Source organism: Cricetulus griseus, assembly GCF_003668045.3.
Source record: "Cricetulus griseus strain 17A/GY chromosome 1 unlocalized genomic scaffold, alternate assembly CriGri-PICRH-1.0 chr1_0, whole genome shotgun sequence".
In the NCBI taxonomy this organism is placed as follows: Eukaryota; Metazoa; Chordata; class Mammalia; order Rodentia; family Cricetidae; genus Cricetulus; species Cricetulus griseus.
In genome coordinates, this window is record NW_023276806.1 from 60072857 (window position 1) to 60214804 (window position 141948).

The window sequence follows — 141948 nt, forward strand, 5'->3', positions numbered from 1 at the left end:
ATAACTCAGGGCGATTTGTGTCCGGCCCTGCAACGCTCCATCCAGCTCTCCTAGAGCAAGAAAGTCCAACAAACCGACCGGACCAAGGGAGGGGTGTGATGTCACCCTTGGGTGCGACTCGGGGGCGTGGTCTATGCAGATGAGGGTCGCGCAGGGGCTGCCGCGTCCTCACTGAGGCGAGAACTCGAGGGATTTCGCGCGCGGCCTGGGGGGATCGCGGGTGGGCGGGCGTGAGCGTAGCGCAGGAGCGGGGTGCGCGTCGGCGGAGGCCCCGGAGCGCGCGCGGCGAAGTGACCGTGTGTTGAGAGCGCAGGGCCGGTGTGGCTGGGTCGGGCCTGCGGCTGTGGGAAGCATACTTACCTGGCAGGGGAGATACCATGATCAAGTAGGTGGTTTTCCCAGGGCGAGGCCCACCCATTGCACTAGGGGTGTGCTGACCCCTGCGATTTCCCCAAATGCGGGAAACTCGACTGCATAATTTGTGTTAGTGGGGGACTGCGTTCGCGCTCTCCCCTGGCATTTCCTGTAACAAAAATCAGATGCTTTGTTGTCCAGTTTGTTGCACTTTTCCCTCGATTCCTTTCCAAGCAATACCTTTAAATTGTGAAACGTCCTCGCTGAAAGCCTAAGATGGCTTTTAAGAATCTGTGTCTTGAGTTTTGCTGTCCCTCTGCATTTTAGCACGCACCAGATAAAGCACTTCCGCGAAGCAGTTCTTCTGCTCCTTTCTTTGTGCCCCCCACCCCGCTGTTTTTGCACTAATCGCACTTGGGCTCCTCCGTTATGGAGTGAGGCCTGCTGGGCCCCCGGACCAACCGCCAGCCCGTCTTCCTCCTGGAGTCCTCGAAGCCCAGGCGGCTGCGGCGGGGTCCCGAAGGCGCGGGAGGTTGGTGCGTGGTTCGTAAAGTTCGTGCGAACTTGGGCAGCGGGCGCGGGGCCGTTGGCTTCGAGGACTCCGGCTCTGGCTGCACGGTCGCCGCTGCTGGTTACCCCAGGTGTGACCGCCGTGGTGACGCCTGGCTCACCAAGGAGACGCCGCATAGTCTTTCTCACCGTCTCTTTGGCGCAGTCGGTTACCGCGTTCAGCTGTTTACCGAAAGGTTGGTGGTTCGAGCCCACCCAGGGATTACCCAAGCTTTTAACAGCCTTTCCTAATTAAGACGGTTTACTTGTGGAACCGTCTGCAGACAAAGCACATTCCTATATCCTTTTCAGAAATCCCAGAAACCCACCCAAGACCCCAGGTTATGTACAAAAAATCCTTACCTTGCCTGTCACAGTTATGTTTATTTATGGCCTGGCCTCTGGTAACGAAAACAAAGCCAAATTTTATTAGGGGTGGGGGGCACCTGTGGACAACCCCCACCTGCTATCTCTGGTTTATTTGGGAATGGGTGGGTAGAGTGGGAATCCTTTGTTAATAAAGGAAAATTATGGACCACAAGTCGCCAAAGCACAGGAACGGAGCAGATTTTAATAAAGCACAGGTAAACGTTGCACCACTGGTGAAAAATATGGACGCGAGAAGGGCGACCGCAACGCAAATCGTAATCAGAGCACCCTCGAACCAATTTAACTCGGAAACCATGTGGTGTGGAGACACCAAAACACATCCCGGAAACGAGCGGCCGGACTGGCGGGGTGGTTGTGGTCTCTGCAGGCTGGCGGCGTCTCTGGACGGCTGGTTTGCTCTGCGGCTCTTTGGAAGGAGCTCGCAGCAGTTTGTTCCCTCCCGGGGTGCTCCAGCCACGGCGGAGCGGAGGGCGATGGAGGTCTCCAACGCGCTTGGGGACATACTGCGCCTGCGAGGATGGCATCGACCCACGGACTTCACAGCTCGCACCTGCCCTCACCACCAACTGGGGTACAGAGGCTCGCCCTGGGTGCCGGCCCGCGGAAGGGGACTGAGTCTCGCGCATAAAGCCGTTGTTGGGCTCGTGGCTCGCCGTGATCGTATAGTGGTTAGTACTCTGCGTTGTGGCCGCAGCAACCTCGGTTCGAATCCGAGTCACGGCATTTGTTGTTCTTCCCGTCTGCACCTCTCGCCTCATTAACGTCTTGCCACAGACTCCAGTCGCCTCCTTCGTTATTGGTACAGTTTGGAGCAAGAAGGCTTCACTGTCAATCACGCTGTCTGAACTACCAATCACCTCTAAGACCTCAGGCATACTAAGCACCTTTCTTTCCCCCTTCGAGCAACGCTCCATCCCTAGTTTTGGTCTTGGTCTGTGTGATAACAAGGTCTGAATGTTCCTATCTGGCATTTTTTCATAGCAATAACACACAGCAAGTGGAAAGGCTTGTTTTGTATGTCCTGACCCACACACACAGGCGAAAATTTCTTCTCTCACTCACTCTCTCCTCTCTCTCTTACACACACACACACACACACACACACACACACACACACACACATCCTGACCAAGGAGACCTGAGAATCATAAACTACATACCTCCAGAGATCCGTTCTCCAGATCCCAAATGAGAGGTGAGATGAAGTCACTAGTACACTTAACAAAAACTGCTGCTCATCACAACGCAGGATGCCAGGACGGGAGATCAATTATGTCTCCGTGTGTTCTTTAAGCATGTGACAAGAAACACTTTTGTTAGTTGCTAACAGACTAGGCATTTTATAGGCTATTTGAAATTAATTTGAAACCCATTTGGCACACACGTTTAAAAGTGGGCAATAATCTCACAGTATAAAAGACAGAGGCTGAAGCAGATCCTGCCTGATGGACACTCAGGAGACAATTTGATTTGCTCTTTATAACTTTGAAAAAATCATGTTCATGTATTCGTATAAGCTCCCATGCGCTTGTGAGCACATTCCTCCCAGCATGCTGTGAGCTAAGGCAGCGACTTGAAGGAGCCTGTTCTCTCCTTCCACTCCAGCACGTGGGCTCAGGGATTAAATTTGGGCTCAGGCTGGTCTGCAGGTACCTTCACAATCTGAGCCGTCTGGCCAACAGGTCATTTGTGAAAACATGATGTAGAGCCATGGCCAAGGCTAAGAGTTCGGCCATTTGGGCAGAAGCTGCAGTGATTCTGGCTGTCTTAATGATCGGGGAAGATACAACTACTGCTGTACCCTTTGAAGAACTGTAGGGCCTGCACTACAACACTTCCACAGTATAGGGCGAGGGGCTTGAAGATTTAAATAAAGACAAGACAGCAAGTCTTTCTTGCAGGGAGAGCATGCTTTTTATTCCAACAAGAGTGGGGGCTTATATACCAGTCAGCAGGGATGGTGGAAAAACTACCCAGATAACAAGTTCAGGTTCCCAGGCCCATCAGGCAATCGTGAATGGGTGAATAACAGGATGACAGGAACTTGCACTCAGACCTTCAAGGAAGGCAGAAAACAGGATGCACCTGCTAGATAAGCTCCTAGTCATAAGCTGGTCAGCAGACCCCTATGGGGAAAGGGCCCAACAAGTCCCCCTTTTATATATACATATAAAATGACCGTCTGTCTTAGGTCGCCCAGGACATCAACATCTGCTTTACCTGTCATTGAAAAGCCTGCCCAGGCCCCACAGACCCTCATCTTAGGTTAGCAGACGTCCTCCCCTAAGTCTTACCAGTCATTGACTACTCACTTGTCCTCAGGCCCAGCCAGACCTGCGCTGAGCGGTTATCTGCTGCCAAGGAAAGCATGATTTGCTTGGTTTAAAAATGGCGCTGGGTTTGCCACCATCCTATGTGGCAAAGGCAGACTAGGGCTAAATGGGCGCTGCCCAGGGATATAATTCTGAGGGCCAGCAGCCTACTCCATTCCTTAGTTAACTGGCCTGTTAGCTGCAGTCCCTTTAAGAGGGAGTCTCCCGAAAGGGGAGGCACCCTGGTCTTAATCATTAGAGTAGCCAATTGAGTTGTGTGAAGATTTAAAGTGCCCAATTGTACTAAAGAATTGATACTATTTTGGGAATTTAAGGCAGAGGCAACCTTCCCTGAGAGCTTATCCAGCATGCCTGCTGAGTCAACTGAGTGAAAGATAGTGATGTCAGAAGCTGTAGCTGCAGTGACAGTGGCTGCTGTGATGTGAGGACGAGCCGGTTCTCTCCCAAGTGTTCCACTGGTATAGGCATAGTACCAGGAACTCAACCACCAAGGCTGGACTCTCACCACTCCAACAGCTTCTCAAACGGCATTCCTGGAGGGAACAAATAAGCACTTCTCCCAAGGGAGTGTTATCATATGATAGAAGAACACACATTGAAAATTGTCTGACAGCTGCCTTTCCCAGACTATGGTTGGAGCTGACCATCACTGTCCACACTTGACTCCAAAGACCCACCAGCACCAGAACAGGCTGGCTCCTCACAAAAGCCCAATGGGTCTTTTGATGACTGAAGTGTATCAGCAGGAACAGGGCGCACACAATGCTCTGGGACCCAAATTGGGGACTCACTATCATGTGGGAAGATGCAAACAGACCCTCGGGCCAAAACTGGATCTGGCCCTTTCCAAAGGCCCGGGGGGGAGATCTCTCCATTTAACCAGAGGTTTTTGCTGTGCAGAGGACAGCCAATGTCGGTCTGCTGCAGAGTTACCAGAAGCATAAAAAATTTAAGATATAAAGGATAAGTGATAGAGTGAGGGGAACCAAGGTGACCCTCAAGGTCTCCCTTCTTTACTTTAGCCAAATAAGTTTTCAAAGTGCCATGGGCGTGCTCCACAACAGCCTGTTCTTGGGGGTTGTAAGGAATACCAGTCTTTAGAGTAATCTCAAAGTCTTGACAAAAATGATTGAAACCTCTGCTGACATAAGCAGGGCCATTATCAGTCTTAATTTGTTTTGGGACCCCCCATGTAAGCAAAAGCCTGTAGACAGTGGCTTTTAACATCTTTCACCTTTTCACCAGAATGGGCAGAGGCAAATATCAGACAGAAAAAAGTATCTACAGAAACATGGATAAATTGTAATTTACCAAAAGATGGCACATGCGTTACATCCATCTGCCACATGTGATTGGGCAAAAGTCCTCCAGGATTAACTCCTAAGTGAGGCACAGGAAGAAATTCTACACAAAGAGGGCAATCCTTAACTATTTGAACAGCTTGTTCCTTAGTTATCCCAGTATGAAAGTGTAAGGACCCTGCGCTGAGATGAAAGCACTTATGTAAGGATTGTGCTCTAGTGAGCTCTTGTAGAGTAATGGCCAAGGCTAAGAGTTCGGCCATTTGGGCAGAAGCTGCAGTGATTCTGGCTGTCTTAATGATGGGAAAAGATACAACTACAGCTGTACCCTTTGAAGAACCATGGGTGAAAACCACACGCCCCTTGGAAATAGGCTGAGAGACTACAATCTTTGGAAAAATCAAAAGGATGTATCTTAAAAAAGGAAACCAAATTATTGGATGGATAATGGTTGTCAAAATCACTCTGGGTAGCAGAGAGAAAAATGGCCCAATCACAGCTATTTTGTAGCCACTCTAATTGTTGATGGGACAAAGGTGTAACAATTTGATCCAGCTCCCTACCAAAAGTTTGTAAGGCAACCTTTTGTGCTTTAAATAGGAGTGTAACTACAACTTGGGGATAGGATACCACTAATTTAGATGGGGAGGCTTGAGAATGAACCCAAAGAATAGGATTCTCTTGCCAAAAAACTCCCGTAGGGGCATGAGCAGAGCAAAATACTAAGAATTTTAAACGCTGGGCATAATCTGTATAATCCAAATGAGCCTCTTCTAAGGCCTTTTCAGTTAAATGGATACACTTCCGTCTGTTGTAGTAAGGACTAGAGGAGAGTTGGGATCTGAATCACCTTGTAAAACATCAAAAAGAAGTTTGAGCTGTCCAGTAGTAATTTTTAAACAGGTCTGATCCGATTGATATCTCCCAGAAGCTTTTGGAAGGTTTGAAGGGTGTCCAGTCGAAGATTAATCTTTTGAGGGCATACCCCATTATGAATCGAGCGATGTCCTAGATAATGATATGGAAACTCCTTTTGTACCTTCTCTGGTGCTATATGTAAGCCAGCCAATCCTAAGGGTCTGAAGATCCCCAAAGACAGATAACAATAGCTTTTCTTTTGGCGCAGCCAACAATGTATCGTCCATATAATGAATTATATACAGTTGAGGATATTTTTGTCTGACTGGCTCTATAGCCTGAGAAACAGAAACTTGACACATGATAGGGCTATTAGCCATGCCTTGAGGAAAAACTACCCACTGATATCTCTTATAAGGCTCTCTTAAATTTAAAGATGGAACACTGAAAGCAAAGCGCTGACAATCAGCAGGGTGTAGAGGAATGGTGAAAAAGCAATCCTTTAAATCTATCACAAGAAAGTGCCAGTTTTTGGAATGGCCACAGGGGTTGGCAACACTGGCTGAGTGGTACCCATGAGCATCATAGTCTTATTCACCTGTCTCAGGTCTTCTAACAGCCTTCATTTATCTGATTTTTTCTTAATATGGGAGTATTCCAGGGGGAGGTAGAAGGGACAGTATGACTGGCATTGAGTTGCTCCTGGACTAGGGCACGAGCAGCCTCCAACTTTACTTTAGATAGGGGCCATTGTTCTACCCAAACAGGTTCATCATTTTTCCAGGTGATGGGAATTGGAGGTATGTGAGGCTGTAGAACAATGGCCCCCATTAAAAATGCCCCAATCCTCTCTTGTCTCCAAGCGATCTCTGCACTGGGGGTTTATCAGATACAGGCAAAGGATCACCCTGTAAATTCTTTCCAATCCCTCTTCCTGGGCAATAGCCTTACTCTCTAAGCATGTGCTGCACAGGAGGTGTGGTCAGTATGGCCCCCATGGCTTCTAGGATATCTCTGCCCCACAGATTGATCGGGATGTGAGGCAAAATGAAGGGCTGAAATATTCCAGAATGTCCCTCATTGTCTTTCCAAGTTAGTAGTCGGGAACTTTTACTAGGTGACTTCGCTAGGCCTATACCCTGTAAGCTACTATCTGATTCTTGCAGGGGCCATGCCTTGGGCCAGTGGTGGTGGGAAATGACAGACGTGTCTGCACCCGTGTCCAAAAGCCCCTGAAAGGCCCGTCCTTCAATAGTCAGGGTCATCAAGGGTCTGGACTCCAGAGTGGACACCCAACATGCCATAGGTACCGTAGATCCAAACCCCCCTTCTCCTCTTACAGGCTTAAGGAAGGGGTTATTAGTGGTAAATTTAGGGGACAGAACTAACAGCAATTCTAGCTCCTTGGGGTATAACAGAGACTCCCTTGCCAGCTTCCACCATAATTTTGATCTCTCCTTCAGTTCTTCATCAACCACTCCTGGAATGACCCTAACTCCCTGAAGTAGAGCACTACTCCTTCCTAAAATCAACCCAATTGAGCCCAGTGGTAAAGGGCCTTTAACTCCCGTGCCCAAAGCTTGGGGTCCCATCTGAGGGGTCAATACTGCTCTGGAGGAGGAGCAGAGGTCCAGTCCTGTGCTTCCTCTGACAAGGTCCTGGATACAAAGGGGTTCCTCCGGGATAGGACCTGAATAGGGTGGGAAACAGGTGTATCTAGGGCTCCGTACACCTGGGAATAAGGGGCCCGGAGCAGCCACTCCCGTTTCCCGGAAGTAGCAGAGGGTTACCCTGTACATTAGTTTTTGATCTAAACATATTGCCCCAATGATGTCCCTTTTTACATCGGGGACAAAGACCTGGTCCTGGGCGAGGAGGTGCAAAAGAGTCTTTAACAGGACAATTTTTTCTTAAAGTGACCCCCTTGCCCACATCCAAAACATGTCTTAAATCTGGCCCCCCTACTGATCCTCTTATTACCCTGCATGGCAGAAGCAATATCTCTACAAATTTGAATATAATTATTCAGGCTTCTGGTCTTATGAGGGTGTAAGGCCTCCTTGCAGTAATTGTTGGCACTTTCAAAAGCTAATTGTTTTATTATAGGCATGGCATTATCGGCATCCCCAAACATGCGCCCTGCAAGTTGCATGAGCCGAGCCACAAACTCAGAATAGGCTCCAGATGGTCCATGAAGGACCTTAGAAGTTGGTCTACTGCAGCCTTATTAGGTAAAGCTTTCCATGCTCGGCCAGCAGCCGCTGAGATCTGTGCATATACAGCAGGGTCGTAAAGAATCTTCTGGCCTAGACCTGCATAGGCTCCCGTGCCAGTAAGCATTTCTAAGTTCCTTCCAGGGAAACCAACAGCTGTGTTGCGCTGCGCTGTTTGATTACAAAGTTCTTGGTATTCACCCCTCCAGATCAAATAATCTCCCCGACAGCGTAGCTCTACATAATTGCTGCCAATCACTGGGGTGCCATTCAAGGCTGCAAAGGATTCAAAAATAGCCAAAGTAAAAGGGGCATGAGGCCCGTATGCCACAACTGCCTCCTTTAGTTGCTTTATATCCTTAAAGTTAAGAGGGGCATGCTCTCTCTGACTCTGGGGATTAATTGTCTCTATAACTGGGACTATCACACCACCCCTCTGGTCTTCAGGAGGGGCTGAAGGAAGACAGAAAGAGCTAGAATGCTCGGGATTACGAGCAGGGGGACGTGGCACAAGGGAGCATCTCCTAAGCTTAGGTCTTAATTTGAGGATGTCCTTCTCGATTTGAAGTGCTTCACCTTCCTCAGTCTCATCCCCTGAAGAGGAGAGAGAGGACTCAGAGGAAAATAACATCAGAAGTGACATAACAGACTCTTTGTCCTGAGCCTCTGCAAAGGCAGCTTTGGCTTCCTCAACCTGCTCTTTCACCTCCACATTATCACTAAGAAGTGCTTCCTTGACTTGACGCCACAGAGAAAAAGTAACAATTGATATGGCATTTGCCCCTTCTTTTTGTTCTTAGTAGGTCTCCCTTCACCTGCTCCCAATCAGGGATATTAAGGTCACCAGAGACCAAAAACCAAGGGCTGACCTCATGTACAGTTTTCAAGAAGCCTTTTGCTGTCTTATGTTTGATACTGGTGCCCTGCTTTTTTAACAATTGGACCAGTTGGTCCCCCATAAGAGAGTAAGAACTAGCAGCACCCATGTTCAATACACCCGCTCCTTACCTTAATGAAAATGCTGGCCAGCCTTCACGGGTGATCCTTCAGCGTCTTCCCTTCTTTCCCTTTCTCAGTGGGACCTCCACTTGTAGTGCCTGCACTACAACACTTCCACAGTATAGGGCGAGGGGCTTGAGGATTCAAATAAAGACAAGACAGCAGGGCTTTCATGCAGGGAGAATGCCTTTTATTCCAACAAGAGTGGGGGCTTGTATACCAGTCAGCAGGCATGGTGGAAAACTACCCGGGTCACAAGTTCAGGTTCCCAGGCCCATCAGGCAATGCTGAATGGGCGAATAAAGGATAACAGGAACTTACCCTCAGGCCTTCAAGGAAGGAAGAAAACAGGATGTACTTGCTAGGTAAGCTCCTAGTCACAAACTGGTCAGCAGACCCCTATGGGGGAAGGGCCGAACCCATCCCACCTGCTTTCTTTCAGTAATAAAAAGCAAACTTCCAAGAGAGAACCAACCATGTCAAAATAAAATATAATAAGATGGAGCAAAAATTATCATCGAAGTTGGACGTGGCAACCCAACAAGAGGAAAAGGAGTCCCAAGAGCAGGCACAGGAGTCGGAGACCCACTCCTCCTCACAGCCAGGAGTCCCATAGAAACCCACTCCTCCTCACAGCCAGGAGTCCCATAGAAACCCACTCCTCCTCACAGCCAGGAGTCCCATAGAAACCCACTCCTCCTCACAGCCAGGAGTCCCATAGAAACCCACTCCTTCTCACAGCCAGGAGTCCCATAGAAACCCACTCCTTCTCACAGTCAGGAGTCCCATAGAAACCCACTCCTTCTCACAGTCAGGAGTCCCATAGAAACCCACTCCTTCTCACAGCCAGGAGTCCCATAGAAACCCACTCCTTCTCACAGCCAGGAGTCCCATAGAAACCCACTCCTTCTCACAGCCAGGAGTCCCATAGAAACCCACTCCTTCTCACAGCCAGGAGTCCCATAGAAACCCACTCCTTCTCACAGCCAGGAGTCCCATAGAAACCCACTCCTTCTCACAGCCAGGAGTCCCATAGAAACCCACTCCTTCTCACAGCCAGGAGTCCCATAAAAACCCACTCCTTCTCACAGCCAGGAGTCCCATAGAAACCCACTCCTTCTCACAGCCAGGAGTCCCATAGAAACCCACTCCTTCTCACAGCCAGGAGTCCCATAGAAACCCACTCCTTCTCACAGCCAGGAGTCCCATAGAAACCCACTCCTTCTCACAGCCAGGAGTCCCATAGAAACCCACTCCTTCTCACAGTCAGGAGTCCCATAGAAACCCACTCCTCCTCACAGTCAGGAGTCCCATAAAAACCCACTCCTTCTCACAGCCAGGAGTCCCATAGAAACCCACTCCTTCTCACAGCCAGGAGTCCCATAAAAACCCACTCCTTCTCACAGCCAGGAGTCCCATAGAAACCCACTCCTTCTCACAGCCAGGAGTCCCATAGAAACCCACTCCTTCTCACAGCCAGGAGTCCCATAAAAACCCACTCCTTCTCACAGCCAGGAGTCCCATAAAAACCCACTCCTTCTCACAGCCAGGAGTCCCATAAAAACCCACTCCTTCTCACAGCCAGGAGTCCCATAAAAACCCACTCCTTCTCACAGCCAGGAGTCCCATAAAAACCCACTCCTTCTCACAGCCAGGAGTCCCATAAAAACCCACTCCTTCTCACAGCCAGGAGTCCCATAAAAACCCACTCCTTCTCACAGCCAGGAGTCCCATAAAAACCCACTCCTTCTCACAGTCAGGAGTCCCATAGAAACCCACTCCTTCTCACAGCCAGGAGTCCCATAAAAACCCACTCCTTCTCACAGTCAGGAGTCCCATAAAGATACAAAGCTAATAACTGTAATATATATGCAGAGGACCTGGTGCAGACTCATGCAGGCCTGTGCTTGCTGCTCTCATCCTTGTGAGCTCACTTGCATCTGCTGAGTTGATTCAGAGAGCCTTGTTCTCCTCCATCTACTATGGCTCTTATAATCTTTCTGCCTCCTCTGCCATAGGCTAAACTGATCTCTAAGGAGAGAGATTTAATGGAGAACTCCCATTTAGACTCTCTGGATAATTTCTGGCCGTGGGTCTCTGCATTGTTCCCATCTGCTGCCGGAAGAAGCCTCACTGATGATGCCTGGATAAGACAGGCACTGATCTATGCATTTAGCAGAATATTATTGGGACTCACTTTATTGATACTTCTGTTTTTAAATGAGTAGTGTTTGGTTTTACCATAGATCTCTGGCCTATCTACTACTGGGCTATCTACTACTGTCTATGTATCCACTCTGGTTCTTGGTTCCCCAAGTGTTGGGTGTGTGGGTTCCTTCTCATTGAGTGGGTCTTAAGTAAAATCAGACGTTGGTTGGCTGCTCCCACAATTTCTATGTTACCATTGTCCTTGCATATTTTGCAGGCAGGACAGATTTTAGTTCAAAGGTATTGTGACTCTGTTGGTATCAATGTTTCCCTTCTATATACCTTTCACTTGCCAAAAAAAAAAAAAAACTAGAACATACAGACAAAGGCTTTATGTATGCAACAGCTCAAATTCTCCATGTGCGGTGAGTTGTGTGGAAGTTACATCGGCAATAGGGCCTGCTGTCAGTGTTTGAGAGCAGCCCTTTTTCTTAGCAGAAGCTAACACACACACACGCACACACACACACACACACACACACACACACACACACACCCTTTAAAAGTTTGTGTGTTTTCAGAAACAAAAGACCAGACACCAATGAAGACAAGCAGCCCAGGTGATCCATCATCAGAATATCTCTGTTACAGTTTCCTCAGAATTCCACATCCGGAACAACTTTAAAGCAAGTAGCCAAGATGGTCCAGCCTCATGCACTACTCCAGCCAGGACTTCAGATTAGCCCTGTACTTTCCCATTGCACAGAGACTGGACAACAAATGATACAGCTAGCTCTCCCAGGACTTGAGCATTATCTCAGTTTTCTCAGGGTTCCCTAGAGATGCTGTTGTTCCCAGACAACAGGAAGGAGTCTAGAGAACATGATACCCACATTCCTAAGAGTTGGAGTTGGTGGTTTTTCAGCATTCAGAGGATTATCGGTGTTTATCATTGTTTGGGGGGGTTGGTTGCAAGTTGTTGGTCATGGGCCGGGAGAAAGCAGAGCAAAGGAGATTACATATCTCTTTCTGAAAGGAAAAAGGGGGGTATAGTATAGAAATGGTAGGAGAAAGGGTAGATTATTGAATCTATGTGGCTGCCTGCACCACAACTAAGTCCGAGTATCGGGCAAAAGCTTGAAGATTTGGATGAACTACAAGACGCCTGGTTGGTTTTCAAAGAGAATGTCTCTCACCTTATTGTGGAGCAGCCTTATGTACAAACTTACAAAAACCCCAGGTGAAAGGGTTCACAACAGGATATTGATGCTAGTGGGGTGAGGTCAGGAAAACAAGAGGTACCTGTGGTTATGCTGGAAAACGACTCTTAGAAACCCGGTGTGGGCTGGGTCCCAACAATCTACTTTTAAACTAACAAGCAATAACTAGTCTTAAATATTTGATGTTGGTATGGATTTTTGTATATTGATATACATTTAAGGTTATTTTTATTATATTTTATATATATTTCTACTCTTATTTAAGATGTTGTTGTGTATTGATGCAAATTTAATATTTTTGATATACCACATATATGTTTCTACTCTTGTTTAAGGTATTGTACCCATGTAGCTCTTTTAAAAATGTAATGTATCATTAAGAAATGCAGGTTAGTAGTTAGTTATGCGTAATAATCAAACTTATAGTCATGTTAGGTATGTTTTCAAGGCTAAAAAGAGATATATTTTAGATAGGTGCTCTTCAAGCACTTCAGAGACCTACACAATATGGCATTTAAGATATTTAATAACATAAGGCTTTTCATGACCGTGAGATACATCTTCTCCTGGCAGCAACAATTTACTTCAAAAAGAATGATGGGCATCAAAGAACCTCCATATGGAGTTTGCATTTATTGTGGCAAAGTGAGCCACTGGAATAGAAACTGCTCTTGCCCTGACTTCTGACAGTATGCTGTTTGAACTGCAGAAGCAGGACACAAAAGAAGGTTATGGCTGAACTTTGACAAGACAAGGTAGGAGAGTCATTCAAAATTCCTTGTTCATACGATAGGCTGTCAGATATTCAAGGCCTGTAGGCAGACATGGAAACTCCAACGTTGCAGGGGAACCATGGGTGACCACCCAGGTAGCCAGATGTTTCTGTCATTTCATAGTTTTGGAAGTTGCTTGCTCTTGACTTCCTATTTACTCAGGTAATATTTTATCCTTTTTGGGTTTTTGAGAAGGTTAAAGACTTGATAGTTATAGTTACAGTTTTCCTTATTGCCAAATCCAGAGAAGAAACTTACATAAAAGAGGAAAAGTTTATAAAGTTAGGAAACATAAAAGCTTAAGTTGTTTATTTAAGATGATACTTATAGACGTAAAAAGATATTTTGAGGATGGTGTTACAAATAATGATAGAAAATGCTTACAGGGCTCATTCTCCCTGTAACCTCCAAAGGCATACCAACAATGACATCTTTCTTCCATCTAGGAGCCCACCTTTCAAAGTTTCTATAAACTAGCCAAACAACTCCAGTGTCAAGGGAAGATATTTGGACTCATATTTGGACTCACCAAGATCCGACATATAATGGAGTAATTTTTCCGAATTTGCCAAATACAAATGGGCTGGATATTATAAATGTAATTCTTTTTTAAAAAATATTTATTTACATATAGTGTTCTGCCTGTATGTATACCTACAGACCAGAAAAGGGCACCAGATCTCATTAGAGATGGTTGTGAGCCAACATATGGTTGCTGGGAATTGGACTCTGGACCTTTGAAGAATAGGCAGTGCTCTTAGCCACTGAGCTATCTTTATAGGCCCTATAAATGTCATTCTTACCTGATCATTTTCTTAATTTATGTAATTTAGAGTTAAAAACCTTCCTTTTTATTTAAACAAAAAGGAGGAAATGTTGTGGATATTTGTACACTGTGTGAAATGTGTTTGGTGTAATAAAGAGCTGAATGGCCAATAGCTAGGCAGGAGAGGATGGGTGGGATTTCCGGGGAGGGAGAGGAAGAGGAGGAGGAATCTAGGCACTTGTGTAGTTGTCCCGACCTGCAGGACAGCAACATAGAGCAACAAGTCCAGGGAGGGGAATGGGGACAAGAGATGTGAGAGAATGACCACAAGACTGGATTCTGATCAAGTGACAAATTTTATTTTTTCCAGGCTAGTTTATATAGTCAGTAGTATGGGGCAAAGGGGAGGGGGAGAAGAGGCCAAGAGCCAGGTGTTAGTTCAAGCAGGATGTTAGAAAACTATAGATGGAGGAGATTGGCAGGGTAAAAAGTTCATGGGTGGTGGGGACAGGGAGTGTTACCTAGGTGAGTGGTGGGTCACAGGAGGGTTGCTTAGGCCTATGGTTGGAACAAAGGATTGACGTCTGGGTCATGTTGTTCCTTCTGGGTGCTCATGCTTCTAGAAGCCATTTATAATCAAAAGACAGTTCTATAACCCTGTGGCTTGACAAGTTTGGACTAAAGAATCATGCCAAGCTGTATGGCTCCCAACACACTTGTCTTTTCCTGTAGACCCTGAAGAAGTCAGACATATGGTACAGAGATAACCAAGCCATGTGGCAGAATGTAGATTAAAAGAGACAGGTTAATTTTAAGTTATAAGAGTGGGTGGGACAAGTCTAAGCTAATGGCCAAGCTTTCATAATTAATAAAAAGTTTCATGGTTATTACTTGTGGGCTGGCAGTTCTGATAAGAAAGTAAAACTATATGTTTTACCATTCTGAAGGCAAAAGTTTTATCCCATGCTTTACTTAAAGATATTCAATTAATCCTATTGCAAACATTGATGTGGCCAGGTCCAGGTGGGGAATTTAACTTTTTTAATACAAGTAAAGAAAACAGAGCTGTTGTTCAAGAAACTTCCCTCTTCTGCCTGTTTTGGACCCAGAACCAGCTCCATTTTAACACAGTGTATAGGTTTTGTACCTGTGGCTATTGATTTTAGCTTAAGCATTTCCCTGGTTGTAACGATTTCTCAGTATGCCCTATGGGGCCTTCTTTGTTATGTCATAACTCAGTCACCAGTCATCACAGGAAAATCTGCCCAGCAACTCAGAGAATTTCTTCTGTACAAGTGCCATAGGATCCCATATACAGTAAACTCACTTTTTTTATTTTTAAGATTTTTATTTATTATGTGTATACATGGTTCTGCCTGCATGTGTGCCTGTAGGCCAGAAGAGGACACCAGATCTCATTGCACAAGGTTGTGAGCTGCCATGTGGTTGCTCTTAATTGAACTCAGGACTTATAGAAGATCAGGTAGTGCTCTTAACCACTGATGCTTCTCACTGCTCTTTTTAATTTTAGGAAATACTCTTCGGGAACAGCTATGGCCTCAGGCCAACTGTCCCCTTGGTCAACTTGCAAACCTTGCCACTGTCCTTGGAGACTGGGAAGCCATCCTTGTCTCCTTAGCTCTAGACACACCTTTTTCTTTGCACAGTTAACTCTGCCTATAACAAAAGCAGTCCTGCTAAATTAAATGTAGCTTATACACAGGGTAAATATTTTTAAAACAGCAACAACAGATGCAAGTTACAAACTTTCTTACTCCAAGAGGGAAGAACCAGGGCACAATCAAATCAAAGCAAAACCAAAAATCCAAATGTGATTTACTTAGTCTGTGAGATCTGTGACTCACCATCTTCCGGGCTCCAGTACGTTTGGCTGGGCAGCTCCACTTACGCAGTTCTGCCTTCCACAGCACGGGAAACTTCTCAAAGGCTTCTGTTTACACGTTGGACCACTGAGACACTTCCAGAAACCTTTTAAAATTTGCCCAGTGGTCCCATGGGGCTGTCTAATGTCCTCTGTGGGGGCTGCGGTGTGGTAAGCATACTGACCTGCCAGGGGACACACTGTATTGGGAAGGTGGCCTTTCCTGGACAAAGCTCATCCATTGTACTCAAGTTGTGTTAACTCCTTCGATTTCCACACATTTGAAAATCTTCACTGCATAATTTCTGTTAGTAGAGGACTATGCTCACACTCTCCACTGACATACATGAGGTTGCTAATGACAGCTTCAAAAATTTCATTTCCTTTCCTCTGGAAACCTAGAGGTTGTGTGTGTGTGTGTGTGTGTGTGTGTGTGTGTGTGTGTGTAGTTTAGTTAGTGGCTGTTTGTAACATAAAATATGTGTATATTCGTTGCTTTAATTTCCTTTACTTCTATTGGTTTATTTACACAACCTGGACCAGTCAGTGAAAAACAGTTAAGGGAGAAAAAAGTGGTGAGAGTATAGTGATAAGTTCTTCTCACAGAAATTACTTTCCATACTGAATACCAGACAGCAACAAGAACTGAACTCAGAACCATTGTGCAATGTTTGTTGTTTTTGTTTCTCCAGTGCTAAGTACTGAACTTATTGAAGTACTTAACTTATTGAAGATCCTTCAAAAACCTGACATACTGTTTTTCCCCCTCTGTCATGTGAGTAGTGGTCTATTTGTCAATTCTTCAGTTCTTAGAAATGACAAATTAATCCCTTGTAAGTGAGGAAGAAGACCTGTAAAATTTGAAGTCTGGAGTGTTTGTTTCTTAAAACCAGAGAGAGCACTTCCAGGCATGTTTGGTTTGAATGTCTTCCTTGGCTTCTGTGCTTTTCAACAGGCACCACACTTGATTCTAGTGTGCTGCCAGCACAGCACTTCTCAAAGGTGTTTTGAAATGCAATAGTTGAGTCACTGCAAACAAAAGAATGGGGAAACAGTTGCTAGGAAACAATTCCTCCCTCATTTTTTGTTTTCTCTCTAGACATATGCTGTTAACTTTTTGTTTTCTTTAAAATTCAACCAGCATCCTCCTAGATCTGCATTCTGGCTCTGGGAACAATCTTCTTTGTAGCCTTTTTTATTTTATTTTGTAAGGAAAATATGCTTAGGTGGCCACTGTAGGTTTCCTGTCCTGAGGCACTAATCCTTGCCTTTCTAGTACCCTGTCACTTTGTGGGGTTGGTGCTTGCCCAGTTCTTGCAGAGAGTCTGGTGAGTTTTGGGAAAGTTCAGCATGCTTGCAGATGTGCTATCCAGTCAGAAAGCAGTCACATTCCTGTAAAAAGATGCTATCACTTGTGTGCCTGTGTAAGTAGGGTAACTAGAGTGGTTCTGAACATATGTTTTTCGAGACAGTCTTCCTCTGTGTAGCTTTGGAGCCTTTCCTGGCACTTGCTTTGTAGACCAGGCTGGCCTCAAACTCACAGAGATTCGTCTGCCTCTGCCTCCCAAGTCCTGGGATTAATGGTGTTTGCCACCACTGCCTGGCATAGGTGCCAGGATGTCTAAATTCACATTTAATGTTTTATATACAATTTCATAAGCTGAATGACCTCGAACTAAAGGTTGCTTGGAATCTCTGTCCCCTTTATTTGCTCAGGCATCTTGGGGTTCACAAGTCTCTGTAGGCAGACTTTTCCATTCTTCCAACCACTTCCCAAATAATCACACAGAAACTTATTATTAATGAGAAATGCTCAGCTTATCTTAGGCCAGCTTCAATTAAGCCCATTTTTAATAATATATCTGCTGCCCAAAGACTCATCTATGAACTTCCCTTATTTTTTTTCGAGTGTGGCTTGAGACTCCCCAGACTCTGCCCTTCTCTCTTTGCCTTCTCTCTCTTTATTTTGTATTTTATGTATGAGTGCTCTATCTGCATTGCATGCTTGCAGGCCAGAAGAGGACATCAGACCCCATTATAGATGGCTGTGAGCTGCCATGTGGCTGCTGGGAATTGAACTCAGGTCCTCTGGAAGAGCAGCCAGTGATCTTAACCACTGAGCCATATCTCCAGCCCTCAGGCTATGCCCTTCCTCCCAGCATTGTCTCTGTCTTGAAATATCTTGCCTAGCTATCAGTCAACCGGCTTTTTACTAACAATGAGAGCAACACATTTTCACAATGCAAAGGAGGATTATCCCATAGAATTTCCCCCTTTTGTCTATATAATAAGGAAGGTTTTAACTTTAACATAGTAAAATTGCATACAACAGAAGAATTACAGCAACAATATCCAGTCCATTAGAGGAAATATTCTATTATATATCTTATCTTTGTGAGTTCAAAGTTTTACATCTAATTTACCTTTTGTCATAACTAAAGGAAGCTTTAACTCTAATTATTTAGTGTTTAACTCCCTCAAAGGCCCCTACCTAATGACAGGGACATCTGACTGCCTGTGCAGTCTCTCAGTTTTCTGTAATATTGTGGCACTCAGTTGTGGCCTACAGACCCAGTATATCTGATAGACATTTCTGAAAATCAGTGAGTTTTGAAGGAATGTCCTACCCGCTCTTGGCAAAGGTTGGCAGTCGCTTTTTTGTGTCATGCTTCTCTAGTTTGGACAATATACTGTCAGCAATCAAGGAAAAGGCAATTTCTTTGCCCAAATGCCTAGCATTTGCCAGAAAGAATGCAAACTCCACAGGGACTTTCTTTGATGCCCCTCATCATCTTTTGAAGTCAATGCATGCTGTCAAGAGCAGACATGCCTCACTGTCAAAAAGGCCTTATGTTATTAAAGTATTTTGAATTCCATATATTGTGGGTCTTTGAAGTATTTGAAGACCATCTATCTATCCCAATGTATCTGTTTAACCTTGAAGACATACCTAATATGACTACAGTTTCATTATTACAGATGACTATTACCTGTATTTATTAATTATAAATTACATTTTAAAATGAGCTATGTAATCACGATACTGAAAACAAAAGTAGAAACAAGCCAGGTATGGGTAGTGCACCAGGCACTCAGAAGGCAGAGTCAGGCTGATCTTTGTGAGTTCGAGGACAACCTGATCTACACAGTGAGTTTCAGGACAGACAAGGCTGTTATACAGGGAACCCCTGTCTCCCAAAACAAAAACAAAAAAAAGTAGAAAAATATATGCCATGTAACAAATTAATTTAAATTTGTATCAATAAATCAATATCTATTCCAAAGTCAATATTCAAAGATTAGTAGTTTTTTTGGATTAAAGTAGATTCAATAATCTATCCTCTCAGCTCATCATTTCTAAACCATATCCCCCTTTTTCATTTAGAAAGAGATCTTTAAATTTAACTCGTTTAAATTACAACTTGTAACCAACCTCCTAAAGAATGACAAACAAAACTTTGAATCATGAAAACGGAACCATACCCCATATCTTGAGAATGTGGGTGTTTTCTTGCCTAATTATGGGAGAAGTCCTTCTGTGTATATGTTTCTCTTCTTGGTTGATGAATAAAACATTGTTGGCTGATGTGGCAGGAAAATAGATGGGATTAGGAGAAGAGAATTCTGGGAAAGGAGGGCAGACAGAGCCCTCCACGGGGTCCATAAACAGTTCTGTCTCTTCTACAATAAGATAAGACCACATGGAAATATTTAGATTAAGAGAAATGAGTTAATAATTAAGAGAGATCTAACCAGTACGAGACCCTAGCCACCAGCCAACAGATATATAATTAATATGAGTCTTCATGTGCTTATTTGGGGCTGAGAAGGGTGGTGGGAACAGGCTGGAAAAAGATACCTCCAGCAACAGAGACACTGTCTCTGTGTTAAGTACTTCTCATGAGTCCTGGGAGTAAAGACGTGAGCTCTGATTCACTCTCAGTTAACCCAGGATGGTCTTAGATTCAGAGATCCATCTGCCTTTCTCCTGAGTCCTGGGATTAAAGATGTGTGCCTGGCTCCTATGGCCTGTGGCTGACCCTTTGCTTTCTGAATCCTGAGGCAAGCTTTAATAAATCTTAAATAGCATTATCACTAAAAACGGGGCTCTCCTCCATCAGAGACTTATTCATCTGATGGGTTGACATCTGAATTATTAACTGTCATCTGTTGCATTTATTTGTATCATGGCCTGCAACAGCTCCTGACACTTGCCAGCAGCCACTTACTGGTCCACAAACACATTTACATAGTCAAAACACATCTATTCATTTTAAAAAGGAAGCAAGGGCAACTGATGAACCATGTACTTTTATTAACCAGAAATTTCATGTATTTGTTAAAGCATATAGAATTTATATTTTCCAGGTTAGCATGGAGCTCACTATGTAGACCAGGCTGGCCTCAGACTCACACAAATCTACCTACCTCTTTTTCCCAGGTAATGAAGTTAGTAACTTATCCACCTGATGGAAAAAATAGTTCACCGAATTTTAGAATGAGGAATAAAGGGAAAGTCACCTCAGTGACAAAAATCACATAGCAATATAGCTGTTTTGTTTTGTTTACAGGAGGACTTGTTTTGCCCTTGAGACAGGTCTCACTTTGTACCCCTGGGTAGCCTGGAAATCACTTTGCAGAACAGGCTGGCCTCAAACTCACACAAATCCACTTCTCTCTGCTTCTGAGTGCTGGGATTAAAGGTGGGCACCACCATGCTGATTGTGGTGATTTTTATTTTACATTTTGCTTGCCTGAAGGTCTATAGTGTGTCCCGTGCATGCCTAGGGCCTGCAGAGGCCAGAGCAGGGTTCTGGATTTCTGGAAGTGGAGTCTTTTGTGAGACAGAGTGTGGACGGTGGGGAATGAAGCTGGGCCAAATGCAGAGGCAGCAATGCTCCTAACCCCTGGTCCACCTCTCCAGCTCCCATACAGGAGTTTTTACTTTTCCTTTTAGCACAGTTGCTGTTTATGTACCAAATAGTGTTAACAGCAGGGGTAGCAGTAAAGGTCAGACCTGTCAAAAAGCAAGACTTGTAGGTTTGTGGGTGAAGAGCACATTCTGGGCAAAGTGAAGCTGACAGCCATAGTAAACTTTTAACAACTGCTTTCTGCCTGAAGAGCCTACATCCTGTGTACAGAGGTAAGCTTTTGACAAGTGCTTCCTGCCTTCCAGCCACGTAGTTAGGGTGGACAAAGGTTAGCTTGTAACTTTTGCCTCTATGGGACTCCCTGGGTAATTCCCTTAACTTTTAACTATCCTCCTACTCTCTGCCTTGCATTCTTTCAGGGACAGCAAAAGGCAACTGTGTCAGCCACAGGCTTTCCCAATCATCTTAAGTTAGCATCCTACAATGAAAAGTTGTAAATCTTACAATGTAATGTGACTTGAAGCCTGACCTCAAGGTTGTAAAAGCTCTTTGACCCACACCTGGTGCTTAATGTTTCTACAAGAAGAGGCTCAAAACCAGCTCCCATTGTCACAGTGTCAGAGGCATGAACTCTGACATGTGGTTCCAGCGAGCTGGAAGTGTTTTGGGCCCCTGGATGACTGGAATAAAATTTGCTTCTGGTTCCTAGTCTTCGGTGGTCTGTTCCCTATTATTGGTGGACATAACTAAACAGTACTGCTTATTTATTTATTTATTTATTTATTTATTTATTTATTTATTTTGTTTTTTCGAGACAGGGTTTTCCTGTGGCTTTGGAGGCTGTCCTGGAACTAGCTCTTGTAGACCAGGCTGGTCTCGAACTCACAGAGAACTCACTCTGCCTCCCAAGTGCTGGGCAGTACTGCTTATTTTATATTAGGAAGAGAATTGGGACTCCAATAGGAGTCACTTTATAAATGGTAGAGACTGGAGAGTTGGCTGAGGCGTTAAGGAGCCCTGGCTACTCTTGTAGAGGACCCAGATTCAGTTCCTGGAACCCACGTGGTCGCTCATGCCCACCATATATCCAGATACGGGGTTCTGTTGCCCTCTCCTGACATCCTCGGGCACTGCATGCCATGTAGTATACAGATACACAATCGCAAAAGCACTCATATGCATAAAGTAAATCTTTAAGATACACATTTTATCTAATTGACCTTTTAAAGCCCCAGGTGGGTGTGCTATAAGGCTTCTCAGATATTTCTCTAATCAGGAAACAAGGGCTTATAGTTATAAACATCATAGATGTCCTGCCTGTTTTGCATAAATTGCATCTCAAGAGTTAACTAAAAGCTTTGTGTATTTCTAGGAAGTCTGGGGAGAGGGGCGCTTGGAGATGTGGCTCATCAGTTAAGAGCACTGGTCCCTCTCGTAGAGAACCCAGGTTTGGTTCCCAAGACCCCTGTGATGTCCCAGAGCTATCAACATTTCCAGTTCCAGGGGATCAGACACCTCTAAAGGCACCAGGTACTCAATAAAAAAAAAAAAAAAAAAAAAAAAAAAAAAAAAAAAAAAAAAAAAAAAAAAAAAACACTGTCAGAAGGGACACCAGCCTGCCCCAGCATGGCAATGATGACACTGGAAGGCCTTGCCCTTCTCCGGTCCCCCCCTCCTCCCTCTGCCTTGCTAAAAACAAAAACAAAAGCAAAAACAAAACCAAAAACTTTTACATTCCTAGAGCTAGCCACCAAGGTCTACTCCCTGAGTGGACCACTTCCTCTTCCTCCTGAGGCTGACTACAAGTCCAGCAATCAAAAGCTCATCCTGACACTGGGTTTCCCTCTTTTACCTTGATTGAAAGACTTAAAAATTAGCAAAGAAATATAGCCCAGAAACTGACCATGACTACTACTATGACTTAGTGCCTGGAATTTACCAGCCACCAGCAATTACTCCCTTACAAGGCCATAAGATAACTGGGTACCAAGAATTCCCAGATGGCCACCCTCCCCGAGGGGCTCATGAAGGAAACAGATTTCCCCACCAGCCAATGTGTCAATAATTAACAATTAATTTGCTCGCACATCCTGAGGTCTGCAGGTTTTACAACTGGTGGGGTCAGGAGGCTATCTGATTCCCAGGCATCCCCTCAAGACAAAGGGCCTCCTAGGAACCCATGACTCCTGGGTTCAATGGACAGAGAGTCCAGGCACCTCCGTAAGCTTATGGTTTTTGCCTTTAAAAACGCCTGTGCCTGGGGGACGGGGCTGCTCTCTAGCTTGCATGCTGGGAGAGTGCATTTGTATAAAGTCCACCTTTCATTAAAGCCTCTTACTGTTTGCATCAAGTTTCTGCCTCCTCATGGTGATTGGGGTGGCCCCAGTAGTGGGAAAAGATTCTGGAGCCTGAGCTTGGGGTGGGGTGAGGTGGGGGAGAGTAGTGGGTGGGTGAGGGGGCCGGTGGTGGTGGGTCTTACAGATAAACTGCCATCTGCCTCTGGGCCAGGTCCCTCTGTCTCCCCTCTATCCAGAGGCAGTCCTTTGTCTGTCTGGCACAAATATCATTTCCCCCTCTACCTTGTACCCTTTTCTTTTTCCTTAGTCTTCCATCTCATCTTTGTCTCTGATTCCCTGCTCCTGTCCCTCTGGGGCAAATGCATCTCCTTTGTGCTGAGAAGGTGGTCTGGGGGTGGGGGGCAGTGCCTATGCTGATCACTTCCCTATCCAGCTATCCAGCTATCCAGCTATCCAGCTATCCATCTACAGCAAGCCCTGAACACCCTGACACACTTGAAACACAAGAAAAAGACCCGAACACCAACTTTATGAAGATGATATAAGTCCTTAAGGAGAAATGAATGAATCATTCAAAGGAAACCGGGGTGGGGGTGGGGTATCAAACTGGTGAAGGAAATGAATAAAACTGTTCAAGACCTGAACTTGGACATCAAAGCAATAAAGAAAACACGTACTGAGAGAATCATGGAGAAAACACTGTTTTCTTTATAAAACAGCTATATTCCCAACAAAACTCCAGGTAGCTGTATCCAAAACACTGGAAATGTGTATTTAGTATCTTAGGCATCTAACAATTATAAATACGGGCAAACATGTTAAGAATCCTGCAGACACTTTCTTCTGACCAACAAAACTGCACTAACCAATTTGTTGGATCTTTCCCTTTTGAGCCTTGAGACAATGAGAGCAGAGTTTTTGTTTTTATCTTTTTTTTTTTTGTCTTTATAATTGAGTCATCTATTTACCTTTGTGATACGCATGCATGCACATTCATCATTTGTATTTTACCTCAGTCACTTTAACCTTCTTTGCGCCTGAAGCTCCAGATAAATTCTTGTTCCAAGGAGAGCACTTAAATTTCTGATGTAATGGCAAAACATTAGGATCATCTGTAAACCTTACAACGCAGTGTTGTGTCTGTGAGTGGGTTAAAGAGGTTTTAAGGTAGCCGGGTGTGGTGGCAGAAAGCTTATTCAAAGTGCTTTTTGTAGACAGGGTAGACCCTGTGTTGGGGTGGTGGTGGGGAGGGCGATGAAGAGGGATGAAGAGAGGCAGAGGGAGAGATGGGGTAGAGACGGGGAGAGGGACAGGGAGAGGAGAGGGATCTTTCAAAGGGCCAGAGAGATGGTTTATAGGCCAGGAAGGGCAAGGGCAGTTGCCATCCATCAGGCTCCACAATCCACGAGCTTGATCCACGTACTAGGCAAGGCGGAAAGAGATCTGGCTGTCACAAAGTGTCCGCTGGCCTCCACACTGGAGTCGTGGCGCACAGCCTGCCCCTCCCCCACGGACACAACACGGAAAAGAGAGTACTTACTTATTTTGTGTACATGTGTTTGTGCCTGAGTGTGTGTGTGTGTGCACGACTTACATGCAGGAACCCAAGGAGGTCCAGAGAGGGGACAGTGATCCCCCTGAACCAGGAACACAGACTTGGGTCACCCCAAATACCACGTCCCGACTTAAAGTGTCAGTTGCGTGATCATTCTGTAGAAGAGAAAAGAAAATCATACACAAGAGCCCTGTAAAATCCAGTGGTGGCGACGTGAGGCAGTGAGGTTCTAGCGAAGCGGGGAGACCTCTCTCTGAGTGCTCAGGGCTGGCTCCGGTGCTGCCTGACGACCTGGTTCACAGCAACGCCGGTGACAAGGCTGTCAGGCCATCGGGGTGGGTGACCAACGGCTCTTTAGGGCTTTGAGATAACTCAGGGCGATTTGTGTCCGGCCCTGCAACGCTCCATCCAGCTCTCCTAGAGCAAGAAAGTCCAACAAACCGACCGGACCAAGGGAGGGGTGTGATGTCACCCTTGGGTGCGACTCGGGGGCGTGGTCTATGCAGATGAGGGTCGCGCAGGGGCTGCCGCGTCCTCACTGAGGCGAGAACTCGAGGGATTTCGCGCGCGGCCTGGGGGGATCGCGGGTGGGCGGGCGTGAGCGTAGCGCAGGAGCGGGGTGCGCGTCGGCGGAGGCCCCGGAGCGCGCGCGGCGAAGTGACCGTGTGTTGAGAGCGCAGGGCCGGTGTGGCTGGGTCGGGCCTGCGCGTGTGGAAAGCATACTTACCTGGCAGGGGAGATACCATGATCAAGTAGGTGGTTTTCCCAGGGCGAGGCCCACCCATTGCACTTGGGGTGTGCTGACCCCTGCGATTTCCCCAAATGCGGGAAACTCGACTGCATAATTTGTGGTAGTGGGGGACTGCGTTCGCGCTCTCCCCTGGCATTTCCTGTAACAAAAGTCAGATGCTTTTGAATTCAGGTTCTCGTTCTTTCCCTCCATTTCCTGCGCGAGCCAGCCCTAGAAACGGCTATCTTAAAAGCCTAAAAGCGTTTTTAGTAATCTGTTTCGTTGTGCCTACCTTAGCACGCACCAGGGAAACATTTCCTGCTAAGCGGAGTGAGCCTGCGGAGCGCTCGGACCGACCCCGATCCTGCCCGCGCGGAGTCCCCGAACCCCATGTGGCGGCGGCGGGGTCCCGGATGCGCGGGCGGCTCTTGCGTGGTTCGTAACGTCCGTACGAACTTTGGCTGCGGGCGCGGAAGCGCGGGTTCCGTTGGCTTCGAGGACTCCGGCTCTGGCTGCACGGTCGCCGCCTCTGGTTGCCCCAGGTGTATCCGCCGTGGTGACTCTTGGCTCACCAAGGAGACGCCGCATGATACACTGCACCGTCTCTGTGGCGCAATCGGTTAGCGCGTTCGGCTGTTAACCGAAAGGTTGGTGGTTCGAGCCCACCCAGGGACGACCCAGGCTTTTAACAGCCTTTCCTAATTAATTAAGTTTACTTGTGGAACCGTCTGCAGACAAAGCACATTCCTCCATCCTACTCAGAAATCCCCGAATCCCACCCAGCACCCCGGCTTATGTACAAAACAGCCTTACCTTGCCTGTCACGGTTATGGTTATTTATGATTGGCCTCTGGTAACGAAAACAACAAAGCCAATTTTTATTAGGGGTGGGGGGCACCTGTGGACAACCTCCACCTGCTATCTCTGGTTTATTTGGGAATGGGTGGGTAGAGTGGGAATCCTTTGTTAATAAAGGAAAATTAGGAACCACAAGTTGCCAAAGCACAGGAACGGACCAGATTTTAATAAAGCAGATAAACGTTGCACCACTGGGCGACCGCAACGCAATTCGTAATCAGAGCACCCTCGAACCAATTTAACTCGGAAACCATGTGGTGTGGAGACACCAAAACACATCCCGGAAACGGGCGGCCAGGCCGTGTGTTAGGGAACCCGGGGCTGGCGGGGTGGTTGTGGTCTCTGCAGGCTGGCGGCGTCTCTGTGCGGCTGGTTTGCTCCGCAGCTCTTTGGAAGGAGCCCGCAGCAGTTTGTCTCCTCCCGGGGTGCTCCAGCCACGGCGGAGCGGAGGGCGATGGAGGTCTCCAACGCGCTTGGGGACATACTGCGCCTGCGAGGATGGCATCGACCCACGGACTTCACAGCTCGCACCTGCCCTCACCACCCAACCGAGGCACAGAGGCTCGCCCTGGGTGCCGGCCCGCGGAAGGGGACTGAGGCTCGCGCAGAAAGCCGTTGTCGGGCTCGTGGCTCGCCGTGATCGTATAGTGGTTAGTACTCTGCGTTGTGGCCGCAGCAACCTCGGTTCGAATCCGAGTCACGGCATTGGTCATCCCTCCTGTCTGGCACGCTGCTTTCTTGCCCCCTGCACCTCTCGCCTCATTAACGTCTTGCCACAGACTCCAGTCACCTCCTTCGATGTTGGTACAGTTTGGAGCAAGGAGGCTTCATTGTCAATCACGCTGTCTCAGCTGCCAATCACCTCTAAGACCTCGGACATACTAAGCACCTTTCTTTCCCCCTTTGAGCAACGCTCCATCCCTAGTTTTGGTCTTGGTCCTTGTGATAACAAGGTCCGAATGTTCCTATCTGGTTTTTTGTCATAGCAAGTGGAATGTAATAAGATGAAGCAAAAACAGTCATTTCGAAGTTCACGTGGCGACCCTACAGGAGGGAAAGCGTCCCAAGAGTAGAGGCAGATGGATTCCTCTGTTCGTTTGAGACCAGCCTGTTCCATAGAGCAAGTTCCAGTATAGAAAAACTCCAAAGCCACACAGAGAAACCATGTTTCGAAAAAAAAAAAAAAAAAAAAAAAAAAAGCCTGATAGCTATATAAGAGGATCTGATGCCGACTCGTGTAGGCCTGTGTTACACTCTACATTCTATTTGACCATGGTTGGTTGTTTCTTGGAACCCTGTTCTTTTCGAATAAGAGACTGAAAGGGAGTCGATGGGGAGGTGGTTAAAAACTGGGAGGAGTGGAGGAAAAGGAAAGTATAATCAGGATACATTGTGTGAGAAAATAACTATTTTCAATTAAAGGAAAAAAGCTGCTATTCTAAATGAAATATACACATATATGTTAATCATAGTTTCTTATGTTGATTATAACATACAGTGTTCTATGGAAATTGTAGTCTTGTTTCTTAGAATGGATTTTCATTTTCAGTAATTATTCAGCATGTAGACAAATATTTATGAGGGGGGTCAGGACATACTGTGGTGATATATTCATTAAGACCTAATAAAGCTATTGAAGATCAAGATTGCAAAGCCAGCCACACTAGACAGCCATAGAAGCTGGCAGTGGGGGCACACACCTTTAATCCCAGGACTGTTTTTCCAGACATGGTTTCTCTGTGTAGCTTTGGAGACCAGGCTGGCCTCAAACTCACAGAGATCCACCTGCCTCTGCCTCCCGAGTGCTGGGATTAAAGGCGTGTGCCCTGCTCAACATTTAATGTTTTAACCAAACAAATACAGTCTATTCTAAAACCTAATTTAAAATTTTTGGATCTCAATTTACTGAAAATAAGCATTCATTAGCTGAAGGCAAGAGAGAAAGAAAAGAAAGAAAGCCATATTAAAACAATGATGTCGTAAGCAACTGTCATTGTTCACAACCTGACAAGAAAAATTTTTGAGAGGAGCCAACCTCTTTTCAATTGAAGGGACCAGCTCCCCATTTCAGCAGCCATAACAGCCTAACACGTGCTTGTCTGACCTTGCCATGATCACTAGGAGGTCAGATGCCTGCCTCGTGGCAAGGAACCAATCAGAAGTTAGCTGGTGGGCCTGTGCTTTACGGCTCTGGGTGTGCTTTACAGACAAGTGCACAGCAATGACACTCAGAGCATATTAACCACCCTGGGAGGGCCTATACAACATAACAACCAGTTGACCAATCAACACAGGGCAAGTCCTCCAAGCCTGGAGGCACACCAATCCTGAGCCTGCGCATACCCCTAGACACTCCCCTTATTCTGCCCTATAAGATCTCTATCTCTGTGGCTTCTCTGCATCTTTCTCAGTCATCCACCAAGGCCTGAGCTACATGAGGTTAGCTGGTTAAATAACTGCAAAAAAGTCTCATGCTGTTTGCATCAAGTTTTCACCTCTGCCTGGTGATTGGGGTCGTCTTCCAGGGCAGAAATCTTGGGGGCCTGAGCCTCGGGGGTCTTTCACAATAATCCTCCTGATATGTTCGATTAATAAGTTACCAGCTTATTACACAAATTTAGCATAGTAAAGGAGAGATAACTGGTATTGATGGTAAATTCTGATCATTCCATTCCTTCTGATGGTGGACTCCAGCTTATTTGGATGAAGACAGTTGTTAATTACTGAATTTAGAATATATACAATAGAATAATGCCAGACATTATGGATGAGACAACTGAGTTAAAAAGACTAGGGTTATTTTAAGGATTTTCAAGCTAACATAATTATAATAGTTATTATTCCAAAGATAGTAAAATTATGTTTTCACAAAATGACCTGTTGGCAAGACGGCTCAGATTGTGAAGGTACCTGCAGCCCAGTCTGAGCTCAAGTTTAATCCCTGAGCCCACGTGCTGGAGTGGAAGGAGAGAACAGGCTCCTTCAAGTCACTGCCTTAGCCCACAGCATGCTGGCAGGAATGTGCTAACAAGCGCATGGGAGCTTATACGAATGCAAGAACATGATTTTTTCAAAGTGTTAAAGAGCAAATCAAATTGTCTCCTAAGTGTCCATTAGGCTGGATCTTCTTCAGCCTCTTTTATACTGTGAGATTATTGCCCACTTTTAAACGTGTGTGCCAAATGGGTTTCAAATTAATTTCAAATAGCCTGGAAAATGCCTATTCTGTTACGCAACTAACAAAATTGTTTCACGTCACTTGCTTAAAGACCACACGGAGACATAATTGATCTCCCGTCCTGGAATCCTGCATTGTGGTCAGAAGCAGTTTCGTCTCACCTCTCAGTGGGGACCTGGAGAACGGATCACTGGAGGTATGTAGTTTATGATTCTCAAGTTTCCTTAGTCAGGATGTGTGCGTGTGCGTGTGTGGGGAGAGAGGGGGGGGGGCAGGACATATAAAACAAGCTTTTCCACTTATTGTGTTATTGTTATGACAAATTACCAGATAGGAGCATTCAGACCAAGACCAAAACTAGGGATGGAGCGTTGCTCAAAGGGGGAAAGAAAGGTGCTTAGTATGTCCGAGGTCTTAGAGGTGATTGGCAGCTGAGACAGCGTGATTGACAATGAAGCCTCCTTGCTCCAAACTGTACCAACATCGAAGGAGGTGACTGGAGTCTGTGGCAAGACGTTAATGAGGCGAGAGGTGCAGGGGGCAAGAAAGCAGCGTGCCAGACAGGAGGGATGACCAATGCCGTGACTCGGATTCGAACCGAGGTTGCTGCGGCCACAACGCAGAGTACTAACCACTATACGATCACGGCGAGCCACGAGCCCGACAACGGCTTTCTGCGCGAGCCTCAGTCCCCTTCCGCGGGCCGGCACCCAGGGCGAGCCTCTGTGCCTCGGTTGGGTGGTGAGGGCAGGTGCGAGCTGTGAAGTCCGTGGGTCGATGCCATCCTCGCAGGCGCAGTATGTCCCCAAGCGCGTTGGAGACCTCCATCGCCCTCCGCTCCGCCGTGGCTGGAGCACCCCGGGAGGAGACAAACTGCTGCGGGCTCCTTCCAAAGAGCTGCGGAGCAAACCAGCCGCACAGAGACGCCGCCAGCCTGCAGAGACCACAACCACCCCGCCAGCCCCGGGTTCCCTAACACACGGCCTGGCCGCCCGTTTCCGGGATGTGTTTTGGTGTCTCCACACCACATGGTTTCCGAGTTAAATTGGTTCGAGGGTGCTCTGATTACGAATTGCGTTGCGGTCGCCCAGTGGTGCAACGTTTATCTGCTTTATTAAAATCTGGTCCGTTCCTGTGCTTTGGCAACTTGTGGTTCCTAATTTTCCTTTATTAACAAAGGATTCCCACTCTACCCACCCATTCCCAAATAAACCAGAGATAGCAGGTGGAGGTTGTCCACAGGTGCCCCCCACCCCTAATAAAAATTGGCTTTGTTGTTTTCGTTACCAGAGGCCAATCATAAATAACCATAACCGTGACAGGCAAGGTAAGGCTGTTTTGTACATAAGCCGGGGTGCTGGGTGGGATTCGGGGATTTCTGAGTAGGATGGAGGAATGTGCTTTGTCTGCAGACGGTTCCACAAGTAAACTTAATTAATTAGGAAAGGCTGTTAAAAGCCTGGGTCGTCCCTGGGTGGGCTCGAACCACCAACCTTTCGGTTAACAGCCGAACGCGCTAACCGATTGCGCCACAGAGACGGTGCAGTGTATCATGCGGCGTCTCCTTGGTGAGCCAAGAGTCACCACGGCGGATACACCTGGGGCAACCAGAGGCGGCGACCGTGCAGCCAGAGCCGGAGTCCTCGAAGCCAACGGAACCCGCGCTTCCGCGCCCGCAGCCAAAGTTCGTACGGACGTTACGAACCACGCAAGAGCCGCCCGCGCATCCGGGACCCCGCCGCCGCCACATGGGGTTCGGGGACTCCGCGCGGGCAGGATCGGGGTCGGTCCGAGCGCTCCGCAGGCTCACTCCGCTTAGCAGGAAATGTTTCCCTGGTGCGTGCTAAGGTAGGCACAACGAAACAGATTACTAAAAACGCTTTTAGGCTTTTAAGATAGCCGTTTCTAGGGCTGGCTCGCGCAGGAAATGGAGGGAAAGAACGAGAACCTGAATTCAAAAGCATCTGACTTTTGTTACAGGAAATGCCAGGGGAGAGCGCGAACGCAGTCCCCCACTACCACAAATTATGCAGTCGAGTTTCCCGCATTTGGGGAAATCGCAGGGGTCAGCACACCCCAAGTGCAATGGGTGGGCCTCGCCCTGGGAAAACCACCTACTTGATCATGGTATCTCCCCTGCCAGGTAAGTATGCTTTCCACACGCGCAGGCCCGACCCAGCCACACCGGCCCTGCGCTCTCAACACACGGTCACTTCGCCGCGCGCGCTCCGGGGCCTCCGCCGACGCGCACCCCGCTCCTGCGCTACGCTCACGCCCGCCCACCCGCGATCCCCCCAGGCCGCGCGCGAAATCCCTCGAGTTCTCGCCTCAGTGAGGACGCGGCAGCCCCTGCGCGACCCTCATCTGCATAGACCACGCCCCCGAGTCGCACCCAAGGGTGACATCACACCCCTCCCTTGGTCCGGTCGGTTTGTTGGACTTTCTTGCTCTAGGAGAGCTGGATGGAGCGTTGCAGGGCCGGACACAAATCGCCCTGAGTTATCTCAAAGCCCTAAAGAGCCGTTGGTCACCCACCCCGATGGCCTGACAGCCTTGTCACCGGCGTTGCTGTGAACCAGGTCGTCAGGCAGCACCGGAGCCAGCCCTGAGCACTCAGAGAGAGGTCTCCCCGCTTCGCTAGAACCTCACTGCCTCACGTCGCCACCACTGGATTTTACAGGGCTCTTGTGTATGATTTTCTTTTCTCTTCTACAGAATGATCACGCAACTGACACTTTAAGTCGGGACGTGGTATTTGGGGTGACCCAAGTCTGTGTTCCTGGTTCAGGGGGATCACTGTCCCCTCTCTGGACCTCCTTGGGTTCCTGCATGTAAGTCGTGCACACACACACACACTCAGGCACAAACACATGTACACAAAATAAGTAAGTACTCTCTTTTCCGTGTTGTGTCCGTGGGGGAGGGGCAGGCTGTGCGCCACGACTCCAGTGTGGAGGCCAGCGGACACTTTGTGACAGCCAGATCTCTTTCCGCCTTGCCTAGTACGTGGATCAAGCTCGTGGATTGTGGAGCCTGATGGATGGCAACTGCCCTTGCCCTTCCTGGCCTATAAACCATCTCTCTGGCCCTTTGAAAGATCCCTCTCCTCTCCCTGTCCCTCTCCCCGTCTCTACCCCATCTCTCCCTCTGCCTCTCTTCATCCCTCTTCATCGCCCTCCCCACCACCACCCCAACACAGGGTCTACCCTGTCTACAAAAAGCACTTTGAATAAGCTTTCTGCCACCACACCCGGCTACCTTAAAACCTCTTTAACCCACTCACAGACACAACACTGCGTTGTAAGGTTTACAGATGATCCTAATGTTTTGCCATTACATCAGAAATTTAAGTGCTCTCCTTGGAACAAGAATTTATCTGGAGCTTCAGGCGCAAAGAAGGTTAAAGTGACTGAGGTAAAATACAAATGATGAATGTGCATGCATGCGTATCACAAAGGTAAATAGATGACTCAATTATAAAGACAAAAAAAAAAAAGATAAAAACAAAAACTCTGCTCTCATTGTCTCAAGGCTCAAAAGGGAAAGATCCAACAAATTGGTTAGTGCAGTTTTGTTGGTCAGAAGAAAGTGTCTGCAGGATTCTTAACATGTTTGCCCGTATTTATAATTGTTAGATGCCTAAGATACTAAATACACATTTCCAGTGTTTTGGATACAGCTACCTGGAGTTTTGTTGGGAATATAGCTGTTTTATAAAGAAAACAGTGTTTTCTCCATGATTCTCTCAGTACGTGTTTTCTTTATTGCTTTGATGTCCAAGTTCAGGTCTTGAACAGTTTTATTCATTTCCTTCACCAGTTTGATACCCCACCCCCACCCCGGTTTCCTTTGAATGATTCATTCATTTCTCCTTAAGGACTTATATCATCTTCATAAAGTTGGTGTTCGGGTCTTTTTCTTGTGTTTCAAGTGTGTCAGGGTGTTCAGGGCTTGCTGTAGATGGATAGCTGGATAGCTGGATAGCTGGATAGCTGGATAGGGAAGTGATCAGCATAGGCACTGCCCCCCACCCCCAGACCACCTTCTCAGCACAAAGGAGATGCATTTGCCCCAGAGGGACAGGAGCAGGGAATCAGAGACAAAGATGAGATGGAAGACTAAGAAAAAAGAAAAGGGTACAAGGTAGAGGGGGAAATGATATTTGTGCCAGACAGACAAAGGACTGCCTCTGGATAGAGGGGAGACAGAGGGACCTGGCCCAGAGGCAGATGGCAGTTTATCTGTAAGACCCACCACCACCGGCCCCCTCACCCACCCACTACTCTCCCCCACCTCACCCCACCCCAAGCTCAGGCTCCAGAATCTTTTCCCACTACTGGGGCCACCCCAATCACCATGAGGAGGCAGAAACTTGATGCAAACAGTAAGAGGCTTTAATGAAAGGTGGACTTTATACAAATGCACTCTCCCAGCATGCAAGCTAGAGAGCAGCCCCGTCCCCCAGGCACAGGCGTTTTTAAAGGCAAAAACCATAAGCTTACGGAGGTGCCTGGACTCTCTGTCCATTGAACCCAGGAGTCATGGGTTCCTAGGAGGCCCTTTGTCTTGAGGGGATGCCTGGGAATCAGATAGCCTCCTGACCCCACCAGTTGTAAAACCTGCAGACCTCAGGATGTGCGAGCAAATTAATTGTTAATTATTGACACATTGGCTGGTGGGGAAATCTGTTTCCTTCATGAGCCCCTCGGGGAGGGTGGCCATCTGGGAATTCTTGGTACCCAGTTATCTTATGGCCTTGTAAGGGAGTAATTGCTGGTGGCTGGTAAATTCCAGGCACTAAGTCATAGTAGTAGTCATGGTCAGTTTCTGGGCTATATTTCTTTGCTAATTTTTAAGTCTTTCAATCAAGGTAAAAGAGGGAAACCCAGTGTCAGGATGAGCTTTTGATTGCTGGACTTGTAGTCAGCCTCAGGAGGAAGAGGAAGTGGTCCACTCAGGGAGTAGACCTTGGTGGCTAGCTCTAGGAATGTAAAAGTTTTTGGTTTTGTTTTTGCTTTTGTTTTTGTTTTTAGCAAGGCAGAGGGAGGAGGGGGGGACCGGAGAAGGGCAAGGCCTTCCAGTGTCATCATTGCCATGCTGGGGCAGGCTGGTGTCCCTTCTGACAGTGTTTTTTTTTTTTTTTTTTTTTTTTTTTTTTTTTTTTTTTTTTTTTTTTTTTTTTTTTTTATTGAGTACCTGGTGCCTTTAGAGGTGTCTGATCCCCTGGAACTGGAAATGTTGATAGCTCTGGGACATCACAGGGGTCTTGGGAACCAAACCTGGGTTCTCTACGAGAGGGACCAGTGCTCTTAACTGATGAGCCACATCTCCAAGCGCCCCTCTCCCCAGACTTCCTAGAAATACACAAAGCTTTTAGTTAACTCTTGAGATGCAATTTATGCAAAACAGGCAGGACATCTATGATGTTTATAACTATAAGCCCTTGTTTCCTGATTAGAGAAATATCTGAGAAGCCTTATAGCACACCCACCTGGGGCTTTAAAAGGTCAATTAGATAAAATGTGTATCTTAAAGATTTACTTTATGCATATGAGTGCTTTTGCGATTGTGTATCTGTATACTACATGGCATGCAGTGCCCGAGGATGTCAGGAGAGGGCAACAGAACCCCGTATCTGGATATATGGTGGGCATGAGCGACCACGTGGGTTCCAGGAACTGAATCTGGGTCCTCTACAAGAGTAGCCAGGGCTCCTTAACGCCTCAGCCAACTCTCCAGTCTCTACCATTTATAAAGTGACTCCTATTGGAGTCCCAATTCTCTTCCTAATATAAAATAAGCAGTACTGCCCAGCACTTGGGAGGCAGAGTGAGTTCTCTGTGAGTTCGAGACCAGCCTGGTCTACAAGAGCTAGTTCCAGGACAGCCTCCAAAGCCACAGGAAAACCCTGTCTCGAAAAAACAAAATAAATAAATAAATAAATAAATAAATAAATAAATAAATAAGCAGTACTGTTTAGTTATGTCCACCAATAATAGGGAACAGACCACCGAAGACTAGGAACCAGAAGCAAATTTTATTCCAGTCATCCAGGGGCCCAAAACACTTCCAGCTCGCTGGAACCACATGTCAGAGTTCATGCCTCTGACACTGTGACAATGGGAGCTGGTTTTGAGCCTCTTCTTGTAGAAACATTAAGCACCAGGTGTGGGTCAAAGAGCTTTTACAACCTTGAGGTCAGGCTTCAAGTCACATTACATTGTAAGATTTACAACTTTTCATTGTAGGATGCTAACTTAAGATGATTGGGAAAGCCTGTGGCTGACACAGTTGCCTTTTGCTGTCCCTGAAAGAATGCAAGGCAGAGAGTAGGAGGATAGTTAAAAGTTAAGGGAATTACCCAGGGAGTCCCATAGAGGCAAAAGTTACAAGCTAACCTTTGTCCACCCTAACTACGTGGCTGGAAGGCAGGAAGCACTTGTCAAAAGCTTACCTCTGTACACAGGATGTAGGCTCTTCAGGCAGAAAGCAGTTGTTAAAAGTTTACTATGGCTGTCAGCTTCACTTTGCCCAGAATGTGCTCTTCACCCACAAACCTACAAGTCTTGCTTTTTGACAGGTCTGACCTTTACTGCTACCCCTGCTGTTAACACTATTTGGTACATAAACAGCAACTGTGCTAAAAGGAAAAGTAAAAACTCCTGTATGGGAGCTGGAGAGGTGGACCAGGGGTTAGGAGCATTGCTGCCTCTGCATTTGGCCCAGCTTCATTCCCCACCGTCCACACTCTGTCTCACAAAAGACTCCACTTCCAGAAATCCAGAACCCTGCTCTGGCCTCTGCAGGCCCTAGGCATGCACGGGACACACTATAGACCTTCAGGCAAGCAAAATGTAAAATAAAAATCACCACAATCAGCATGGTGGTGCCCACCTTTAATCCCAGCACTCAGAAGCAGAGAGAAGTGGATTTGTGTGAGTTTGAGGCCAGCCTGTTCTGCAAAGTGATTTCCAGGCTACCCAGGGGTACAAAGTGAGACCTGTCTCAAGGGCAAAACAAGTCCTCCTGTAAACAAAACAAAACAGCTATATTGCTATGTGATTTTTGTCACTGAGGTGACTTTCCCTTTATTCCTCATTCTAAAATTCGGTGAACTATTTTTTCCATCAGGTGGATAAGTTACTAACTTCATTACCTGGGAAAAAGAGGTAGGTAGATTTGTGTGAGTCTGAGGCCAGCCTGGTCTACATAGTGAGCTCCATGCTAACCTGGAAAATATAAATTCTATATGCTTTAACAAATACATGAAATTTCTGGTTAATAAAAGTTCATCAGTTGCCCTTGCTTCCTTTTTAAAATGAATAGATGTGTTTTGACTATGTAAATGTGTTTGTGGACCAGTAAGTGGCTGCTGGCAAGTGTCAGGAGCTGTTGCAGGCCATGATACAAATAAATGCAACAGATGACAGTTAATAATTCAGATGTCAACCCACCAGATGAATAAGTCTCTGATGGAGGAGAGCCCCGTTTTTAGTGATAATGCTATTTAAGATTTATTAAAGCTTGCCTCAGGATTCAGGAAGCAAAGTCAGCCACAGGCCATAGAAGCCAGGCACACATCTTTAATCCCAGGACTCAGGAGAAAGGCAGATGGATCTCTGAGTCCAAGACTACCCTGGGTTAACTGAGAGTGAATCAGAGCTCAGGCCTTTACTCCCAAGATTCATGAGAGGTACTTAACACAGAGACAGTGTCTCTGTTGCTGGAGGTTTCTTTTTCCAGCCTGTTCCCACCACCCTTCTCAGCCCCAAATGAGCACACCAAGACTTACATTAATTATAAATCTGTTGTCCTAGGACTTTGTATTGCCTAGCTCTCTCTTAATTATTAACCCGTGTCTCTTAATCTAAGTATTTCCATGTGGTCTTATCTTACTGTAAAAGAGTCAGACCTGTTGCTCCTTTGGGGCCCTAAATGTGGACCCTGTGGAGGGCTCTGTCTGCCCTCCTTTCCCAGAATTCTCTTCTCCTAATCCCATCTGTCTTCCTGCCTCATCAGCCAATAATGCTTCATTCATCAACCAAGAAGAGAAACATATACACAGAAGGACTTCTCCCATCAGTAGGCAAGAAAACAACACCCACTTTCTCAAGATATCTAGTGTGGGTCAGTTTTCGTGAATCAATGTTTTATGGATGTCATTCTTTAGGGGGTTGGTTACAAGTTGTCATTTGTCATAGAAAAAAAACTAAACAAATAGTTAAATTTAAAGATCTCTTCTTAAATGAAAAAAGGGGGATATGATATAGAAATGAGATGAAAGGATAGATTATTGGATCTACTTTAATCCAAAAAATTATTAATCTCAGAATATTTACTTTGGTATACATATTGATTTATTGATACAAATTTATAGTTAATTTGTTACACAGCATATATTTTTCTACTTTTTTTTGTTTTTGTTTTGGGAGACAGGGGTTCCCTGTATAACAACCTTGTCTGTCCTGAAACTCACTGTGTAGATCAGGCTGTCCCCGAACTCACAAAGATCAACCTGACTCTGCCTTCTTAGTGCCTGGTGCACTACCCATACCTGACTTGTTTCTACTTTTCTTTTCTGTACTGTGATTACACAGCTCATTTTAAAATGTAATTTATAATTAATAAATACAGGTAATAGTCATCTGTAATAATGAAACTGTAGTCATATTAGGTATGTCTTCAAGGTTAAACAGATATATTTGGGTAGATAGATGATCTTCAAATACTTCAAAGACCCACAATATATGGAATTCAAAATACTTTAATAATATAAGGCCTTTTTGACAGTGAGGTGTGTCTGCTCTTGACAGCATGCATTGACTTCAAAAGAAGATGAGGGGCATCAAAGAAGGTCTCTGTAAAGTTTGCATTCTTTCTGGCAAATACTAGCCATTTGGGCAAAGAAACTGCCTTTGATTCGATTGCTGACAGTATATTGTCCAAACTAGACAAGCATGACACAAAAAAGTGACTGCCAACCTTTGCCAAGACAAAGTAGTACAGTCCCTCAAAACTCCCTGTCCTGGAAAAGCCACCTTCCCGATTTATGGTGTTTCCCCTGGCAGGTATGCTTACCATACCTACAGCCCCATGAGACCACTGGTTTCTGGAAGTGTCTCAGTGGTCCAACAGGTAAAAAGAAGCCTATGAGAAGTTACCGGTGCTCTGGAAGGCAGAACTGCATAAGTGGAGCTGCCCAGCCAGATGCCCTGAAGCCCGGAAGATCGTGAGTCACTGATCTTGCACACTAAGTAAATCACATTTGGATTTTTGGTTTTGCTTTGATTTGATTGTGCCCTGGTTCTTCCCTCTTGGAATAAGAAAGTTTGTAACTTACATTTGTTGTTCTTGTTTTGAAAATATTTACCCTGTGTATAAGTCACATTTAAATTGTCAGGACTGCTTTCGTTTTAGACAGACTTACTGTGCAATGAAAAATAAGGTGTGTCTAGAGCTGAGGAGACAACAAGGATGGCTTTCCAGTCTCCAAGGACAGTGGTAAGGTTTGCAAGTTGACCAAGAGGGCAGTTGGCCTGAGACCATAGCTGTTCCCTAAGAGTATTTGCTAAAATTTATCAGAGCAGTGAATCTATTGTACTTGGGATCATGACCCTTGTACAGAAGAAATTCTCTGAGTTGCTGGGCAGTTTTTACAAATCTCATTCTCCTGTGATGAGTGGTGACTGAGTTATGACATAACAAAGAAGGTCCCATAGGGTGTCCTGAGAAATCTTTACAACCAGGAAAATTCTTAAGCTAAAATCAATAGCCACACGTACACAACCTATACACTGTGTTAAAATGGAGCTGAGGCTGGGTCCAAAACGGACAGAGGAGGGAAGCTTCTTGAACAGCAGCTCTGTTTTCTTTACATGTATTAAGAGTTAAATTCCTCATCTGGCCCAACCCACGTGTGCAATAGGATTTATTGAATATCATCAAGTAAAGCAGGAGATAAAACATTTGCCTTTGGGATTGTAAAATATATAGTTTCTTATTGGAACCACTGTCAGGGCCCCCCGAAAATATTGATTATAAAGTTTGGGGTTCAAATCTCTGCTCTATTTCCAGGAGCCTGAATCTTCCATTGTCTTTAGATTTCCTGCTAATTACTGATGGATGGCTTGGTCACAGTGGAGAATGTCTCCTAGTTTTCATAATAACAGACCTAGGCCCTGGGTGTGCCAGCATCTGTTCTGAGAGCTTTGTTTAGGTGCCTAGGGACTGTGTGCTGCTAGGGTTAAAAGAATTTTTTGATATCAGCTTTATACATGATAGATGTTTTCTGCGGTCAACCCCACTGTTAGAAAGCTATTTAAGAGGATGCCTGAATAAACCAAAGACTCCAGTTTCCAGCATAGACTGAGAGCCCTCCTGAGATGACAAGATGTGTCTGTGATTCATCCTTAACACCGAGGAGTAGCTAGGAGTTTCCCTAGGTCCACGAATTCCCACTCAGGGATGTACCCGAGGCTGTTCGGATGACTCTGATTACAGCCTCAAAGACATCAGTGAGAACAGATGGCCTCTGTATCGTGGGACTGATACAAGCCAGGCCCCGGCAAACCTGTCCACATATAACAACAGGGAGGCTTCTTATCAATTATGAAAGCTTGGCCATTAGCTTAGACTTGTCCCTCCCACTCTTATAACTTAAAATTAACCTGTCTTTTTTTTTTTTTTTTTTTTTTTTTTTTTTGGTTTTTTTGAGACAGGGTTTCTCTGTGGCTTTGGAGGCTGTCCTGGAACTAGCTCTTGTAGACCACAGACTGGTCTCGAACTCACAGAGATCCACCTGTCTCCGCCTCCTCCTGAGTGCTGGGATTAAAGGCGTGTGCCACCAACGCCCGGTTTAACCTGTCTCTTTAAATCTACATTCTGCTATGTGGCTAGGTTATCTCTGTTCTGTACCATATGTCTGACTTCTTCAGAGTCTGTAGTGAAATCCTAGCACTTAGATTCCTCCTCTGCTTCCTCTCTCTCCCCGGAAATCCCACCTATCCTCTCCTGTTGTCCATTCAGCTCTTTATTACTCCAATTACAGCAATACATCTTCACACAGTGTACAAATATCCACAACAGAAACATGGAATTGTAAAGCCTGTCACAGTGGGGTTGTAATCTTAGAGGTAGATAAAAAGCACGAGGTTGTCAAACCTGTCACATTGATGATAAACAAAGGGCACCAAATGTGTTCTAATCTTAAGACTCTAAACATGCTGCCTGTTCCAATTTGGCTGACTCTTTTGTAAACAGTCAGTTCTGCTTTTGTGAATTTTGTGAACTTTTTTCCTGTCTTGATTGGCTGACCCGTGGTTGAATCCACCGTCTCTGCATTCCCTAGAAATTGTCTGTGGATCCCAATATGCCACTACTTAATATTCTGCTGCTCTTCCACTATTCCAGTGGGGAGTGAGAAGGCCTGGGCCATGATAAAACTTTCATCCTGCAACACTACTGCCTCTAAGAGTTTTTCAATCTGAAAGTGAGGACGTGGTGTTGTGCCTGAGTCACAAGGATCCACAAAGAGACCAGGGAGATAGACCACCGATGCAAATGCATGAGGTTTATTAAATTGTCTATCCTACCTCGGGAGGGACCCTGTCTAGCAAGCTAATGCAGCAGCCTCCAGAGGGGGTGAAGTTCTCTGTCTACTGCTAGGTTTTAAAGACAAAAGTTATAGGATTACATCAGTAGGTACGGGTTGGTTTCTGATTGGTTGACATTTGGGGAACAATTAGGAGAATTTCTCAAAGTCATATTTTGGCATGAGATTACTTGTATATCAATTATTCTCATTGGTCAGTGCTGAGAAGGAACATTCTGTGGTTTCTATGGCTTTGTCTTGTTACCTGCAGGTAGCCTGTTATTCATAGATACAATAGTTTTTAGAACTGTATCCTGGAGACTATAGGAAAGGTTTTGGTCTCTCCTGGGGTTTTCTTTTGTGGCCAAACAGTTCCCAGGAACCAAGTACCTAGGAGGCTAGAGGTCTGGAGTTTCAATTGAGAAATAAAAGGATCTTATGATAAGGATATCCTTTATCAGAAAAATATCAGCCAAACGCAAGCCAGAGCATGCTAGGGGGAGCAGGCAAGGAGGCCAGAGAGAAGGGGCTCCCATGTGCCTTGCAGCCCCCTAAAACCCTGTCACTCGTCATCCTGACCTCACCTTGACCAAGCCCTGACAGGCGTGGCCAGGCACACTTCTAGCAGGCGTGGCTTACATTGTCCTCTACAAGTTTCTTTGTTTTCAGTTTTGGCCCTAGGCTCTGGGAGGCCAGAGGATCTCAAGTTTCCTTGTGTCAGAGGCCCATGTGTCTTTTCTGTAGCCTGTCATAGCTACTAAAGCAGGGGCTGACTGAGGGTCTGGTTCCTAGAAGTGAAGCCTTTTAGTTTAGTTTACCCCTTTCATTGGGGGCTGGAGAGATGGTTAAGTGGTTAAAAGCTCTGGCTATCCAAAGGATCAGGGTTCCCACCACCCACATGGCAGCTCACCACTGTCTGTCTGTAGTTCCAGTGGATCCAACATTAAAAATAAATAAATCACTTAAAAAAAGACTGGGGATACAAACAGTATATTGCAAAAATATATTTAACTTGATGGGTGTGGTGGCACATGCTTTTAATTCCAGGACACTGGAGACAGAGGCAGGTGGACCTCTGAGTTGAGGCCAGCCTGGTCACAGAATGAGTTCCAGGATAGCCGTGACCACAGAGAGAAACCCTGTTTCAAACATACAAAAATCCAGACATTTAGCACATATCAAGATCACCTGTGCAATATTTACCAAAATGGAAAAAAAGAATTGAATGTAAATGAAAACTGTAAAATGCCCTTAAGTTGTCTATTTCCAGTGACTTTTCCTGTTTGTGTGCACACATCAGAGTCCTCAAAGATCGGGTGTTCCCATCCAGCCCCTAGTTTCAGCTTGCTGATTCTAGCTTATGCTTCCTCCACTCTGCATCTCTGCTTGCACTACTCAATTGATGCGACAAAACACCCAACAGAGCATCCTAACACAAGAGAGGCTTATTCCTGTTTCAAAGATGCTGAGCACTTCGGTGAAGAAGGCAGGGCAGCTACGGTGGCTCAGCCCTTGCCCTGGCCTGTTTGCTTCCTGGTGGAGGCAGAAAGACAGCCTCTCTAGATAGCCTCTTTAACAGGGAAGCAGGTGCTCAGTCACAGGAGCCCAGAGGGGATATTTGCATTCAGCCACAACATGCTGCCCTCCTCCATAAGAGCCTTTTCAAAGTGCAAAGTGCAATCAATTCAACTTCAAGGGTCCCAAGTCTCAACAGTTCCAACACTTTTCAGATGCTCAGTCGCTTTTTAAGACTCAAGGCAATTCTTAACCATTAACTAACACACCCAATGACATAGTTTCAATATACAATGACAAACCATAAACATCTCCATCCCACAAGGGTGAAATGAGTATAAGCGGTAGGGCAGAGAAACTACCCAACTAGACCACTCTTTGGGTAGAAAAAAAAGATTTATTGGGGTTCACCCTGCCAAAGACCTACTGGGTGAGGGACAGAGAGAAGAGCAAAATGGTGGAAAAGCAAGCAGATTTTATAGGACAGCAGGGTAGGAATCTGAGCAGACACAGGCCACCTGTCCTTGCCTGAGGTAGGCCTACATTCCTGGCATCTCCAACATCTTGGGGGCTCCATTTCAACTTAGGATTCACGCATACAGCATCACATATTGGTCTGTGAGCATGTCCTGCCTGGCCCACTAGAGTTACAGCAAATGGCCTCTTTCTGACTGTGCACAGCTACATTCTCCTGAGAATCCTGTATGTTGTGTGATGTTTTACTCTTTTGGCTCTTTAGTCTTTTTGGAGGGCCCACCACTCAGCTCCCAAATAAATCACACACAGAGGCTTATTCTTAGTTACGAATGCCCGGCCTTACCTTGGCTTGTTTCTTGCCAGCTTTTCTTAATTTAAATTATCCCATTTATCTTTGGCCTCGGGGCTTTTATCTCTTTCTATTCCTGTATACCTTTTCTTTCCTCCTTACTCCGTGTCTGGCTGTGTGGCTGGCCCCTGAAGTTCTCCTCCTCTCTCATTACCTGATCCTTTTCCTCCCAGAATTCTCCTCATATTTACCCTCTCTGACTGCCAGCCCCACCTATCCTCTCTCCTGCCTCACTATTGACCATTCAGCTCTTTATTAGACCATCAGGTGTTTCAGACAGGCAAAGTAACACAGTCTCACAGAGTTAAACAAAAGTAACACACACTTTAAAATAATATTCCCCAACACCTATAGGTCTCCTCCTACAAGAGCACAACCCCACAGCTACCTCCCCTTTATGATCTGATTACTTTGAACAAACTCTACCTCCTCGTTCCCTTGTTAGGGTTGCAACATAATAATTTAGACTGGGGCAGACACACGCAGTCCATTGCAATCTACCGAGAAAGAACAGGATGTCCCAAACAATGTGTGATTGGGACACACACACAAAAGATGATGAAACTCCCTAAAACCAAAGTTGCAAAATCAGCAACTTTCCTGTCCTCCTTTGGCAAAGGTCTAGAGTTTTTGGCCACAGGAGAACAACCAGCCCCATATTGAAAGCATGTATCCCACAATGACTGGGAAGGGTAAGATCCCAGAATATTCTGAACTGTATAAAAAGATGAAGTATAGCCAGACATGATGGCACGATTTTTATACAATATATTTTATGTTTTCCCCTCCCACAACTCCTCCCAAATTCTCTCTACCCACCCAAGTTCATGTTCTTTCTCTCTCACGTTCTTTAAAACAGAACACTGAAAATCAAAACAAAGAAAGAAACAGTAAGACAAAAGATGCCAAACAAAACAAAACAAAACAAAAAGCCTACAAAACAAACAAACAAACAAGAAGTTCATTTTTTGCTGGACACTGGGGTCTGCCCTGGAGTGTGGTTGACATTTCCAGCCATGTGCCCCTAGAGAAAACTGGCAAACTACTTGACTTTAAGACTTAACAAAAGCTACTTTAGACTAGGATGAGTAGCAACAGGAGGCACAAATACATAAATGGATGAATAAAGATTTGGAACCCACCCATAGCTATTTGATCAATTGGTTTCCAGCTCAAGTAGTTCAGTGAGTAACAGCTTTAATAAATAATGTCAGGCCAGGTGGTGGTAGCACAAACCCTTAATCCCAGCACTCTGGAGGCAGAGGCAGGTATATTTCTGTGAGTTCGAGGCCAGCCTGGTCTACAAAGCTACACAGAGAAATCTGTCTTCAAAAAAATTAAAATTAAATTAAATTAAAATAAAAATGATGTCGGAACAACTTAATGCCCATGTTGGAGAGCAAAATGTCATTAATTTGAGGCTGTGGGTTTAAAGTGGTATAGTGCTTGCCTGGCATGTACAAGGTGCTGAGTGTGATCCCTAGCAACACCCAAAAGTTAATTTGATGTGTGTCAAAGACCAAACCTTAAAATTTAGTAATAAAGTACTTTAAGGAGAAAGGAGAAGGTGATACGTTGATATGCAAAGGGTATGCTAAACAGCACCTAGGAAAATATGTATGAAAAATGGAGCTGAATTTGGAAGTCTGCGTGAAATACTGGAACCCTCGCCCTGTCCCCCCCTCCCTCTCTACGCCATCCCCTCACAGACCTTGCTGGGATGAGGGGAATTCACAGTAACTTGGTCCAGGTGTTGACTTTCAAAACCCATTTTATTCTAAGATGCTTTAATACTTTTGTTACTATGCAGCTATGAAAAGGGGGAACTCTGCTAGCTGCAGACGGTAAGTTTGAAGACGGTGAGTTTGAAGACGTTCATTCCTATTTGATGCAAAATATCTTCTGTGATGCTAGAAACAGCGGCTGTGAGAGCACGGCCAGCCCTAGTGTAAGGCTGCTCTGCTTGCTTGCTATTGTAGGTGGCTCAGGGGAGGACGGGAGTGTTGTCGCCCAGCTCTGCTTGTTTGCTATTGTAGGTGGCGCAGGGGAGGACGGGAATGTTGTCGCCCTGCCCAGAGCTTGGAGCAAAAGATCGCCGGGCAGAGGGACGATAGTGCCGTGACTCGGATTCGAACCGAGGTTGCTGCGGCCACAACGCAGAGTACTAACCACTATACGATCACGGCGAGCCACACACCGAACGGCACATGTGTCGTCAGCGCTCGCACAATTGACTGAGCCTCAGTTCCGCCCGGTCCTGATCCCGACGTCTGCTTCTGCTGGGATGCCTGCACCGTAACCCAGCCACCGGCTGCTCTTCTTGAAGCGGGCGGGGCACCAATGGATCTGCTGCTAGTTTGCGACACCTCTGAGAAGCCTGTGACGCAGAAAGCCGTGGCTGCAGATAGCACCAAGCTAGAGACTTCCTCCTGCTCGGATGAGAGGTCTTCCCTGTTTTCTTCTGTGGTTCAGTTGGTTAGTGAGGGTGTGTAGTGATAAGAAGGTGAAAAGTTCGATCCTCTACTACTTTCGCTTTGTTTTTTGTTTTGTTGTTTGCTTTCTCCCCCCCCCCCAACTCCCCCCCTTTACTTTCACAAGACTGCGTGACACTTTCATTACCCTCCGAGATTTTGCTGTGGCTGGGGCACTTCGAAAGGCTGTGCACGGTGGTCCTGGCACGGTGGTACCTTGGTTCAGCCAAGGTACGCAGTGAGACCCTACTCAAAACAACAATGATAATAAAATAAAAGTAAAAGTTAAAAATCATTCCCTGGGATCCTTTCAAAGAGCCAGGGAGGAAACGAGCGGTATAGACTCAAGTAACAAAACAGTCCCCGGCAGCCTCAGGTTTTTTTGTTTGCTTTTGTTTTGTTTTGTTTCTTTGGTGTATCGTCTATCAGTGAATTATTTCAGCATTTCCTGAATTCCCTTCTTTATACAACTTGTTTTTTTGTTTGTCTTTTAAGTAAGACTTATGTAGCCCAGGCTGGACTCAGTTCCCCATGTGTAGAACATGGTCTTGGAACTCGCCATCCTCCTGCCTCAGCTTTTCTAGTGTTGCGATTCCAGATCTACGTCAAGCCTGAATCCATTTCTTTTTTCAGGATCCATTTTTAGAAGATAAATATTATTGTAACGAGTCTCTTTCTGTCCCGCCAGCCAGCTCCCAAATAACGACAAGGAGACTTCTTATTACTTATGAAAGTTCAGCCTAGAGCTTACGCTTGTCCCACTAGCTCTTATATTAATTTATATTAATCTACGTTTTGCCTTGTGGCGTTTTAACCTCTTCCTCCTTGTACCTTTTCTTTCCTTTCCTCTGGCCTCTCTCCTGCCTAGATTCATCTTCCTTCCCTCTCTGCCCAGAAATCCCGCCCAACCTCTTCTGCCTACCTATTGGCCACCCAGCTCTTTATTAAACTAATCCAGAGGTGCCTTGGCAGAGATACATCTTCACGGTGTACAAAAAGATTATTCTCCAACATATTATGGCATATATTTTTCTTGCCCTTGGTGTTTAAAAAAATGCCCTTTTTGTGTTGTCATTTACATGGCTTCAGATAGAGTCTTGGAAATTGCAGAAAAAAATTTGACATGAGCTTTCTCTTTGCTCCCATGTATGTATAACATCAGTTTCACTGGAGTTGATTACACCCTGTCTGGGGCTTATTTTTGCATGGTGTCTCTTGGATTGAGCTCCTCATCTCTTTGCATCTCTTACTTTCATTGTAACAGCCCCCAAACCTTAGCCCGGCTGATGCCATGAAGGAGGTGCCATTCAAGCCATGAAACTCAGCATGTAGACAGCACCACCTGCCAAAACAAAAACAAAGGCCCACTCCACCAAAGTCCTAGTTCTGAGAAAGTCTCTAAATGTACTAACGTTGCTTTTTGGCTTCTGTGGTTTCCCTTCTAGTTAACCGTTCTTGTTAACTGCAGTATGTCAGCCCAGGACATGGTTTTTGTGTTTAAAAGCCACCCTAAAAGAGGCTCCATCTAGCTGGCCATTGGTGGCGCACGCCTTTAATCCTAGTACTCAGGAGGCAGAGGCAGGCCAATCTCTGTGAATTCAAGGCTAGCCTGGTGTACAGATCAAGTTCCACCAGCACAGGCTCCAACAATACAGAAAAACTGTCTCAAAAAACAAAACAGAAAAAGGCTCCATCTACGCTGAAGTTTCCAAACACCCAGTGCTACTAATAATGACTTTCCTTTGTTTTGTGAGACAGAGTTTTTCTGTGTAACAGTTGTTCTGGAACTCGCTTTATACACCAGGCCAGCCTCAAACTCACAGATGTCTGACTCTGCTTCCAGAAAGCTGGGACTAAAGGCTTGCACCACCATGCCCTGCTTACTAATGTCTTTCTGTTGGCTTAAACCTGTGTGAATAGTCTTCTCTGGCAGATACCCCACAATATAATCTTTGTTATGGGTGGGGAACTTTCAGCCATTGTTTCTTCAAACATTTTTCTTTCTTCTCTACCCACAGTTTTCATGAAACCCAGTTTTCACATATTAGGGCATTTAAGTTTATCTTACAATTCATGGATCTGTTTGTTCTTTAAAGTTCTTTTCATTTTGTCGTTAAGTCTCAGTTTGAATATTTTCTTTTTATTTACTTATATGTGTACAGGATTTTGCCAGCATATGTATGTGCACAGCACATGTGTGTCTGGTGTCCTAGGAGGCCAGAAAAGGGCATCAGATCCCCCGAGACTAGAGTTACAGTCAGGAGCAACTGTGTGGATTCTGGGAATTGAATGTGGATCCGAACCATTCCTCCAGCCCCAGATGGGATATTTTCAATTGCTTATGGGCATATTTCAGTGATTAGGTGTTCTGCCATGTATAACCTGTTGCTAATCCCTGTGGAAAAGCTGCCCTCTCCAATGTCTTACTTTTGATCTCTAATGTCTCATTTGGTTGATTTTAAATATTCTGAATCTCCTTTTGAAGATTTGGGCCTAGGATTCAGGCAAAATAACTGACAGTCCTGTCTCCTAATTCTAACACCATGACACATCTGATTCTGTTTCACTGGTGGAATTTTCTACTTGTTATGGGTCATAGCCACCTAGGCCTTGGCATGCCTTGTATTCCTTGGTTCTTTCCAGTGATGATAATTGAGTCCTTGGGTTTTGCACAGGCCCAGAGAAGATCAACTGGAATGAGCCCACCTTGCTTCCTTTAAACAGCTCATCTAATAGGAAGGGAAATTTGCTGGTTCCAGACACTTGTACCTCCTCTTTCTCTCTTTCTCTTTTCTTTCTTTTTTTTTTTTTTTTTTTTTTTTTTTTTTTTTTTGTAGCCCTGGTTGTCCTGGAACTCATGTAGACAACCAGGCTGACCTTGAACTCCCAGAGATCTACTTCCCAAATGCTAGGATTAAAGGTATAAGCCATGTCCAACACTATTCTGTTTTCCTTATGAATTGCATTTATCTGTGTTGGATGCAGTGATGCATATTCTCTCCTTACAAGAGAATTAGCATGCTGACAACCAGCTCTATTAGTCCTTGTAGTGGTTATTTTCCTTGTTGCTTTGACCAAATACCTGACATTAGGTAAGTTAAGGGAGGAAGGGTTCATTGGGCTTACAGTTTAAGGGGACACAATTTGGAACAGGGTGGAACAGTCCAAATCAGGAAGCAGAATGCAGAGAGGAAGTAGGCTCGGGCTGTCTACTGTCAAAGCTGATCCTTGCTCCTGCAAGTTTCCACTTCCCAAAGATCACACAGAGCTTTCCAAGACAGTGTTACTAGCTGGGAACCAAGTATTCGGGCACTTAACCCTATGGGAGACATTTTACATTCAAACCCCAATAGTCTTTCACAGGTGCTATATTAGACCTTCGAAAAAAATATTAACACGACTGATTAAAGCAAGCTGTCTTTAGAAGTTCGAAAGGGACTTGCCAGATGGTCATCTCCCCCTAAGTCAGGGTTTCAGAGAGCAGCCCCCCACCCCCCCGCTGGCTTTTGAGGTCCCTTTAATGGGGGAAGGGTTAAGGTTGATAGATAGATAAAAGCTGTCAAGATAATTTGGTGGGCTGGAGAGATGGCTCACAGAGTTTAAGAGCACTGACTGCTCTCCCAGAGGACCAGAGTTCGATTCCCAGCAATCACATGGTGGCCCACAACCATCTGCAGTGGGGTCTTGTGCCCTCTTCTGATGTGCAAGCATGCATGCAGATAACTGTATACGTAATAAGTAAACAAAATCGTTTTTAAAAAGATAATTTGGCTGTTAGCACCTGGCTCAAGGCTGCCTGTGCGGTAGAAAACAGCTGTAGAGATAAATGCAAGTGTAGGCATCTGGTCTGTGGACCTGAAATGGCGGCCACACCCCTTTGGATGTGGCTTCAAGCGGACAAAAGCAGAAAGAGAGGAGCTTGAGGCGTGGCTCTCCATTGCATGCTCTTTCTGTTGGGTCAGCGTTTCTGGTGGGAAGAGCAGGGAAACACTCGGGCGGTTCTTTGTATTTTTCTGTGTAATTGTCCCCAATAAACACCCATTTATCATTTATCTTGGGTCTAGTGATATCATTACATCCTCACCTTCAGTTGGCCCCAAAGGGGCGTGGCCCCCATTTCTGGTCCACAGACCCGATGCAAGGACCCATCATGTGGAAAGTGAGTCATCAAGGCTGTTGAGCCAAGTTTGCAGAATTCCAGAGACTAACTCAAGGAGTCGACGCTTCTGATGCAAAAGCAAAAGGTTTCTTTTTATTGTTCAAGCTGGCCAGCTTGGATCCCATCCCATGGCGGAGGAAATGAGATGCCAACCAGCCCAAAAGAGCTTTTAAAGGGAAAAAGGGGAGGGGTCTCAGTTTGCAAGGTTCCCATGGTTACAGAGATTACTTAGCATACAAAGTTTCCAGCCAAGATTTTCATGAAACAAAGGATCTTGAAGAAGGCAGTAACTGTCACCTGATTAGGTAAAATTAATTGCACATCTGTGGGCTAAGGGCTTACAACCGGAGCACATCCTGCAATCTAAAAGTTTTACGAGTTTCAAGAGGCTATCTGGTTCCCAGTCTTCTCAAGGCAAGGGGGTAGGGGCAGATGTTGGCGCAGCTGCTCGTGTATTTGAGCTTCTGGTCACATTCTCCGTGATCAGAGGGCTCTCTCTTTCTTTGTCACAGCCTAAACGTTTATGTCTTTTAGTTATTAATTTTTCCATCACAAAGGTGTCATAGATCACAGGTTCAGCAGGGCCAGGGCCAGGGTCACGGCCAGGGCCACGGCCAGGTAGGTTTGCAGATACATTAGGCTTAGGAAACAGACACTTATTCTTGTAAGGTATGGAGACTTAATAACAATGTATTAAAATGTGGCCGGGCTTTGGTGGAGCTTGCCTTTAATCCCAGCACTGGGGAGGCAGAGGTAGGCAGATCTCTGTGAGTTCGAGGCCAGCCTGGTCTCCAGAGAGAGTGCCAGGATAGGCTCCAAAGCTACACAGAGAAACCCTGTCTCAAAAATACCAAAATAAAAATAAAAAAAATAATAACAATGTATTACAATGTGGCTCCTCACCAACAATGTGGCTTCTGTTTTGGTTTCACAGTGATGGCTTTAGAAGCAGTGGGAACTGGGAGAATGGAGCCTATGAATGAGGCAGACTGAAGTTTCATGCAATCACCAACTTTATTTAGAGCATCAGACAATTTTTATTGTGAGGGTTAAGGAAAGGTAATATGAGCAAAGGTCACACGAGTTCAAGCTATATACAATCACAAGGACCAGCGGTGGGTAGCTGGAAAACAATAGTAAACAGCAATGGTTAATCTGAAGCGAACCCACTCCCGTTTGCCGCACCTGGGAGGAACATTCAAGTGCATTCCAAGAACAACCCCGGTGCTTTGAAGGACGGGAGTCACAAGGCTCTTATCCTGTTTTCTTGGAGTTTTCTCACAAGCACTCAGAATACTCACTCAGTTTTCTTCATGGACCATGTTCTGACACACAGGTGTTTGTTTGTTTGCTTGTTTTTTTTTAAGAAAGATTACTTTTAATTAGTTATGTATATGATGGAATTTATTAGACTAGCTTACAGGCTGTGGCCCAGCTGACCCAACTATGGCCACCTATGAACAGAAGGTCCAAGAATCCAGTAGTTGTTCACTAAATGAGGCTGGATGTCACAGCTGGTCTTCAATATCACTAGAATCCTGAAGAAGCAGTGAAAGAATGGACTTGCCAGTGAGAGTGTGTGCAAGCAGGCAAAGAGAGAGTTTTCTTCTTCCATGTCCTTAGACAGGCTGCCACCAGAAGGTGTGGCCCAGATTAAAGGTGGATCTTCCCAGGTGGATTAAAGGTTTATCTTCCCACCTCAAAGATCTGGATTAGAAGTAAGTCTTCCCATTTCAAATGTATAATTGAGAAAAAAGAATCCCTCACAGGAGTGCCCAGTCATTGGGTTTTAGTTAGTCCCAGATGTAGTCAAGTTGACAACCAAGAGTAGCATCACAGGGGGTATGTATCCATAATGTTGAGTCTCTTTCCCATTCAGCCTCTGGAGTAACCTGAATTCATTGACTTTGACACACTCAAACCTCATATCCAACTTATCACCCCTGCTGATCTAAAGTGAAGCACTTAAGTGCATTCAAGAAAGAGAAAAGCTCTCTCAGTAAGGAGAAGACATAGTTGCAGTTTATGCTAGAGAAGTTGTATCCTCAAAATCACCAAGAATGATTACAGCTCAATAACTAAAAGACAGGCCAATTTATATGAGATAAAACCTTTTGCAGATATACAGCAAGTATACAACTGGCCAACAAGTCCATGTTTTGAAAGGTATTCAACATCATTAGCCACTTGACTGAAAATGAACACCAGATACTATTTCGTAGCTAGTCGGATTACTGATTTTGTTTTCTTTTTCTTTTCTTTTCTTTTTTTTCTCGAGACAGTGTTTCCTTGTCTTCCTTTGGAGCCTATCCTGGAAAATGTGTAGCCCAGGCTGGCCTTGAACTCGTGATCCTCCTGCCTCTGCCTCCTTCAGCAAATCCTACTGGCGTTTGCCACTACAACCGGCAAGGACTACTGATTTTTTAAAAAATCAAAGTATATGATAAATGTTAACAAAGCTAGAGATGTAGCTCAGAGAGTACCTACCTACCTAAAATGTAGGATGTTATCATCCAGGCAAACCTGGCGGTGCCCCTTGGCTCTGTATGAAGGTGCAAAGGTCCCTTTAAGAGATAAGCTTTGCCCACTCACTCTCTTTCTTTCTTTCTTTCTTTCTTTCTTTCTTTCTTTCTTTCTTTCTGTGGAGGAAGCAGGTCTCTCTCTTTCTCTTTCTCTCTTCTCCCTCCCCTTTCTCTCTTCCCTTCCCTTACTCCCTCCCCCCCCATAACTTTTCTATGTAAGTTCTGTTTAATGGCTTGTTTGTCCTCACCATGGGATCCACAAAAGTCCAGCCTCACACTGCATATCATATCATATCATATCATATCATATCATATCATATCATATGAGACATGTTTCAGTTTTCCACAGAACTGACCGTGGTGTGCTATACACTTGCTATGCCATCACTTGGGAGATGGAAGATCAGAAGTTCAAAGCTGACCTCTGCTTTATAGTGAGTTCAGGTCTCCTTGATAAGGAGACCCTATATAGAAGAAGATGATGATGAAGGAGAGGAGGAGGGGGTGAAGGAGGAGGAGGAGGAGGAGGGGGTGAAGGAGGAGGAGAAGGAGGAGGAGGAGGAGGAGGAGGAGGAGGAGGCAAGCTAGAAATTGGAATCCCCATGCATTGCTGTGGGCAAGGTAAAGTGGTGCCGCTGCAACTATAGGCAGCTTGACAGTTCACAAGAAAGTTAGACCCCTACACATTTGGCATATAGTTCAGTAATCCACTCCTAAGCACATACACACTCAAGAGAGCTGAAGCTAGATTTCTACACTAAAACATATACAGTACCGCTCACAAGAGCCAAACACACCAGTGAATTTTAAAGAACCTGGGGCCAGGAATCATTGGAAAGTTTGACCTCAAGGTATGGCTAACAGTGCAACATTGTGTCAAAAATTCATTGCTCAAGCAATACAACCTACCAGGAAGCAGTATGAGCAAATTTATATGATTCCGTATATGGGAGAGACCTTCAAGATAATTCCAGTTCTTGATGCAGAATAGCTTTTCCTAACTAGGGTGTTGTGGAGATGAGAGTTTATCTCTGACATTCCTTTTCCTATATCCTTGCATTCCATGTTAGGGACACCAGCACCAATGAGAGCAAACCGTGAGGGAAAGTCCCGTGCCCACTGGGTGTGAATGTTTGCATCAAAGTCCTGATGATGATCAACCCAGACTTTGGGATGTGTCTCTCCAGTGACAGCACCTGAACTTCTAAAAGGATCAAAGTAAGTTTTCTCTTACAAGTGAGTTTTATTTTATTTTTAAAAAGCCAGGGACTGCATCAGTCCATCTCCTCTGGAGCTTCGGGTAACTCAATTCTGTGACCAGATCTGCTCTTTCTGCATCTCCTCCTCCTCCTCCTTTCCTTTTACGTGGGCATTTCAAGCCAAATGTGACGGGACATCAGGGTTCTCATTCCACAGCAGTGTTGTAAGTAAACTCTAGTCAATAAAATAAAATTAAACACAAAAGCATTCCTCAAGTATTCTTTATGGCTATCTGTGGCTGACAAAGTGAGCCATCACCTACATGGATAAGGGTAGGGAAAAAGTTGATTTCTGTCAGTCCACAGTCATCACCCACCCCAAGTCACATTCTGATTCTCTTTCCATCTCTGTCCACCCAGTGCTGAGGTTTCAGCATCAGTAACATCCCTGGAGAGAGATGGGTAAAGCGGGAGAGTGGGTGTGTGGATGAATTTCTGCCTCTTCCTTTTGGCTTTTTTCCATCTCCTGGGTGTTTTTAAAAATGGTATAGGGAAATGGGTGGGATCAAGATGCACAATGTGAAATCCACAAAGAATCAATAAAAGTTTTTTTTAAAAAGAGAATATTATGTATTTTCACAAAAAAGGGTACTCGATTAGTTTACTATTTTTTGTTTGTTTGGTTTTGGGTTTTTTTTTTTTTTTTTTTTTTGAGACAGGGTTTCTCCGTGTAGCTTTGGAGTAGTTTACTACTTTTGTCACACTCCAGTCACTTCCTTAACATCCTAGAAGAGCAGCTGCTGTACATTAGGGATGCCATATGCCCTGCAAATAAAACAGCCGGTAAACCTGAAGAACAATGGCTCGTTTTGTCGTCGTCCCTCCCCCCCCCCCCCCCCGCCGTCCAATCCAGTGGAAATAGAATAAGTCCTGCTCAGAGAAGGCTTTTCATCAGTCTGTTCACACAGATCACGTTTTGTTATAGAACTGTCCCCAGGATTTACGTCGTGTGCTTTTGACTACTTCTGAATTGAGAATAGTTTGGGCATTGGTAAACTTCAGTGGAGGCTTTTCAGAGCCAGGAGTTTGAACTGAATTAGCATTTATTTCCCTTCTAATGAGCTGCAAGCCAGGCAGAAGCAGAAGAAATTCTGTAGGTCATGCCTCGAAACTCCTTGAGTAGCAAATCTGGCCCAGATTTATCACAGCCTAGCATATAGGGAGACCTGTATTTCTTCAACAGTGGGAGAATTCAAAGTCATGAGGAAACGTTGGTTACATGGTTGTTTTACTGTGGAAATTCATTGAGATGCGTGGATGACTTCTTTTCCCTTTTCTCAGTGTATTGTTACAAAGAGCTTCTCAAGGACGCATTGGTGGTTCAATGGTAGAATTCTCGCCTCCCACGCGGGAGACCCGGGTTCGATTCCCGGCCAATGCAACCTCATCTTTCCTCCTTCTACTCACAGCACTTTTTCTTCGAGCGTACGGCACAAATTTACAAATATTGAATATCGCTACCACAGTTGTTTAATGACTTCCAGGTTCTTCCTATTTCCATCCAGACATCCATAGCCTGAGGATTTTATTCTCATGGCAAAAATAGCTTATTCTAGACAGAAAAAAGAAAGATAGGATGGGCAGGCAGAAGCTATTCAAACATTTTTGTTCAGGGCAGAGTGCTGTCCCCAGAGGCTCCCGCCTATCTGCTTTAGACTAAGTGAATTATATAGTAACGCCTGGCTGGAATACTGCTAGAAAAGGGTCTGTCAAGTTGTCGGGGTTAAACCCTGCTGTGGTGGCACATATTTTTAGGGTTAATGAAGACCCATTTCAGGGTAAGAAACCTAAGCAAACTGTAAGTACAACAGAGCAGTCTTACTTTGTAACCAGAACACCAGGGGAGAGCGCGAACGCAGTCCCCCACTACCACAAATTATGCAGTCGAGTTTCCCGCATTTGGGGAAATCGCAGGGGTCAGCACACCCCAGGTGCAATGGGTGGGCCTCGCCCTGGGAAAACCACCTACTTGATCATGGTATCTCCCCTGCCAGGTAAGTATGCTTTCCGCAGGCGCAGGCCCGACCCAGCCACACTGGCCCTGCGCTCTCAACACACGGTCACTTCGCCGAATGCAGTTGCTAGCTTTCTCGGACGCACACGTATTTTCTAGGTGTATTTGCCACCTATCGCTCGTCTTTCCTTCTCAAACCATGAAAAATCTCCACGGTTTCTGAAGAGATACGGACCCAGCAGCTCCTGCGCGTCCTTAATCTGCATAGATCATGCCCTTCGGGCGACATGTCCTGCCTTCAGTCGGCTTCTCCTTCCTCCCTGTGTGGGCTTGTACCGACGTCCCATTTTAGCTATTTTATTGACTCATTGACTGTAGTAAATTTTGAAATTTTGCTTTAAGGTTTACAGCATCCCTTCTGCTGTCCCACAGCCTTGCTCAAGTATCATTCTTCCCTTTCTGTTCTTACCATTAATTTGCTTCTACCAAATTTGTTGACCCTATAATTTATTATTGTCAAACAGTCAAATTTCTTCTTCTTCTTCTTCTTCTTCTTCTTCTTCTTCTTCTTCTTCTTCTTCTTCTTCTTCCTCTTCTTCTTCTTCTTCTTCTTCTTCCTCTTCTTCTTCTTCTTCGTCGTCGTCGTCGTCCTCCTCCTCCTCCTCCTCCTCCTCCTCGTCCTCCTCTTCTTCTTCTTCTTTTTTTTAAGACAGGGTTTCTCTGTGTAGCCCTGGCTGTCTTGAAACTTGCTCTGTAGTTCCGGCAGACTGGCCTGGAACTCAGAGATCCTTCTGCCTCTGCCTCCTGAGTGCTGGGATTAAGGGCGTGCGCCACCACCGCCTTGTCATGAGTCTTTTCTTTTCCTCAAACAAAATCAGTAGTATCCTCATTTGTTTCTGATGTTCGTCTCGACTTCTGTGGAACCAAGGGCGATGGAACCATCGATGTTCCAACATAATATTCAAATTCAAGCACAGCCTTTTTTTTTTTTTTTTTTTTTTTTTTTTTTTCATCACACTGGCCAGCATAGCAAATACTTCATGACTGGAGCGAGCAGGAAGTACAAGAGGAAGGCATGGTTGTCAGCACCTAGACATATTCCTACACTTGCAAACTTCCCAGGAAGCCGTCCAAGAAGGCCAACAGTATCATTGTGGTTTTGAAAGACCCTCAGAACCGCGGCACCCCAAATCACTTACGAGAAGCAAGCTTGATGCAAAAAGCAAGAGGAGTTTTTATTCCAGGCGCACTGGGGCCCACAGTCATACACCACGCAGGGGTAGAGGACTGAGGATCTCGAGGGCAGAATTGAGACAGTTTTTATAGGGTTTACAACAAAGCCAGTACATTTGAACCAATCGTTCTAGAGTGTCAGAAGCTTACACAATGTGGGCCAATCAACTTAGCCCATTTTGCAGTTTCTAGGTTACTTTGAGTATTTATTAAAATTAAGTATGCGGCCTAAGCTTGTTGACTCATTTCCCGTTGTTTTGTTTGGCCAGGAAGCTAGGCCGTGGGACAGTTGGCGTTTTGGGGTGGTCATGGCTTTCTGGAACAAAATGACTTATAATAACTCAGAAACCAGACTGTTATTGAATATAACAACATTCCACAGGTGGTTATGAATAATAACAATTTTATATATCGGTCATTGTGACCGGGCCATTTTATACATTCCCTTTTCTATGTGGCTAGGGGGTGAATATTTTTAAACTTCTAAACTAGGTTCCCGTGGTCTTTGTGGTCATAGGAGAATTTAGGTTATATTTTTCGGTCTTTCAGTTTCACCTAAGTGGATCCAGAAAAGACTGGCCTGAAGGAGCACAGTTTGCTTCTTATCAAGCAGCTTGCTCAATAGGATAATAACAAGGCTGGGTGGGCTCAGTGGGCTTTTGTCTACACAGGAATTTCAGAGGTCCCCTTGTGCATTGCATAATCCAGGTCCCTGCTATCATTTAAAATGACCCAACCAGCTAAAAGTATCCTGCACAGTCAATTCAAGAAAGGGAAATGGAGCCAAGCTTTGCTAAACACCTTATTTAAAAGCATATAAACTGCCCCGTGGTGAGTGCCCACACCTTCAATCCCAGAACTCAAGAGGCAGAGGCAGGCAGATCTCTGTGGTTTTGAGGCCAGCCTGCTACAAAGTGAGATACAGGACAGCCAGGACTGTTAACATAGAGAAACTCTGTCTCAAAAAACAAACAAACAAATGAAGCATATAAACCAGGTTCCCCAGGGGCCCGGACAGTGCTCCCTCTCTGGACACCCTGTCCTTGGTGATGCAAGGGACTCTGGCTTTGTGTAGTGTGTACTATCTTTGCTGCAATAGTGTGTGTGTGCGCTGTGAACTACAAACTTCTCATCCTGTAATTCTTTACTTGATAGAGAAACAGACTTGCAGAAGTGGAGCTAGCAGACAACAACACCAGGTCTCCATGACCCACATACTTTACACTCTCAAGCCCTCTGCTCAGTCTTTCTCTGCCATTCTTTGTCCCTTATGGTCCAGGCTGCTCTCAAGCTTACCTATTATTATCTGGACTTTAGCTTTCTGAGGTCACTTTTGGTGGCACCCACTAGCCTGTGGGTAGGAAGCACTGATATAGTCACAGGATGGTGGCACATATCAGTCCATGTCTGACCACCACAGGTTGTTTTATGGTGTGTTCAACTAGGGTATAGTCATTCCATCCCACCCAAAACACGCGGTGACCTCCTATTTCTGGGATCCCTGCCTTCATCCATCCATATCCACTACTTCCAAGTATTTGGTGCTCCTCTGCTTAATATCCAAAAGGAAAATCCTGTCTGAAGGTTAAAAATCTGTTCAACATAAAAACCCTAAAAGAGTACTTGTTCCATGAATATCATCTCTGGACTTTCAGAATGTGCCTAGTTAGATCTGGATCTACTCCAGCCTCTCCAGAGCGGGTGTTAAGGCTGAACGTCTCTGCGGTGCCACTGATACCCAGAGAGGGGAGGGAGCGAGAAGCTTGCAAGGCTCCACTGTGAAGCTTCAGACCTCAGGGAACAGGTGAGACTTAGAAAACTCACTGAGGTTTTCTGTGCCTACGTTTCTACATTACAAATTGGACAGGTAGGAACACTCTCTTCACACATTGTCCCGAATATTAAATGACACTTTTGGGAAAAATGTGGAGTCTGAGGGCTCAGTGCAATAAATGTTTTGTTAGTACTCATTATTATTACTAATGTGGGTGTCGCCATTCCTGTTATGACAGTTGGTATCAACTTTTCAAATAAATATGTTCTCTTTTGTAGTATGAGTGAAGCAGTATTTATCTAGATACTTCCTGATCCACAGACACGAATTAGGTCCCTGTATTTTTTTGTCATCACTGCTGCTGTTGGAAGCCAGGCATGTTGGTGAGCATCTAATACCAGCGTTTGATAGTCTAAAATAGAAGAATCTGGATTCGATTCCCAGCATCCACACAGTAGCTCAAAGCCATCTATAACTCCAATCCCGGAGGTTCTCTTCTGAACTCTGTGGATACCAAGAATACATGTGGTGCACATACATTCATAAAGGAAAACACTCATACACATAAAATAAGACAAAAGGTCTGGAAAAAAGATTTTGTCAGAGTTTTTTTTTTTGCTAGGGAATTAGGCAAGTAGACATAATGACAGCCTTATTGGAAAGAAGCAAAGTTTCCATTTGAAGATTTGTTAACCATTGAGGAAACCAAATAAAGGTAAATTAAAATTGTCAAGCTAACAGGTGATCTCAGGATGGTTGTCAGGTCACAGATAATAGACAGAAGTCACCTCTGTTTCCAAGCACTAACAATATATTCCACTGGGCCATTCTTTTAGTGTCGTGGGTTTGAAACCACAGCTGTGCAAGTGTCAGGGGTTTCTCTGATGGGTCAGGTAGATCCTTATATGCCTGAGAATGTGTTAGTCCCCAGGGTTAAGGCCATTTCCTGGGCTTAGCCCTGGGCTGAATCATTTTCCTTAGCCCTATCTCATCTCTGTTGTTGGAAGCCCAGGCAGCTATATGTGAAACACGGAAACCATGGACATGGTATCTTAAGCATCTCACAGTCACAAATATATACATAGGGAAGATGCTGATGGACAGGGCATGTTTTATTTTGCCTTACCAACAAAATTAATTTAATTTCTTCATTAGAGATGTAAGTCCTGTGAACTAAAAAGAATATGAACTAATTTTCTATGAGCACTCATCTTTTAAATTTATTTTATTTTGAAGCCTTCTCACCATTTGGCCCTGAGTGGCCTCGAGCTCACTATGTAGACTAGGTTAGCTTTGAATTCCTAGAGATCTACCAGCTTCTGCCTCCAGAGTGATGGTACTAAAGGTGAAGTCAATATGAACAGAAGCCACTTGGAGAACTTTGTTATGTAAACATGTGATACAGTATACATTCAAAAGTAGCATACAGAAGTAAATAATTGAAGAGGATATAACTCTTAGGTTGAAATCATAATCCTGAAACAAAGTAGTACAGCAAAAATTTACCAATTTTTTTTAAAAGTTTTGAATTTAAGTACATAATGGAATGAAATAAAGATCGCCTGTATATTTGGTGAAATTGTAAAACATTTTGTTTGAATTATTTATTTTTTTATCTTTTATTATTAGATTTTTTCCCCCAGAGACAGTTTCTCTGTATAGCACTGACTGTCCAAGAACTCACTTTGTAGACCAGAGTAGCCTCAAACTCACAGAGACCCATCTACCTGTGCCTTCCAAGTGCTGGGAATAAAGGGGTGTGCCACTACTATTCTAACTGAATTATTTATGTTGGATTTTTTTCATACAATATATTCTAATCAAGCTTTCCCCCAACTCCCAGGTCCTCCCCATCTCCACACCCACGCAACTGCCTCCTTAAAAAGCAGCAAAAAAAAAAAAAAAAAGAAAGAAAGAAAGAAAGAAAGAAAAGCCCAAACAAATCAATATGAGACAAAAAGTCTACAAAAATACCACTGAGTTAATGTTGTGTTGGCTGACTCCCAGGGCATAGGGTCTATCCTGAAGTGTGGCTAGTAGACTCAGACTCCGTTGGAGAAAACAAATTTTTCCTTTGCAAGTGGGTATCTATTGCAGAGAGCTTCTTGGTTAGTGGTGGGAGCCTGTGCTCACTCCCCTCTCTCAGGACTGAGGAGCCCTGGATTGAGCCTACTTAAGCCCCACGTGTGCTGCCACAGTCTCTGCATGTTCATGTGTACATCAGTCCTGTTGTGTCTGGAAGGCACTGTTTCCTTGGAGCCATCTACCACCTCTGGCTCTCATCTCACCATCTCTCTCCCTCTCCTCTTCAGTATGGATCTCTGAGTCTGAGGGATCATCCTATTTAGTACTGAATACTCCAAAGTCTCCCACTCGCTGCACATTGTCCAGCTGTGCCCCTTGAATTTTAAAATGTGTGACTTTGCCCCAGTTTCAAGCCATTTTAATGTGTGTGTGTGTGTGTGTGTGTGTGTGTGTGTGTGTGTAGACAGGATTTCTCTGTTTAACAGCCTTGGCTGTCCTGAAACTTGTTTTGTAGACCAGGCTAGCCTTGATGATTAACTGAGTGTTCACATTGTAACTAGAACTTGTTTGACATAGTGACCTTGAATAATCGCCTTGTTTTGAAGGGAAAAAATATCCATATGGTTAAACTAAAAGCTAACCCTCCATATTATAGTTCTAAAGATATTCATTTTTAGGCTGAGTTATTTTTTTCAGTTTTTTAAAAAAATATTGTGGCTAAGTTGAATTGAAAATAACTTTTGAAGGTTTATTATTTTTATTTTATGTGTATGTGTATTAGTATTTCACCGGCAAGCAGGTTTATGTCGTGTTTGAACAGGGTTTCACAGAAACCAGAAGAGGCATCAGTTCCCTTGCTAGAGTTACAGCGTATTCTTAGTTGCCAAGTGGGTTCTGGGACTCAAGTCTGGGTCCTCTGGAAGAGCAGCCAGTGCTCTTAACCACTGAGCCTCTCTCCAGCCTCTGGAAATATTTTTTTGTATTAGTTGCATTAACGTGTCTCTTGGGGGAAATGCAGAGTAAAGGTAAGTTCTCTGAAACAGATGTTTGATTACTGTCTTAGTTAGGGTTTCTATTGCTGTAATAAAACATCATGACCAAAAGTGACTTAGAGGAAAATGGTTTGTTTTATCTTATAGTCCATCATCCAGGGAATTCAGGATAGGAACTTAAGGTAGGAACTGAAGGAAAGGCCACGGAGGAATGCTGTTTACTGGCTTGCTCATGACTTGCTCAACCAGCTTTCTAATATCATCTAGGACAACCTACAGGGGTGGCATCTCCCATACCTATAAGCCAATTTTGTCGAGGTGCTTGCTTGCTTGCTTAAAAAAAAAAAAACAGGGTTTCTTGAACTGGCCACAGAGATCCACCTGCCTCTGCTTCCTGAGTGCTAGATTAAAGTGGTGTGCCACCACCTCCTGGCTCAGTAGAGGTGCATTCAAGCCTTAACTCTAGATTAAGTTTGAGCCTAGACTACATATTGAGTTCTATGACAGAGGCCAGCCTGGTGTACATGAGACCCCGTCTTAACGCATGAACAAGCAAAAGAATATAGAGCAACTACCACTTTCACTGGTAATGAAAAAACATTCTAAAGGAATCTGGCTGCTTCTAATAAAATCAATCAAATTTACTCCAATCCCATTGTGGTTCTAGGGACTCAGAAGAAATGAAAGCATTTGGCCACAAAAAAGACTCCTTAAGAATATGTATTCTGGCAGGGTGGTGGTGGTACATACCTTTGATTCCAGTACTTAGGAGGCAGAGACCTCTGAGTTCAAGGCCAGCCTGGTCTACATAGTGAGTTCCAGGACAGCCAGGGATACACAGAGAAACCCTGTCTCAAAACAAAACAAAAACAAACAAAAGCAAAAAGAATATATTTCCTTAGGGCAGAGAGATGACTCAAAAGTTAAGAATGCTTGCTGCTCTTTCAGATGACCTGAGTTTGGTATCTGGGACCCATAAACTCAAACTCAAAACCACCTTTAACTCTAGTTCGATGGGTGTGAGCCTCTACAAATCCTCCACGCATATGCATACGCCAACACACAGACACATAAAAATAAAGATAATTTTAGGAAGAATATGTATTTAATCAAGAGGTGATGGTGCACGCCTTTAATCCCAGCACTCTGGAGACAGAGTCAGGCAGATCTCTGAGTCCAAGTTCAGCATAGTCAACAGGACAGCCAGGACTACACAGAGAAACACTGTCTCTAAAAAACAAACAAACAAAAAACCCAAAACAGAATATATGTTTAAAGTAGCATCTGTTGCCCTTCATCAAGAGCAGAAGTCTATGTACACTGCATCTCCTAGGTCTTGAGCTCACTGAGGAAAACTCACACTCCAGCACCAGACAGAAGAGGGCGACATTACTCAAACAGAAGACAGCGCCATAGGTTTTGTTAGTAATTGGTGGATGGGATGGGGGATAGGCACCAAAGGTCTGCACAACCCTCTAGTGTGCACTGGAGATGGCCAGATGTGCTATGCAATGTACTCATATAGGCAGAAAAAAAAAAAAAAAGACCACACTGAGTCTGACAAGGAAAGCTACCTGTGAAAGGTGTTCATCACTCAGTTGAATGAGGTGGCTCATGCTGTAATCTCAACACCACTTTTAGTGAGTGAGGCAAGCAGACAGCAACAGGTTCAAGTTATTTGCTGGGCCATAATTATTTGAAGGTAGCTTGGACTACAGTGTGAAATTTTGCCTTAAACTAACAAGAGTCAAGTCTAGCCCTAGATGTGAGGGACTGTTTATCTGTAGGTGAGTGTTCTGTATTCCACTCGAGTGGGAGACAACACAGAATGCGTTTTTGCATGCCTCTCCCCACGTCACACAGCAGGCATACTCCTTCACCTGGTGTTCATTCAAGCAGCGTAGTAACACTTATCAAGACCCAAATCAGAGGTGGCACTCAAAAGTGAAGAAGGTACTTAGTATTCCCTTTGGGTGAATGCAGTGTGCTGTAAGTACAACACACACACACACACACACACACACACACACACACACCCCACAACGTTGAAAGTATACCAAATGATGGAGTGATAAGTACAACAACACAGATTTCAAAAGTGGCTTTTTTTTTTTTTTCTTTGAGACAGAGTTTCTTTGTAGCTTTGGAGCCTGTCTTGGCACTTGCTCTGTACCAGGCTGGCCTTGGCCTTGAACTCAGAGATCTGCCTGCCTGTGCCTCCCGAGTGCATGCACCACCACCACCTGGTTCACGTGGCATTTTTTTTAAAAGCAAGAAGTACGGTACATGTATCCATTTTATTATCAAATAATACTTAGATTATATATAGTGGCATAGGTCTTATGTCCAACTACTTGTGAAGCAGCCGCAGGTGGATCTCTGAGTTTGTGTTTGAATAGCTTCCAGGTCAGCCAGGGCTAAATAGTAAGAACCTGGAAAGAGGAGGGAGGGAGAAAAGAAAGGAGGTCATGTATAGGTCAGTGGTCACTAATCTGGTCTTGCTGTGGGAAAGTAATTCATAGTAACTTGACCTGGGTGTGAATAATGTTTGTCAAAATCAAGGCAGTATATATTGAACTCCAACCGAAATGTGGTTCAGTCCTTTTCTGTTAGCATAAAACCTGGGGTAAGTACAACACAGACAACTCAAAGTAAGAAGTTTACTAAGATGCGGAAATTCCGTTTAATTGGGAAAATCCCAGGGCGATGATGGAATCAACTGCTGTGAGCTGCTCAAGCGCAACAATCCCAGAGTCCCGAGGAGATTACTAGCTAGCTGGGGATTTTGAGCTCCCCATGCCCCACTGATGGTGGATGAGCTTTTGGCAAAACATCGCCGGGCAGAAGGACGATAGTGCCGTGACTCGGATTCGAACCGAGGTTGCTGCGGCCACAACGCAGAGTACTAACCACTATACGATCACGGCGAGCCACGAGCCCAGCGACAACTTTGTTGTGCTGGTGCTGTTGGCTCAGCCTCAGTTCCAAATCGCCTGGTCCTGCCCTGCTCTCCCGACCCGCGTAGGCAAGCTGCCCGCCACGCTGGGCATAGGTAAGCACCGAGCGGGAACTGGTCTCTGCTAGATTCCGGGGTTTCGGAACCACCAGTTCTGCAGTAGTGATTTCTCCCCGTTGCGTTAGCAGCGGCACCGAGTGCACGCGTCTGTGATTCAGTTGGGTGGTGAGGGCAGTTGCGAACTGTGACATTAATGTAGAGTTAAGATTGACCCAATACTCCAGTGCAGAGTCGGGTGTAGTAACACACACCTGTAACCCCAGCACTTGGAAGGTAAGAGGCAATAGGATTAGGGGTTGAAAGTCATCCCCAGGTACATATTGAGTGCCAGGGAGTCTGGGATACTGTCGAGAAAGAGAAAGGGAGGAGGAAGAGGAGGAGGCAGAAGCAGTAGCCACTAAATCAAAAGGCCACCAAAAAGACCAGGGTGTGAGAGCAGCTGATGCCATTAGGATGGCAAACTAATTATAATCATCTTCAGAGCCTCTGTGCTAGGTAATTTTATGTCAATGACACAAGCTATAGTCATCTGAGAGGAGGAAACTTCAATTAAGAAAATGCTTCCATAAGATTGGGTTGTAGACAAACCTGTATGGCATTTTCTTAATTAGTGATTGATGGAGGAGGGTCCAGTCCTTTGTGGGTGGTGCCATCTCTGGGCTGCCGGTCCTGGATTCTATAAGAAAACACGCTGATCAAGCCAGGGGAGCAAGCCAGTGTGCAGCACCCCTCCGTGGCCTCTGCATCAGATCCTGCCTCCAGGTTCCTGCCCAGTTTGAGCCCTGACTTCCTTCAAGGACAGACTATGACGTGGAAGTGTAAGCCGAATAAAGCCTTTCCCTCCTCAAGTTGCTTTGGTCATGGTGTTTCATCAGAGCAATAGAAACCCTGACTTTTTAGCTATTTTGAGCTTCACTGGAAAAGCAGGGTCTGGACTGTACAGGAAAACCCAAGTGACTTCTACCTGAAGCTTCTCTAAGAGTGTGAGTGTAGAGTTCTGAGGGACAAGAGGGGCTTCTCTAGGAGGATAAAGCCATCCCCTGGCCTTAAAGGAAAGGGGCCACTAAAGCTCAACCAAGAGATCTTGGCGTGTGGGAATTACTCTCCAATGATGGGTAAATAGGTAAAATGGAATAGATTCCAAGGTGGAAAGGTGCTAAATTGGGAGTTTCTGGGAAGAATAAAGTCACTGTATGTTTCTGAGGTTTTGTTTTCCTTCTTTGTTTGAAAAGGAACATTGGAACTAATGTCACCCATTTCCCCTCTCTCAACTCCTTTATCTCAAACTCAACAAAGACCACTCTCTGGGAGAGCCCAGAAGAACTTGCCTGTTGGAAGCCCTGTCTCTGGGGTCTTGTGAGTCAAGGAGAGGGCTCTTGTGCCTCACAGGACTATTTAAAAGTCGGCCAAAGGAAGACCAGGGGGAGGAGAGAGGCTGCTAAAAGGACTTTGCCTGACCGGGAATCGAACCCGGGCCGCGGCGGTGAAAGCGCCGAATCCTAGCCACTAGACCACCAGGGAGACATATGAGTCCCTCGATCGACCACTTGAAGCAAACTCCACAGAGGACACTTGACTCGCTTTCCAAAGCCGACAGGCCAGGCATGGAGCCCACCATCGTCATCTCTCCCATCCACTGCCCGGGTGAAACCAGCAGACAGCGGAGCGCATACGGAATCCATTCCGCTCCGGCCTTCGCACCAAGTGCGCCAGGATGACACATCTCTCCCTCCGAGTTTCGGGTTCCTCGTGGGTAAACTGTCGGTTTGACAGGGAGCACCCACCCCCACCCCGTCACCTCCAGCACTACAGCGCGCACGATCCGAAGACCTCCAGGGACGGATTGGGATCGCTCCTCTCACCGTGGGCTCCAGTCAGCCTGCTCCGCGGCTGTGCTCAGGGTGAGATCAAGGCGAATGGACCTCAGGAGGAAGACTCTCTTGGTTTTCAGACCCTGGACGCGGGTCAGCCGGGAGGGATTTAGGTGGAGGTGAAGGAGGTGGGATTCTGGATCTAACGCAGAGGAGAAGGGCGCGGGCTGCTGCGTCTTGGTCTCCAGCTCACTCATAGCGGGAAGCCATGTAGATTTCCGGGATAGTGGGAAGCTGCAGGTGGAAACCGCCTCTACGTTTGTGACCGCGTTTCCCGGACTCTTCCTTTAAGATTTTTGTTTTCTTTCTTTTTAAAGACAGGGTCTTGTCACCGCACCCCCGGTTGCGTTCCTTCGCTTTTCCTTTCTATTTCCATTTCTTTTGCCTCTTCTGTCTCCATTCTGTGTTCTCTTCCATAGAATTGTTTTTAAGAGAATGATGAGGAAGTGGTGGGGCGTGGTGGCGCACCCAAAGCTTTGATGCCAGCGGAGAAGCCCAAGAGGAGGCTGTCTGGTTCTCAGTTAACCTGGTCAGCATGGTGAGTTCTAAGCCAGCCAGGGTTACAGGGAGACCAAAACCAAAACCAAAACAAATAAACCAAAACAAAAACGAAAAAACTGCTCAGCGATTCAACACAAACTCCGGATGTCAGCCAGGAATAACTCTATTTAGGAAGAAACTGTAACTAAGGATCCAATGATAACTAGTCTCGCAGACGTGATGCGCCCCTCGCTTCCTCCTAAGCGTTGAGACACCACAGGGGACTCACCGAGCTGCCAGGGGCTCCACGACGACAGCGGCGCGACCGGGACCCCCAACAGGACTCGGCGAAGGAAACCGCGGGAGTTTTCGGGTCTAGGCCTTCGCAGATCCAGGGTACTCACGCGTGAAGGCCTGGTTTGGGGCTGGGGTGGGGCTGTGGACTGGAGCCTTGGAGCCGCTCTCTGCCTGGTCTGCGATCGCTGGAAAAGCTGAGGGGTCCGGGTGCGGTACTGGCGCTCAGGGAGGAGGAGCGAGTGGGAACCTGGAAGAGAGGGAACGCAAAGCGAGGATAGAACTCGGCAGAGGCTGGTGGAGCCCGAACCCCAGACCTGAGGAGACCGTGCCTGGCGAGGCTTCGCGAATGGGTTTCTGTGGACGCAGGAGGGCAGAAGAGCCAGCAGGGGAAGGAGCTACGGAACCCTTCACCTGTCTGAATTTTTAACTAAGTCGACGATCCTTACACTCACACACGAATATGCCGGGATCCTCAAGTTACTTCGTAGCTCTTAGCAATTTGCCTGTGACTCTGTGACTGCTGTTCGAATCCGAGACCTGGGAATGGGCTTTCTACGGAGCAACTGTGGTTTTCTTTCACTTTCCAATCCCCAAGTCACTGCTTCAATTACCAGCGACTACAGCGCGAGCATCACTCAGGACTACTGAAGCAGAAGAAAGTATGGAAACTGTCTGGTGCACACTCAAACAGGAGAACTTGGTATTGGTGTAATCAATCTCGCTGCCAAGTGCTCTAATGCCATGGTGTGGCCAGATTCGTTTTTTGGTTTTGTTTCTGTTTTGTTATCTCAGATATCTCGAGCCATATCGACTTCTAGGCCAAGTTTGAAATGAGATCTGAGTTCTTACTCCATGAGGTATTTTAAATAATCTTAACAATATACTAAAAATAAAAACCAAGACATTTCCCTTCACAGTGAGTGATTTGAGTATTAATTCATACCGATTGAAGAGCACGGGTAACCAGAGTGTAGCCTGATGAATTCTGACGAAACGAACCATCATCTCCTAGTTCAGATTATTTATTTTCAACAGGCCAGAAGTCCTTTCTTGTCATCCCAACCCCAAGCCGGGTTATACAATAACCATTTTGATTTCTCTGCCTGGGATGAACTTTTCTTACTCTTAGAATCCACATAAATGAGCGCCATAGCTTTTTGTCAGAGGGTTTGTGTTTTCAAGGCAACACCTTTCTTATATACATGATTTGTTTCAGGGGTGAGTGGCTGTTGGGCTGCTGCTTTGATGAGCATTTTCCCAGTATGTGAATGTGCCAGAGTCCTGCCACAGCCCTGTTTGGGTCTTGAGAAGGGGAAGGGGTCTCCAAGCAAAGAAATGAATTGTCTGACCATCAGTGAGTTTCACACAAGTGATGGGCCCAAATCGCCCCTGCCATCTTTATTTATACTTCAAAAACAAGCATGTTTTCCCATACTAACAAACATGTTTTTCTCACCCTCCAGTGTGAACCTTCAGCAAAAATGTCAAATATGTTTTTTCCCAACTTTTACATCAAAACATGCTTGTTTATTATATATTGTATTTTGTCTGCAAGTATCCCTGCAGGCCAAAGGAGGGCGCCAGTTTTCATTTTGGATGGTTGTGAGTCTCCAGGTTGTTTCTGGGAGTTGAACTCAAGACCTCTGTAAGAGCCCTCAATGCTCTTAACCACCGAGCCATCTTTCCAACCCTAAAAACATCTCTAAACCAAAACCAACACTTGACATTTTGCTAGCTTGGCCAAATATCAATCCAGATACATCCCGTCTTTACAAAACTGAAAGGTGACAAACATAAGCTCACAATCTCAAGAACAACAATATTGTTCAAAATTTAAAGCATATTTACAGAAATAGGGGTGATTTGCCTCTCATCCTGTCAGCACTGAATCAGGACAGCTGCTGGGGTCTGGAGAGACAGCTGCCATCCCCAGACAAGAAACCCAGGAAGCATCAGCTCCCAAACTATTTTAGGGGAAAATATTAGAGAAAAAAAAAATGGGATCTCCAGGAATGATCACATCTGTCCCATGTGTGACTGACAAAGTGACACAAAAAAACACCAAGAGAATCATCATTATTATGAGAGAGAAGAGATGGTGCAGGCCTTTCGGTCCCAGCAGTACTCTGCACTGTCTGGATGTCCACTGGTTCTTGCCGAGTGAGACTGTCCCTGTGGGCTTTGTCGCATCTGGAACAAGCACTCATATACTGGTCCGAAACTAGGCCACAGGGCTCCCAACAAGAATATCAATTCAATATCGATAGACAACTGGCTATGTTTTGTTGTGGCCACCAATTACAAGAGCATGGTCATCCTATTGGCCTGTCCTGGTTAGTTGGTTTTTTTTTTTTGTCAACTTGGCACAAGCTAGAGTTATCTAAGAGGAGGGACCTCAATCAAGGGAATGCCTCAGATGGACTTGGTGCCAACTTACCTTTCATGCTAGCACTCTGAAGGCAGAGGAAGGTGAGTCTGTGAGCTGTGAGGTTGTGGGTTCCAGGACAGCTGGGTCTACACAGTGAGACCCTGTCTCAAAGAAGTGAAAAGAATGAAAAGCAGGCAGGCCGAGCAAGTCCTGGGCACCAAGAGTAAGCAGTGGTCTTCCACAGCCCCTGCTTCACTTCCTGCCTTGGCTGCCTTCAATGAGATCCGGCTTTAAAAAATATGACAAATGAATATATGTCTAGGCTCGAGTCTAGAAGACTTCAGGAGTCGTGGGGCAGAGCTTCCTCATGTCATCAAGGAACAAACACTTCATTCTCCCAGGGTGCAAGCTTCCACTGTGTCTTCAGATCTCAGGGAGGCAGACACCTGACTGAACCCACACAAAACTGACCAAATTGAAAGGCATTAATATTGAGCATCAATGAAAATGAAGGCTTAAAAGGTGCTGGAGAAGCGTGCTCTGCAATGTGGAAATGCTGGAACTTTGTCGAGCAGCAATGCAATGGTCACCGTGTGGTCCACGCCATTTCAGGAAACTGGAACCAGATGGATGTAGGACTGATTATCCATTTTCCAGAAGCATGTGGTGGCAACAGTAAGGATTAAATTATGATTTAATTTAATTTAATTCACTTGGCTGAAGACAGAGTCTCTCTCCCCCTGGTTGTGCCAGCCGTAGCTATTGGTGTCCTGCTGTGGAACTTCTCAGGGCCACTAGATGTTAATAGAAGTGTGTGTGTCACATAATGCCAGAAGTATAATAACTCAGTTGATAAACATCTGAGCATCATCTTGCATCTTCTAATGTGCTGAATGTGGTCATGATTCTTTGTATGAGTAGATCTTTGTGAGAGAAAGAGGCACAAATTCTTTAAGTAGTAAAGGAGTTTATTTAGAGCAGATAATAGTTGCCACTGAGGCAACACACTTTTAGGCAGGCTCCAGTGTGCTCTTGTGCCCTAGGCTTCGAATGGAAAAGATTACACCAGTGGATTGTTAAACATTTAGATTGGGGCTGAGCTCCTGCCTTTTATCCCAGCACTCAGAAGACAGGAAGGCAGAGCTTTCGAGATCAGCCTGGTTTATAAGATTAGTCAGGGCTACATAGTAAAACTCTATCACAAAAACCAAAATGAACAAACAAAAAGAATTTAGGTTGTTTGTCTTTGACAACAGGAACCAATCCTATATAAAGCGTGGACATAAGGCAGCTCTTGGCAGGATGAATTCTGGAAATGCTTTAGGACTGGGTCCTTCCTCTCCACTGAAAACTGCAGCTGTTACCATGGAAGTGATAGGATTTGGCAAGCTGTTCAGAGTCAGTGTATTTGGCTGAGAGATGTGGCTATGTGTTCTGGAATCCCAGGTCAGGCATTTCAGTTGGGCAGCTCTCCAGTTGGAATCAGCCTGAGCTACATTATAAGACCCTGTTGCAATAATAATGATGACTCAAGTCAAGTTTATTTGCAAGTAGACAAGACAGAAACTCAGTTTTGTGTCCTCTTGGCCTGATTTTTCTGGCACCTAGCCGGCCTTATCTTCTGTTATTTCAACTTTTCCAAGTATGTTCCATACTTCGTTTGCACTAGGAATCCATATGACTTCCAGATTTGAACTAAAGATAGCAACTTTTGTTCCTTCACAGGCACAGAAAAACCTACAAGACATATTCAAAAGCAGAGAATTGTCCTTTTAAATAAGTAAGCATACTGAGAGACCAGAAGGCCTTAGGAATCTGCCACACAATCTTCATTCCTGGGACAGACATTGCTTCAGCTTTCCAACTTCTGAGGATGACAAAAGATTATATATTGCATTGGGACTTAGTATCTATGAAAGAAGATAAAAGAGGTATTAAATGTGTAAGTTGGGCTGCCATGTAGTTAACAAATGTGTACTGGAATCATATATTAGATGATTCTGAGAAATATTTATGCAGAAATTGCTGGTAAATTGATGGAAACACTATGCTTTCTAGAATTATAAGCTAATCTTGGTTTAAGTGATTTGATTTTAAATGAAAAGTATATTTAACTTACTTGATTCAAAATGATATTTCATAAACTTCATTGAAGTATGAATTGAAGTCTCCCCCTGCCAAGAAAAAGCTGTACCCATGTTAAAGGGTCTATAAGATTGACTGACCAGAATTTTGATTATACAGACCTGTCCCAAGTCAGATTACTCTGGGCTATCTTTAGCCTCTCCCTTAGAAAGCATCAGTTGCCTGACACTGTGTATGGCCTAATATCCTTGTGACTGACAGGTAAAATCATTTGGGAATGTATAAACAGATTCCTATCTTTCACCAGGCCTTGGGGCCAAGGATATCATCAGTTAGAATCTGGAGCCTACAGCAGACACTTTGGACTTTGCTGTAACCTACCTACCTGATGTTTTAGAAGAACCTTGATTTATGACTTTCTTCATTCTGTTACTATAAATACTTCATAAAACTGTTACTACACTGGGACACAGAGTCTGGGATAACTGAAATCTGTGCGGGGGGTGGGGGGGCACACACACTTGAGGCCATGATCAGATTAAAGTGCCTCTTACTGCCGTAGACTTGTGTTTTGGCATCAACAAAATGAAAACAGTCACCTATTTGTTTTGCTTTTTCAGGGGAGCAGGGATGTTGAGTGTTCAGCCTAAGACCTTACACACACCAAACATATGTTCTACCACAGACATAAATACCCAGCTCCTTTGTTCCTTTGACAGGTAAAATTGGTACAGTAAATTTAGCAAGTTCAGCGTAATTAGGACTTTGAATCTGAAATAAAGGCAGGACTTCTGTGAGCTAAGATGCCACCAGCAACTTCTACAAAATTAGGAAACCTAGAAATCACAATGGGATAGAGCCTAGGCCAGCGTGATGGCAATGGTATGATGCAGCCAAGGGGTCATTTAATTGAAACTAGAACACAGATTCACACCATCAAGTATTAAAAACTATTTTTAAGTGTTTAGAAAAGTTAAAATATATCTTTACTATCAACTTGCCTTATTGTTTTCTTATTAAGAGTAGCTGAGGCATCTTAGATGCCCGGGATGCACCTGGCTTGGAGTTATAGCTCACAGCTGCCTCTATGGATGCTGCGGACTGAGCTCAGGTCCTCTGCAAGAGCAGTTCTTGCTCTTAACTGCTGAGCCATCTCTCCAGCTCCCCTTTCTTTTCTTACAGATGACACTGAGATTCCCCAAAGTTAGAGACTGGGCAGGAAAAGACATGCAAAGGGGAAAGGCTCACCAGTGACAACAACCTTGGGCTCCACTGGGACCTGGGAACAGAAGCAGTGTTAAGTCTACAACCAGGAGAGGAACTTGAAAAGATCTGCCACACATCTGCCTGCCTGGACACAAACAGGAGGTGAGACCAGCTCAAGGGCGGCCCCTAATCACAAAATTCTAGAAACTTCATTCCTCTTCTTTTTTATTCATTTTCCACTTTCTGTTACTCTGCCAACAATGGAAGATGTTTCTTGTTTGTTTGTTTGTGTGACACAGGGTCTCTCTACATAGCCCTGGCTGTCCTGGTATTCACTCTGTAAAGCAGTCTGGCCTCAAACTCACATAGTTCTGCCTGTCTCTGACTCCCAAGTGCTGGGAGTAAAGGTGTGCACCACCATGCTGGCTTTGTCCACTCCCCTTAACTCTGTCACACTACCACGGGACACACAGAGGCAGGAAGGAGCAAAAGGCAAAGCTGCTTCCCTGAGGGCTTGCTCTCTTTTCTTGGGGTATGGCAGGGCACATACTGACCCAAGGCCCCACAGGAGAGCTAGGTATGAAGGCATGCATCTGTCAGCACTTCTAAGGTGGAGGAGGACTTGAATGAAGGCAACCCTCAGCTACATGGCGAGTTCCAGGGTAGCCAGTTTACACAAGACACAACCAGAGCAACCAGGGTGAGTAGGGAGGGCGGCTAATGCCATTAGGATGGCAAAATTAGAACATTCAGAGCTACACTGGACATGCCTGGCCTGGACTGTCCAGGAAAACCCCAATGACGTCGATCTGAGGTCTGGACCAAGTGGGTATTGAGTTCTGAGAAACAAGAGGGGCTTCTCTAGGAGGATAAAGCCATCCCCTGGCCTTAAAGGGAAAGGGGCCACTAAAGCTCAACCAAGAGATCTTGACGTGTGGGAATTACTCTCCAATGATGGGTAAATAGGTAAAATGGAATAGATTCCAAGGTGGAAAGGTGCTAAATTGGGAGTTTCTGGGAAGAATAGTCACTGTATGTTTCTGAGGTTTTGTTTTCCTTCTTTGTTTGAAAAAGAACATTGGATCTAATGCCACCCATTTCCCCTCTCTCAACTCCTTTATCTCAAACCCAACAAACACTCTGGGAGAGCCCAGAAGAACTTGCCTGTTGGAAGCCCTGTCTCTGGGGTCTTGTGAGTCAAGGAGAGAGGGCTCTTGTGCCTCACAGGACTATTTAAAAGTCGGCCAAAGGAAGACCAGAGGCTGCTATAAAAGGACTTTCCCTGACCGGGAATCGAACCCGGGCCGCGGCGGTGAAAGCGCCGAATCCTAGCCACTAGACCACCAGGGAGACTTATGAATACCCCAATTGACCACTTGAAGCAAACTCCACAGAGGACACTTGACTCGCTTTCTAAAGCCGACAGGTCAGGCATTGAGCCCACCATCGTCATCTCTCCCATCCACTGCCCGGGTGAAACCAGCAGACAGCGGAGCGCATACGGAATCCATTCCGTATGCACTCCTTCGCACCAAGTGCGCCAGGATGACACATCTCTCCCTCCGAGTTTCGGATTCCTCGTGGGTAAACTGTCGGTTTGACAGGGAGCACCCACCCCCACCCCGTCACCTCCAGCACTACAGCGCGCACGATCCGAAGACCTCCAGGGACGGATTAGGATCGCTCCTCTCACCGTGGGCTCCAGTCAGCCTGCTCCGCGGCTGTGCTCAGGGTGAGATCAAGGCGTCCGCGGCTGTGCTCAGGGTGAGATCAAGGCGTCCGCGGCTGTGCTCAGGGTGAGATCAAGGCGTCCGCGGCTGTGCTCAGGGTGAGATCAAGGCGTCCGCGGCTGTGCTCAGGGTGAGATCAAGGCGAATGGACCTCAGGAGTCTCTTGGTTTTCAGACCCTGGACGCGGGTCAGCCGGGAGGGATTTAGGTGGAGGTGAAGGAGGTGGGATTCTGGATCTAACGCAGAGGAGAAGGGCGCGGGCTGCAGTGTCTTGGTCTCCAGCTCACTCACAGCAGGAAGCCTGATGGATCCCAGCGGGGAGCAGGACCTCTGTAGTGCTCCTTAACCTCCACATTCCCTTTCCACTCCCTCTCTTCCTGCCTCTTCCATGTTTGTCTCTTTTAGAAAATAATCGTCCTGTTCTGTTGTTGAGACAGGTCTCACTGTGTAGCCCTCACTGGTCTGGGACGCGCCTTGTAGACCAGGTTGGTCCTCCAGCTCAAGGAGCTCCGAATTCCTCTGCTTCCCGAGTGTAGTGACTAAAGCGTGCTCCACCTCCGCCCAGAAAGCCGTTTTTTTTGAGCGACTGTAACTGGTGGGATAGCTAACAAGGTCCTGTCCAGAGAGCTTGGAACATACGGAATACTGCTAAGGGCTTAGAGAACAAGCTGACGAAGTCCCTGGTGGATTTGTCACTAGGAAAGTCTTGTGTTGTATCCAGTGAGTGCAACTCTGGCTGCTCGCAAATCTCCAGCCACTGCGTGTCCGAGTTCTATAGCAGCAAAGTGTTCGCCAGTGGAAGCGTGAGCCAGAAGCCTGCCAGTTTTTCCCGAGCAGGAAGACTGCGGCCCTGACGGACCCCGGGCGGGCACCGAAGGAACCCCTCGCGGAGGGACCGCGCGTCCTCCTCCTTGCGATACCGTATCGAGGGACTCCCGCTCTGGCCTGAGGTCCCGAATGTCACGAATGTTTCCCGTTCCATAACGAAGCGGCCACATGCTTGCACCACACATCCCCGCTGACTCTCGGGCTCCCATCGCCGGAGGAATCGTCGGGTCTCGAGGTCCAAACCAAGCGGAACGGGGGCGGCCTATGACTGTGGACCCCGGGAGGCTGCCGGGGTTCCTTCGCGCGGAGTAGGACACGGTGCAAACTGCAGACGCCGTTGTCCTGGAGTTTTTCCGAGGATGAGCGCGTCCAGCAGCGAGAACCTAAGACGCCATTCTCTCCCTGTCATCCGCTCCTTGAATAGCTCTAGCACTTGGCAGACAGAGATTCCCACCATTTCTGGCCTGTTTCTTGTTTGTTTGTTTGTTTGTTTCACTACCTAATGAATAGTATCCAACTACACCTTGGTGATTTGACAGTGTAAATCCTACAGCACTTGGAGAAAGTCCACCAACCTAAATAGCCAATTGAAGCAAGTGTGTGTGTGTGTCAGAAGCAGAATATAAGCAAACAAGTTGGTCATAAAAAAACGTCCTGAAACAAAGGCCCGATGTCTTTTCCTGGAGGCGGCAGTGCAGAACTATTTGTAATTAAGGTTACAAGTGGTCACAGCTTAATCCTTGAAAAACAGAGATTTAGTCATAAACAGCAAAGAACCTAGTTTGTCTTTATTATAAACCGGCTTTTAACCCCAAGTTGGGGGCAGGCTGGTTTGTCAGCAGTCCTGTGGGAGAGCAATGACTTAGGGGCATTTGTCAGGTTTTAAAGGTCAGAATGAGAGACCAACAGGCTATGTCCCTGAGTACAAGATCGGAAAGAAAGGCATGGAGACAAAAGACCTGAAACCAATACCTGTGAAAACTGAAAAACAAAACAATTTTTAACTCAACAAAGCTGGTTCTTGGGAAAGATGGGTAATCTCTGTCTCTTGTCACTGCTCCTGTGTCTGTTTGACTGGGGCCTGACTTCTACCCCAAGCACATCCTTCTCTTTCTCAGCCTTGAGCCTTGATTTCGCCTCCTACTAATTCTTTCTGCCTGCCAGTCCCACTTATCCTCTCCCCCCTAGCTGTTGGACATTCAGGCTTTTTATTAGACCAATCAGGTGCCTCAGGCAGGCTAGGTGAAACAAATGCAACACATCCTTAAGCAATTAAACAAAGGTAACACACCTTTACACAGTTAAAGTGATATCCACAGCATAAACAAATGTAACAAATCTTTACATGGTTAAATATTCCACAACAGGCCAGCTCGCAACAGAAGCAAGAGAGATCTGACTCAACAAGTTGTTCTTTGACCTCCGCACTGTCACCTTGGCATGTATGTGCTCTCATTCCCATGTCACACACACACACAATGCACACACATGCTCACATATGTACACACACAGATTCAGACTCACTGTGAGGAATTGTCACAGCACACAGACTGAGTTCAAAATCTGCAGTAGGCTAGGTGGAGATACAGGAGAACTGATGGAATCATTCCCATCCCAGTTCAAGTCCACAGTGAAAAGATTGATTTCCCAGCTCAAGGATAGTCAAGCAGAGAGAACTTCTTTCTTGATCTTTATTTTATTCAGGCTTCAAGAGTTTGCTGAGGTTCATCTACTGTGGGGAGCACAGTGTGGTTTGTTCAATCTACTGACTCCGATGGTAAATGAATCCAGAAATGCTTACCTAAATATCAGTGCATCTTAGAGTCTAGTTTAATTGATAGATAAAATTAACTATCAGTGGCCTGGGGATGGTGCTGCATGCCTTTAATCCCAGCACTTGGGAGGCAGAGGCAGGAGGATCTCTTGAGTTGGAGGCCAGCTTGGTCTACAGAATGTGTTCCATGTCTCAAAGATAACCCTGTCTCAAAAGAAAACAATAAAAATTAACAAGGAAGGATCAAAATTTGGTGAAGGTTGGAAAGACTTGGGCTCTCAAGGGAAGAGAGAGGAGTAGCTTCTGATGGCTGGGAATGCCATGGCTGGTGCCTGAGCCCTGCTCTCAGAGAAGGAGAGGTGACTGCCCACCACTCCTGTTAACATTCCTTTGCTACTTGCTGGTTGTAAAGGTGCCCTCTGGTTGTAAAGATTCCACAGCCCAGGGGATAATTGACAGACCCTGTAACACCCCCCCCTCCCCGCAACCCCATGCCCTGTCTTATCTCAGTCAAATGTATCTCCCTTAAAATGTATAGTTACTAACTCTGTACTTTGTATGACCTTAAGTAACCATAGAAACTCTGTAAATTGTGGTCTTCAACTAAAGGACCCCAGCCTAAGATGTTTTCTTTGCAGACTGCAGTCAGCCACCTGAAAGGAGCCAATCAGAACTGTTACCCTCGCTCACCCCAGACCCCATCTGTTTGCAGTCTTTGCCTTTAAGAAGCCCCCAGCTCGGGGTCCAGCTCCTCTGCTCCTCTGCTCCTCTGCTCTTCTGCTCCTCTGCTCTGCTCCTATATTATTCAGTAACTGGGTCCTGGCGCCAGTTACTGAATAATATAGCCTCTTGTTGTTTGCATCAGGTTCTAGGCTCTGCTTGGTGACTGGGGTAGCTGCATTCCTGAGTGTTCACCCCAGGGTCCCACCCCATGGGGGTCTTTCACAATCACCAAAGCTCAGTTACTACGACTATTCAGTTTAGCATAACTTCACCTATTTAGCTAGCCTACATGATTTATTTATTACAGTATAACATGTACTTTGCCCTTGAAACAATGATGTCCAGGAATTATATTGACTGTGTGGTTAATTTTGACCTTATGAGGTCTCATCACACTCTTTATACATGAACTTATATTTAGATATATAAAACATACAGGAACCACATATGAGAGAAAACATATTAACATATAGGATACACATATGAGGGGAAATGTCACATTTGTCTTTCAGAGCCTGAGTTAATTCATTTACTATGGTTATCTCTAGGTGCATCCATTTTCCAGCAAACAACATATTTTCATTCTTTATAGATGAACAAAAAACCCATTTTGTAAGTATTAGAGAAAGATGCAGACAGAAAATTCTAGAACAAGTCCACCTGTGGCAGAGAAATGAAAAAAGAGATACCTGGAAGAAAAGTCACCTCCTGATGCCAATCTGCAGTGTCTTCCTTGAGCAGAAAGGAACACTCAGGAAAAGACATACCCAGAAGCTGCATGGGTGAACTGGGACTGACACCACATGGAAGACAGGCTTAGGTTCGAATGGCTGTGGTCTTCAGAGCAACCCCACTGAGGGGTCTACCTAGAAGAGTTCGCCTAACAAGCTGGACCGCTAAAAGAAAGAGCCATACAGGAGAGCAGCAAATAGAAGCCTGGGAGAGTGCTCTGGGAACTACCCTGCATTGTGATTGGCTCAGCCCAGGATAACTGCTCTTGTCCACATGGACCACGGTGTAGGTTCTACCTCAGAGCATGGCTTCCCCTAAAGGACAGGGAAGAACAGGAAGAAAGCCCATCTCTACAAAGGTCATATCTGAGCACTGATGTTGACCCCTTCCCAGGCTGAAGGAACAGCAAGAACACTTGATAGGTTTGCTGATGGAATATTCTGTTATTTTAGGCAGCCAAGGACCAGCAAGGATCTGGGTAGTACTTTAAAGAGGGTTCTGTGACATCATATATAACACTTGCAAATATTCCCTTCTTTTGTTTTGTTATGCCAGGTTTGTGGTACCCAAACGGACCTCCACAAGGAATGACACTCTGATGCAAAAGAAAAGGTTTCTTTATTTTCAAGCTGGCCAGCCAGGATCTTACTCCATCGGGAGGAAGTGTAACCCCAACCAGCAATTAAGGGTAGCTTTTAAAGGAAAAGACCATAAGGCTGAAAGCCACAAATTACAAAGTTTCCATGATTACTCAAGGTCATTACAAAGTACAAAGTAAAGCAAAAACAATATATTTTAGCAAGACACATTTGAGCATAATAGGGCAGGAGCCTGGGGTCATGAGTTTGCCAATTATCCCCTGGGCCAGGGGATTTTTTTACAACCGGAAATTAGCGGTTATCTGGTTTTCTCTAGGACAAAGGAATAATGACACAGATGGTGGTGAGCTAACTCTTTCTCTGAGAGTTGGGCTCAGGCTCCTAGTCATGTGCTCCCAGTTAGAGGGTCAAAATCTTTCTACCATCAGAAATTCCCTTTTTTCTCTGTGTAGGTTCAGCAGACCCAAGTCTTTAAACTTTTATTAATTTTAATTTTTGGTCTCTCGTTTTCTCATTGAACACAAATTCCCTGAGACACTGCATGTTTTCAAAGGGCAAGAAAAGCACAGTGACTGGAGTATCTCAGACAGGAGAATTTTCATTCACAGAGCCCACATACTTTCTGTCAAGAACACTGTAGAGTTTTCTGGGTGCCCACCAACTGTTGGGAAGGGGGAGTATTGGTCTCTTTGTTTATAGCAAACACCTTATATGCCAGATCAAAGAGCAAAGAGGAGAGGTGAGGAGCAAAAATGACAAGAACAATCAAAATTGGTCTTCCCTTTGGACAAGCAGTTTGACAGTGAACTATCCAAGAGCCAGACTGGCCAGTCTTCTTTGATCTGAGTGACCAGTTCATCACAGAAAACAATTAGCTTTTGGAGGACTCTAAGTGCCTTATTTCCACCCAAAATACGCTGTATAGTATCTGTGTGCCTGTGCACTGTGTGTGGTCCTCTGCTGTACCTCCCCCTGAGCCAAGCCCATGTGGCAACATTACCCTAGGTCAGCATTGGAGACAGCTGGGAGAAAGGTTGTTGTGTAGGCAAGAAAACAAGAAAGGAACATGGCTACAGTTGGGAACACCGGACCCCTGTAGAAGACACATTTGCAGAGTGGGCTCAGAGTAGAGCATGACATAAACACCATTATGTGACAATGGCAACACCCATCTCTTCACTGTGTGAGTCAGCAAGTGTATGCTCGATTTCATAACAGTTATGCTCACTTAAAGGCAGTTTTCTGGCCGGTGGGGATGGTGCACGCCTTTAATCCCAGCACTTGGGAGGCAGCGGCCTGTGAAGGACAAAAATTCAAATTAATAAAAGTTTAAAAACTTAGGGAACCTCTAATAATAAAGGTGTGATGGAGATCAGGGCAAAGCAGAGACAGCAAGCCGATTTCCCTTTAGGTCTAGAATCCTCAACTTTCAAGTGTCCGAACCCAAACAGGGAGTCAAAGGAAACCACCCTAAAAGCTTGTATCTGGAAATCCAGCAGAAAGACTGGTTCAAACTAGTTACAGTCAAGTGTGATGTTTCTTGCTTTTAATCTCATCACTGCTGCAGTGGAGGCAGAAGGATCAGACCAAGCTAACTGGTGAGAAATTTGTTTAAAAAACAAACTAGATAAAATGGTGGTGGCTACAGTATTAGTGCACGCTCCTGCACAATCAAAGATACTTCTGTAAATTTCCTTCTTGTCGGCGAGAAGAGTAGTCTATTGTTGACCCTGAAAGGGGTTGGGGGTGGCTTGAGGTGGTTTCTGTTTCCTAAGTGTCCTTGGTTAGCCCTTCAGTAAGGTAATGAAGGTATTATCAAAAGAAAGACTAACCGTCCCTGGGTGGGCTTGAACCACCAACCTTTCGGTTAACAGCCGAACGCGCTAACCGATTGCGCCACAGAGACAACCTGAAGGGCTGCTAAGGCAACTGGATGGTGAGCGAGGCGTGTCACCCTGTCGGCTATACTTTGGGGTGACCGCAGGGCAAGAGTTTAGTCCTCCACAGCGGGTCGCGGTGCTTGCTGCGGTGCAGCCGTTGTGGGTGGCCCCGCACCCGCTTCCTGCGCTCGCACGGACTTTATGAACCCTCTACGTTCTGCCCGCGCCTTCCGAAGCTAGGATCGCGCCGCCACTCGGGGGTCCGGGGGCTCGGCTGCACGCTGGCGGGGTCGCGTACACTTAAGGATCCGATCGTTCGCAGCCTCGGTCATCCCAAGTGTGTGCTGGAGTGACGGCGCTGTCCGGGCTTGGGCCTGGGAAGTGAGCGTAGGAAAGGCCAAGGGTGGGAAGAGAGGCGAGAACAGGGTTTATAATCAAATTTTTTAAAAAGTGGTTATTGCTAGATGACTATTGAAACTACGTCATAAAATAAGACTCGGCCTTTCTAGTCTGACATACGGTGTTTTTAACACAGGTTAAGTATGGACTAGTGACGAACCAGCCTGCCTCCATTTGGGGCTTCAAAGCCATTGAAAGGACACTAGCCCGCTCGAGCATGTGGCTTTTGGCAGGACTTGCCCTTCTCCCCAATTCCCTCTGTCTTGCTATAAACAAAGTCTATTCCCTTAGTCGGCCACTTCCTCTTCCTCCTGAGGCCGACTACCAAAGTCCAGCTATCAAAGGATTGAGGTCCAGTCATCCGAAAGCCCCCTTTGGCTCACCTAATTAACATTCCTAATTAAACACCTCAACCCAAACGGGTTTATAAACTGCTGTCTGCCTATGGGCCACGTCTTTCTCCTCTCTATCCAGAGGCAGTCCTTTGTCCCTTGGGACAAATACCCCTTCCCTCTCCTCCTTTCCCCCTTTATCTCCTCTCCCTAGTCTTCTTCCCCTACTCTGGGGCAAATAAATCTCCTTTGTGATGAGAACTTGGTCTTGGGAGTCCTGAGCTGATACTGATCTCTTACAGACATCTTACAATAAAGGCAAACTAGGCTCCTTCCTGTTCATGATTAAACCTCTGTTTCTCAAGGATTGGGCTATGCCCCACCAGTAACCTTAACTACAAATGATTCTGAACCACCGGTACCAGGGAATGGCAACCATATCTGTTTCAAAATATAGAATGACCATTTTGTAACCCTACTTTTATTTCAAAGAGCTGTTATGACCACCTTGTTAGGTTGTTTCTGTAACCCCGCCTATTTTGCCTGCCAAATCCCCCATTTGGAACCCTCCTGAACTATAAAAACCTTCCTCTCAGCCAAAGCTGACCTCTTGAAGCCCACATTAGAGGGAGGCAGCAGGTGTACACCATTTATTAAAAAGCTTGCTTTGATTAATTTGACAATGATGGTTTAGGTTTGTGATATTCTCACAGTTTTGGTATTAGCACTAGCTTAATTGTTTTATGTAAACCCTTAATATAATTGTTTGCATTTAACTTTGTTTTTAAACATACATTTGTTGTAAGAAACACAAAATCAAAGGTGCACAAATGTATATACCTGTGTATATATGATGAAAAATATGAAGACTCCCGGAATCCAAACTCCCCCTCCATTGCTGATCTGCTTTATATAGTATAGGAAGTGGTGGAGAGCCATTGTGGCTGCTAGGTGGCCAAGGAAGGCAGGGACTTCCAAATCCTGCTCTTGGTCTTCCTGGGAGGTGGGGAAACGGTAAAAGTCAAGAACACTAATGCCATTTGTTGGAAGAAATGTCACGAGGACAGGAAGGAGTAGCAATCTGAGAGATGATGGGGGCTGGAAGGATTCCTTCCCAGCTCTGAGTTGAGGGGACTTGGTCTCATTTTCGTAGGTGTAGATGAAACACAGTAGTAGGACAGTCAGTAGGAAAGATTGGATGGTGGCTTGTCTGTCCATTCCACAGACCAGGAAATATTAGCCAGGAGGGACCAACAGTATGTGGGTTCCATGGTGTAATGGTGAGCACTCTGGACTCTGAATCCAGCGATCCGAGTTCAAGTCTCGGTGGGACCTTTATATTTACGGAAAGTTGCTTTAATTTAAACTAGGAAATCCTGGGGTCTTGAATGAGGGAAGCCAGAGAGGAGGAAGTTGCCCCCACACAAGCTCATCCAGGTCCTTACCCCTCCCCCCCCCAGCTTGTGAATTGTAGCAGGAAATAAGGCCATAGCTGCTGCCTGGGAGCAAGTTTTGCTTTTCCGTTGTGCTGGAAGAAGACCTGAGTGCCTGCCGACCAGCCGTCCTCTGGGCCGGTCCTCTGAAGCGCCTTTGCTTTGGAAGCCTTCTTACTTGGCCAAGGCTCAGGGAGTTGTTCAGAGGTGACCGTGGAGTATACTACTTGTTGCCTCCGTTGGCATGGCCTAGGGGGAACCCACAAACTCCCAAGTTCCCTCTGCAGGCAGGCCTGATTGTCTTGTTGGAGAACGAGAGAACCAAAAAGCAAGCAAACAAACAAACAAAAAAACCAGTTATCAGAGATGAGATAAATACCAAACAACATCCACAACATGCACTTGTGGACGAGGGCATTTTTTAGGGAACGTGATCAAGTGTTCAGGGGACTGCTGTTTTTGTGAGATTTGGACACATAAGAGGAAAAAGAAGTATAGCAAATATAAACTCATTTCTTTGTATAGATGTAAGCATTTGAAATTAATCTTCGAAGTCACTTATATCACCATTTGGATTCCGGGGCTTGCATCTCAGGTGTGATGGGTTTGGAACATGCTGGCCCTAAATATGGCCCTTTAGGAATTAATCACTCCTCCTGAATCACTTCACCTTCTTCTCACTCCAAGCAGGCACTAAGACTCGCGGGAGAGGTGCTGTTATGTAGCTGTTTTGGGGGAGGTTAGAACCTGTATTGGCGGGACTCTCATTAAGAGACAGGATTTAAAGGGGAAGTGAAACAACAGGTGTTCTAAGGGAAAGTTAAGACAGGATATTGGGAATAAGTTCAAGAGTAACCAACTCAGTAGCTTCAGGAAGTCATTGAAACTGACCAGATTAACTAGGGCTCTCCCTCCACAAGAGCACACACTGTTGTGCCCAAGTCACAAGGATCCTCAAAGAGACGTGGGAGACAGACAACTGATGCAAATGCACAAGGTTTATGCTATGGCAGGAGGCACCCCCATCTAGCAAGCTGACTGAAGTAGCCTCCAGAGGGGTGAAGTTCCCTGTCTACTGCTAGGTTTTAAAGACAAAAAAGTTACAGGATTACAGGTTGGTTTCTGATTGGTTGACATTTGGGGAACAATCAAGAAATTTTTCTTTTCGGTTTTTGAAACAGGGTTTCTCTGTAGCTTTGGAGGCTATCCTGGAACTCGCTCTGTAGACCAGGCTGGCCTCAAACTCAGAGATCCGCTTGTCTCTGCGTCCTGAGTGCTGCCCCCCCCCCAAGAAATTTTTCAGTTGTGTTTCTGGCGTGTAATACCTGTGTGCCCATTTTTCTCATACGTTGGTGCTGAGAGGAAACATTTTATGGTTCCTATGGCTTGCAGATGGCCTTACTGTACCAATGTTTTTCAGAACTGAATTTCCTGGAGACTACAGGGGAATTTCTTTTGCGGTCAAAGGGTCCCCAGGATCCAAGTATCAGGTCACTGTGGACCAGAAAAAAAGGAGCCATGGGAGTGTGATTCGAGAACAAAACGGACCACATAGTTTTGGGCAACTGAATTTGCGGCCTCAGCGCCACAATTTATGCACTCGGAGAAGGAAGGGCTCTCTCGGTTTTTCTGTATCACTCGGGGACAACACGCAGACCAGGAGCCGCCCTGGTCTGGTAACCGAAAACGGGTCCCAGACGTGTTAGCCACATTTAAAACCCAGGTTTCTGGAGAGCTCGGTTGGGGAAGAAACCGTTGCTTTTTCGATAACGATAAATTATTGGTCGGCGCAAAAACGCTAAAAATAAATGAGCCATCAGGATCCAGGAAAAAAGAAGAAACCTGAAAGCACTGTAGCACAACGATATACATAGTCTTATTTTGTAACAAGATTACCAGGGGAGAGCGCGAACGCAGTCCCCCACTACCACAAATTATGCAGTCGAGTTTCCCGCATTTGGGGAAATCGCAGGGGTCAGCACACCCCAAGTGCAATGGGTGGGCCTCGCCCTGGGAAAACCACCTGCTTGATCATGGTATCTCCCCTGCCAGGTAAGTATGCTTGACACAACCGCAGGCCCGACTCAGCCACACCGGCCCTGCGCTCTCAACACACGGTCACTTCGCCGCGCGCGCTCCGGGGCCTCCGCGGACGCGCACCCCGCTTCTGCGCTACGCTCACGCCCGCCCACCCGCGATCCCCCCCACGCCGCGCGCGAAATCCCTCGAGTTCTCGCCGCGAGTGCGGACGCGGCAGCCCCTGCGCGACCCTCATCTGCATAGACCACGCCCACATTCGTGACTTCCCGGAGGAAGTTCCTCCTCTTCCATTTGTCCCCCGCCAACAGACTCGCTAACTGAGAGGTTGCAAAGTCACACTGTCACGCCCCTTTTGGCAACTAATCTGCATAGAACACGCCTCACCCTTACCCAGAGGACATGTCAGGCCTCTCCCTTCCCTCCGTTGGTGTGTTGAATTTTCCAGCTTGCCTAGAGCTGGAGAGTTGAAAACCCAGAGATAAATCATCTTCAATTATCTTAACCCTTAAATAGCCACCTATGTCAGACAGGTAGCAGAAAATTTGCAGCACATCATCTTATGCGGAAGAGAAATGGTTCTCAACGTGTGGGTCGCGACCCCTTTAGTGATCAAACCACCCCTAGGGGCGCCTAAGACCATTGAAAACACAGATAATTACATCAAGACTCGCAACAGTAGCAAAATTACAATTACGGAGTAGCAACAAAAAATTTTTATGATTGGGGTCACCACAACATGAGGAACTGTCTTAAAGGGTCACAGCATTAGGAAGGTTGAGAACCACTGCTATAGAGTTGCCACTATTAAGATCTTAACAGAGAGTTGGAAAACTCACAAAACATGAAATGAAACCATTTTGAACTATGTATGACACACATGGTAGGAAATTTCTCGGGAAAAGGGGGTGGTGTGCACCTTCAATTTCAGCACCCAGAGGCAGGCAGATCCTCGCATGAAATGGGGCCAGCCTGGCTTACATAGAGAGTTACAGACTAGCAATTTGGTTTCCCTCTAAAACAAAAAGCAAGCTGTCCAAAGGTCTATTGTACTAACAAAAGTGCAAACACAAATTAGAAGGGGTTGAGGGGGTGGGGAGCACCAATCAGAGAGACTTACCTGCAGACGCATGCTTCTATTATTTAAACAAGTGAAATCACGAGAGAGTCCGGAGGCAGGTTTCATTTTCGGCAGAGATGAAGTGACAGGACTCCTCTGAAGTGCACAGTTCAGGGAAATGTCACCAGCTGACCACCACCAGAAGCAGCTTATTCTTAAGAGTGAAAAGGTGCTGCCTGAAAAATGCATCAAATGGAGGAGTGGCTCCTACACTCCTCAGCAACATGTGTTTATTTAATTGCAACCAGAAATAAATTCTTCACAACTCAAGCTCAGGTTCTTAAAACTTCCCTTAGGGTAGCGATATGCTCTGTAATTACTACATTCCTCAAAGGACAGACAACATGGGTGTCTTCGGTTACACTCCTGTACAGTCTTTTGATTTGGAACTACCCAGCAGCTAACTATAACTGTAGGTGAAAAGGCACTGCACACTCAAGACTTCTTACAATCATTCTGTTTCTCTTTGTAATAAAAGAGTATGTATAATTAAAACGTCTAATAAAATGAGAAAGCAATAGTCGATGATTCGATTCAACCATCTTTATTCTGCTTTTAGTAAATTGGAAAACCAGGGGAGATTGATGATGTGGTCCCCGGCTCAGCAAGGACTCATCTTTTGAGTCATCCTGATGTGTTCCTTTGGTCGGCCGGCCGTTTCTGTTTGGGTTCTCTGTTGTTCCAGCTGCTTTGCAGCTGTGCTTTGGGTGAGACTGAGCTAAACGGGCTTCCGTAGGAACTGCATGTTTCTTGAGGCCCTGTCAACCTGTGGAGACATGGATGAAGAGGACTGCTGGGCAGTCACACTAACCAGAACTGCCCCTGCTGCTACATCCTCAGTTCCGTTCCACTCACAGCAGAGAAGCAAACACTGGCATTGGATCATTTTCATCAACAGCTAAAAGGAAAAGCAGGCTTTGTAAAGATAGGAGAGGAAGCAAGGGGTGGGGGGTGACTGGAACTATCAAGATTTTCTTCTCCCCGAACAAGCAGCACGATAGAAATCTAAGAGGTCTCTCTGGCCAGTCTTCCTTGGAGCTTGGTGAGTAGGACGCTACAGAAAGCAATTGCAGTTGTCGGAGGGCTTTGAAGTGCCTGGAAGGTTCTCTCTGAAATATGCAGCATTACTATCTGCGGACGGGTGCACAGTGCACTGCGCCGCAGCAGTTTCCTCCTGGTTGAAACACTCCATGCTGGCACAGGACACAGGGCATTCTGAAGGGTGCGAACTCCTGAGTCGGCACCCCTTTCTCACATTCCTGTAGCACTGACAAACTCAAATTGGGTCACCAAGTCGGACTTCGGTGGTATCCTTACTTAGGTCTGGTAAACTTCAAGGGGGGCTTTGCAGAGCCAGGAGTCTGAACTGGAATTAGCATTTCCCTTGTAATGAGCTGACACTTCAAGGTCATGGCAGGCAGAAGTGGAAGGAATTCAGTATGCCCCAAAACTCAAGGCCCAGATTGAGGGGTAAGTAAGAGGACTTGGCTTTTTCACTGCCTAGCATGTAGGAGGCCATTCCCTTTCTCAACACTGGGAAATACAAAAGATATTGTATTTACAATTACGGATATGGGGCTACATTGCTGTCTTTCAGTGAAAAAGAGATGGAAGGAGTCTGTTCTTTATTTTAGTTGTACTGTCAATAGGCACCATTAAGGGTGCATTGGTGGTTCAGTGGTAGAATTTTCGCCTCCCACGCGGGAGACCCGGGTTCGATTCCCGGCCAATGCAGCGTGTCGTTTTTCTCCTGGTGTTTAAACTTCTCTTTGCCCGTTGTGATATATCACACAGCCTACCATGTAGGATCTGTGTTTCCTCTTCGACATTGGAAAACAATAAAAGTCTTGAGAAAACGTTGATTTACATTGCTATTTCTCAATAGAAATTCATTGAGTTGTGTTACTTCTCTTGCCTTTTCTTGATGTACTGTCACAAAGCTTTCTTTTTTATTTATTTTTTTCTTTTGGTTTTCCAGACAGGGTTTCTCTGTAGCTTTGGATCCTGTCCTAGAATTCGCTCTGTAGACCAGGCTGGCCTAGAACTCACAGAAATCTTCCTGCCTCTGCCTCCCGAGTGCTGGAATTAACGCTGTGTATCACCACTACCAAATAGTGTGGCATTCTGGCATTGGTGGTTCAATGGTAGAATTCTCGCCTCCCACGCGGGAGACCCGGGTTCGATTCCCGGCCAATGCAGTCTGGTTTCTCTCTCCCATCCTACCGGTCGCTCGTTGGGTGTTGTTTCAGTAGGAGGAGAGGGAAATCTAGGCGTCTTTTTCAGGCTGTATTTTGCTGGAAATGTTAATAGAGAACTTGGTCAACAGTGGCAATAACAGTTATGTATCAAGGAGTCTAGGGATAAACTTACTAATATGGAATATCGGATTTCGCTACCACAGCTGTTCAATTATTTCCAAGTTCTTTCTGTTTCCATCTAGACACCCTTAGCCTAAAGTTTTTATTCTCATGGCAGGAGATTGCTTCACACCGATATTCTAGGAAGGAAAAACAGGATAGGACGACTGTCAGTCTGAAGATATTCTAACATATTTTTGATCAGGGAATAAAAAATAGTGCAGTCGCCAGAGGCTTCCGCTCATCTGCTTCAGACTGTATCTGAGTCACAGGGTAACGCCAGGCTGGAAGACACAGGGAAGGGAGTGCCTTGGGGTTAAAATCCGCACAAACCTTTAATTCCAGCATTCCGGAGTCAGAGGCAAGAGGATCTCTGTGAGTTCGACATCAGCCTGATTTACATGGCGAGCTCCAGGCCAGCCAGATCTAAATAGTGAGACCCTGTCTCAAAATGCAACCAAAAAGGTTTTCATCCCTAGGGGTCTGTCCTGAGGTTTCCTTATCATTCAACTGTAGCTTTTGAGTAAGAAGTTTTGAGTAAGGGTTCCGATGTCTCTCTCATCAGCGCAAAAATCTTTTTGTGTGAGAACAACTCACGTTATTTAATGCTCTCGCCAAGATTAAGTTTCAAGAAACTCTCGAAAATAGTCCCTGGGGAGGAATTGGGAGATGGGTTGGGGGGGTTTGAGGGGGAGCATGGGTGGATGGGAGGGCGAGGGAGTGGGGGATGGATATGTAAATATGAGTAGTAATTAAAGAAATTTTTTTAAAAAAGAAAGAAACTCTCTAATAAGGAGCTAGAGGAGGAGGGGGACTCAGACGAAGAGCTCTTTTTAGAAGAATCCAGGTTTGACTCTCAACAACCACATACGAATTCCCTTCTTATCTCCACTGTCCCTGAGTCCGAGCTGCGTCCTAAACAGAGGCAGGCGAGGTCATCAAACAAAACCCTTACAAACTCTTGCTAGTTGTTTTTCTCTCAGCTATCTTTTGTGACAAATTATAAGGAGAAAGCCTGAACTCAGCTGCAAATAATACAAATTATGCAGCGGACTTCTCTGCATTTGTGGAAGTCACAGGTTATTAGCATACCCCAGTTGCAGTGAGTCTCTAGGAAAACCCCCTTCTGGATAACAATGTTTTCCCTGCAGGGCAAGTGTTCTTTTCCACCCCCAGCCCCTACTCAGCCCTACGAGACCTGAGCTCTGAACACACGGACACTTTGCCACAAGTGTTGGCGGGCCTCCCCGGACACACACAATTCTCCCGCGCTCCTCTGCACCCACCGACCGGTGCTCTCTCCCACACCGTACGAAATTCCTCGAGTTTTCAAAGAGGGTGCGGACATGGCAGCCTCATGCACCCCTGATTTCCATAGATCTCACTTGACTCTAACGCTACAGACAGCTTCGACTCTCAAGAAAACGCCTCGCTCCTCGTCCGGACTTCCAATCACTGTCTTACCGCCAATTAGCATTCCATTTTCTCTCTGCAGGCTTATTGACACTAACAGTTGGTTTAAGGTTTGTAGTACCTACGTTTAATTCCCCAGAGCTGTGTTCAAATGATAATCTCCTTCCTCCTCTTAGGTGAATCTTGCATTGCACCTTGCTTCTATCTCTGAAGGGACCCAGAAGGGCAGCGAAATTCACCTAGGAAACAGACAGCAGGAGTTAAATTTAAGAATACTGTTGCAGAAGACCCGAGTTCAGTTCCTAGCGCCCACAGGGTGGCTCGAAACCATCTGTAAATCCTTTTCTACATTTTTTTTTTTTTTTTTTGAGATGTGATTGGTTCAGGCACTCAGGGACAAATGACTAAGACATGTGGTAACCCCTTAACTATGGTTTTCTGCCCTTCATCGCCCATACCCAGTGACCTTCGAGATTATCTGTAAGAACCTTGAGAAAGCCCCATCTGCACCTAAAGACTTAAAAGCCTTATTCAGAACATTAAAATCCTGAAAGAAACGTTTGTGGTTTGTTTTCTTCCCACAAATGCTGGTTCCGGAGCTCCAGAACCCCACTTTCTAGCTACACTTTGTCAACCCACTCCCTGGACCCAATCTCCAGACTTGGTTTTGAAAGCTTCAGGCCTCTGGGAGGCTGCCAATACCTGAGGAGAACAGGAAGCTTGCCGCAGACTTGAGGGGAGCCTCAGAGGCTGTGAAGACTTTAAAAAAATCACCGAGGTTTTCTGTACCTAAATTTCACGTTTTGAAGTAGGCTAGGTAGAAGTGCTTTCTTTGCAGGTTGTCTCCAAAATTAAATGGCTCCTTGCATTTACTTTCTATGACAAAATATCCAAGAAGAGCAACTCAAAGAAGGTGGAGCTAAATTTGGCTCGTAGTTTGAGCTTCAGTTCAGCCTCAGGGGAGACATAGTAGCAGGAGCATGTGGCAGCCGGTCCCACTACAACGTCCAAGAGAGGAGTAAGAGCTCTCTCCTTTGTACTCAATGCAGGACCCTTTTCTGGCCTTCCTGGGTACTAACCACACATGTGGTACAAAGACATGCATACCGTTGACACACCCTTACACATACATTAAAAAAAAAAGGTAAAAAAGAACATGTCCACAACACTGGTTCCATCACCTGTACCAGCCCTTCAAAAATGGGAGATTTTTTTGTGTGTGTGTGGTGTGGTTGGAATAGTAAATATTTAAAAATTCCTTAAAATCTGTGCTCTCTCAATATAATATTTATATTATAATATATAACATGTACATATAATATGTAGTATAACAAATATATCACATATATGATAGAATCTGAAAAAGCAATTTCTAAATCAAAGTATTTGTTTATTTTTATGTTTGGTAACACCTGATAAATTGTCCTGGAAAGAAAAGAAACAGGCCATATTCTTTTAAAAAATATGTGTATGGAGCGAGGGGAATCTGTGGTTGGGATGAAACATATGAAAGGAGAATAAATAAATTTAAAAAATGTATGTGTAGGCCTGCACATATGTGTGTTTGTTGCCTGCAAACCAGATCCTTTGGAGCAAACAGCTGTGAGCCACCATATGTGTGCTGGGAACGGAACCTGGGTCATTCTAGAAGAGCAACAAGCACTTTTAACCTCTGAAACATCTCCCAGTGCCTTGTTTTTATTCTTGTTTTGAGAAGAGAACAATTGGAATTGCTGTTTGGGGGTGAAAATTCTGAAAGTGATTCGATGAGCAGAGTACTCCTCTGCACTCCTTTTCTTCCTCACAACCTAGGTTCTGTTACTTTCTCCTCCTCTCCCACACCGTTCTCTTCCTCCTTCTCTTCCTCTTTATCCACCCCTCTCCCCTCTGTCTCTTCTTTTAGAAAATGGTTTTAAAGCAAACATTACTGATAGGAAAGCAAGCATGTGCCTCTCAGGGATCTTTCAAGTGTTAGAAAAAATGCTGAAGGGGCCAGGAGAAAAAGCCCACACTATCCCGTGAGGATTCATCCTTGAAACTGAATCTCCACCTTTTACAACTCTGGCTGCCATTGAGAGTAGTCATGCCGCTGTGGTTCTTCTGCAGCACCAACATGCTTGATAGTGGAAAAGTGTGCCAGAGATTTACAATGACTCCGGACCCCTGGGCAGCGTCTCCAGTCTCCACAGAGGAAGGGACAAAGTGTAACTTGCAGGGAGCTGAGCCACAGAAGCCTGATGAGAAAGGCATTTGCACTGGTAAAACCTTTGTTGGTTTTCACTTGTGACCAACCCCCATCCCTCCCCTGCCCTCTGCTTGTCCACTCTCCTTTAGAATTCCTGGGCACTCATGTCTGAAACACAACAGTGGTGGCTATGTTTGGTAGTCACAGAATAAAATCTGTTTCACAGCCTTGGTGAATGTCTGGCTTTAGTTTTGTTGAAAGCAGTAAAAGTAAGCTTTAGTTACATATTATTAATCCCATAGATTCCAGGAGAAAGGCAACTGAGTTAAATCTTGGCTAACTTAAAGCATAAAGGATATAGCATGAATAATAATAATAATAATAATAATAATAATAATAATAATAATAATAATAATAAAACAGAGACAGACATTGTGGTTCAAGCTGAAGATCAGAAAAGCAAGGGTCAGCCACCAGAGAGTTTCGGCTTCTACCAGTGCTCAGATCAAAAGGGTGATCCTTAAACTGCTCCCAACTACACTGAGTTCCTGTCTCCTCCTGCCTTATATTCCTCTCTCTGCCCAGCCTTTTCACTCCTGTCTCCACCTCCCTAGTGCTTGGATTAAAGGTGTGAACCCTGTTTCCCTTTTAGACTGATTCATTCTCACGTAGCCCAGGGTGGCCTTGAACTCACAGAGATCTACCTGTCTCCATCTCCTTAGTGTTGGGAGTAAAGGTATGTAACACCACTGCCTGGCCTTTATGGTAACTAGTGTGGCTAGGTTTGCACTCTGATTTTCAGGCAAGCTTTATTTGTTAGATCATAAACAAAATACCACCACACCCTGCCTCAAAAAACATAACAACAAACAAGCCAAAACCTCTTCTGAGCTTAATGTTCATTCTGGACATCCATCTTGGTTTTCCTTTTGTTTCTCTTATTTGGTTTGGTGGGGACTTGAGTGAGGGACCATGCTGCAATCTTTTGCTATCTTCCTCTTGAGATTCCTCATTGGAATCTCCCTGATCTGCCACATTCTCTTAAATGTTCTAAGTATGAGACTTCTGTGTTCAAAGCCACATGGTCTCATTATGGTCAGAGCAATATCAACTAAGCGGAACAGTGGATAAAAGACTTCTTCAATGAGCCTGACATGGATAGCTCACCAGTTCCCTTCCAAGTCACAGACCAACCGGCTTTGACATTGACTGAGAATGGTGTTTAAGCCAAATTTTGACCAACTTCTCCCAAAAACTTTTTTAAAGAAATGGGGAGAGGGGTAGAGAGATGGCTCAGTGGTTGTGGTCAAGAGAATCTATTAACTAACTGTTCTTCCAGAGTTTGGGTTCCCAGCATTCATGCTGGCTGCACACAGCCCTTAATAATTCCACCTCCAGGGGATCTAGTGCTTCCGGTCTTCCACGGGAGCTGCGCTCATGTGTGCGCACACATAATTTAGAAAGTGAGTGTGGTGTGTGTGAGAGGTTCTCTCACTGCTGTTAGGTTGAGAAAGCCTAGAGCTCTAGGATCCTGGGTAAGCACACCAAAGCCCAGGATAAACAGTGAGAGCCGGTTTACACGCCAGTAATCCCAGTGCACTGCTGGCTAAGGCAGGAAGACAGGGAGGTAGAAGCTAGCTCGGCTTTCATGGATTTGCCTAGCTCCAAATCAAACAGTTCAGACCAGATATAAACAAAACCAAAGACGTTACCAATCATAAAGGACTAACTAGCTAGTTTCCACTCTGACCAATCAAACTTAACTTTGTTTCATTTTGTTTCTCATGACCAGTTTATGGATTCCTCTCTTTCCTCTCCCTGAAAAGCGTAAAATTGCCTTCATTGTGCCAGAATTATAAATAGGAATTTTTAATTAAAACTGTAAAGAACACAGGCTTATCTTTAATAACCCAAGGGTGCCTGGAGACCGTTCCTGCAATATGCACACATTACTATTTTGGGATAGAATATTGATTTTTATCTATGTGTTTTATGAGGCCTCGGATACATATAGTCGATGGCCCTCCAGGGAGTGATTTAGATACCTTTGGATAGTATCAACTTTAAGAAATGAAAATTTTCAGTTATGATAAGGGAATTGGAATGGAACCAATGGCCAACTCTCAGAAAATACTGTCTAAATATCAGAGCCACGTCTTCTGTCTTGGCCAGCACAGATGGATTTCAGAGAAACGTGATCTAGTTTGAGTGGTTTACATCTAAACCACTCAAACATCTCTGATTCTTATTTTGTTCAAGAAATATGCATGGTGTTTGTTTTTGCAGGAAAAGCTTAACCCAAATGAAGCACACACGTTAATATGAAGAAACTCATGAAGGTTCCGTCAGACCTTCCTATCGCAGGCTTACAACTGTACGTTAGTTATGGGTGGTGTGGCCCCTGAGTCGGGGTCCTTCTAATTGGGGCTCTGAGTCGGGGCTATTTCTGTTGTTCGTGCAGCTCCAAGAAGCTCCAAGAAGGCCATCACTGAGATGGATGGTGTGAAACATTATAGGTGCCAGTCGTCCAAGAGAGAAGAGAGAAGTCCTAGATCAAACTCTTTCATCACTGAGCCTCTTTGGAGGAAGAGGGATAGTATGACAGGCAAAAGAAATAAACACCTTTGCTTTTAGAAATTTCATCTCAGGACAGAGTGTGGTAAAGGGAGAATGTGTTGCTTTTGACAGGGGCTCTTGTTCGGTTTTAAGCCCATAGGAGACTTAACTTTCGCTTCTTATTTCCTGAGACACAGATAAAATATAATATACAAAACAATTAAGAAAATGGATACTCTTTTACAGAATCAATGGGATGATACAGAGAGCAGCAGTATGTAGGTTCCATGGTGTAATGGTTAGCACTCTGGACTCTGAATCCAGCGATCCGAGTTCAAATCTCGGTGGGACCTCTCACTTTAAGACAAAGTACTCCTTTTCTTTCGTTTCTATCTGTATTCACGCAAGTCCCAGCAGGTCCTTCCAGGCGTCCCAGCAGGTCCCTGGAGACTCAGCTGGGGCTGGGTGGCCCAAGGTCTCTCTGTTCACTCGCAGATTGCAGCGGATACCGAGACGGCTAGAGCATGCCTGGAGAGTGGTCTGGCTTTTTTTTTTTTTTTTTCCTCATGTGGCTTCGGGGGTGGAAAGGTGAGGTTGCTTGGCAGTGTGCTGGCAGAAACTCCTGTTGTGCTGGCGGGTTTGCAGAACGTCGGGTGGAAAACGGGAAATCCGATAACAGTAGTGAAATGACATTGCAAAGCAAGAATTAGAACCGGAGGAATGCAGGCAGCCTGGCTCCTCCGGAAGACAGGCTCGCAAGCACTGGAAGAGAATGGCAAATTGCAAAAATCAAAAGAAATATGAATCATTTAAAAAGACTGAATGTAAAACCAAATGACAAGTATAAAACTGTCCCAGATCCCCTCATGATCCTCCTGCCGACTCAATAGTATTTATCTCAACAACTGCGCTCCCAACATTTTCATTTCAAACAACATTCTTTCTGGATCTGTGTTCTCAGTAAACGTTCCCCTCGCTTGCTCCACGTCCATCCCGTGCCCCACTCCAAACCCAGGGCCAATCAATTTTTTTAAATAAATAAATAAATAAATAAAACAAATACAATTGACAAGTACACAAAGAACACCCGTATTACCACAATTTACTATGGATAACTTGGCATCTTTTTTTTTTTTTGTCCGATCTAGATTTAAACCACCCTGACATTGGCTTCGATCGTCAATTTGACTGAATTACTAGAAACCTAGGAGTGCTGAGATGCATCTGTCTACCAGTGGGACCATTCCCAGAAAAGATTGAGTCTTAGTTAGGTCCCAGTAAAATTTAAGTATCCAATATCAGACAGAAACCACATTTATGAAACGAGTTCCGCGTACTGGAAAACCAACCATCCTAATAGGTTTTTCGTTTGTTTGTTGATTGATTTTACAGAGACAGATATTTTTCTAATATCACAAATCCAAAGGGTTTTCTTTTCTGTTTTTATTTTTAAATGCGAAAATGTGTTGTCCCAGAAGAGTAAATCGGACAATTGTCATTGATAGTGATGGATTTTGTCATACACGTGATCGCTATTATGTGCTATGCTATGTGTTCTGCAAAGACAGATTCTTCAGATTTGACAGAAAATACTTGAGTGAAGATGTCCTCGAAATGTTTAATGGATCGCTTTTAGTGTGTAGAAGACAACTTTGCACAGAAATATATCTCTAGGTAAGTTGTGCTCCAGGAAGCCGCAACTCCTTTCTCAGTGACTCAACTGGGACCCGGCAGGCGAGCGGGCGGGAACATCCCGGAAGAAGGCGGGTGGGCAGGGTCTCTTGGTGCAAAGCCCTCCAGCTCTCCTCTTGGATACAGGAGAGAGCTGATGACTTTCTAGATTCAAGTGTCTGACTGATGCTCAGTTGGAATTGAGCTCCTACTATCTAGGGTACTCTGCAGTTCCTCGGGGCTCATGAATGCCCAGATTGGTCTGGCTCTATTGCTCTCTGCTACACATCCTCTGCCTTTCACGGACTGAAGCTTGGCTTTATATTCAAATTCGACCTCATCAAATTTTACATGGCGATTGCTTGGTAGACATTTGGAAGCTGTGGCTGAAGGCGATCCTTGAGACACCGGACGGGCAGAGGGCTATGAAGCGTGGTCCCCACTGTGTGAAGGCTGCAGTTCTTTGCAGATCGTACCTTCTGGAACGACATACTCTGCGGGCGCTAACCAACAACGCGTCTCAACTAATTCAGTAGTAGGCAACTATTTTTCCACATTTTCTTCATCTTCCTGATGTTACGACTTTTGACATTACTCCCACAGGTTCCAAAGCTTTGTTAATCTTTAGAAAAGTTGCTCCATTCACTTCTGTGCTTCGTGTGTGGTTTTTATTTCTCTCTTCAAGTGCATTAACTTTCTGTCATTTCCATCACGTAATCAAATTGATTGTAATTGTTTCTGGAATATTTCTCCAGAATCAACATTTAGGTCCTCATTGTTCCTAAATCCAAGGTTTTCTATTTTAAAATTTATTACAGTTATAATTTCCTTCATATTCTCTTTCATTATGTAGAATTGAACCCAGAGCCTTGTGGATGCTAGCCAAACTGTGAGAACCTGATGGGGCAATGGAAAAAGCGCAGACACAGAGAAGGAATGCTCAGTCAGTGTCAGGGCAAACAAACTTAGGATTTTAGCTGGAACCCTGGGAGACAGAAAGGGGACGGCCGGTCAGGCTTCTTGAATTAGAACTCAGAAATGGGAAAGGTTTAACAGATTATTAGCACCCGGGAGAGTCTGAAGTAAGGGCATCCCAGAGAATAGGTCAATTTCTCCTTTCCTGAAAGATGTTAGTATCTTGATTGTCTAAACTTTTAACACTTCCATCATCGAGTTTACAAAACACATTTTCCTGACCAGGAACCAAACCTGAGCCACAGCAGTGAAAATGCCAAATCCTAGCCACCAGATCAGAGAACAGAGAACAGACTTTTTTTTTTTTCCGTTTTAAACAGACACTTTTAAATATTCTAGGTGATCAAATCCTTCCTTTGCCACTCACCTCCCTGACATGACTTGGTCTGTGATTGGAGCTTGTTGGTATTCTAACCCATTATAATTAGCATGGCAAAAGCGTTTATGTCTGTATAGCTTCATTCAAGCACACGGTAGATTCCTGCTTGCAGTAGAAGTTCACAAAGACAAATCTCTCTCTCTCTCTCTCTCTCTCTCTCTCTCTCTCTCTCTCTCTCTCTCTCTCCTGGAAATGGACTTGTCACTTTCCAGAATTCAGTTAACAATTCTCCGTATTATTTCACGTGATGGCAATGCCTTTGATCCCAGCACTTGGCTGGTGGATCTCTGAGTGTGGTCTACAAAATGAGTTACAGCACAGAGAAACCCTGTCTCCAAAATCCAAAAGAGAAGAAAAAAGGGTTATGAAAGAGCATCAGTGAACTGTAGGGAAGTATAAGAGGCCTAAAAACCAGTAACCGAGGATCTTGAATAGACTGAAGGAGAAGAAAAGAAAAAAAATAGGGACCAGTGATTGAAAATTTTCCAATTGTAATGAGAATTATCAATTCACCTAAGGATTTAAACAACTAGAAGAGGAAAACCACACCTGTGCACATAGGATTATATGGCTAAAACATATTGGTAAAGAAAAAAATATCTCAAAATGAGTGGCAGGGATACTTAAGTGGTGGTAGATACACAACACACAGAGATCAGCAGCCTGCCTGCCTTTAAAGGATGGGGAGAGGGGCGTCAAGGGGGGACCTCTGCAGATGCCAGAAGAGCTAGCAGCCCTCCTGCACCACACACAACGAGAACGAGTGAAAGTAGCTGCTACTTAGGAGTGAATCTGCTTATGTCAATATAAGGACATTAGGAGTGAATCTGTATGTACACTAAGAATGAGGGACATCGTAAATGGTGTCTGTGTTGGCACAGCGTCCCTCTTTTTTTTTTTTTTTTTTTTTTTTTTTTTGCTTTTCTGAGACAGGGTTTCTCTGTGTATCTTTGGAGCCTATATCCTGGCACTGGCTCTGGAGACCAGACTGGCCTCAAACTCACCGCCTGCCTCTGTCTCCCGAGTGCTGGGATTAAAGGCGTGCGCCACCAACGCCCAGCTAAGCATAGCGTCTCTAGTCTTGTTTTTTTCCATTCTCTTAAAAAATGTCTGACTTTAAACAAAAGTAATAAAGATGGATTGCGACATCTCCAAAGGTGGGGGGGAACCACATTAACGTAATACATAATAGCAAATGCATAATGCAATAAAACTTGAAGATAGACTATGAGTTAAAAACTACTAAATCGATTGAATCATTAAGGACTCAATAAAAACAGGGAAAGAATTACAACTAATAAGCCAACAAAGGAGACAACTGATTTTGTTGTTTTTAATTTAACCGCTAGCATTAAACACTTTGTTCTTCAGGACTCTGCCCTATAGAAGCGCCTGCATAAGGGACTGCAGATGTGTACACAAGAATAGCTGTTGTCATTATTTATAACTATGAAACACCAGACCAAATGTCAAAAGTCTATGGAAGACAGATAAATATTAGTGGCAAAAACAGGAATAAAATCTTACCAATTTATATTTTTGGCTCTACCTGCTCACACAACTTAGTTCAGGACCTGAAGAGAATTTTGCTTAACCTTATTCACAAAGAACGCTCTGCTCTGTTCAAAGGCAGAACAAACTTTATGAATTCAGAGTGGAAAAGAGGAGCTAACTCTCAGTGAGAGCTTGCACGTCCCCGGGTGGGCTCGAACCACCAACCTTTCGGTTAACAGCCGAACGCGCTGACCGATTGCGCCACGGAGACACAGGTAACTGGTCCCTACTCAGTTCTCTAAGAAACAAGACACCTGCCTCCGGCTAGGCTCCGCGTTCTCTCCCTGCGCATGCATGCCCCGCTGTTCTCTCTGGGATCTCGGCGGGAGGTAAAGTATACTCTCGGACCGCCTGGATTAAAAGAAAACCAAAAGATACAAGAGTTAGTCCCAGTGGGTCCAAGCCAGGACATCTCACTACCAGGTCTCAGATCAGGACCTACGCAACCTGGACACACACTAAAACATCACTAGGCATCCTAAGCCACTTTTGGCTTTTTTTTTTTTTTTTTAATCTGCTTTACTGTGGAACAGCTGCAGAGCCTCGTTTTTCTCTGGCGTTTTTCTTTTCTTCTTCCCATCCGAACACATTTCTCTGAATCTGGCCGGTGCCTCTGACCTACTTTTCCCACTTCTTTTCTCGACTCCACCTTCTCCCACCACCCTACTGGCTGAGTCCGGCTGGCGGACGAGGCGGGGGGGGGGGGGGGGGAGATCGGCGGGGAGTGGGGGGAAGGGGGCGGACGGACGGACGGGCACCATGTCAGGGTACTGGTCAGGAGAAACCTTGGATTTTCTGCGTGTGTCTTCTTTAAGCAGAAAAATAAAAAAATAACACGTACTGCACCAGCTCTCTTGTTCCGGCTTCTGAATAAAGAGGAGGGAGAAGGGAACGCTCTTGAGAGACTGAGCACGCTTCGCTCAAAAGGAAGAGCATAGGGAAAGGGGTTGAGGGTGAGGTGGTCATGAAAAGGAAGAAAAAAAAAAAGCCTCATTAAATGGTATTGGTCTTGAATTCGGGAGACTGTAAGAAAATCAAGAGAAACCTGGGAGGAAGCATAGATTCTTTTGTTTTGTTTTGTTTTTTCTTTTGGTTGGTTTTGGACTCAACGACACTGCTTCCCGAGTGCTGGAATGAAGGTAATGAACCACCACGTCCAGAGCGGCGACTTGTCTGCTTCTGGTTCTAGCGTGCAGAGCCGCGGGGTGGAGTGAGTGCCTCGGCTGGGCCAGTCTACGGGTCGTTTGACTAGACACCGGGGACTAAACTCGTTCGCTCAGCACAGCGTTCTTTCAAAACAGACCTGGGGAGATCACGTTGCACCCAGATTTTTCCAGGCAGTGCTTTGCACCCTACTGGACCTGACATGACAGAAACCCTCAGAGCAGCGCCCCCTCCCCAAGTCAGATACATACACCTAGCTACACGTGACTAAGTTGGGGGGGGGACACGACGACAGCCAGAGTGGACCTTAGAAGTGTATTGCTGCAGTCCGCCGATACCATAGATTGTGCCGCCGAGGTCCCCACATTTGGAGAACCCGCGTGGATCAGCGTCTCCGGAGTGCAGTGGTGTGAGTCTCACCCAGGAGAAACACCTTGCGGGTTAGGGTTAGTGTCTCCCAAGCCAGTAGAAAAGCTGTCGTGGTCTCTTTCAGAACCTCTTCTGTCGTCGTGTTCCCTCCCTCCAACCCAAATGTCATTACAACTCCAAGTTGCCCTGCGCAGGAGAGTGCCGTGACATTCGCATGAGGACGCACTGTCCAGTCAAGCGGACCTCCTTTTAGTTGAGGCTCAGGACGCAAAGCTCCTCTCTGCACCGCGTCTTCGCCAACTTCGGCACCCTTCCTCCTTCTAGGCCCATTCTTACGCCTCTCACCAGCCCTGGAATCGAAAGACCCGAACTTTCCTTCCACAGTGCCGAGCCAGCGGATTTCCAGCTCAGGCTGTCCTAGCAAAGCATCAAACCCTACAGTTTAAGCAAATGGAACGGTTTCTTTTACACCAGCTGCTGTTCCCATTCCCAGTAAGACAGACCACCCCGAGGAGGGAGGGACACATCTCTGGGCTGTTGGTTCTTCAAGTAAGGACACTGACCTAGTCCTGAGGGTGGCACTGTCATGACCTCGTCTAACCCTGAGTGCCTTCCAAAAGCTCCGAAGGCTTTGGGGGTGGAGGGGAGCCAAGGCTTACACAGACGCATTTGGGTCCACAGTGAGAGAGAGCGAGCCTGGGGGTGGTGGGCTGCTTCACACTAGTGTGTAATCATAAGCTGAGCCAGCCTTTTCCATACTACTCACCATATAAAAGGACTGCAATTTCAGTTTAAGAAAAAGATGCACCGCCTGTGTTTCCGCCCGGTTTCGAACCGGGGACCTTTCGCGTGTGAGGCGAACGTGATAACCACTACACTACGGAAACCACATGCGAGCCATGCCTTTGAGAAACTCCATGAAAACTATGTCCCTCCGATCTCTCAGTTTCTTACAGATGAAATCCATAGGCATTTAAGATTGTAACAGAAGCAAGTCCCGGGCACACCAGCGATCCTTCAGGCAGGCAGGCAGCCGCAAAGCGGCCCTGCGAAGTCCGCCCACGCACTCTGGGGGTCGGAATGCTGCCCCTCACCAGGGTGACTGGTGACTCCCCTCAACCCCCAGCAGCCAGTCAAGGTTCTTGACCCTTGAACTAAGATCGGTGCGTCCGTTCCACCCAGAAGCTGCAGGACTATTCCCCAGAGGCCCCGCTCTCCCCCTGGCTCGAGTGGCCGGACCCCACACTCTTCCCTCTCAAGCCCTTATTGTTGGCCTTTAGTGTCTCCACCACGGGGGCCACCCGGGTTCCGGCTGCGGTCATTTAGTCAGTGGAACTCAAAATCCAGTACTTAATCACCTTACAAGTTATTATTTTTATTTTTATTTATTTATTAACACCAAATATCAAGCTAGGCCAAGTCACTCGCCCGCAGCCTGGATTAAACTGGTTTGAGACCCCGCCCGCCAGGTCAGGTAGGTGGGGTCCTCAAACCAGTCACTGGGAGACTTTGGGATCCCTAACGCCGACTCCAGAACTTCTTTGGTTTGAGGTTCTTTTTCGGACGACAGCTTTCGTTTATTTCTTACAAAATCTGAAGCATCTTTGTTGTTGCTATTTTCCTGTTCAACTGGTTATAAATGAAGTGCGAATTGTAACCCAGTACAGTTCGCCTTACAGCAATTACTGTCAGACGGGGGAAAGAGGCTGAGGAGGTTGAGCGGATTAATCAACCAATCCGTCAGTTTCTGGTTCCAGTTTCCCTAATCCTGCTTTCCTTGGGGGCGGGCGGGGCGGGGGCTTGTCCTCCTCTGTAGCCAAAGAGACTTCCTGGTAGCTTTAAATGGAGAGATTTCGAGGGACTTTTTCTCTCCTGCCCTTCGTAGCGAGTCTCCCCACGTCCGCACCCACCTAGAGAGTTCTCATCTTCAGCAGCATCTAGATCCTTTGGGGTTCAACAAAGACAAGTCAGGTAGTAGATGTCCAGTCTGTTACCTGAGCGGGAAGGGCAGCGGACCCCGAAGACCACAGGCTGTCAAGTGTCACTTGGCGCTGTCTCTGCAGTCTGGAGCGCAGTTCTGCTCCAGAGAGGAGCCGCTTGGATGAAACTCCGCCCTTGCTCTTGCTGGTTCTAGGGACAGAGCCAGCAAAATCAAAGAAAAACGGATAAGGATAGACCAATTCAACAACTTCCAGGCTAAATCTAGACTCTGGTGTAAACTGGTCTCCAGTGCCTTTTGCGGCCTTTGCTCAAAATTAAAGTTCATAAAAGGAGGGATTTTGTAGACAAGGGTCTGCACACTTGATTGAAAACGCTCCGAGGAAAACAGCGGCGCCTAGTTTTTTCACAGAAACCCAAGAAGAAGGAGGTCATCGTGGAGTGAAGCTTGGAGATCGGTTCAGGGTCTCGGAGCCAAACCTCGATCGATGCAGCTTTCTACCCTGGCTGCGTCCTCCAGACTCCTTCAAAATGTGGAGGTTCCTGAGGTCTGCAAGGCCCGCCCCTTCTTACCCTGGTTAACGCTCTTGCTCCCCTCGCCGCCCCCATCCTTAGTGTCCTTAGAGGCCAGGCAGAGGCAGGCGCAGCTCCAGGACAAGGCAACACGCTCTGCCACTTGTGGACACTCCCAACCTAATATACTGTTTTTTGGTAGTGCTGTGTGTCTCTTTGGTCTGACTTTGAGGTACTCCCTGAGTCTTGTATGGGACCTACCCATTATTCTTGGTACCATTATTTAGGTCTTTTGCTTATTCTTAGTTTTCAAGGAATAAACAACACATCTCAACGACAAGTGTCTTTAAGTGAGATGTTTACACAGTGTTGAGTATCTTCCTCTGAAAAGAAGGGCTGCTGTGTTTATTTCATAGTCTGGGTGCCTACACACATGCCTGTCACCAAAACCATTCCATATGGATTTATATGTATTTGTTGAAAAACAAACATTAATTTAGTGTACTTTCCCTAGAGGTAGAAATAAAAACCGTCTTATAGCTGGCTGTGCTGGTGTTGCTCTTCAGTATCAGGAGTTCAAGTCCATCCTTGGGCTGCATGGCCATTTGGGGGGTGGGGTGTACAGACCTGGGTTAAATCCTGATTCCGCACTTACAAACTACACAGTAGTTGGGGCAACCAACTTTGGCTAAGGCCTAATGTATCAGACGGACCATCTCAGAAGCAGGGAAATTGAAAAACTGTCTTACCCTGACTTGGCAAAGTTCAGCAGTCTCTCTAAGTTTATCTCCTGCATAAACTGTCCCCTGGGCTTTTTTTTTTTTTTTTTTTTTTTGGTTGGGAGACTTTTGATGACTGCTTCTATTTCATTAGGGGTTATAGATCTATTTAAATTGCTTATCTGTTCTTGATTTAATTTTGGTAAGTGATATCTATCCAGAAAATTATCCATTTCCTTTAAATTTTCAAATTTTGTGAAGTATTTACCCTGCTTTTTCTTTTGGCTGTTGGTGAAGTGTGATTACCTATTGCCTATGTTTTTGTGAATGTAGTTAACTTCCTTGGGTTGGAGTTTTCCTTCCAGAAGTTTCTATAGGTCTGGATTAGTGGATATATATTGTTTAAATATGGTTTTGTTATGGAATATCTTGTTTTCTCCATCTATATTGATTGAAAGCTTTGCTGGGTACAGTAGTCTGGGCTGGCATCCATGGTCTCTTGGTGTTGGTAGAATATCTATCCAGGACCTTCTGACTTTCAGCGTTTCCATGGAGAAGTCAGAGGTAATTCTGATAGATCTGCCTTTATAAGTTACTTGGCCTTTTTCCTTTGCTGCTCTTAATATTCTTTCTTTATTCTGTATGCTTGGTGTTTTGATTATTACGTGGCAAGGGGACATTTTTTGTGGTCCACTCTATTGGTATTATGTAAGCTTCTTGTATTTCCATTGGCATGTCTTTCTTTAGGTTGGGAAAGTTTTCTTCTATGATTTTGTTGAAATGTTTTCTGCACCTTTGAGGTGGGTTTCTTCACCTTCTTCTATACCTATTATTCTTAGGTTTGGCCTTTTCACGGTGTCCCATATTTCCTGGATATTTTGTGTTAGGCATTTGTTGAACTTAAGATTTTCTTTGGTTGATGAATCTATTTGTCCTAGTGTATCTTCAACGCCTGAGATTCTCTCTTCCATCTCCTGTATTATTGGTTATGCTTGCATCTGTAGTTCCTGATCATTTGTCCAGCTTTTCTATTTCTAGCATTTCCTCAGACTTTGTTTTTTTTTTTTGTTTTTTTGTTTTTTTTGTCTCTATTTCAACTTTGAAGCCTTGCACCGTTTGAATCGCTTCCTTCATTTGTTTGGTTGTTTTTTTCTTGGCTTTCTTTGTTTTCTTTAAGAGATTTGTTTATGTCTTGAAATTCTTAGTTTGTCTTTTCCGCCATTTCACATAAAGATGGAAAATACACAGAGTCTGGATTCTCTATGTTACTGTGTTGGCTTTATATTGATTGCCGAGGAAAGAGCAACAACTGCTAAAAGACACTTGATTATCAATGCTGCTGAATGAATCCAATTTACATATTTTAAAAATGCTTTGACTTCTAAATTTAAATATAAGGACAGGTTGCTTGGGAAAAGTTTTTGTGTTTCCACAGAAAATGGAAAGCTATGATGGATTCCTTCCAGATTAATATGGTTTGATCAAGCAAGACCTGCCCCCCCCCAAGCATTGGCCCAACTGATCCTATATCCAAAACAGCTGAGATGATGCAGTCATAGATGACTACAGCCAGGATTTCTGTGTTTTATCATGATCCCCATTTGTGTAGACATCACCCCCAATCAGCAGGAAGCAGTTTGGAATGAACGACGCCCAAATTCCCAAATATTGTTTATAAATGTTCATTTTCATTTAAATGGGTTTGGTTATAAATGGTAATGACCACACTCAATCTCTTTTTCAAGGAAAAAAAAGGGGAATAGGATATAGAAATGAATACTTTACACTGGTATGGACTTTCATTTATTGATACAAATTTAAGGTTAATTTTGTTATATGTAAATTTCTCCTCCTGTTTGGTATTGTGATTATACAGATCTTTTAAAATGTAATGCATAATTAAATACAGATTGTATATAGTCAGGTATAATAGTCAAAACTTACAGTTAGGTTAGTTAGGTTTTCTAGATAATATAGAGATGCATTTGAGATAGATATTCTTCAAACCTTTCAAAGACCTACAGAAATATGGCATTTAAATGGTTTTAGGGTTTTTCTTGGCAGTAAGACACAACTGCTCCTGGCACACCAATTACGTCAGAAAGGAGCATGGGCATCGAAGAAACTCGTTATGGAGTTTGCCTTCAATATGACAAGATTAGCCATTTGGGCAAGAAACTGCTCTTGCCTGGACTGTTTGATAAACTGGACATGCAGGATCCACAGGAAAGTGACTGCTGAACTTGCAAAACAAGACAGTCCTGAAGGGTTCCTGCTTCACTGAGAAGTCTGCCAGACACACTGTGGCCTATGGGCTGAAGATGGATGCCCCAACGTTACAGAGGAACTGTGGGTGACGGTCCAGGTAGCGAGATTTCTCTGTCAGATCTAGAGTTTATGTATTATCTTCTGTGGTCTTTGATGGGGTTGAAGACAGATAGTTATGGTTATAGTCTTCTTTAGTTATTATAAAAGATAAGCTACATATAAGACTTTAGACTCACAAAGGTAGGATAGATGATAGAATATTTTCTTTAGATCTTGCTAAATGTTAATGCACTAAATATTGTAATTATAATTCTTACTTGATAGCTGTTTGTTATATTTTATTATGTTAATGTTAAAACTCTTCTTTTTATTTAGACAGGAAAGGGGAGACGATGGGGAAGTCCTTCTGTGTATGTTTATCTTATTGGTTGTTGAATAAAGCACTGTTGGCCAATAGGGGAACAAGATAGATGGGACTAGGAGCTGAGGAGGATTCTGGGAAATACAGTAAAGAGAAGTCTTGTGATCCAGGCAGGAAGTGACATAGCAGGCAGACTCAGAATATAAGCAGGGACAAGCAGGAAATCGCTCTTTTCCTCCTCCTCTCTTCTCTGTGGAGCCGCCGTGTGATCCCGGAAAGAGGACACATTTCACCAGCATCCTCGATAAGACAGCCTTTATAAAATATATAGATTAAGAAATCCTAGTCATTGGCCAGCAGCATTGTAACTAACATAAGACTGTTTGTTATTTTGGGTGCTCACGTGGTGGCGGGGCTCAGGTGGCTTGGTGGAAAGATTTATCCTTACATTTTTGTTTGTTTTTTTCTTCCATTTCTTCTCTCATTTCCTCTTTGAGGGTCTCTATCATCTTCATAAAGTTGCTTTTTAGAGTCGTTCTCTTCTGCTTCATCTGTGTTGGGATGTTCAGGTCTCGCTGGTGTGGAGTCCCTAGACTCTGGTGGCATCATATTGATCTTTCTGTTGTTGAATATGTTCTTATACTGCCGTCTTCCATCCCTTCTTCCAGTGGGTGCTGGTGGGGTCTCTCACTCTCCTGGTGGGTCCAAGGTTCTCTTCCAGTAGGTGCAAGCAGGTCCAATACTCCAATGGCTCTCCTTTTCCCGTGGGTGGAGGCGGGACTAGCACTGAAAAGCTGGCAGCCTCTGGATGGGCTGGTGGTGTGTGCCCCCCTCTCTGCAGTTCTCAGACCCCAGGAGGCTCCAAGCAGAGCGCCTGAAGGCTGGCTTAACCTGATTAAGTCCAAAGTTCATCTTAACAAGGAGAGGAGATGCAGGTGGAGGCAGGGGGGTGAGATTTGAGTGTGTCAGATGGGAGAGAAGTCATGTCCTGAGGGGCAGTTTGGTTCCCCAAGAACAGACCCCTGCAGGCTCAGAGGAGACTGTGTAGTCATGTGCTCTCCACCTGCGCCTTTTGAGTCTCTTCAGTTGGTAACAGTGGCATGGAGGAAGTGCATGATGGATGGTCTGTCCAGCCTCTCTTGCTAGATAGGAGATGGCCATAGAAAAAAGACAGCATGATCAGCTCGTGTGTGTGTGTGTGTGTGTGTGTGTGTGTGTGTGTGTGTGTGTGTATGTGTAAGTACCAGCCCAAGTCCTATCCATGCCTGCTGCCATATAGCAGACCTTGTGACCTGGATGCCTATGGCTGCCTTCTGTGCACTGATTCTGTGTGGGAGTTGCTAGCTCAACTTGGATGTCTGCTTGCCTCTCTTCCCATTCCCATCTGGTGCAGCCAGATGAGCTTGGGGAGATTAATTTACATGAGTCAGATAGAAGAGAGGATTCATAGAAGAGAGGATTCATTCACTCTCTTAATTTCTGTCTGGCTCAGCAAACCCGAGAGTAGCAAGGCAGAAAGCAACGCTGATGTCCCCTGTCCTTATCTGCACATGTCCTTCTCTATTTACCCAGACAATTTCTTTTGGGCTTTGCTCTCACGAGTCCTAGCTCGTAGAATGGGGGTATACTTCACAGAAAGAAAAGAAATAAAAATTGGTTTTCGTTGTCATTTGTTTGCTTTCCTGAAATGTGGGTAATGATTTGGGTTGTAGACTGAATCGTTTTAAATTTCTCTGAGTTTGCCTGGCAGTAGTGATGGCCTTTAATCCCGGTACTCAGGAGGCAGAGGCAGATAGATCTCTGTGAACTTACGGTCATCCTGGTCTACAGACCTGGTCTATAGATCAAGTTCCAAAACTGCCTCCATAGCTACTGAGGAACAATGTCTTGAAAAAAACAAAGAAAAAAAAAAAACCAAAATTCCCTGATTTTGTAATTATGCCCACAGATAGGAAGATATTGTCACCCTCACTCTGGCTACCAGACTAATTATGTTGGCTAATTTTATGTCAACCTGACGCAAGCTAGACTCATCAGAGAGGAGGGAGCCTCAATTGAGAAAATGCCCCCCCCCCATCAAACTGGGTTATAGGCAAATCTGTAGGGCATTTTCTTAGTGATTGACAGGAGAGGGCCCAGCCCATTGTGGGTAGTGCCATCCCTGAGCCAGTAGACCTGGGTTCTATGAGAGAGCAGGCTGAGCTAATCATAGGGAGTAAACCAGTAAGCAGCACTCCTCCATGGCCTCTGTATAATCTGCTGACTCCAGCTCCCTGTCCTGCTTGAGTTCCTGTCCTGATTTCCTTCTATGATGAGCACTGATGTGGAAGCATAAGCCAAACAAATCCCCTTTTCCCCAACTTACTTTTGGTTATGGTGTTTTATCCCAGCAATAGTAACACTAACTAGGACATTACTGAAATAATGATTTCCAAGAAATTGACATTTCCCCAGAATCTAGTGATGGGAAAAGGAAAGAGCTGAAGCCTGGTGTCAGCCAAAGATCCCAAACAATTTGCCAGAAATTGGAACAGAGATAAGATGGTGGGTGGAGCCACACTGTGAACAGGGCTGCTTTGTGATGCTTATTTCTCGCCCTCTATTTGGACAAGCAGATGGACATAGAGGAGATCACTGGGCCTAGTGTTCTGATTCCCGACGTGGCCACACTGAATAAATCTTTCTCTACTTTTCATGACTGTTTCCTCTCTCAATCAGCCTTTTGAGCCTAGCTTGTTTTGAGCTGCTAGGACCTAGGCTTGGACTCTAAAAATGCTAGTAACACTCTTTATCCAGAGCAATAGCAGTTTCTAGATAGCCATTACTCTAAGTTCTTTTTTTTTTTTTTTTTTTTTTTTTTTTTTTTTTTTGGTTTTCCAGACAGGGTTTCTCTGTGGCTTTCGAGGCTGTCCTGGAACTAGCTCTTGTAGACCAGGCTGGTCTCGAACTCACAGATATCCACCTGCCTCTGCCTCCCAAGTGCTGGGATTAAAGGCGTGCACGCCACCAATGCCCGGCTACTCTAAGTTCTTAAACACACAGAAGGCCAGAGCTCCTCTTGTCTGAGAGACGCTCTGTTCTGCATCTCATTCTTCCGGCTTCACTTGCAGGCCTTAAGATGCTTCTGATGGCCGTGAGGGTGAGGTCCAGCTACACTCCTTCCCAGGAGAATCCAGATGATCTCTGACAATGGTGAGGACCAGAGGATGAGGGAGGGGTGATAAAAGGGACATGGACACCTCAGAAATGCAGATAAAGGATATGGAAGCCTGGCACAGTTGTGCATTCCTTTAGTCCCAGCACTTGGAAAGAAGAGCCAAGTGGATCTATCTCTGTTAGCTTGAGGCCATCCTGGTCTACAAAGTGAGTTCCAGGACAGAAAGAGTTATAGTGAGACCCTGTCTCTTAAAACCAAAATAAATAAAGTAATAATAATTAAATAATGTGGGTCGTTGGTGGCTCATGCCTTTAATCCCAGCACTCGGGAGGCAGAGGCAGGTGGATCTCTGTGAGTTCGAGGCCAGCCTGGTCTCCAAAGCGAGTGCCAGGATAGGCTCCAAAGCTACACAGAGAAACCCTGTCTCGAAAAACAAACAAACAAAAAATAATAATAAATAAAAGGATGTGGAAAGTGCTTGCTTTTCCAGTTCTGGGGTGGAGAATAACAAATCTCAAACCATGTTTTGAGAAATGAACAATGTAATGTTGAACGGCTGTGTGGAAAGACCTGGCCCAGGCATTGGGAGGCCCAGCAATAGAGGATGCTCTATCCCTGCTTTCTTTGATTCTAACACTATTAACAAGGTCAACAGCCCTGCTCCTCAAGTATAGCATTGAGTTGGCTTGGGGGTTTCTGTCCCTGTGATAACGTTGTAGCTAAAGTACCCAGCACCATGCCTGGCCCATAGCTGGTCCTCAGGAAGAGTGATCATCACCTTCCACGTTGATGCTGACTTTTGTCCACAGCAGGGCTTGTGTGTCTGCATATCCCTGTTTTCTGCAGCAGGGCAAGGTAATGGTTGAGAGACTTTGATCTGCAAAGGTCTAATAGCTTATAATGATGTGTGGTCTAGGGTACTTAAGCAGGCTGCATTCTGCTTACCTTCCAAGTCCAGTGTTTTGTTTGGTTTTTATTTACTTATGTTTTAACCAGAGTGTCACTATGTAGTGAAGAGAGGCCTGGACCTCATTATGTAGCCCAGACTGACCGTGAAGTTGCAGGAATCATCCTGCCTGGACCTCTCAAGTACTGAGATTACAGGCCTGCCCAACCACACCTGGCAGTAGCCGGTGAAACAATGCTGCTATGGTAGATTGTTGGGTTAACTGGCATAAGATGTAAAAAGCCCAGCCCAGGGTTTGGCACTGAGACACAGATCCTAAGGGCGGCAGTAGCTGCAATCTCCACTGGTTCCCACATCTTCACACTCTGTATGCTTGTACTTTAAGTTGTTCACTGATGACACCACACAGAGAAACCCCTGATATCCGTGACCACACAGAGAAACCCCTGATATCCGTGACCACACAGAGAAACCCCTGATATCCGTGACCACACAGAGAAACCCCTGATATCCATGACCACACAGAGAAACCCCTGGTATCTATCTATGCTCAGGAAGGAGATTTTGGGAGGTGCCTCCTTAGCAGTCAGCTAACTGACTAGAAGGCACTCGCTCTGCTTGGAACCATAACCAGCCACACAGGCCAGCGGTTCCCCAGGCACACTTCTCTGGGGACCAAGGCTGCTGACCATTCTTCATATTACCAGAATGGCAGAGTTTCTGTGATCAGTAGGCTCATCCTCAATTTTAAAGTGTGTGTGTGTGTGTGTGTGTGTGTGTGTGTGTGAGAGAGAGAGAGAGAGAGAGAGAGAGAGAGAGAGAGAGAGAGAGCTTGGTTCATGCATGCCATGGCAACCATGAGAAAGTCAGAGGACAGTATTTGGGAGTTGGTTTTGGCCTACCACCTTTTGAGGCAGGGTGTCTCTTATCTGTCCTTTTGCAGTACACTCCAGGCTATCTGGCTCACAGGTGTCTAAGTGATTCTCTTGTCTTCACCTCCTATGTTGCCACAGGAATGCTTTGATTACAGATGCTTGCTACCCCGTGCTTTTTTTTTTTTTTTTTGAGACAGGGCCCATGCATTTTTTTAAACTTGGATTTTGCATCAAACTTGGGCCACAGGGCTTGCATGGCAACTGCTTTCATGTGATGAGTCATCTTATTGACCCACACTTGATGGGAGATGTTATTCGGTATATGTTTCTCTTACTGGTTGTTGGCCAATAGGGCAGCAAGATAGGCAGGTCTAGGAGATAAGAATTCTGGGAAATGCAGTCAGAGTCAGCCGCCATGTAACCGCTAAAGGAGTAAGAGGTCCAGACCCTTCTCCGGTAAGATAAAGCAACGTGAAACATTTAGATTAATAGAAATGGGTTAATAATTAAGACAGAGCTAGCCAGTAAGAAGCCCTAATCATTGGTCAATGGTTTCATAATTAATATACTGTCTGTGTGTTCATTTGGGGCAAAGCGGCTGTGGAACTGGGCAGGAAATCCGTAACACACACTCAACTGCTGGGCATCCGTTTTCATTTACTAGGGTACAAGGGCCTTTGACATTCATGAATCTGCAAAAATAATTTATTAATAAACGATAGCAGATCATTCTGTGCCTCCAGCGTCCTTGGCTGCTTCACTCTCTTCTGCTTCAGTGGCTGATGCTTTTGGGGCTGGCACCACCACTGTGGCCACTTCTTCCCTGACCTCCCTGGAAGAAGAATGCCGAGGCTTTCAAACTTAGAAATGAGCAAGTTGCCCTTAGCTCCTCATTTGAGCCAAATGTTTACCCTGGTACATAATTATTGAAGATCTCCTCCTTGCCAGAGGACTCCTTGTCCTGTAGATCCTGAACCAAGTTTTTCTTGTGTGTGTCATGAAGAGGCCTAAGCCATAGAGGCCACCTTAGCCAGAAAAACCCTTCCTAGGAAAAAGAAAGGAAGACATTAGATATGCTAACCCCTGCCTTCTCCGGCCCCAGCACTGAGTCTCAGGCTTACCTGACTCTCACTGTCCTTGTAGCATTTCTTACCCCTTGGAAGAAAATACCTGCAGAAGACAGTTAATGATTGTGTCATTTTGTGTGTGTGTGTGTGTGTGTGTGTGTGTGTGTGTGTGTGTGTGTGTCTGGGAGACATCTTGGCTCTCCCCATAACAAAATTTACCCCAGCACTGGGACTTGAGAACAATTCCATGCATGTTTGGCTTCTAGGAACTTTCCAAGTCTGTTCTAAGGGCCCCACAAGGGGAGATCTTTGTATGTGGCTTGTGCTAGAGAATAGCCAAAGTGCCAGCATGGCAATAACCCCACTTACTCCATTGAACAAACTTATCCCTCTGCAGAAGCCACCCTGGGCAGGAGCATTTTGCTCTCCTTCAGAACAACTCTCAACATGCAGGCTTGCTGAGGTGAGGAGGGGCTGCTCCTGCTTGCCGCACTGCTTCATCCTCCAAGTGCAATGCCAAAGTCCACAGCACAGCTCACAGACTCACGGATTTCACCCTGCAGACTGCCTCTGATGAGTGAGTTAAAGGGCTTGACTGGCTGGGCATGGTGGATCCTACCTATGATTCCTGTACTCAGGAGGCTGAAACAAGAGTTTGAGGCCAGCCTCGGCTACATAGTGAGGTCCTGATGCTACCAACAGCAGAACAGGCACAGCCTAACCTTATTTCCTTAATGAAATGGTGACACTTGGAGGCTCCCTTGCTAGTCCTCTCTGGGGAGCCAGGCAAGACATTAGGGGAAATAACATTCTTCCTGAGTTTCCGCAATGAAGACTTAGCTCTCAGGTTCTCCTTGAATGGTTGCTAATCTTGTGTTTATCCTATGGACTTTTCTTCATCTCCCTTTCTTGCTGCTTTGTGAGAATAAACCTGTTTTGGAAGAAAACACGATTTTGATTATTATCACAGTGGCTTCTGTCTCCAATCTATATCCAAACCTTTTACTTAGTTGACATCTACCTGCTATTCTTTTCTGTAACACCTTAGGGTCTCCCAGGTACTTGGCACTTAATACTGTGTATTGACTGTTTTACATAAAACTCAACAAGTCCTAATAAAAACTCTTAAAAGTCAAAGAAAGAAGTATCTTTAACTTCATCAAAGTATCTACCAGAAGAGCAAGGGCGGAATGCCTCTTACCGCAGCTACAAAGCATTTGTCTCTTGGTGAGGTCCTGAAATGTTTTGTTTTTTGGTTTTTTTGAGACATGGTTTCTCTGTGTAGCTTTGGAGCCTATCCTGGAACTAGATCTCGTAGACCAAGCTGATCTCAAACTCACAGAGATCCTCCTGCCTCTGCCTTCTGAGTGCTGCTGGGCTTAAAGGCATGCGCCACCACCACCCAGCAAGGTCCTGAAATGTGATAAGGAAAATAAACACAGTACTGAGGAGAAAGGAACACAACTACTATTATTTTTAAAAATGTTTAAATATTTTTTTATTTATTATGTACACAATGTTCTGCCTACATGTAGGCCTGCAGGCTGGAAGAGTGCACCAGATCTCATTATACATGGTTGTGAGCCACCATGTGGTTGCTGGGAATTGAACTCAGGACCTCTGGAAGAGCAGTCAGTGTTGTTAACCTCTGAGTCATCTCTCCAGCACCCATGAACACAACTATTATTGTTAGTATCTGAAACAACGAAAAAGTCCAAGGCAATCAACTAATATTTCATTAGGATAAGAGGACCCAACACTAGTCACAAAGTAAAAGAGATCAGGATACCAAAGCCAGTGGATTTCTCATATATCTCCAATACAAACTAAGCAAGTTCCCATTTATGATAGCAATGGAGATGGACAGTGTCTCAGAATAAATGTGATTTAGAATGAGCAAATTCTCAGATTAAAACTCTGTAATTCTTCTGGAGAACTTTAAGAGAAATGACAACCAGTCTAGGCTACAGAGTAGTTTCTGTCTAAAACCAAAAACCAAACTAAACAACAACAAAGCTTAGGGATCCATCTCAGTGGCAGAGTGAAGAGCCTGGGTTTAATACAAAAGACAAGAGGAGGGAGGAGGAGGAAGAGGAGGAGGAGGAGGAGGAGGAGGAGGAGGAGGAAGAGGAGGAGGAAGCAGTAACAGTGACAGCAATAAGGCATGCTGTAAGGTACCAATTGTCAAATAAAGTACAACTGTAAATGCCATGCCATTTTATTAAATTTGATCCTTTCCCCACTTTCATGTGCGTCTTGAGTGCGTGCTGTGTGTTTATATGTGGTGGATATGTATGTTTGCACGTGTGTGGGTACATGTACATGTGTGGGATGATTATGGAGGCTTGAGGTTGATATCAGATATCTAGCCAGTTCTTCTTATCTCATTCCCTGAATCAGGATTAATCAAATCCAGAGCTCACTGATATGACTAGCCTCATTACTCAGTTTGTCCTTGGACAATCTTATGTCTACCTTTGGAAGTGGGAATTACAAGTGTCTGCCACACCAGCGTGCCAGGCTGGAATTTCCCTAGGCCCTGAGAATTATAACTTTAAAGTCTGAACTTGACGTTTGTGTGGAAAGTGCTTTAACCTCTGACGCAGTCTCTCTCTCTCTCTCTCTCTCTCTCTCTCTCTCTCTCTCTCAAACAAAATAAGATAAGCTGACATTTGGTAGGGAAACTTTAAGAATAGCTACACAATGCATGAAAAAACAGATCAGAGACCAGGAGCTTGCCCTACCAAACCAATGGGAGTTATCCAGCAATGTGGGGTTCAGTTGATGTACAAAGCAACTCTGATTAACAGTGTGGTTCTTGTTCTGGCACAGGAACAACAGTAGAATCAGGATGAAGCCTCCAGATAGAGAAAACTGTATCTTAGACCAGTGAAGAAAGATCCAGTAATCCATAAATTATTTCAAATCCAGATATTCTTATCCCCCCAAAATGAAATAAATTTTAGATGGATTAAAAAATATAAATAAGAGGCTGGAGAGATGGCTCAGAAGTTAAGAGCACTGAGTGCCCTTCTAGAAGACCTGTGGAATATTTTTTTAAAAGATTTTATTTATTTATTACGTATACAACATTCTGCTTCCATGTATACCTGCACACCAGAAGAGGGCACCATATCTCATAAAAGACGGTTGTGAGCCACCATGTGGTTGCTGGGAATTGAACTCAGGACCTCTGGAAGAGCAGTTGGCTCTCTAAACCTCTGAGCCATCTCTCCAGCCCCCCTGTGGAATATTTCTATACGTTGTGTGAATATATGTGGATGTAATTGGTTTAATAAAGAAGTTGACTGGCTAATAGCTGGATAGAATAAAATTAGGTAGGAGAGCCAAAGTGAAAATGTGGGGAAGGAGAAGGGCAGAGTTAGAGGAGTCACCAGCAGAAGCAGAGAGAAGCAAGATGGGCGTGCCATACTGAGAAAAGGTACCAAACCACGTGACAAAAAATAGGTGAGACATATGGGTTAATTTAAATATAAGAGTTAGCTAGTAACAAGCCTCAGCTATTGGCCAACCAATTGTAATTAATATCGGCCAACCATTTGTAATTAATATCAAGTATCCATGTTGATTATTTGTGAATTGATGGGCGGGAAAGAAACATCTGCCAACAAATGGTTCCCAATGTGGAGCGTGACATCCATATAAAACCTGAGAGAGCTTGGAAAAAGGGTTCTAGACACACAGAAACAGAACCAAGAGCAGCCAGCCATGGTACAGAGAACTCTCCACAGCTCCCACAGCGTCTTATACCAACACCACCCATCTGACACCAAATCAGAATGTTACACAATGACCTGACATTGAAGAGTCCTGCTTCACAGACAGAACACACAGGGACATTAGTTGTAGACAGAGAGGGTAAGTGGCTCAGGTTTTCAGTTCACGGGTTCTAAATCCATAACACAGACAGGGTACATTCTGGACATATAAATGTATTATTGTCCTTAATGATAATCAAAACTGTCACTACTACAGTTACAGATAATACCAAGAGGACTTTGTTGTTCTAGCCATTATCCTGGAACTTCTTTGTGAGTTAAAAGGTACAAAAATAAATGAATAAATGGGCATTGCTGTTGTCAAATAATAAAGTTAAAAGAATGAAAGAAGGTGAAGAATGGTTGTTAAAAATTCACTCTTGAGCTGTGCATGGTAAGATAGGACTACCATGAGCTTGACGCCAACTTCGGCTACATAGTGAGCAGGCCATTTTGAACTATGGAGTAAGATTCTGACTCAAAGAACCAAGGTCTGGGGATGAACCTCTGTGGTTGAACCCTTTGCTTAGCTTGTAATAGGTGCTGGGTTTGATCTACACTGAAGAAAATGATATGAAAAAAAAAAGACCCTAAAAACATTCTTCCAGGAGAGTAACTATATTTATAAAAGATCATACTGGATCCAGTGAGTTACCTGCTTTATTATTGTACATTTTATTATATCCTGTGTTTTATGTCTGCTTCAGTCTCTAAACTTAGAAACACAGAGGAAGCTACATGTGTAGCAAACATGTTTAATCTCAGTACTGGGAAGCAGAGGCAGGTGGATCTCTGTTAGTTCCAGGCCAGCCTAGTTTGCTTGGGAATTCCAGGAATCCAAGGCTACATAGGGAGACTCTGTCTCAAAAACAAAACCCAACACAACAAAATTCACACAAGCACAGTGGGAATCACTGTCTTGGCTGGGCTAACGTTATATGGCCAATACAAGATCTCGAGTGGGAGCCCCTGGTCTTTCTGCTTAAATGACTGAGAAGGTGAGGTCCCCATGTTCAAGCGCCGTCCTCACCTGACTTGGTTCTGGACTCTTCTGTTCACCTTGGGCTTCTGTGCTCTCATTGATGCAGTTCTCAGTTTCCCACTGGTTTGTATCCCAGTCAGTCATGGACAACTTGAATTCTTGCTGCTCGCTGAGAAGCTTCATCAGTTGGCCTGTTCTGGAGATGGCCTTGGCACAGGACAGCTGTACACAGGTGTCAGCAGTCCAGCTTCAAAGTCCTGATAACATGAGAGATAAGCCGACTCACCTTGTTTGGTGATTAGGGGCCGCAGCCGCTGGTTTAGCTGAGATTCGGTGTTCACCCGGTGACATCAACAATGGGTAAGCAAATTCTTTGAAATGGTCATGTGAGTCAGACCCCAAGATGAAGTCTAACTGTGGTTCTCTGGTTGCAGCCTGGTTTTCTTCAAGAGGTTTTTCTGTAGGAATTCTGAAGCAGCATATAATTCTGAAAAAGGCTTTTCTGCAGAACTCAGGTCTCCTGCAGATGAAAAGGCCCCTCGTGCAGGGGAATTTACCAGGCTCCTCACTGCAGAGGATACTGGACTCTTTGCAATCAACTGGAAATGAGATTTTTTTCTTCCTAAGGTTTTGACGTCTCTTTTCAGACTGTAAACTAGGGTTAGGCCCCTTCATTTTTTTCACATTGGCATTTGCCCTTTCTAAAACAAAAATGGTGTAAGACAAGTCTTTTCTTCTGTCTATGAACTCAGGTCTCGATTTTGTAGTGGGAGCTTTGTCCACCAGAGACGGTTCTGGGGAAGAAGACACTGCCTCCCCAGCTTCCTTTGAGAGCACTGGCTCCGAGTGGAAGGAATTTTCCACTAACTTCTGGGCTTCTGCACCAGACTGGGCTGCTGCAGCTCCGTTGAGGGTGGGCTTTTGAGTTGCCCATCTTTGGCGATGTTCTCCACAGGTTTCTGGATGCCCTGATTACTCCACGGGCTTCTGTCACTCACTTCCTTGAAGAACCTTTTTTGTATGCTTCCTGGCCCCTCGAGCACTCTGTCCATCCTGTGGAGCTCTTTCTCTGCCTTCTCAATCTCTGCAAGACTTGTTTCCCTCTGCATCTCTTTTCAAATATTCGCCATTTAAATTTGGGACTCAAGCGGCTAGACTACAGCATAAGCATGGCAGATTTCTTTCTTCCTAATCTCATCAATTTCTGCATCTAATGAATTATCTAGAAAATAAAGCTTATTCAGTTTATTTTTGTAAGCCAACTCACTCGCCTTTGGTATAGGGCTAAGAGCAAGGCTCCTTGAATAATTTTTGTAGGGTCCCAGTGAGTTATCTGCATTTTGTACATTAGAAAACAGTAGTTTAATGAACAATGCTGATACTACATCTTCCAGATTTCCCTCTGAGAAATATGGCAGTATGTAATTTAGGGCACTAAAAACATCACTTTCATCGTTAAAGTCGAGTTGTTAGTTCATGAAAGCCTGAAGAACTAAGATCATCTTTTTCTGATTCAATTTTCTGGTTCAATACTGAGCTTCGTGCTGGTGTTCTCCTTCCAGGCCTGCAACACCTTCATGAATGGCCCTTCTTGGTTCCCTATAGATGGTTCAACTGTCAAAGACAAAGAGATTGCTTTAGATCAGAGAATACTGGCAGCCCTTCCCCAGTCCACAGCCTACCAAATAAATTAGGGGCCAGCAAATACTGGATGGAGTGCCCATTAGTGGAGAGAAAAATAAACCTAAATTTAAATGCATGAAATGGCAATGGCAACTACAGAGGACGGTGTCAGCTAAGTGACTGCTTAGGGCAGTCAACATACAGCTTGCACACAGGGTGTCTGTGGAGAAATGCTCATGTTTAGTCCTCAGCACAAGCTCAAGGCTGGAATACAGGGCCTCACTAAGTTGCCCATTGGCCTTGGAATGGGTTCTGCATTTGCCTCAGCCTCCTGAATAGGTGGCATTACCACCATGGCCACCACACTCAACTTAGAAAAACACTTTAAAAATCACAAGCCAGGCGTTGGTGGCGCACGCCTTTAATCCCAGCACTCAGGAGGCAGAGGCAGGCGGATCTCTGTGAGTTCGAGACCAGCTTGGTCTACAAGAGCTAGTTCCTGGACAGTCTCCAAAGCCACAGAGAAACCCTGCCTTGAAAAACAAAACAAAACAAAAAAAATCATATGATATCAGACAATCAGACATGGTGGCATTCACCTTTGATCCTGGCCAAAAAGAAATTCCAGTGACAGGCAACTCTGTATGAGTTCAAGGCCAACCTGGAATACCCAGCAAGTGCTAGGCCAGCCAAGCCTAGATAATGAGACCCTGCCTCAAAAAAACAATTAATAGATAGAAGAACTTGAGGACGAGCACAAATAGAGCTGGCCAGTCTAGGTGTGTTCCATTAGGCGAGCCAGATGGTACTCAATGCTTCTAGAACCAGAACTTATTGGATTCTAAATCAAAGGGCATCACAGTGTTTAAAACATCACAAAAGAGAACCAAAGTAAACTATCTGCACCTGCCTGATAGGTCAGGAGTGCTTGAGACCATACACATAAAGCCACCTGCGGATGGCAGTGCCATATACAATAAGTGACCGCTGAAGTGAGGTACCAAGCACAGTGTATACAGTTCACAGAGAGTGAACATTTATGTTACCTCTCCTCTTTCACTCCATCCCTTACTGTTTTGTGTATGGAACAGTTTTTATATGTATGTGCTTTTGCTTTCTCAAGACAAGGTTGTCCTTGGCTGTCCTGGAACTCACTTTGTAGACAAGGCTGGCCTTGAACACACAGAGATCCCTTTGCCTCTGCCTCCCCAACGCTAGGATTAAAGGCGTGAGCCACCACAACTGCCATCACCATCACTACCTGGCTAATATGTATATCCTTAAAGGATTCATTTTATGTATGTGAGTGTTTTGCCTGTGTTTATGTATGTGTACCTCGTGTGTGCCTAGTCCTCAGAGGTCATAAATGGGCATTGGATCTCCTGGAACTGGAGTTATGAATGATTGTGAGCTACCATGTGGGTGCTGGGAACTGAACCCTGGTCCTCTGCAAGAGCAGCAAGTACTTTAAACCACTAAACTATCTCTCTAGCTTCGTGTGTGTGTGTGTGTGTGTGTGTGTGTGTGTGTGTGTGTGTACATAGGTGCATACATACACACACACACACACACACACACACACACACACACACACACATATATATATATATTGTGTCTACATGCATGATACAAGTGGGTACATGTGTGATGGTTTGAGTGTGGAGGTCAGAGGGCAACTCTGTGGAGTTCGTTCTTTTCTTCCACCTTTATGGGAGTTCCAGGGATTGATTTAGAACACCAGATGTGTGTTTGGCAAGCATCTTGACCCTTGACCCTCGAAGCTGTCTCTCTGGCCCACAGAACAGTCATATATATATTCATGCAGTAATATCTGAGAGCCCAGTTTTCACAAGGAAGAAATTCACAAGTTTAGGGAGTTTTATTATGAATGAAGGAAGAGAAATAAACAATTATTAGTTTAAAATTTAGGAACATCACAGAAGGGGGTGTGGTGGTAGAAAGATTATAAGAGCCAGAGGACCAGGAAGTCAGCTGTGTAATTTTGTCATCTAGAAATGAAAGGTAAGTTATACCCATGATACCTCAAAAATATGGTTGCCTACACAAAACTGGAACAAGGACAAAGCTAATAGACACGTTAAAGGGAAAATGTCATGAGGTCTCACTCCTAGGCAAAGAACCACAGGCAAATAATGGATGCTGAGAGGGAGAATTAGTCTGTCCCAGGGATGAGCCTCCTACATGGTTATCCTATAAAAGTGGCCAGCCGTCAATCACACACACACACACACACACACACACACACACAGAGAGAGAGAGAGAGAGAGAGAGAGAGAACACCAAGAAGACTCAGCACGTTGTATTATATATTTATGTGCTTATATATCTGTATATGTAGCAATAACAATAAAAAAGAGGGGGCTGGAGAGATGGCTCAGAGGTTAAGAGCACTGACTGCTCTTCCAGAGGTCCTGAGTTCAATTCCCAGCAACCACATGGTGGCTCACAACCATCTGTTATGAGATCTGGTGCTCACAACCATCTGTTATGAGATCTGGTGCTCTCCCCTGGTGTGCAGATATGCGTGGAAGCAGAATGTTGTATACATAGTAAATAAATAAAACCTTAAAAAAAAATCAAAAAGAGTCAATTTGAAAGGGAGTGAGGGTGGTACTGGAGGGGTTGGAAGGAGGAAGGCAGGAAGGGAAGTGATGTAATTATTTTTAGTTAAAATAAAAATAATTTAAAAGGAAAAAATTATTTTTACCAGCTAAAAGTTACATGTCAAAATTAAACCATTTATCATTAGGCAAGAGACTCACGGTAATGGATGGTGTTTGTCAGACATTCAGTATGATGATGCAGTTTGACTGTCTTGCAGACAACCTCAAAATCACTTTTATATTTGCAGAGACAGCAGGCCATGTGTCTAGGTAGGATTCTATAAATGGAAAGACAGAGTTGGTTTACTGGGAATGCCTTACTGAGGTGCAGAAGAGGCAGGTCAAGGCCACCACAGGGTTGTAGAGGAAGGAGTTCTTGAGGCACGTGACATGGGCAGCTGGGTGAGGACTCAATAGTAAATTACTGCTCTCTGATATTGAAAGAAATCATGAAGGAGCACAGAGGTGCTCAAAGAAGGGTGTCAGGGTGGGTTGTGCCTAAAACAAAGGTGACAGGAACAGAACTAGGTGGCATGGATTGTAGAAGCCTCTCTCCTCGGCTCGTCTCACTCTGGAATGGTCATGCACAAGAAGAAAGGCCTGAACAAGCCTCCAACCTAGGGATACTTTACTCCTGTTGTGAATGGGAAATACTAGAAATCATCTCAAACCTAAAACAGTCCAGTTTAAACTATATTGTGTAGTTAAATGGCATTAGGGACCATAATGACCAAGTTTGCATAATTTGTGCTGTTGAAAGAATAAGGACTGGAGATGAAGTTTTTTAGTATAGTGTTCCTGTATCAGTGTGAGGTCCTGGGTTTGATCTTAGAGTCTCTCTCTCCTCTCTCCTCTCCTCTCCTCTCCTCTCCTCTCTGTCTCTCTCTCTGTCTCTCTCTCTGTCTCTCTGTCTCTGACTCTGTCTCTCTCTGTGTCTCTCTCTGTGTGTCTCTCTGTCTCTCTCTCTGTCTCTCTGTCTCTCTCTCTCTCTGTCTCTCTGTCTCTGTCTCTGTCTCTGTCTCTGTCTCTCTCTCTCTCTCTCTCTCTCTCTCACACACACACACACACACACACACACACACACACACACACCCTCACAGGCCACAGTAAAGTACAATGTAACTGTAAAGAGAATTCATGAATTGATAATAGTACTCAAAAACAAAAGCAGGGTAATTCTCTAGCAGAACACCAGTTAGTAAATGTGCCAGTTTCAACCACCAAGGAGTAAGCTTTTGGACATGAATAGTTTCTGTAGGAAACCAGTGTTAGGAGGCTAGAAGGAAGCACTAGGGTATTTCTGGGCCCATGAGTCAATTTACGGCCATTTAATTCATGGATATTCTTCTTTTTTCTTTCTTTCTTTCTTTCTTTCTTTCTTTCTTTCTTTCTTTCTTTCTTTCTTTTTTTTTCAAGACAAGGTTTCTCTGTGTAACAGCTCTGGCTGTCCTGGAACTCACTCTGTAGACCAGGCTGGCCTCGAACTCACTGAGATCTACCTGCCTCTGCTTCCCCAGTGCTGGGATTACAGGCTGCCATGTTAAGTTGAATGTAAAACAGAAATAAGAAAAGGTTATTCTTACAAAGTAGTTAAGGTGTCTTTGTAGGTGTTGGGCCTTGGCACAGGCACTTGGAGTCTCCCCATTGGGCTCAGATGAATACACAACAGTGTCTCATTTTCACACAAGCAGAAGTCACATATGTTGGTGCTTGGGGAGACATTTTGTTTCATTTGAATAATTAACTCTCCTTCTGTATTAAAATTTGCAGCATATGGAGTCATGGTGAATTCCATATCCATAGGTTGAAGTGTGGCTTCACTTGGGATTTTCTGAGTCTGAACCTGTTCTGTAGGTGGAAGTGTCCCCTTAGCATATAATGAGGGAGCTGTAGCTGTTGGGACTTCAGCCTCTATAGTTTCTGAGTTTGAGGGCTGACCTCGATCTTGAACTGATGTTAGAACTGTTGTCTCATAATGCTCTGTAGACTGAGCTGTAGTCTCAATCATAGGTGGAGAATGGCTAACCACCGTAACAGATTATGGAGTTGTGAAGACTGAGCTGTAACTTTAGTTGGATTTGGCTGCTGAGTCTAAACCTGGTTTAAAGGTGGAAGTGTCACCTCATGGTGTGTTGGAGGAGGGGATGTAGTTATTGGGACTGTAGAGTGTGTAGTTTCTGGATGAGTAGTTGTTGGGATTGTAGAATGTGTAGTCTCTTGAGTTTTTGGGATGGTGGAATGTGTAGTCTCTGAGTAGTTTTTGGGATGGTGGAATGTGTAGTCTCTGGTTGAGGAGTTGTTGGGACTGTGGAATGTGTAGTCTCTGGTTGAATGGTCATTGGGATGGTGGAATGTGTGGTCTTTGAGTTTGGATGCTAAGATGGATCATGAACTAGAACTGTCCCTTTAAAATGTGCTGAAGACTGAGCTACAGTCTCATTATTTGACTCTGTAGGCTGAACTGGTGATGAATGTTTCACCATAGTAGCAGGCCTCGGAGTAATGGAAAACACTGGGTTTGAGGGATGAATTGTAATTTGAGTTTATATGCTGAGCCTGAACCTGATCTTCAGGTACAAGGGTCACCTCTTGGTGTTTTGGAGGAAGAGCTATACTAGTATATGGGACTACAGTAAGTTCAGTCTCTACACTGGATATTGTAGTTAGGGTATGCTTTACTTCTGTGTGTTGAACATGTTGAACTGTGACTTTAGAAAGAATTTGATGCTGAGTTTGATCCAGAAGTGGTGGTATTTCATAAAATACTGGAACTTGAGTTGCAACCTCCTCATGTGGTTGTTTAGGCTCAGGATGGATTTCCTGTGTGCTTGGAGAAGGTTCAACATCCAGATGGGAACTTGGAGTTTCTGTAAGTTCCAGATCCAAAGGTTCAGCTGTAACTTCAGTTAGATTTGGATGTTGAGTATGAACTTGTTCTGGAAGTGTCATCTGATGACACTGTAGAGGAGAAACTGTAGTTTCCTGTGGCGTTGTAGGATGTCCATTCAGCCTGTCAGGTAGGCTCTGAATTTATAGTGAGTTCTAGGTCTAATGGCTGAAACGAGACAACAGGTGCTGTTGAATATTCAAGTTCTAGATCGAAAGGTTGAACTGAACCTTCAGTTGGGTTTGGATGCTGAATCTGGTGTAGAAATGTCACCTGAGGATGTGTTGGAGGAGGTGTAGTCCTCTTTGGTACTGGAGTATATTGTGAAGTTACGGGGAGTTCCAGATCCAAAGACCGAAATGAGATAAGGGGTGATGTTAGATACTCAGCTTGAATCTGACCTGGTGTTGAGACTGTCATCTGATGTGTTGGAGAGGGAGTCACAATATTGTTCATCGACTCTGGAAGCTGATGTGAGACTACTTGCTGGGTTGGAGGAAACTATCTCCTTAGGGTGTTCTGAACCTGTGTGGGGGTGGACTGTAGCACTGGTGATGGTTTCCTATTCTCAGAGAGATCTGCAGGTTGAGAGCAGGTCATATGCTGAGTTAGAGAAGGTTCTGCACCCATAGTGGAATCTGGAGGTAGATATGGGCCTTCCTGCTGAATTGGGAAAGGATAGACCTCTTTGTGGAGGCCTGTTTTCTGAGCTATGGCCTCTTGCCAAGAATATTCAGTTTCAAGGAATTCTGGTGTATGGGAAGGGGACTCAATTTGGACTTGTGAAAATTCAATTTGTTCAGTGGGAGCTATAGGCTGAACAAGGTCCTCCCCCTGAACCTGAAGAGATTCAACTTCCATAGAGGACTCTGTAACTCTGGTGTGTGCTTGGTTTGGATGTTTAACTGTGGCTTTACAAAACATTGAATGCTCATATTTGAATTTTGCTTCTAGACAGATCTTCAGGTGAAAAGAACAGGGTATGTCCCAGTGGAAGAAGAAAGAAACCCTCTTTAGGGGACTTAGAGGCTAATCTGGGAGTTCTTGCTGATATGGTGAAAACTGTGCACCCAAAGGAGACAAGTTCCCCTGCTGACCTGAAAAAACTTCCCTGGGAAGCTCTACAGGCTGGGTTAGGACCCCTGGGTGAACTGGAGAATGTTGATGATTTTCAGGGGGAATTGGATGCTGAGTTGTAACTTCTTCCTGCTGGTGTTTTGAAGGTTCAAACCTGGGGGCTTAGCTGTGACATTGTGTGATGCTGGAGGGTGGACATGACTATGAACCAGGTCAGAGTCTGTTGCCTCATGGTGTGCTGACTCATGAGGGTGCTCTAGAGGTTGCAGCTGGGACTCCTGCTGGGCTGAAGAAGGTTCAACTTCCTCTAGGAGTTCTGAATTCTCAACTGTGTCCTCCTGCTGGCCTAGAGAAGGCTTTTCAGACTGAACACGTTCTAGACATTGAACTGGGGCCTTCTGTTGATTGGATAAGAGTTCAACCCCTTCAGTAGGCTCTGGAGTTACAGTTGGATTGGAATACTGGGTTGTAGAAGTGCCTACATCCTTTTCTGGGACTGGTTTAGCAGTAGCCTCATGATGCACTGGAGGAGGGCTCACCTCTGCTGTGGGTTCCTGTGTTATGGCAAGCAGCACACCGGGAGGTTTAACAGTCATAGTGGGTAAGCTTGAATGGTGAGTTTGATGGTTAGTTGAGGGTGAAACTGTCACTTCACAATATCCTGAAGACTGAGTTGGTTGTTCTTGTTGGATTAGAGCATGTTCTGAGGATTGAGTTGGCATTTCCAGCTCAGAAGGCTGAGTTGGCTGTTCCTACTCACTGAGAAGAGGTTCCCCCTCTCCAATATACTCTGCTTAATGCATCAGACTTCTGCTGGGTCAGAGAAGATTCTATCTCCTTGGTAGGCTCTGAAGTTACGGTAAGTGCCACATCCACAGGTCTAACTCTATCAGTTGGCAAGCAATAATGGTGCTCTGCATTCTGAGTTGGCTGGACTGTCACTTGGTGAACTGGTGGAGTTTCAACTATATTCTCAATAGCAGACTCTGCAGCCTCAAGTGGAGCCTCTGGCTCAGTTGGAGGCGTGGCTTCCTCGGGGAGCTCTGCGGGTGTAACAAAGGCTTCTGGATGGTTTCCAGGACCTAATCCTACCTCCTCAGGAGACTCAGAAGGTTGAGCTGGCTGCTCTAGTTCAATAGGAAAAGACTCATCTTCCAGAAGAGGGCCTGGATGCTGTGATGGGACATCCTGCTGGATTGGAGAAGGCTGCTCCTCATCTTCCTCAGCTTCCTGTGGAGGCTGAATTTGGGATTCCAGATCACTTACAGATGAGTCAGCCTCCCCAGGAGATGCACCAAGTTCAGCTGACTGCTGCTCCAGGCTAGGAAATTGTCCAGCTTTGCACAAGAGGACCTGAGTCTGGGTTGGAGTCTCCGCCTGAACTGGAGACATCTCAACCTCATTAAAAGGTTCAGAAATTATTGTCACTGCCACATCTACAGGTGTGGCTGTAATCGTGGGAAGAGTAGAATGGTGAAGTTGATGCTGACTGGGATGTGGAGCTGTTGCTGCTGGAGTTTCTATTATATTCTGCATGGAGGATTCTAGAGTTGGAACTGTAGCCCCTTGCTCAACTGGAGGATTGACTTCTTCATAGGGCTTTGTAGGTAGAGCTGGAACTTCTAGCTGGCTACCAGAAGTTTCAAGGTCTTTGGGAAGCTCTAAAATCTCAGATGGGGCCTCTTGTTGGGTTGATGAAGGTACCAGCTCCTCAGAGAACTCTGGGTTTGTAGCTTCAATCTCTTGTCGGGATAAAGAAGGTTCTAACTCCCCAGAGAGCTCTGGGTTTGGAGTTGTGGTGTCTTGTTGAGATAATGAAGGTTCTAACTCTTCAGAGAGCTCTGGAGTTGGAGATGCAGACTCCTGTTGGATTAATGGAGGGCTACCTCCTCAGGACCCTCTGAAAGCTGGGCTGGGGCCGCTTGTTGGATTAATGAAGGTCCTACCTCCTCTGGACTCTCTGGAAGATGGCCCCGGGCCTGCTGCTGGCTCAAAGTATGTTGAGTGTCCTTATCTGCTTCTGAAATCACTGTGACCTCCAGATCCACAAGATTCACTGTGACATTTGGCAAGTTTGAGTGCTGGGCTTCATTTCTATCTAGAACTGGAGCATTTATTTCAGGCTGTTGTACTACTGCAGCCCCCTCAGAAGCAAACTGACAAACTGGTTCTCCCTTCTGCTTATCTTCCTGAGGGAGCTGTGGGAGATGATCTGGACCTTCTTGGACCAAACCAAGATTCTCTGAATTTTGATTTTGTGCCTCCAGCTGGTATTCCGGAGGTTCAACCTGCTCCAGAGGCTCTGGAAACTCCTTTCTGTTTCCTTGGGATTGCAGAGGTAAGCTGTCAGAATACGTTTCATTTATGCTTGGGTCCCCGTAATCATCCTCCAGAGTTTCTTTCTGGAGTTCAGGTTTTGTAAGTTGGTTTGTAGTTCCAACAACCAACCACCATAGCAAGCTTCCTGTGTCAAGCTAGATCTTTCTTTACATCCTGGGCAAAGCTGTGAACTTTATTACTTTCGAACTCTTGCTGTCTAGTGGTGGAACAAGTATTTCAGATAACTGGTTATTTGCAGCCAGATCCAGACTGGAAATACTTTTGAATTGTGGAGACTGATTTTGATCCCCATTTATCTTTAAAACGTTCTCTGGCAGCTTCCCCGGTGGAGTCATTTTGTTGGTCAGATGCTGATGTGGAAGAGTGAACTGATCTGACTCTGGGTGCGGCTGCACAGAGGTATCTGCATCTTGGAATGAAAGAAAACTGTCAGCAACTCCCAGGGTGTGGAGAACATGTGTGTGTGTGGGGGGGCAGAGGACCCCAGGTAATCAAGCCCCATGCACCTGCCTGGGATTTGTATGCTTGTGGAGATTTGGGCGGATTCTCAGATGGGTGCCTAGACCAGAGCTTGGCTGGCACCTGAAACTCTGAAGTCAACCGAACTGGGTTCTGGACTCATTCGGCAATGGGATCCGCCTGGGTCATCATCACCAGCAAAGCTTGTTCCATGAGAAGACTTGAGGCTCAGAAGCAGAAGCCCAGTGGAGTCATGACATGTTGTAAGGACATGGCATGCAGGATGGAGGCGATCCACAGTGCTGTAGTGCTCTGGCAGGGGGTGGGGGACGGAAATAAACTGCAGGAAAGGCCCCTGACCTCAGGGAGCCTTGGCAACTGTGGCCGCCTTGCCCCGCCCTTTATGACAGAACTCCCTTGTTACCAAGTTACTAAGTGGATTCTACACTATGAATAGAACCGTCTGCGTGACAGGGCCCAAGTTTCCTCAGGCTGAAAACAACACAGTTTTCTTTGGGGTCTACCATAACCCGGATTTAGGTCTCAGTCCGGGTGGTCCTTACAGCAGCCCTTTGTTTTTGTGGGGCAGAGATTCAAAAGACAGTATCCAGGCAGAGCGGGGTGTGGACTCAAAAGTGCCTGCCCAGGTCCAGACTCTCTAACTCCTCATTTTCAATCACAAACAATCCCAAGTTATAAACATTAAAATAGACCAAAAGATTGTTGGTGTTTTGGAATAAAGAATAAATTTGTAGGTATGTTCAAAGTATGTCCTTCCCACCCCAAAGCAAGATATTTAAGACCTTCTTTTTCCAATACACACTGATATGTTTTCATGTTAGTTAAATGGTATGTTTTTTAGGAGGAACATATGTCCAGCCATTATGCTACAGATTCAAATATTCTAAATTTTGCTTCAAAAGAAGCTGAGTTACTATGTAAAGGATTTTCGTGTGTAGTTATAGTAATCAGGGAAGTAGGGGATAAAGTCAGGGTCCTCATGAGTGTGACAAAGGTTCTCTCACCTTAGGTGACAAGGGGTCCAGACAGTCAATGGCAACCAAAGTCACTACAGAGCAGTGGTTTCTGGATCCTTTGTCTAGCAAAGTCCATGGATGAATTTCATGGACAACAGGAAGATGGATTTTTAGAAAAGACTTTATCATAGGTTCATAGGTGAGAGCTTAAGATTTAAGAAGCCACCCAAATACACATGTGCACACACAAAGAGATACATACACCAATGAATACATCTTGATATACACTGAGCTGAAATCGGGAATTTAGTTGAAGAGAGGGAGGAATGAAGAGCGAAGGGGTTGGAGAAGGTTGGAGAAACCCCACAGGAACAGTTGGCCTGAACAAGGGAGAGCACATCGACCCCAGATGCTGTCGGGGAGGCCAGTACAAGACTGATCCAGACCCCTGAACATGGATGTCAATAAGGAGGCCTCTGAACTCCAGGGAGGCCTCTGAACTCCAGGGAGCCTTTGGTGGTGGAGTAGTATTTTTCCCTGTGCAAGAAGGGACTTTGAGAGCCCATCCCACGTGAAGGGTTACACTCTGGCCCTGGACACATGGGGAAGGGCCCAGGACCAGCACAGGAAGATTTGGTGGACTTTGCAGAGCCCCCGTTGAGGGCCCTACCCTGCCTGGGGAGTGGTGGGTGGATGGAGTGGGAGTAGGGGAGGAGGGATGGGGGTGAGGGGAGGGAGAGGGAGAAGGGACTTACATGTGAAACAAGCTTGTTCCCTAACTAGAACTAATAAATAAATTAAAAAAAGAAAAGTTAAAAAAAGGTTAAAAGTAATATAAAAGAAAAAAGTCAAAAGAGCAAAACAAAACACAACAAGATCATTCCAGAATGGAAACAAATGTCTCACACTGCATAGTGGCCCTTGTCCATAACTGAAGTATCTGAGAAGTATCCTCCTAGTAGGAGGAATATATTCTAAAAAGACACCTGTGTCCCTCCCTTTGATTAATAGACTATTGAAACAAGAGGTTGGGATCTCCCTATGCGCGCGCGCGCACACACACACACTGGACTGATTCCTTATACATATCTCTTCCTGTATAAGACCACTAGACCTGTGGATCTGTTCTATCCTAATGTAGCTACATTGAAAGAACCTCCTTTTTCTGACTTTCACTACTACTTCTCCTTCCTAAGACAAACGTGTTTGCTTTTATGTATTTGTTTGCATACAGGTACACACAGAGAACAGAAAAGAGTCTTTTTGAGAACGACAGGTATTGCTCACGTCAAAACGCTAAGGCTATGGTATTGCTCACGTCAAAACGCTAAGGCAATATAGCGAACTATCTGGATCTAGGGAAAGAAAGAAACCTAAGCAAAATGAGAACTGAAGAGTCTTACTTTGTAACAGAATACCAGGGGAGAGCGCGGACGCAGTCCCCCACTACCACAAATTTTGCAGTCGAGTTTCCCGCATTTGGGGAAATCGCAGGGGTCAGCACACCCCAAGTGCAATGGGTGGGCCTCGCCCTGGGAAAACCACCTGCTTGATCATGGTATCTCCCCTGCCAGGTAAGTATGCTTCCCACAGGCGCAGGCCCGACTCAGCCACACCGGCCCTGCGCTCTCAACACACGGTCACTTCGCCGCGCGCGCTCCGGGGCCTCCGCCGACGCGCACCCCGCTCCTGCGCTACGCTCACGCCCGCCCACCCGCGATCCCCCCAGGCCGCGCGCGAAATCCCTCCATGTCTTGCAGCGAGTGCGGACGCGGCAGCCCCTGCGCGACCCTCATCTGCATAGACCACACCCCCGAGTCGCACCCAAGGGGGACATCACACCCCTCCCTTGGTCCGGTCGGTTTGTTGGACTTTCTTGCTCCAGGAGAGCTGGATGGAGCGTTGCAGGGCTGGAGACAAATCGCACTGAGTTATCTCAAAGCCCTAAAGAGCCGTTGGTCACCCGTCCCGATGGCCTCACAGCCTTGTCACCGGCGTTGCTGTGAACGAGGTCGTCAGGCATCACGGGAGCCAGCCCTGAGCAGAGAGAGGTCTCCCCGCTTCGCTAGAACCTCACTGCCTCACTTCGCCACCACTGGATTTTACAGGGCTCTTGGTGTATGATTTTCTTTTCTCTTCTACAGAATGACCACGCAACTGACACTTTAAGTCGGGACGTGGTATTTGGGGTGACTCAAGTCTGTGTTCTTGGTTCAGGGGGATCACTGTCCCCTCTCTGGACCTCCTCGGGTTCCTGCATGTAAGTCGTGCACACACACACATACACTCAGGCACAAACACATGCACACAAAATAACTAAGTACTCTCTCTTCTGTGTTGTGTCCGTGGGGAGGGGCAGGCTGTGTGCCACGACTCCAATGTGGAGGCCAGCGGACACTTTGTGACAGCCAGATCTCTTTCTACGGCGGACTCCGTGGATTCTCAGGCCTGATGGCAACTGCCCTTACCTTTATGTCGTCTTTCTGACCCCTTACCATCTTTGTCTGTCTCTCTCTGAAACAGGGTCTCTCAACACAATCCTGGCTGTGCTGGAGCTCGATAAGTGGACCAGGCTGGCCTTGAACTCACAGAGATCCTCCTACCTCTGCCTCCCCCCCAGTGCTGCAATTAAAGGTGTGCACCCCCACACCATGTGTTTTAAAAACATATTTTAATTTTCTAAAATTTGGAGTCTTGCTGGGCAGTGGTGGTTCACGACTTTAATCCCAGCACTGGGAGGCAGAGACAGGAGGATCTCTGTGAGTTTGAAGCCAGCCAGTGCTACAGAGAGAGTTTTGGGACAGCCAGGGCTACACAAAGAAACCCTGTCTCGGAAAACAACACCACCACCAAATTACAAATCTGTGTGTCTGTGTCTATCTGTGGTATGTGCACGTGAGAGCCGGTGAGGCAACGCTAGGCGTGGTCTCCTGGATTAAAGGTGTGCCCCGCCATGCTGAGCCCCCAGTGAACCAGTTGACTAGTTGTTCCGGTTTTCAAGTGCTTCCTTTTGTGTAGTTAACCAGTAAAGGGCAACTTCACTTAGACAATTTTACTATTGCTTGGTGAGGAAACCTGTAGAATGTCTAACACTTGAGTTGCTCTATTTGTTATTTAGAGAAAAAGAGCAAGAGAGCTATTAAGTTCTACTTTAAGAATTAGCTAGGGCTGAAGAGATGGCTCAGTTGGTAAGAGTGCTTGCTGCTTTTGCAGAAGACCAGAGTTTGGTTCAGTGTCCAAAATATCCATCTACCCACACCCACCTGTACCTACAGCTCCAGAGGACCCAACACCTTCTGACCTCTGTGGGAACCTGCAGGCATGGGCACGTAACAGACACACGTGTGCAGGTACACACACACACACACACACACACACACACACACACACAAATATTAAAGAGGATTATGAACCAGAGCAGAAAATATTCTCATACAGTAAAAGCTGGTGAAATCAAGAATCATGAACTGGAGGCTGGAGAGATGGCTCAGCAGTTAGCAGCACTGACTGCTCTCCCAGAGGACCCAGGTTCAATTCCCAGCAACCACATGGCAGCTCACAGCTGTCTGTAACTCTTGGGATCTGATGCCTTAATATAGACATACCTGCGGGCAAAAAAACACCAATGTATATAAAGTTAAAAAAATAAATTATTTTTTAGAAGAATCATAGACTGAGCTGAGTGTGACGGTAATGGAACCAGCCAGCACTCGAGGCAGAAGTGGCAGATCTGTGCGTTTGAGATCAGCCTGCTCTACTAACGCAACCTGCACGGCTTTGTGATTGGATGAAGAAATGACAGACACACATACAGAAAAGACAGGATCAGATGGGTAGGCACTGATGGATGAAGGCGGGGTTTATATGAGTTCACCAGACCCAAGATAAATGACAAATAGGTGTTTATTTTGGGGAGCAGCTTACACAGATGAGAGTAAATAACCGCCGTGGCCTTCCTGCTCCAGGAGATGCGGTCTCTGCCCTTCCAGTGCTCTCCGTGACCCAAGAGAGATCCAGCCCTCAGCTCCTCTACCTTAAAGGGGTCACATCCACACCTGAAACCATGCCCAAAGGGTGTGGCCACTGCTACACGTTCACTGGCAAGGCAAGATGCCACTCCAGATGAAGACATGCCAGAATCTTGGAAGCTCAGCCCACTGTCATACGCACTTGAAGGACTCGGGTTTGTTGGATACACCTGACAAGGGCAGGTTAGCTAGTTTCAGCAAGGGGGGCTCTGTAGGGAGCAATGTTAGGCTGCAATCGTCAGGGAGGAGGAAGCAGTGGTTGATAGGCTTCCTACACACACTCTCAATATCCACACTCTGACCATGCGAAAACCTTGCCATGCCCATGGGTCTGAAGCACTGGGCTCCTTGACATGGCTGTGCTCATAACTTCATCTGCTCTCCACAGTCTACATGCCAAGCTGGAGGCCAGCCAGGGTGACAGTGAAGCTCTGTCTTAAAAAAAAAAAAATGTATCCTGGCCATGGTGGCACACACCTTTGACCCCATTACTTGGGAGGCAGAAGCAGGTGGATCTCTGAGTTTGAGGCCAGCCTGGTCTACAGAGCTAGTTCCAGGGCTACAGAGAGAAACCCTGTCTTGAAAAAACAACAAAAAAGAAAAAACAAAACAAGGACAAAAAAAGTGTTGTGGTTGGGTTTCTTATTGTGATAGGGTTTTATTTATTTTAGACAAGTGCTCCCTCTGTAGCCCAGGTTGGACCTGCAGTCCTCCTGCCTTAGACTCTTAAGTGTTTGGATAATAGGTAGTGCTCAGGTTACAGGTATGTGCCACCTCCCCAGCCTGTGATAGGTTCTGCAAAGAAGCCAGGCTTGGTGGCACTCACCTCTATTCCCAGTACTCTGAAAGTGGAGGCAGGAGGACCGTGGATTTGAGGCTGTCTGCTTCCTATAGTGAGATAGCTTTTTTTTTTTTTTTTTTTTTTTTTTTTTTTTGTGTGTGTGTGTGTGTGTGTGTGTGTGTGTGTGTGTGTTAGGTAGAGTACTTGCCTGTTATGTTCTGGGTTTGATTCCCAGCATAACAAGAAAGAAAAACTGCTTTGTATTTTAGAAATTAGAAAGGGCAGGTGTCTGTGTCCATGGTCCAGGTGGCTGAGTCCATGATCCCAGGTGGCTGAGTCCATGATCCAGGTGGCTCCTGGTTCTGTGAGCATCAGGAAATCATTTGATTACTGATGGTAGAGCTTGAATCTTAAGTGTCTCCTAAAGGCCCTGTTTAAAAGCCTTAGTCCCAGCTTTGTGTTACAGGAGACTTGAGGGCCAATGGTCATTGAATATCCACCCTTGGTGGGGCTATTGGGATCTCAGCCCCATTCTTGCCTCTCTTTTTTGCTTCCAGATCATGAGAAAAAGTTTTGTTCTAACACAGCCTTCCACTAAGGTGTACCTCTGCCCCATCATGGAAAGCTTGAAAGCAATAGGTCTACCAAATCATAAACAAACTTTCCAAACCTGTGAGTCTAAGTGAACTTTTTTTCCCTCAAAAGCTAATTTATATTCCTTCAACGAAAAAAAAAAAAAAGACCAAAACCCAAAACTCATGGATACTCTAAGAGCACTAACTGTATACTAATAACTAAGCCTTCATTCAAATTGTAATTGTTACACAAATGATTGTTAATTCTCCACTTCCATAGTTTCCAGAAGGCTTCATTTTATTCTCTGGAGATCCCTGTGCCAGACCACATATTCACTGCCACATAAAGACAGAATATCTCTTCCCTCCTTTCTGCAGCCCATTTAAACATTTGTAAAAGTATTCTAACACCAAGACCGTCACTGTATTACTGGGAGCCAGGGACACTGTTTTCTTTCTGCTAGTGTTCTTAGGGAGAAGGTTGAGGATGGCAAGCATTCGTGTTATGGATATATACTGACACCTACTGGGCCCAATATTAGATAAAATGTGAACCATTTCCAACACAGCAGAGTCAAATACCAAAAGTAAAACGTAATAAATACCGCAGAAGGAATCAACTACCAATCAAAACAGACCCATAGACAGCCTTAGCTGCCATGTGTCTGTCACCTAGCAGAGAACAGAACACTGCTAACCACTGCTCAGCAGAGAGCATCCCTGATTCTCACTTTATAAAATCAAACCAGAAGTCCACGTGCCCTCCACTGACGGGAGACGAAGAATTGACAGCGCAAACATAGAGACAAAAAAGTTGTTTCTGGGTGAAGGTGTTTGAGCGCCTTTAATCCCAGCACTGAGGAAGCAGAGGCAAGTGGATCTCTGTGAGGCCAGCCTGGTCTACTAAGGGAGCTCCAGGACAGCTAGGGCTACATAGAGAAACCCTGTCTCTAAATAAATAAATAAATAAATAAATACAAAAATAAGCCCATAGAGCTGGAGTCAGCAAATAAAGGAATAGGTCCTATGGAGCTGTTTCTGTACCGGTTGTCAAAGGTGTGGGATTCTATTGACGATCACATGTCTCAGATGGACAATTCATACAGAAAAAGCATTTTATATTTCCCAATCTAGGGAAGCACAAAGACAGTATCATAATTTTATGTGCCAACCTGGCTAGGTCACAATATTTGGTCCAACAAGATGCTGGATGTTTTGGCAAAGGTATATTTACTTAACTTTTTTGTTTTTTTCAGACAGGGTCCCTCTACGTGGTCCTGGCTGACCTGAACTCACTATATAGACCAGGCAAAGGTGCATTTCAAATGAGACTGATTTTTAAATTAGTAAATGCTGAGTGAAGCAGTTGGGATTTTCTTTGGGTCACCATCCAGCTCCCAAATAAAGACACAGAGACTTATTAATTGTGAATGCTTGGCCTTAGCTTAGACTTGTCCCAGTAGCTTTCTTAACTTAATTTAACCTGTTTCTATTCATCTACTTTTTGCCTCGGGGCTTTTTACCTTTCTTTCACTCTGTATGTCCTGCTTCCTCTGTGTCTGGCTGACTGGTCCCTGGCATCTCTTTTTTTTTTTCTACCTTGGGCCTAAAAATTCCTCCTCCTACTTCCTCTCCCTGCCTGGAAATCCCACCTATCCCTCCTCCCTCACTATTGGCCATTCAGCTTTTTATTAGACCAATCAGGTGCCTTTGTCAGGCAATCAAATCAACAACACATCTTTACATAATTAAACATTCTGCAACACTCATCCAGTCACTTGAAGGCCATAAAAAAGGCTGACCTTCCTAAAGAGGGAGTGTGTGTGTGTGTGTGTGTGTGAGTGTGTGTGTGTGTGTTTGTGTCTGTTTGTGTGCGTGTGTTTGTGCGTGTGTGCGCGTGTATGCGCTTGTGTGTTTGTGTGTGCGTGTGCATGTGTGTGTTTGTGACTCTGTGTGTGTGTTTGTGTGTGTGTGTGTGTGCATGTGTGTGTGTCTCTGTGTGTGTGTCTCTGTGTGTGTGTTTGTGTGTGTAGGTGTGTGCGTGTGCATGCTTGTGTGTGTACGCACATGTGTTTGTGCGGGTGTGTTTGTGTGTGCGTGTGTGTGTGTTTGTGTGCATGTGCGTGTGTGTTTGTGTGTGCTCGTGTGAGTGTGTGTGCGTGTGTGTGGAGGGTGTGTGTGTGTGTGTGTGTGTGTAGTGTGTGTGTGTGTGTGTGTGTGTGTATTTCTAACATTACCAGTCCTAGAAGATGCACTTAAACCAAAACTCTTCTGGAACTCACTTTTGCCAGATCACACAGCCAATTTGGGATTTGCTGAGCCTGCACAATTATGTGAGCAATCTCTTAAAAATAAATATTGATCGATCAATATGTAGACAGATAGAAGTTGGTTCTGCTCCTCTGGAAAACCCTGAATAACAGAGCATGTTATACTGATTCTCTCTTGTCATCGGCAGAAGGGAGAGAAGGCACAAACACCAGGGTGAGTGACGTGTTTCTCCTTTTGGGTAAGGTGGTTGGTACAAAGCCACTCAAGGGTTACCAAAAAAAAAATCACAATCATACCAAATGCCTTGAAGATGTAGCTGATAGGCAGACAGGGAGATACCCTATTTAGTTCTCGTTGTGTGTTGTGCCTTCCCCACACTTCATGGAAGAGGAGACACTGTCATAGAATGTCATTCCTAGATGTATAGAAAGCAGCTTGCTGGCCTAGCAGGAGTTGTAGGGTTTTTTGTTTTGTTTTGTTTTTGTTTGTTTTTTTGATTTAACAAAATAAATTGGAATACAAATTGGCTTCACATTGATGGAAAATAAATGTATAAGGTTTGTTACTGAGAAGCACATATACTATAATCCCTGTGGCATAGCATTTGTAAGTCTAGGGCTCAGTCTCCTAGAAACACTGTACAATTGGCAGACAATATTAGTACAAGAATGGCTGCTGTATCACCGTGTGTGAGCATAAAATGAGAGAAATAGCTTAATTTTAAAAGCAATGTGTATAGGGATAGATGATAGCGCAACAGAAGAAGAAGAGACACAGAGCTACTAGACTTTTAAAAATGATTTGTGTATGTGTACATAGATGCCTATAGGGGTCAGACACTGGTGGATTTTGGATAATAGCATGATGAGCTGTTTGGCAGAAGTATTGGGAACCAAACTTGGGTCCTCTGCAAGAGCAACACACATCCTTATCCATTCAGCCATAACTCAGGTCTTCAAGTAACTTATTTCAAGTGATGGGATCAACCGAGGGCTCAGGAACATTGGGCAAGCATGGTAATGATGAGCCTTGCCTTTCCTGGTAGCATCATGGGATGGAGCAATTATGAAAGTCAGCCTGTCCTGTAGATAATGTAGTATGTATTATTATATTCACATTACAGTAGACAGAAAAACCAAAACCAAAACCAAAATATTGGCACAGAACATTTTCTCTTGTCCAAGACGGAAAAGGGTTCCCTCGGGGGAGGGGAGCCTTGCTCAGGTTACGGCGGTCTATCACGTTTTCCAGAACATTTTCTTTTAGACTAAGAGGCCACAAAGAGCAAGCAAGTAAATTGGTGAGGAAATCCCTAACCATTGTCGACTTTAACATAAAAGCCACACAACGTCCCTGGGTGGGCTCGAACCACCAACCTTTCGGTTAACAGCCGAACGCGCTAACCGATTGCGCCACAGAGACACGGCTGCAGGGTAGATTACATTCTGTTGGAGAGTGAGTTGTCTGTTAGCCAATAACGCACAGCTATTGCAAAACTCTGGGTAAGTTCCAGCTCCGTGAAAACCTGGAGTATTAGAAGTGGCGAATCCAGTTGTTCTTGTCCTTTGAAGCCTGCGCTGTGAATTCTGAACAGCAGCCGAATTGCTTTTTTTTTTTTTTTTTTTTTTTTTTTTTTTTAGGGTTTCCAAACTCCGAAGCCCCGCCCTGCGACAAATCTGCCACCCGGGTCTGCCCAGGTGGGACCTACGTGAGGCTCACACCCCCCCCCCCCCCCCCCCGAGAGCTCCAGTAGAACTTGTTGAATCGGTACTATTTTTTTTCCCCTCTCTTTTAAATAGTTCTTAGCTGAGATTGTAATGAAGTTTCGTCATTTCCCCCTTCCCTTTCCTCCCTCCAAACTTTCCCATATACCCCTCCTTGCTCTCTTTCAAATTCACGGTCTCTCTTTTCATGAATTGTTGTTACACACATATATTCATTGTATTGCGTACGTATATACATTTCTAAATACGGAAATACAACCTGCTCATTTCTGTATAATGCTACTTGTATATATGTTTTCAGGGTTGATCATTGGTCACCGGATAGCCAATTGGTACACTCTTCTCTGGGAAAGGACCCCCTACCGCCAGCATTCCTTAGCTGCCTGTAGCTTTTTGTGTAGGGTTGAGGCCCTGGGCTCTGTGTCCATTTTGGCACATCTATCTATTGTTGTACTTGTTCAGCTTGTGTTTAGGCAGTCATTTTGGTGAGACTTTATGGTGTAGCTTCTGATACCACTAACAGACACAGTCTCACAGCAAACGCCCTGATCTCTGCCTCCTCTCCTGAAAAGTTCCCTGAGCCTTAGGTGTTGGAGTGTTATAGAGGCATCCATCGGGACTCCACCATTCTGCATTTTGATTAGCTGTGTTTTTCTGTGTCTGTCGGCCTCTGTTGCAAAGAGAAGTTTCGTTGATGCGGGAAGAGGACTACACTTACCTGCAGTTGTAAGGACAGATATTTATAAAGTAATTTGGGATTATGCTGGTTTAGTAAAGTGGTGGTTGTAGGTTCTCCTCCAACATGTATGTTCTCACTAGCCCCGGAAGATGACTAGGTCTCTAGGTGTGAGTCCCTCTTAAGTCCAATTAGAAACTTGTTGAGTTCTTCTCATGTCTGTGTGCATTGCTGGTCATCATTATGGTTCATAGCTGGGTAAGACTGTTTTCTTTCCTTGGAAGCTTGTGTGTTGCCTTCTGCTGCCATGGAAACTACTCTCAGGTCACTTCCAGCTCAGAGGCTTCTGGGTCTTGTGTCTGAAGTACACAGTATCTTCATCAGTGGGGACTTCCCTTCTACCTCTGGGGGACAACCAAGGACAATAGCAATAACCTCTAATGTTTTGAGAGTCTCTGGGACAACTCTGACCGACAACTCAAAAGAGGGCTTCTCAGGACTAGTCTTGTTTTCTTGTTTTCTGTTGCTGGTGGTCTTTCTCTCTCTCTCTCTGTCTCTCTCTCCTTAGGTGGTCTTTGACTCTTGGGATCATTGTCAGCCTAGATGGGATTACACACACAGAGACACAGAGACACAGAGACACAGAGACACAGAGACACAGACACACACACACACACACACACACACACACACACACACACGAGTTTCTCTCTCTCTCTCTCTCTACCTCCCTCCCTCCCTCCCTCCTTCTTTGTGTTTTTTCGAGACAGGGTTTCTCTGTGGCTTTGGAGGCTGTCTTGGAACTAGCTCTTGTAGACCAAGCTGGCCTCGAGCTCACAGATGAGCTTTTTTTTTTTTTTTAGGTAGATAGTTAATGACATATTATTTTGTTATTTGTTATGAGCGTTCCACACACCCTTCCTGTTCTTTGGCCCTCCTCTTTCCTTCCTCCCCCTCTTGCATTTCTCCACTTCCCCTGTCAGCTCACTTGTATCCTGCTGTCCCTCTCTGTTGCTCCTCCACCCCAAACTCTGGCAATGGTCCTTTCGGTTTCCCTGGTTTCTGCAGCTACTCCAGGGTGTGCACGCCCATCTGAGGATTTGGAGCTAGGAGCCTCTGATAAGAGAGAACACGCAGCATTTGTCTGTCTGGGTCTGGGTTACCTCATTCAATATGGTCTTTTGTAGTTTCATCTACCTTTGAAGTTCATGATTCATTTTTCTTTACAGTTGAGTGGTATTCCATCATGTGTATGCACCACAATTTCTTTTTGGGTGTGTGGGGGGCGGTTTTGATACAAGGTTTCTCTGTGTAGCTTTGAAGCCTATCCTGGCCCTCAATCTGGAGACCAGGCTGGTCTCGAACTCACAGAGATCCACCTGCCTCTGCCTCCCGAGTGCTGGGATTGAAGGCGTGTGCCACCAAACGCCTGGCCACATTTTCATTTTCACTCATTGGCTGAAGGACATTTAGGTTGTTTCCATTTCCTAGCTGTTAGGAATAGGGCACTAATGAACATGGCTGAACAAGTATCTGGGGAATAGGATATCAAGTCCTTTGGATATATGTTAAGGGGAGGTATAGCTGGGTCATGTGACATGGTAGACTTTTTTTTTTTTTTTTAACTTTTTGTGAATCTCTACACTGATTTCGGAGTGCTTAGAACAGTTTGAAATCTCATCAGCCTTGAATTAAGGTTCCCTTTTCTCCACATCCTCTTCAGGATTTATTTTATTTTTTGTTTTTGTTTCTCAAGACAGGGTTTCTGTGTGGCTTTGGAACCTGTCTTGGAACCAGGCTGGCTCAGAACTCATAGAGATCTACCTGCCTCTGCTTCCAGGGTGCTGGATTAAAGGCGTGCACCATCACCGCCCGACCAGGATTTTTTTTTTTTTTATCCTTATTCTTACTTGGGTAAGATAAAAATTTTAAAGTTTCTCTAATTTTTAAGTATTATGAACATTTGTTGAGATATTTCCTAGCTGTTCTCTCCTCCTCCCTCTCTTCTCTTCTGTCAGGTGTATATCTGGCTGAGGTCCTCTCCTGTTGTGTGGGCTTCTGCTTCACCAGATTGATTATTTCTTTAGATGTAAAGAAGCGTTTCAGTTTTTGAAGCCCCACTTGCCAGTTGCTGGCCTTCATTCTTGGGCAAATAGAGTCCTGTTCAGAAAGTCCTTTCCTACACTTGTATCATGTAGGGTACCGCCTATGG

The 141948-nt window shown here is 45.3% G+C and overlaps 2 long non-coding RNA genes, 25 other non-coding genes and 1 pseudogene across 28 annotated transcripts; 12 read left to right on the forward strand and 16 right to left on the reverse strand.

Annotated features, from left to right (window-relative positions):
- Nucleotides 1-352: 352 nt before the first annotated feature.
- On the forward strand, nt 353-516 carry LOC113833209. The gene has a single exon (XR_003480779.1). It is a non-coding gene; the product is annotated as a U1 spliceosomal RNA (small nuclear RNA).
- A 1428-nt stretch (nt 517-1944) lies between these two features.
- Nucleotides 1945-2016, forward strand: Trnah-gug. Its single transcript has one exon. It is a non-coding gene; the product is annotated as a tRNA-His (tRNA).
- Nucleotides 2017-15963: 13947 nt separating this feature from the next.
- LOC113831984 lies at nt 15964-16126 on the forward strand. Its single transcript, XR_003480787.1, has one exon. It is a non-coding gene; the product is annotated as a U1 spliceosomal RNA (small nuclear RNA).
- A 9102-nt stretch (nt 16127-25228) lies between these two features.
- On the forward strand, nt 25229-25392 carry LOC118237644. Its single transcript, XR_003480796.1, has one exon. It is a non-coding gene; the product is annotated as a U1 spliceosomal RNA (small nuclear RNA).
- A 448-nt stretch (nt 25393-25840) lies between these two features.
- Nucleotides 25841-25914, forward strand: Trnan-guu. Its single transcript has one exon. It is a non-coding gene; the product is annotated as a tRNA-Asn (tRNA).
- An 816-nt stretch (nt 25915-26730) lies between these two features.
- Trnah-gug lies at nt 26731-26802 on the forward strand. Its single transcript has one exon. It is a non-coding gene; the product is annotated as a tRNA-His (tRNA).
- A 3050-nt stretch (nt 26803-29852) lies between these two features.
- On the reverse strand, nt 29853-29924 carry Trnah-gug. The gene has a single exon. It is a non-coding gene; the product is annotated as a tRNA-His (tRNA).
- Nucleotides 29925-30740: 816 nt separating this feature from the next.
- Nucleotides 30741-30814, reverse strand: Trnan-guu. The gene has a single exon. It is a non-coding gene; the product is annotated as a tRNA-Asn (tRNA).
- Nucleotides 30815-31262: 448 nt separating this feature from the next.
- On the reverse strand, nt 31263-31426 carry LOC113833230. Its single transcript, XR_003480789.1, has one exon. It is a non-coding gene; the product is annotated as a U1 spliceosomal RNA (small nuclear RNA).
- A 13894-nt stretch (nt 31427-45320) lies between these two features.
- Nucleotides 45321-45392, reverse strand: Trnah-gug. Its single transcript has one exon. It is a non-coding gene; the product is annotated as a tRNA-His (tRNA).
- A 9535-nt stretch (nt 45393-54927) lies between these two features.
- On the forward strand, nt 54928-54998 carry Trnag-ccc. Its single transcript has one exon. It is a non-coding gene; the product is annotated as a tRNA-Gly (tRNA).
- A 457-nt stretch (nt 54999-55455) lies between these two features.
- Nucleotides 55456-55619, reverse strand: LOC113833211. Its single transcript, XR_003480780.1, has one exon. It is a non-coding gene; the product is annotated as a U1 spliceosomal RNA (small nuclear RNA).
- An 8831-nt stretch (nt 55620-64450) lies between these two features.
- Trnah-gug lies at nt 64451-64522 on the reverse strand. The gene has a single exon. It is a non-coding gene; the product is annotated as a tRNA-His (tRNA).
- Nucleotides 64523-66060: 1538 nt separating this feature from the next.
- Nucleotides 66061-66132, reverse strand: Trnae-uuc. The gene has a single exon. It is a non-coding gene; the product is annotated as a tRNA-Glu (tRNA).
- A 990-nt stretch (nt 66133-67122) lies between these two features.
- LOC118239202 lies at nt 67123-74749 on the reverse strand. Of its 2 annotated transcripts, none has more exons than XR_004771981.1 (3): nt 74612-74749; nt 67712-71537; nt 67123-67506 (listed from the first exon to the last, which is right to left on the reverse strand). It is a non-coding gene; the product is annotated as an uncharacterized LOC118239202 (long non-coding RNA). The 2 variants fall into 2 exon arrangements; XR_004771980.1 differs by having other exon boundaries at nt 67706-71537.
- Nucleotides 70190-76140, forward strand: LOC118239203. The gene is made up of 3 exons (XR_004771982.1): nt 70190-70302; nt 71353-71558; nt 72895-76140. It is a non-coding gene; the product is annotated as an uncharacterized LOC118239203 (long non-coding RNA).
- Nucleotides 74197-74268, reverse strand: Trnae-uuc. Its single transcript has one exon. It is a non-coding gene; the product is annotated as a tRNA-Glu (tRNA).
- Nucleotides 76141-81136: 4996 nt separating the features above from the next.
- Trnan-guu lies at nt 81137-81210 on the reverse strand. Its single transcript has one exon. It is a non-coding gene; the product is annotated as a tRNA-Asn (tRNA).
- A 1968-nt stretch (nt 81211-83178) lies between these two features.
- On the forward strand, nt 83179-83250 carry Trnaq-cug. Its single transcript has one exon. It is a non-coding gene; the product is annotated as a tRNA-Gln (tRNA).
- Nucleotides 83251-85244: 1994 nt separating this feature from the next.
- Nucleotides 85245-85408, reverse strand: LOC113833235. Its single transcript, XR_003480802.1, has one exon. It is a non-coding gene; the product is annotated as a U1 spliceosomal RNA (small nuclear RNA).
- A 2760-nt stretch (nt 85409-88168) lies between these two features.
- Trnag-ccc lies at nt 88169-88239 on the forward strand. The gene has a single exon. It is a non-coding gene; the product is annotated as a tRNA-Gly (tRNA).
- Nucleotides 88240-88632: 393 nt separating this feature from the next.
- Trnag-ccc lies at nt 88633-88703 on the forward strand. The gene has a single exon. It is a non-coding gene; the product is annotated as a tRNA-Gly (tRNA).
- Nucleotides 88704-95297: 6594 nt separating this feature from the next.
- Trnaq-cug lies at nt 95298-95369 on the forward strand. Its single transcript has one exon. It is a non-coding gene; the product is annotated as a tRNA-Gln (tRNA).
- A 4363-nt stretch (nt 95370-99732) lies between these two features.
- Trnan-guu lies at nt 99733-99806 on the reverse strand. Its single transcript has one exon. It is a non-coding gene; the product is annotated as a tRNA-Asn (tRNA).
- Nucleotides 99807-101942: 2136 nt separating this feature from the next.
- Nucleotides 101943-102015, reverse strand: Trnav-cac. The gene has a single exon. It is a non-coding gene; the product is annotated as a tRNA-Val (tRNA).
- A 15679-nt stretch (nt 102016-117694) lies between these two features.
- LOC113833177 lies at nt 117695-127297 on the reverse strand (annotated as a pseudogene).
- A 3802-nt stretch (nt 127298-131099) lies between these two features.
- LOC113833213 lies at nt 131100-131263 on the reverse strand. Its single transcript, XR_003480781.1, has one exon. It is a non-coding gene; the product is annotated as a U1 spliceosomal RNA (small nuclear RNA).
- Nucleotides 131264-138684: 7421 nt separating this feature from the next.
- Nucleotides 138685-138758, reverse strand: Trnan-guu. Its single transcript has one exon. It is a non-coding gene; the product is annotated as a tRNA-Asn (tRNA).
- Nucleotides 138759-141948: the final 3190 nt, after the last annotated feature.